This window comes from Oryza brachyantha, chromosome 3, assembly GCF_000231095.2.
Source record: "Oryza brachyantha chromosome 3, ObraRS2, whole genome shotgun sequence".
Classification (NCBI taxonomy): Eukaryota; Viridiplantae; Streptophyta; class Magnoliopsida; order Poales; family Poaceae; genus Oryza; species Oryza brachyantha.
This window is the reverse complement of record NC_023165.2, coordinates 11074959-11212066: the sequence shown is the minus strand read 5'-3', so window position 1 is coordinate 11212066 and position 137108 is coordinate 11074959. Positions and strand designations below refer to the sequence as shown.

The 137108-nt window shown below is 40.6% G+C and overlaps 20 protein-coding genes, 1 non-coding gene and 1 pseudogene across 31 annotated transcripts; 15 read left to right on the top strand and 7 right to left on the bottom strand.

The window, feature by feature from the left end:
• The first annotated feature begins 3928 nt into the window (after nt 1–3928).
• Nucleotides 3929–5630, top strand: LOC102708975 (heavy metal-associated isoprenylated plant protein 35-like). Its single transcript, XM_006650009.3, has 3 exons — nt 3929–4044; nt 4157–4238; nt 4380–5630. The coding sequence occupies exons 1-3, from the start codon at nt 3991–3993 to the stop codon at nt 5384–5386; spliced, it is 1143 nt and encodes a 380-aa protein (XP_006650072.2). The 5' UTR covers nt 3929–3990; the 3' UTR covers nt 5387–5630.
• A 21732-nt stretch (nt 5631–27362) lies between these two features.
• Nucleotides 27363–29576, top strand: LOC102720131 (desiccation-related protein PCC13-62-like). Its single transcript, XM_040521578.1, has 3 exons — nt 27363–27413; nt 27555–27787; nt 28746–29576. Exons 1-3 carry the CDS (start codon nt 27363–27365, stop codon nt 29365–29367), a joined length of 906 nt encoding a protein of 301 aa, XP_040377512.1. The 3' UTR covers nt 29368–29576.
• Nucleotides 29577–30124: 548 nt separating this feature from the next.
• Nucleotides 30125–31661, bottom strand: LOC102708698 (40S ribosomal protein S21). Of its 3 annotated transcripts, none has more exons than XM_006650008.3 (4): nt 31572–31661; nt 31170–31258; nt 30958–31090; nt 30125–30354 (listed from the first exon to the last, which is right to left on the bottom strand). In XM_006650008.3, exons 2-4 carry the CDS (start codon nt 31217–31219, stop codon nt 30289–30291), a joined length of 249 nt encoding a protein of 82 aa, XP_006650071.1. In that variant the 5' UTR covers nt 31220–31258; nt 31572–31661; the 3' UTR covers nt 30125–30288. The 3 variants fall into 3 exon arrangements, with proteins under 3 accessions (XP_006650071.1, XP_015690210.1, XP_040377939.1); XM_015834724.2 differs by lacking the exon at nt 31572–31661 and adding an exon at nt 31437–31508; XM_040522005.1 differs by lacking the exon at nt 31572–31661 and adding an exon at nt 31437–31455 and having other exon boundaries at nt 31170–31255.
• Nucleotides 31662–31828: 167 nt separating this feature from the next.
• LOC102708419 (cell cycle checkpoint control protein RAD9A) lies at nt 31829–36572 on the top strand. Of its 5 annotated transcripts, none has more exons than XM_015834869.2 (10): nt 31829–31974; nt 32114–32369; nt 32548–32805; nt 32907–33022; nt 33424–33488; nt 33572–33798; nt 34073–34220; nt 35069–35109; nt 35209–35367; nt 36472–36572. In XM_015834869.2, exons 1-9 carry the CDS (start codon nt 31870–31872, stop codon nt 35331–35333), a joined length of 1341 nt encoding a protein of 446 aa, XP_015690355.1. In that variant the 5' UTR covers nt 31829–31869; the 3' UTR covers nt 35334–35367; nt 36472–36572. The 5 variants fall into 5 exon arrangements, with proteins under 5 accessions (XP_015690355.1, XP_015690354.1, XP_015690353.1 ...); XM_015834868.2 differs by lacking the exon at nt 36472–36572 and adding an exon at nt 35756–35976; XM_015834867.2 differs by lacking the exon at nt 36472–36572 and adding an exon at nt 35751–35976.
• A 19-nt stretch (nt 36573–36591) lies between these two features.
• On the top strand, nt 36592–37234 carry LOC121053798 (protein RALF-like 22). The gene has a single exon (XM_040521601.1). The coding sequence runs from the start codon at nt 36592–36594 to the stop codon at nt 37018–37020; it is 429 nt and encodes a 142-aa protein (XP_040377535.1). The 3' UTR covers nt 37021–37234.
• A 2138-nt stretch (nt 37235–39372) lies between these two features.
• On the top strand, nt 39373–43217 carry LOC102708134 (ATP-dependent Clp protease proteolytic subunit-related protein 3, chloroplastic). The gene is made up of 10 exons (XM_006650006.3): nt 39373–39778; nt 40226–40330; nt 40777–40899; nt 41382–41441; nt 41804–41900; nt 41975–42048; nt 42181–42234; nt 42312–42395; nt 42637–42758; nt 42844–43217. Exons 1-9 carry the CDS (start codon nt 39446–39448, stop codon nt 42730–42732), a joined length of 1026 nt encoding a protein of 341 aa, XP_006650069.3. The 5' UTR covers nt 39373–39445; the 3' UTR covers nt 42733–42758; nt 42844–43217.
• A 2416-nt stretch (nt 43218–45633) lies between these two features.
• On the top strand, nt 45634–47493 carry LOC102707849 (60S ribosomal protein L23A-like). The gene is made up of 4 exons (XM_006650005.3): nt 45634–45703; nt 46408–46447; nt 46796–47156; nt 47236–47493. The coding sequence occupies exons 2-4, from the start codon at nt 46435–46437 to the stop codon at nt 47318–47320; spliced, it is 459 nt and encodes a 152-aa protein (XP_006650068.1). The 5' UTR covers nt 45634–45703; nt 46408–46434; the 3' UTR covers nt 47321–47493.
• Nucleotides 47494–51403: 3910 nt separating this feature from the next.
• Nucleotides 51404–62870, top strand: LOC102707566. 2 transcript variants are annotated; one of them, XM_040521898.1, is made up of 28 exons: nt 51404–51861; nt 51984–52182; nt 52261–52409; nt 53526–53642; nt 53727–53858; nt 54036–54213; nt 54284–54461; nt 55440–55561; nt 55678–55769; nt 56016–56052; nt 56156–56216; nt 56479–56627; nt 56772–56842; nt 56923–57093; nt 57191–57259; nt 57991–58089; nt 58186–58275; nt 59032–59107; nt 59187–59286; nt 59382–59457; nt 59665–59844; nt 60021–60143; nt 60229–60312; nt 60404–60588; nt 60694–60832; nt 60941–61000; nt 61428–61532; nt 62166–62870. In XM_040521898.1, the coding sequence occupies exons 1-28, from the start codon at nt 51676–51678 to the stop codon at nt 62277–62279; spliced, it is 3342 nt and encodes a 1113-aa protein (XP_040377832.1). In that variant the 5' UTR covers nt 51404–51675; the 3' UTR covers nt 62280–62870. The 2 variants fall into 2 exon arrangements, with proteins under 2 accessions (XP_040377832.1, XP_040377833.1); XM_040521899.1 differs by lacking the exon at nt 51404–51861 and having other exon boundaries at nt 52011–52182; nt 53724–53858.
• A 1892-nt stretch (nt 62871–64762) lies between these two features.
• LOC102719851 (protein LURP-one-related 11-like) lies at nt 64763–65539 on the bottom strand. The gene has a single exon (XM_040521598.1). It carries the CDS (start codon nt 65537–65539, stop codon nt 64775–64777), a length of 765 nt encoding a protein of 254 aa, XP_040377532.1. The 3' UTR covers nt 64763–64774.
• Nucleotides 65540–69687: 4148 nt separating this feature from the next.
• On the top strand, nt 69688–71449 carry LOC102707291 (40S ribosomal protein S21). 2 transcript variants are annotated; one of them, XM_006650003.3, is made up of 4 exons: nt 69688–69792; nt 70312–70397; nt 70481–70613; nt 71230–71449. In XM_006650003.3, the coding sequence occupies exons 2-4, from the start codon at nt 70348–70350 to the stop codon at nt 71293–71295; spliced, it is 249 nt and encodes an 82-aa protein (XP_006650066.1). In that variant the 5' UTR covers nt 69688–69792; nt 70312–70347; the 3' UTR covers nt 71296–71449. The 2 variants fall into 2 exon arrangements, with proteins under 2 accessions (XP_006650066.1, XP_015690277.1); XM_015834791.2 differs by having other exon boundaries at nt 69695–69792; nt 70315–70397.
• A 2089-nt stretch (nt 71450–73538) lies between these two features.
• LOC102707012 (putative ubiquitin-like-specific protease 1B) lies at nt 73539–79263 on the top strand. The gene is made up of 9 exons (XM_006650002.3): nt 73539–74204; nt 74673–74752; nt 74849–74942; nt 75102–75200; nt 77052–77144; nt 77242–77361; nt 78023–78126; nt 78388–78460; nt 78707–79263. Exons 1-9 carry the CDS (start codon nt 73695–73697, stop codon nt 78767–78769), a joined length of 1236 nt encoding a protein of 411 aa, XP_006650065.1. The 5' UTR covers nt 73539–73694; the 3' UTR covers nt 78770–79263.
• Nucleotides 79264–80199: 936 nt separating this feature from the next.
• TRNAA-AGC lies at nt 80200–80272 on the bottom strand. The gene has a single exon. It is a non-coding gene; the product is annotated as a tRNA-Ala (tRNA).
• A 558-nt stretch (nt 80273–80830) lies between these two features.
• Nucleotides 80831–81889, top strand: LOC102719573 (universal stress protein MT2085-like). Its single transcript, XM_040522783.1, has 4 exons — nt 80831–80886; nt 80997–81240; nt 81315–81412; nt 81490–81889. The coding sequence occupies exons 1-4, from the start codon at nt 80884–80886 to the stop codon at nt 81694–81696; spliced, it is 552 nt and encodes a 183-aa protein (XP_040378717.1). The 5' UTR covers nt 80831–80883; the 3' UTR covers nt 81697–81889.
• A 722-nt stretch (nt 81890–82611) lies between these two features.
• Nucleotides 82612–87018, bottom strand: LOC102706735 (serine/arginine-rich-splicing factor SR34-like). Of its 3 annotated transcripts, XR_001549767.1 has the most exons (15): nt 86910–87018; nt 86631–86733; nt 86119–86184; nt 85929–86003; nt 85746–85848; nt 85615–85661; nt 85454–85511; nt 84761–84810; nt 84476–84532; nt 84307–84392; nt 84133–84234; nt 83498–83542; nt 83261–83413; nt 83049–83082; nt 82901–82958 (listed from the first exon to the last, which is right to left on the bottom strand). XR_001549767.1 is itself a non-coding variant. In XM_015834710.1 (14 exons), exons 2-14 carry the CDS (start codon nt 86715–86717, stop codon nt 82783–82785), a joined length of 852 nt encoding a protein of 283 aa, XP_015690196.1. In that variant the 5' UTR covers nt 86718–86733; nt 86910–87016; the 3' UTR covers nt 82612–82782. The 3 variants fall into 3 exon arrangements, 2 of the variants coding, with proteins under 2 accessions (XP_015690196.1, XP_015690197.1); XM_015834710.1 differs by lacking the exons at nt 83261–83413; nt 83498–83542 and adding an exon at nt 82612–82797 and having other exon boundaries at nt 82887–82958; nt 86910–87016; XM_015834711.2 differs by lacking the exons at nt 82901–82958; nt 83049–83082; nt 83261–83413 and having other exon boundaries at nt 83504–83601.
• Nucleotides 87019–90787: 3769 nt separating this feature from the next.
• Nucleotides 90788–91776, bottom strand: LOC121053932. Its single transcript, XM_040522517.1, has one exon. The coding sequence runs from the start codon at nt 91487–91489 to the stop codon at nt 91097–91099; it is 393 nt and encodes a 130-aa protein (XP_040378451.1). The 5' UTR covers nt 91490–91776; the 3' UTR covers nt 90788–91096.
• Nucleotides 91777–100879: 9103 nt separating this feature from the next.
• On the top strand, nt 100880–102323 carry LOC102706458 (60S ribosomal protein L22-2). Its single transcript, XM_006650001.2, has 2 exons — nt 100880–101213; nt 101982–102323. Exons 1-2 carry the CDS (start codon nt 100969–100971, stop codon nt 102124–102126), a joined length of 390 nt encoding a protein of 129 aa, XP_006650064.1. The 5' UTR covers nt 100880–100968; the 3' UTR covers nt 102127–102323.
• A 728-nt stretch (nt 102324–103051) lies between these two features.
• LOC102719285 (blue-light photoreceptor PHR2) lies at nt 103052–106503 on the bottom strand. The gene is made up of 4 exons (XM_040522624.1): nt 105463–106503; nt 103902–104131; nt 103674–103772; nt 103052–103374 (listed from the first exon to the last, which is right to left on the bottom strand). The coding sequence occupies exons 1-4, from the start codon at nt 106417–106419 to the stop codon at nt 103287–103289; spliced, it is 1374 nt and encodes a 457-aa protein (XP_040378558.1). The 5' UTR covers nt 106420–106503; the 3' UTR covers nt 103052–103286.
• Nucleotides 106504–107326: 823 nt separating this feature from the next.
• On the bottom strand, nt 107327–112391 carry LOC102706176 (U3 small nucleolar RNA-associated protein 14-like). Its single transcript, XM_006650000.3, has 11 exons — nt 111946–112391; nt 111680–111806; nt 110943–111391; nt 110540–110761; nt 110142–110450; nt 109696–110031; nt 109537–109617; nt 109357–109452; nt 108896–109270; nt 108586–108717; nt 107327–108143 (listed from the first exon to the last, which is right to left on the bottom strand). Exons 1-11 carry the CDS (start codon nt 112294–112296, stop codon nt 107973–107975), a joined length of 2649 nt encoding a protein of 882 aa, XP_006650063.1. The 5' UTR covers nt 112297–112391; the 3' UTR covers nt 107327–107972.
• A 4076-nt stretch (nt 112392–116467) lies between these two features.
• LOC102705891 (dormancy-associated protein homolog 3) lies at nt 116468–118891 on the top strand. Its single transcript, XM_040521907.1, has 3 exons — nt 116468–116684; nt 116797–116994; nt 118247–118891. The coding sequence occupies exons 1-3, from the start codon at nt 116573–116575 to the stop codon at nt 118333–118335; spliced, it is 399 nt and encodes a 132-aa protein (XP_040377841.1). The 5' UTR covers nt 116468–116572; the 3' UTR covers nt 118336–118891.
• Nucleotides 118892–119718: 827 nt separating this feature from the next.
• Nucleotides 119719–120713, top strand: LOC102719004 (annotated as a pseudogene).
• A 5075-nt stretch (nt 120714–125788) lies between these two features.
• LOC121053943 (phylloplanin-like) lies at nt 125789–126667 on the top strand (the record flags this gene model as incomplete). The annotated part of the gene is made up of 2 exons (XM_040522601.1): nt 125789–125957; nt 126047–126667. Coding segments are annotated over 2 exons (513 nt in total), but the record flags the coding sequence as incomplete, so codon positions are not given.
• A 3523-nt stretch (nt 126668–130190) lies between these two features.
• On the top strand, nt 130191–131531 carry LOC102705607 (phylloplanin). Its single transcript, XM_006649998.3, has 2 exons — nt 130191–130477; nt 130970–131531. The coding sequence occupies exons 1-2, from the start codon at nt 130291–130293 to the stop codon at nt 131308–131310; spliced, it is 528 nt and encodes a 175-aa protein (XP_006650061.2). The 5' UTR covers nt 130191–130290; the 3' UTR covers nt 131311–131531.
• Nucleotides 131532–137108: the final 5577 nt, after the last annotated feature.

Sequence of the window (137108 nt, the reverse complement as noted above, 5' to 3'; positions counted from 1 at the left end):
TTGTTTGAAAAACTTCCAGAAGCTCCTTGTTTAGAGAGCTAGAGATTACAGAATGAGAATTTTTATGGTCGATGTGGAGATACCCAGCCTACCCATACCAAGAGGAACAAAATCGTGACTGTCTGTTAGGCATTATCAAACGACTCAGAATAATCGGTACTTGGTCGTATGACACTTATTCCACCAGTTCCCAACCATGTAAAGGGTACAATGGCCTTTTTGCATTCAACACCCACAGACCATCATCGACATCATGCTTCATGTGCCCGATCTCTCCTTCATCTTTTGTCACCCTCCCTATCCCGAGCGCCTTAACTTTAGCCACTCCAGCGAGATCCGTCAACGTTGATATCGGGCCACTAGATTTGGATGAGGGGATCGGAAGTGAGGTGTTCTTCATCTCATGGGTGAGCTGGCAATGAGAACAATGAGGTGGCTACGGTAATGACCTCATCTTAGCGGATGCGACAGCAACGTACATTAGGGTGGTGGGCTGGCGTGGCCGGAGGCGCCGGCTTCATGACCTCCCAAGTCACGATCTCCTCCTCCCTCTTCATCGTTGTGGCTTCCGAGAAGCACACAGGGACAGAGCCTGGAGGGGGCGGCTGAAGGTGAGACACGGGGAGGCACGACGTGCTGGTACATGGGTGAGGCTGGCTGGGAACCTACGAGGCATAGGGTGATTGCAAGCAAAATAGCAACCAGTGAGTAGATTAGAGGACTATAAAGAGGAGATTCCTAACACGATGTCAGAGAGGTCCGTCCATGGCGATGGAGCAGATTCCTACTTCCTAGCATGAGTTTTTCTCTCGTCCAAAGAAAAAAATATTTTTCAAATATGACAAGGCTCTCACATGTATCATTATTGTTGGCCACGACTTGAGCAAGAAACCACGATTGGCAGCGTCCCCGTGGCCTATGAACAAATCGTGCTGACGTCAATGGCCGTGTACCCGCGAGCGCCATACCCTTGCTGTTGGTGGCCACGTCCCCTGGATAGCAACTAGGGCTACGGGTGAACCAATGCCAAACCAGCCTTCTCGTAGACAGGAGGGCGTGGACCCAAAGCCAACATGATTTTTTCATGTCGCTAGCTAATGAACGGTTACCTCCTTAACGATTCAAGGATGGCAAAAGAACTCTCGAAGAAGATGCCTAGCTAACATGCAACCGTGAGAAGGTCTCTTAAACGGGACACAGTAACCTGAAGGCCGTAGACACGCTGTGCTACATGTGAAGTGGGAGATGAGATGGCCGCTGGATGAGGTGCAGTCCGCCGTGTCATCACACACACAATCCATCCATGGTGCCGGGCTGGAGGGGTCGCCATTTTTCGTGTGATGCTTGTGTCATCAAGATCAGCTGAAGGTGGACCATGGGCCCCCGTGGTCCCTACTAGAAGAGCTGATGTAATCGCCCCTAGCTCTATTAGCTAGTGGAATGTGGGCCCCTTTTCTCTTTTTTTTTTCTGGTTTTCGTATGTGGGGTACGTAAAATGTGTCTACATATTGCAAACTTGCGGCTGTAAATTTTTTTTTTCGCAAATCTTGGGTGTTGCGTAATTAATTGAGTTGCAAATTGTTCCAATCATGCAGGTTCCAATCAAAAGGCATGCTATATGGAGACTAATCACGTACGCTAAGTTAGCCACTGAATGGTTGGGGGTTTGGGGCCGCAGTTTGTTTTTTTAGAAAATATATACAGGCGAAAAATAATTTGTGAATATGTCTTCTTAGTGATCTAAAAGTAAATGTTGACAAATAAATTATGACAATATAATCCAAAATCAACTCCAAATTTAAGATTAAAAATTTAAATTTAAGTTATAAGCACGAGCAAAGTGATGTGGCTGTTTATCAATTGTCATCCTACGACATTCTCTGGTACATGATTTTAGAGATGTAAGTTGATCAAACATGCGAAATGACATATAGTCTAGTGATTGTATTGACATGAGTAGCATCTCAAGGTCTCGAGTTTAAATCTCCATATAGGAAATTTTGGATTGTGAGGGGCTAAGTTTCCATAGATGGAGAATTTTATATTAGGTTGTCTGTGTGACTAAGTTGTCATTGTTTGTTTGGGAAAAGTTCTCATTAAAAATGTTGCATAAATCTATTAATTAAGTTGTTTTTTATATGAATTGACATTTCAACGGTACACTGTGACTAAGGCTCCGTTCGCCCACCTCATAAGTTAACTAAGCATTTCTCGTTTTTCACGCGCACGCTTCCCGAACTACTAAACGGTGTATTTCTTGTAAAAAAATTTTATAGAAAATTTGTTTTAAAAAATTATATTAATCTACTTTATATTTTTATAATAATTAATAATTAATTAATTATGTACTAATCTATTACTATGTTTTCTATGTCAGGGCATAAGTTAACTTATCTACACATGCTGAACGCGGCCTAAGATTGTGTTAGTTCTTATGGGTCGGGAGCACGTCCCTCCTGCATGTAAAATGGAGAAAGGTATTGGCACAAGATTAATTAATTATTAGCTATAAAATAGGAGAAACATGATATTTTTAATACAACTTTTTATTTGTAAAATCCCACACGACTAATCATTTAGGAAAATGTGCATGTGAAAAACGAGTGCACCTTAAGGCATAAGGAAAGGGCTACCATGTGGCACGCAAATGCAAAGGTAGTATGTATGAAGACAACTTTAGTGTAAAACCTGTGCAATAGGTAAAACCTAACTCCATACCTCTTGTTCAGTTATAAACATGATCCACCCTAACTTATTTAACAAATTTTTGAATAACTCAGACTATAACTTGACTCTGTATTGCCTGGGTTAAAAAGAATCAGGAGGCCGAGGCCTACCAAAACACTCACGTGGTTTTAACACAACAAATGATTAGAGAGGAGGGTATACCATCCATTTCAATTAATGATGAGGAAATTTAGGCGATGAGGAAGATAGATAAGTCTCCGAGCACAATCTTATCAGACGAATATATCTGAAAGGTAAATCCCACGTTCATGCCAAAGCCCCTATTTTCATCCGTGTTTCTCATTGAATTCACGTACATTTTCATACATGATAATATGAAATTTAGGAAGGATGCTATCTTTAACATCGTTGTCAAAGTTTCGCCATGTTTCTACACGAGTTCATCTTCATAGACAGTCAAGTAAACATATGCAGGACCAACTATGGGGTTGTTTAATTAAATAGCTCCATGTCACATCGGATGTTTGGACACTAATATGAAGTATTAAACATAGACTAATAAAAAACTAATTTTATAAATGAGAGCTAATCCGCAAGACGAATTTTTTGAGCCTAATTAATCCATAATTAGCATATATTTACTGTAGCATCACATAGACTAATCATGGATTAATTAGGTTCATTGTATTGAACCGTCTCGCGAATTAGTCCAAGATTATAGATGAGTTTTATTAATAGTCTATGTTTACTATTTATAATAAGTGTCCAAACATCCGATGTGACTAGGGGCTAAAATTTACCTCTAAAAACAAAACCCCTATGTCACGTATTTGTGATAACCATCGTTTTCTCCACCCACGTTTTACCTAGAGTTCATTTTCGTTGCGTTGAAACTAACCTCATGACCTCATCACATCTTCGTACATAATTTCCTAAAATCCAGGACCTAGCAGCCTCTCCTCGACATAGCCATTAAATTTCATGGGTTTTTTCATGCCACAATGCAACGTGTGTTTTTCCTTCAAAAAAAAAAAAGAGCATGGCCACACTGTTTACTGTCACAGTGCTCCCGGTAGACTATTTCCCCCCTCCGTCCTAACAACCACCGGTGCTCCAGTAGCGAAGAGGAGGCGGACCCCACGTGTCAGTGACCCGCGCGGCCGCAGCCCCCCACGTGTCCCCCGCTTCGCCGCACCGAGTATAAGTTGAGCGACGCGGCCTCCGCCTTCGCTCCCCCTCCCCGCCAAGAAAGCCCACCCGATCCGAGTTCCAGCGGTGACCGATCGAGCGCGCGCTCCCCCCATGGCGTCAGAGGATGCGGTCTCGCCGGCGCCGGCGGTGTCCGCCGCGCAGCAGGTTGAGCAGCTGACCTCTTTTTTTTTGTTTTTCTGGGAGCGGGCGGTTCGGGTGGGTTATTATGGCGGGTGTTCGATTCGTCCGTTGCTGATGTGTGTCGTGGTTGTTGCAGCTGCAGACCGTGGTGCTGAAGGTGTCCATCCACTGCCTGGGATGCAAGAAGAAGGTCAGGAAGGTGCTCAGGGGCATCGAAGGTGCGTGCGTGCGTGCGGCTCTTTCGCCGGCGCCGGCGCCGGCGACGGCGGTGTCGTTCGATCGAGGGGTGTGGTCGTGCCCTGGTTGGTGGTTGGTTGAGGATGAGCTGATTTTGTTTTGGTTCGTCTTTGTGTGCTCAGGCGTGAAGGATGTCAAGGTCGACGCCGCGATGCACAAGGTCACGGTGACCGGCACCGTCGACGGCGACACGCTCGTCAGGAGGCTGTACAAGTCCGGGAAGCAGGCCGTGCCGTGGCAGCACCCGCACGTCGCGCCCGTGCCGGCGCCGGCGCCGGCGGCCAAGGAGCTAGAGGCCGCCCCGCAGCCCGAGGCTGCGCCGACCGGGGACGGCGGCAAGGGCGATGCTGCGGCGGAGAAGGCGACGGAGGAGAAGGCGGTGAAGGAGACCGAGGCGCAGGCCGAGAGCTCCGAGAAGAAGGTGGAGGAGGGCGCGGAGTCGGAGAAGAAGCCGGAGGCGGAGAAGGAAGCGGGGAAGAAAGAAGAGGAGGCGAAGCCAAGCGACGAGGCAAAGAAGGACGGCGGCGAGAGCGAGGCTGCGCCCGAGACGAAGGCGAAGGGCGGCGACGACGTCGCCGAGCCCGCCAAAGAAGCTGCCAAGAAGGCTAGCAATGACGACGACGGAGCAAAGGAAGAGCAGAGCAAGCCCAAGGACGCCGGCGACGCACCGCCCGCCGCCGCGACGACGACGGAGCGGTCCCTGAAGTTCACGCCGCCGCCGCAGCAAAGGCACGCGTACGAGGAGCAGCAGCAGCACTACCCCTATCCGTACTACGGCACGCCACAGCCGGTGGTGAGCTACCACATGGCGCAGCCGACCACGAGCGTCTCCTACTACGCGCCCCGGCCGGAGCCGGCTTACTCCATGCAGCAGCAGCCTCCGCCGCGGACGGAGCCGGCGTACCCCGTCGAGCAGCACTACCCGCCGCCGTCGTCGCCGCAGCCGCAGCCAATGCAGCAGCAGTGGTCGCCGTCGTACCTGTACATGCCGTACCCCCACTCGTCGCCGGACTCCTACTACCGCGACTACTACAGCCCGCCGGGGACGATGCACGCGCCGCCGCCGCCGCTGCAGGACGAGTACCGCATGTTCGACGACGAGAACCCCAACGCGTGCAGCGTCATGTGACCACCAGCCAGTCAGCCACGCACCGCCGCCGCCGGCCGCTGTGGTAGAGGCTTGGGCCCCGGGAGAAGTAGTAGTTGAGGTAGAGTAGCTTGTTTACTCTCCTCCATGGGAGAGGTCAAAGCTCTCCTTCACCGAGCCTTTTTTTTTTCTTTCTTTTATTACTTTCTCTTTATTTTCTTTTACTGTTCTAATTAATTAGAGCATGTAATTGTAATGAGACACGCCCAATTATATTTTTCTCTTATCATTATGTATAAGGTGAAAACTTACATATATAGCAGATTATATAACTACTACCAGTACTAATTTTCTATGGATAAAGAAGGTTCTATCCTTTGTAGGGAGAATATTCTTGCTAGTTCTCTTCGTTTAATGAGGATGGCTCTCATGCTGCATCTTCCTATAGGACGGCAAACTTGGGTGTTTTTAATTTTTATAAGCTACTAGTATGTAGATTCTACATATAAGAAATAATGGAAATTAATTTGAACTTTTATAATATAGGAACAATTGTAAAATGATTTTTTATAAAAAAAATGGAGAAAAGTTATCATCATGTTTTGGAGCTATATCCTCTCCATGTGTGATCAGCGTATAAGGTGTACCGAAGATTAACAATAAAAGTTGTATTATCTTCTTAGTGCTCAAAGACGGTCTCGTGGTCGATTAATAGCGTTTATTTCCTGTTTTTATCTTATTGGTAAGTGTTTTTTAATAAGGTTGTTTATTTTGTGGCAATATTATACTAATAAATATATTTTTTTATACTGCTACAATTTCAAGAATCAACATAAATTTTAATAAATATATGCATCCCAAAGATGCTGAAAACTGTTGCTTTCATGCTTTTTACAGGGGACAATGCCCATAGATTTACTCTATCCATACATAATCTTATGAATTAGTTTAATCGTTATGGGTTAGTCATCTTTTTTTTCTTTTCTATGATGATGTTTGCTCGATAATGATCATTAATTTTAATGTGATAGCTCAGCTGGTGAACTTTTAGCTGGAGTTTAGGGTCATGCCAAGCTGGCCGGTTTGTTTGAAGGCTTTTGAATATAAAGAGTTGGCCTTGTCCACATGTCAATGATTTATCCCTGCATGCTTTGCTCAGCTCAGCCTGGGTTATGGCAAGATTAAATACATGTAAATTTTCCCCACTAATCTAATCGTGATTTAATTATTGTATGTTGAGAGGGACATTAATGGGAGAGTGGTGGACAAATCAGTAGGGGCAACTTAGCTAATGGATCTTCAACCGTAGGAGATCCTTTTTTTATATATATAGTAATTAGTATCTTATTAAACTAATGCTTTGGCTAGTTGTTAATTGACCATTGGTGATTAGGACAATAGATGGAAGTAGGGGCATCCTCCACTGCAAGGAATGTGCTTAGGTAGATCAGATCAGAGATGGCAATTTGTTTGTTGGTTCATCCGTGTCAATGACTCAAAAAGCATTGCCGGCTTGTGTGCATGCTTGGCATGTACTAACTACTATTCCTCTCTCACTTTGATAACCCTCTTGAGTAGACAGTAGAGTACTACACTACTACTACTATTCAATTCAACACAAGGAGCTGGTGGTTGTTAGCTCTAAACCGGTAGGTGTTTAAATACCTTTTCCTTAAGAGCATCACTTTGAGCATATATGTGTGCATGGATCCAGGATTCAGGCTCCATTGGCTGACAGCATTATGCTGTGTTAATAGTAGTGATTAAGAACAGGTCACATCACTACTGTGTACCTGACAAGTGAAATCTTCCTAGCTCTCCCCTTTCTGCACAACCAACCAATGCACATGGCATGCCAGTCTTACAAACAAGAGGGCTTCCCTCAGATTCTCTTGTTAATTGTGCATGAATTGTCTTTCTGGATAGAAACAGAAATGCATAAGTATATGCCAAATGGTCACTGGGACAAAATGTCAAGAACAGCAGGGGCTCTGCTAGCATGATGGGAGCCATCTAATTGTGCCAGTGCTTGGAACCAGTTGTTGTTACCTGCAAACATAGTGCAAGTCTAATGATTCGTAGTGCAAATCTAATGATTTATGTGCCAGCTAGTTAGTCCAGATTCTAGAGGTCTCTGAATATTGGTGTGGTATCATGTTTGGGATCCTTTGGAATGCATGAATCGGGGACAAGGCAAATACATGATTTTAATAAGAGTGCATATGTAGAAAAGAGTTGTAAAAACATAGAAAAGACGCATCACTAACTGTTTGGATATATTACAGGGAGAAAAGGAAAAGTGTAGAAAGCTATAGACCCAAACCAAAATTCCCATGAGGCTGAATCATACGTTAATTTTCCTCCTAAATCATCGTGCATTGAACCATTCCGAAGAAATTCCTTACACTAATTCTTCTTTCCAAAGTGCCAAATACTAGATAATAAGGGGGCGATTGTTTGACTTATTGATTAAACAGCACATTTATAAACTAAAAATATTTTACGAATAAAACTTTTATATATGTATTCTTGGTGATTTAAAAGTCAAGGCTAGAAAATAAACAATAGTGAACTCCCAAATTAACTCTAAATTTTAGATTAAAAAATTTAAAATTTGACTTATAAGCATAAGCTGAAGCGAAAAGATGGGATGCAAAAATCTCGTAGGATTCAAATTCTGCTGAATTCGTCTATAAATATATTTTTTTTTAATTCAGAGGGGAGGCCTAAGGGGTTGTGCAAAATTTTTTGCTAAAGGGATCATATCGAACTTTTGACCGGATGTCGGAAGGGGTTTTCGGACACAAATGAAAAAACGAATTTTACGGCTAGCCTAGAAACCGCGAGACGAATTTTTTGAGCCTAATTAATCCGTCATTAGCACAGGTTGGTTACTGTAGCACTTATGGCTAATCATGGACTAATTAGGCTCAAATGATTCGTCTCAAAATTTCTTCTGTAACTATGCAATTAGTTTTTTTTCATCTATGTTTAATGCTTTATTTAAATGTCCAAAGATTCGATGTGATGTTTTTAGAAAAAAAAAATTTGGAACTAAACAAGGCCTAAGTTTAAAGCTTTCCTTTCATAGCTTTAGTTTGGTCATGGCATTGTACAATCTGTGGCTCTTTTTTTCTTTAAAACAAGACGTTTGATTCCACTGGATTTAGCACACATCGCGCTCGCATCACCGCTTCACTACCAACAGCGACAGCGTTTCTGGTGTCACTCGCTAGTGCTGATGAATTGAAACCTAATTTCGGACGCAGAGGAGAGAGAGAGAGAGAAAAAAAAAGATAAGATATGGTTGGTCCAATAGCTCTCTGCACGATGGATGTTGGATGCAATTATTTATCATGCATGTTCCTGATATTTCTCTCTCTTTTTTCTGATTACCTTGTTTCACAAAATTGTTTCTCTCTACATATTCTTCATTTCATTTTCTTCTCTCTCTCTTTTTGGCACAGTTTCTTTCACAAGATCGAGTAGGCATGGACCACCGACATGGATGCATCGGCTAGGGATTCTCTCTAGCAAGCATCGCTGCATCAGCAACGGCACACACACTCACACACTTGGTCGCTTTCACTGGTGGAACACAGGATTACATGTCAGATTCCTTGCGAAGAACAGAGCTGCCCATGAAGCTCCAAACCATGCAAACCCAAAAATGAAAAGAAGAAAAAGAAATCTTTGCGTTTATATGGCTTTTTGGAGGCCCTAATTATATCAGCCACGGACAAATGCCGGTTCAGGCGACCTGGTCTGAATTTCAGCCTGGTTCTGGAGCATTTGGTGAACTAATCACTATCATATGATCAGCCTGATTAAGCCGGTGGAGTTAATGGCAGGGATTATTCCTGGGGTTTCTTTGGATGAATGGGCTTCCCTTTTTCCATGTCTTAATTAGGTTGGTTTCATGCATGATTTGGAGATGCTTAGCTGGTGACCATCACATGCTGCATCTGCAAAGTGAACTTTTGAGTCATTTCTTGCTCCTCTCACATATGTTTGCTGCATCTTTTGGGTTTAGTTAGCGTGATGGAGAGAGGAATATGAAGAATATGCAAACGCCGGCCTGACTGTCTAGCTAGCTAACAGTCATCAAGGTTTTAGCAGTTTGGCATGGTCTAACTGCTTTGGTTCCCTATATAACTGTTAATTTTAGACGGCTCATGCCTTTTTCGCACACCCGTGGCCGTCCAGTCAGAAAAAGAAAAGATTAAACTTTTCTTAAAAATGTATGTTAGGTAGTGTCAATCAAGAAACTTGTAATTTGTAGCGAGGCAAAAGGTTGCATACCTCATTTTGTTGGTCACTTCCTCTTTTTTTTAAAAAAAAAAGTTCTTTGAGAATCTAGCTAGGTATATGTTGAATCATATGATAGCACCTATATCAAAAGGTAGATGCAAGAGTAAGTCTTAAAAAAATGTCGCCTTTTGTTGTTTTATAGGTACCGTCAATCTAGAAACTTACAATTTGCAGCGAGAGAAACTTACAATTTGCAGCGAGGTGCCCTAAAAATTAATATAAGCACCTCATTTTGGTTTCTGAAAAAGTTTTGTGTGAATCTTTCTACGAACAATGAATCATTTAGTAATACCTGGATCAAAAGGTAGCAGCAAGAGTAACAGTCTTACAAAAATAATTTGCAACTGCTGAACTGAAAAAAGAAAACAGTCAAAATTAAATATGACTACAACAAAATCGAGTACATCGGATGAAAAGCTACATCTGACCAAACTTGAAAATAACTTGGATTTTGGGACATGTTGGCCTGCTACTAGCTGTCAAGGGAAGAACAGGAGCAACAAGGACGGCATTAGTGCGTAGGGACGACATTTGCCAGAATGATTTGCCAAATACTTAACCTCTTGGCCCCTACCAATGTGTGTGTATATGTACCTGTCTGCAGGAGCTTTAGTACTAACTAAAGCGATTTTTGCAAAAACTCTGCGAGGTCGAGATATCGCAATCGGCCGGCTCTGACCTAATTAAAATAAAACGTGGCATCCCTTTCTCAAGAAACTCAATTTGCTCTCTCTCTCTCTGTCTTCTGCTGCATGTGGAGAATAATTTTGGGGGCAATCAGCCAAGAGTGTGGCTCTTCGTAGCTTTGCTTTCTGAAATCGTTCATGATGTTGAGAACTCCTACCGATAGGTAATATAATGCACTTAAATTTTGCCGGTTGGGGAAGAAGTTTATGTCGTTCAGGAAAGAAACTTGTGCTGCAGAGTAAGTCAGGAGATTTCTTCTTCTTTTAAAATTCTGCAGAAAATGGTTGCTGTGCTGAATTTTCTCTGATCATCTCATGGCATGGAGTTCTTGCTGCTAGCAGATATTTTACTGCACCAAGTGGTTTTTCACCTTGTTAGCACAAAACGGCATGTCGTTTTCGAAGAAATTAAACCGGTGGATGACTAAAATTGTGAATATTACAAATGCTGACGCATCGATGTAGCGAAGTTCATAATCCCATTAATGTTTGGGTAATGCTTCGGTGTATATTACTCGTAGTATAATCCTGTCAGTAGAACTAATCTCGTCCATTGATTTAAAAGGGTATTCGTACTTTGATTAATATTATATTTGTATTTATTATTTTTTATCACATTATGCATGGATAAAAAAAACCCAACAAGACCCACTTACTATCATAGTAAAAAAATGATATTACCCTCTCAGAATTCTACTACACCTAAAATTGTTGGTAATATAATTTAATCACAACCGTCCAATAAAATTAGATCAACGACTTAGATTAAATTATACTATAAGTAATATATGCACCGGAGTTAGCCTCTTTGTTTACATCTACGACGTCTCAAAGCTGTGAAAATTCGTGAAAGGAAGCTGCAAGCAGGCCAGTAAATAGCTCTGACATTTTCTATTCCAAGATGCGTTCTGAATCTTCTGGTTGACTAGCCTCTGTCGATGTCCTGATTATCTTCAGGCCTGGCGGTTTTCATTGAACTGTTCTTACTGGATACTGTCCCTATTGGAAATAAATGCTTTGCTAGATTCAGCTGATGAATATTTTTTTCCAAAGAAAACTACTGAGTATTGAAACTTCCATGCCATCTGTTCAGAAACAAGTACCCAATTAATCAATCTATCTGACCAACCAAAGTGAGAGCAGACCGGTCGGCAGCAGGTAGCAGCAGAACATTACCGAGGCCTTGTTTAGTTAAAAAATACCGCATCATAACTTTAACTTTAAAGTATATTTAAAGTATTAAATGTAGTCTAATTACAAAACAAATTATAGATTTCGCCTGAAAACCGTGAGATGAATCTTTTGAGGCTAATTAATCCGTCATTAGCATATACTGGTTACTATAGCGCCTATGACTAATCACGTCCTAATTAAGCTCAAAAGATTCGTCTAACTATTTTCTCCATAACTGTGTAACTAGTTTTAATATTTACATATATTTAATGTTTTATTTAGATGTCTAAAAGTTCGATATGATATTTTTAGAAAAATTTTTGAAAACTAAACAGGACTTGAATTTAAAAGAAAGGAAGAAAATTTGAGCTAGCTCAAACACAGGCTGTATCTGTACCTGTACCCCCTTTGGTAGGAGAAGAGACCGATCAGGAGATCCTTTCGGAGCTGAATCGGATCTGATGGATGCGCATGGCCACATTCCAGAAACAAGAAGTGGTAGGTGATGACTTTACACTAGAAAGAGCCATGGGGCTGACATGGAGCTGCGTCGGCACCGATGGCAATCAGCTGCAGCTGCTGCAGCAGCAGCAGCAGCAGCAGGACGAACTGGTGACAGTCTGACACGCAGTCACGCAAGCCCATGGCCATCTTCCTTCTTTTTTCTCCTCCCCTGCCTTTACGATCATCTTTTCTTGCAAACCTTAACAATATCCGTAAAAAGGAGCTTTTGGAGGGAGAGATCTTTTGCCTGGCCATTCATTCAGTATTCAGAGATTCAGTTCAGAGCCCACGGTTTTTTTTTTTTTTACCTTACCTTTTCTGAGAGCTCCGTCGATCTTGGCTGTCCCTGGAGTCTTAAACCAGAAGCAAGATCAGGGATGGAAAAGGATAAGAACACGCCGTGATCAGTGCAGTCTAATGATCGTTTCATGCAGCCGCAATGCGATATCTGAATACCATATATCCTGGCCCTAGCTAATCTCTACTGCAAGACGCAGATTTGATCAGCTGATCGTGCGTGTTTTTGAGATAATGGAAGCTCTATTTGAATCTCAGACAACTAGCACCAGTTATTATTTGACCTTTTTAGAGAAAAAGTCAAATGACATATTTACAAATAAAAAATAATTTATGAATAATACTTTTATATGAAATTTCTTAGTGATATAAAAATAAATTCTGAAAAATAAACTATAATTAAAAACCCTAAAATTAACTCTAAATTTAAGTTTGAAAATTCAAATTTTTACTTATAAGCATATGCATGGGCCTCGCTTTTTGAAGGAAAAAACCAAACGATATATTTGTAACTGAAAAATAATTTATGAATAACTTTTATATGGTTGTTCTTAACGATTTAAAAATCAATATTGAAAAATAAAATACAATAAAAAACTTTAGAATTAAGGTGGAAAATTTAAATTTTAGTTTATAAGCATAAGGAAAAAAAGATAAATGGGGATAAAAGCCTACATTAGAATGATACTCCCTCCGTTTAACAATGTAAAATTTTTTAGCTTGCCTAAATTTATATGGATGCTAATGAACAGACATATGTATAAATTATATACATTCAATGAAAACCTTTAATACGAAAGGTAGTACATACGTAGCAAGAACACTATTAACTCTCTGTGTGTGTGGTTAAGATTACCAAATAAAATAAAAAGGTACAAAAATTATTATCAATTCGTAGATTAGACAGTTATTAAGTAAAATACTCCTAACCATCCGCTCAAGTTTCTAACACGTTACAATAATAAAACCCCGTAAACATGTTATTATTATTTTTCAGGTAGGGAGCCAATAATAAATAAGTATGATCGTGTGTTTGTGTGAGAGAGCAAGAGACACGTAGTTGCGTACACGTCTCCTTTCATCGCGACGCTTACCCATGCAGCTGTCGTCTTGCTCATTTGCTGATGCCGGAATGCGTCAGGGTCAGCGGAGTGACGGCATAAAACCGGCGAAGTTTTCAGCAGTAAAAACCGTACGTCGCCGCCGCCGGCGGCACGGTCGGCGTTGGCGTCGAAGTCTATGACCCAGATCAGCGACGACGATGGCAGCAACAGTTTCATTATCTTAATGGCTCTGTGTCAGCAAGAGAAGAGATAACGTAGTTAACACAGGAGTCCGACCTCCATTAGCCAATGGCGATGAGGTTTTCTTTCGGGGGGCAAGGATTAACAGGCGGCCATTAGGCTAAACTCCATGTGCTGCTTCCCTGCAGCCTAATCAAGATCAGACAGCAACATCTCGTACTGCAGCTAGTAGTATACTTTGCACAACCAAGCAGCTGCATTTTATTAGTTAGCTAATTAGCTTGGAGCTGACTCGGGTACATTTTATTGGTAGTATAATTTAATTCATACCATTGATCTATTTTTATCGGCCGACTGATTAAATTATACTACTAACAATATTAGGTGTAATAGAAATTTGACGGGTAGTATCGTCCTTTTTAGTATGATCTTTATTGCAAAAAAATAAAATTAAAAAATACTGCTAAACAAGTAATTAACAAAGTATGATACTACCAGTAAAATGTACCGGAGAGTTGTCCAGTTAACCTACTTTGCTAGCAGACTAGTGGATTAAGACGTGGTAATAAAAGGGGGGTTAGCTGTGGGATTAGGATTTGATCATGGAAAAAATTAAGTGGAGAAAGTGATGCTCGCACTTGTTGACACCGAGAGTACAGCAGGATCATTTTTATAAACAAAAATCATGGGGAGAAAAAAACAAACCCAAATTGCATGTGTTGTATCCCTCATCATACAGCAGCAGGTTATGGGCAGTGCAGACTGCAGAGAGGTATGTATGTTTATGTGTGACCGTGGACACTAGTGTTTTGGGCCTGATATTGTACAAAGGACGACATGCATGTTTTTGGCCTTTTGCTTTACGAGCACTACTGGTACTGCTTAACTTTGCAGTACATGCTTTGATTCCATCGTGTCATATCATGTCTGTACTGAAATGAGCTTTTTTTTTTTTGCCTGTGAAGTGAATTATTATGTGTGTTCTCATGTGGAGCAGTATATCAAGTGACAAGATTGCCGATTTGCGGTTCTGCATGAGCTCTGCTTAATAGGATTATTTGATGCAGCTGACTGTTCGATCGATTGCAACAAGAGAGACGGGGGTGCATTGCATTACAGTTCTACTTCCTTGATTCCTTCTAACTTTAGATTACTGATATATTTGCTGATTCATTTCAGCGATTCACGTCAAAGGGAAATAAGTCAGAGGATACTAATCTGTCAGTACACTGCCACGTGCCACCAAACTACCGGCCTCATCTTTGCGTTTATAATTATGGTTAGAAGTCAAATTTTAAATTTTTAATCAATTTTAGAGTAAATTTTAGGGTTTTTTATCATAGTACTAAACATTTTATTTATAAATTATTTTTTATTTATAAATATGTCGTTGGTTCTTTTTTATTTAATAATCCAATCAATCACCCCGTACATCTTCTTTGTCGAATTCAAGACCAAAGTTTTCAACTGTGAAGAACATGTCGGTAACTGAAAAAAAAAAAAAGGAACTGATCTCGACTGGATACATGCTACGACATGAGAGAGACACGGTGGTGGTGTGATTCGTCAGATCCCTGAAAAATTTGTCAAGGTTTCGAGCCGTCGTTCTCGCCGCATTTGCTCCTCCTCGCCAATAATTCAACGCAACAGCTTCGTTTGCAGGACCATGGCGGCGCAATCCATCCATCCATTCATCGGCCTCGTCGAATTGATGCGCGAGGCGCGCTGCTTTGTTTGTACTGCAGGTTATAATCCGAACCTGATATTTTTTTCAGTTTCAGAATTTGATTTGTGGGAGTAGTTTCAGGGATTTTCTTCGTCGATTCTTTGTAATAATGCAGAGAAATTTTCATAGCTCTCTTCTTTTCTATGGTTGCTAACTGGACAAGTAGAAATGTTTAGGTGTTTTTTTTTCTGTAAAAGTCAAAGTTTAAAATTCAAAATTATTTTGGATTCTTAATTTGATGCAGAACAGTACCTGCACACATCGGTGTGCTGCATGTGTGAGATGTCTCCGTTTGTAGAGGACTTGGTTGCCTGTTGTAAATAAATGCGTTTCGTTGTAGTACAATTAAGTAGGGGCAATTGCGTCCACCCATGTTTTCATCTCTTTATATCCAGGCCTTTTTCAACTGTGATTTTTGCCCTCATTTATTCAAATGAAAGCTTGTATATGTCCCATTCCATTAAGTACATACCCTTAACAGTGTTAGAGTATATCAAAAATGATGAAAATAAATATCATGCTTTTGCTTGAACTTATTTTCTATAACTGAATATGAGCAAAACATGGGCAAAATTAATGTCAAAACTGGGGCAAAATCACCAAATCATCCAAAAAAAAGTATGAACAAATCTGCAAATGGCACACTTATCTTTAACACCATTAAAAGGACTTAACGGCATGGGGGCAAACACAATCTTCACTAAAAGTTGAAGAAAGAGAAAAACAAAATTTAATATTGGAATTGAAAACAGGGACACAAATACAAATGTACAATTACCCCTATTAAGTATTAGTGTTATTGTCGATGGTTTTTTTAGATAAAGAAAACTTTATTGTTCTTTATCATTGATGGATCTTTGTTACTGATAGATGTGATGTTGTATCATACTTTCAATGATTTCGATGTTGCATTTGTGCTGCTTAAATTAATGCTACTCTCTCCGTTATAAATATAAACATGTATAGACTGTTTACTGAGATCAAGAATATGTTGTCTATTATTAAATAAGAAATAAATAAGTGTGGGGGGTTAATTAAGAGTAAAATAGAATGAAATTTAAACAAGAACTGATGATTGGTTAAACTCTTGAAATGCTTGTACTTGTGAACACAGAGTACAAGGAAAGCTTGTCATTCTAACGTTAAAATAGTATCTAAAATGCATTTTTGGCCACCTATTTACCCTCTTTATATATGTTTATCACGGTATTGTTTTTGGACTGATCTATTTTATCAGACAACAAAGTGTTCATGGAGAAGGCCCAAGCAAACCGTTAATCCTATTCCGGGCTTATAGGCCGAGATTTCAGCTCATCCAACCAAGGGCCCACGTGAACAGTAATCTATCACACTAGACTTAAGCCTAAACAATTTTGGGCCAAATTGACTACCGGCCTTTTTGTGCCACGGCATTTTTGTCCGGTATTTTAGACATGTCAGGAACATAGAGCCAAAGAGACCCAATTTAAACTCCAAATGCCAGGCAGTGATTTTTCTTTCGACTTATTGACGAGAGATATTTTCTGGTTTATGATGGGTATGCTTTTCAAACGGTTGAATAAGTATTTTTCTAAAAAAAAACTCACTCCCTCATTTCTTTAAAATTTGATGCATTTGATTTTTATATATGTTTGACCGTTTATTGTATTAAATTTTTTATCTAAATACGTAAAATTATAAGTCATGTTTAAATTTCTAACATTAATAAATCAAATCATAATAACTTATTAATAACTTTTTTGAATAAGACAAATGGATTGGTTAAACGTACGCGAAAAAGTCAACGACATCAAATAAAAAGTATGTGAGTGCTATATAAAATTTTATTTTGGAAAAATATTTTAAATTTATAATAGATAATATTTAATTAATCATAAGCCAGTTATATACCGTATTTTCATGTCGCGGTGTAGCTTCATCCAACCGCTAATACGAATGTTGACAAACACCCTAACCCAATTCTGAACCTGCAAAACGCCCGAGCAAGTTTAATAGCGGAGCCAACTAAGTTCATCACAAAATTAACTTGTATAATAAATTGGATTCAGTATTTTTCTCATCTATCTTTCTTTCATTTATATATGTAATGCATATATATTGAAACATATGTGAAGTAGCTCGTGCATGAGAGTTAATACTTGTTATTTTTCATTCTCTCCTCTACGTGTTTATACTCAGCTCATAGCCTACTCACCCGATCCCCAAACTATAGTTTTCACTCATCCTACACATAATAACAATACAGAAGAAAAAAAACTTGAATATCCTTTATGTTATCAAATTTTAATTGTTTCTTACTTTATCTAAGCTCCAATGTATTTATTTCCATACTATCATAAACTCCAACACAATGACTGCTTTAAGATAAACTTATTTTGAGACAAATAAGAGGGGTCAAAAAGATATTATTTTAGAATAGAGGTAATATATCTCTTAGAGCATTCTCAGCAGATATTCTATCTCATTATTCATCCGAAAAATAGAGTATGTGAGGAAAAAATATTGCACTAACAGATACTCTATCTCATCATCGAAAAATAGAGCATCATCCATATTAAAGAGAAAAGCTTTAAATATGAATATTCTATCTTCTCATTCCATATCTCAACATCCAGTCACAAAAGAATAAAGCATTAACACCATGAGAGGAGGAGAGTGTAAAATATTAACAAAATATATATGGATGATGTAAAATGGATGTTCTGTTGGTGTGATAAGCATCCTCGGCAGCTCATCTAAATTTAGTCATCCATATCTTTATTTGGAGATCATAAAAACAGTTTCATCGTTCATATCTCTTTGCACCCCAGCAGATCATCCATATATGACATCCTTTGTATCTTTTTGGATGTTGGAGAGAGAACATTTAAGTATGATTTTTTTCTCTCTTAATATGAATAACATCCAAAAATAAAAGATGAAATGGATGCTCTGTTAGAGCTCAATTTATACTCTCCATCTTTTATTTTCAGAATAAAAAATGGGACGACGGATTTGTTGGGATGTTCTAACTGATATGAATAGAATATCTATTTTAGATGGTTATCTAAATGAAAATATAGATAATAAAATTTGGATTAGCTGTTGGGAATGCTCTTAGCTAAAATCATCAGTCATCCATCCAGTGCCCAAAGTTATTTTGACTTTTTTGAGTGTGCTATCTTGGGTTTGCAGCTAGCTTTCAGTTTATAAACCGGAGTTAACTACTCTTTGCGACTCTGGTGGTTATTATGAAGTACTACGAATTGTTATGGGCATACTTCTTGCATCAATGTTTCCCTATACCCAGCAGATAAGCAGCAGGTATATCATGTGAATTTCGTCGTGCCGTCCTTTCTGTCAGCCAAATTAGTTACAGTATTATTGGTACCCCTTTTGATTTATACTACCCCTCAAGACATTCATCGTGATAGATTCATACTTAGTACATGCTATCCACCTAAAGTTTCATGTTTTTTCTGCTCTACTCCTACCTGCACCATTCGCAACACTATTTGTATTTCAATATTTGTTGTGTGCATCCATCTGCATGCTTCGGATGCAGAGGCCAGGGCTAATGCATTATCTATAAAAATATATTTCAGTGCACCCTTAATTTGCACAATCGCATTGCGTATATACATGTCAAGTAGGATGCTACACCATTTTTGTACACACCTCAACTTATGTTTTGATAGTAAGATTTTGGAGAAAACTGAAACAAGATGGATGTATATACTGCATGTTGTCATTTTTGTTATTTTAGCTCCCCACATCTCCAATTATGCACTGGCTGTAACAATTATTTGTTGGCCTCTTTTATGATACCTCTTACTAGTTTTGGTAGCAGTGTAGTAGGATTAAATCTAGCCATTGATTTAGATGGTTATTTTAGTCATTTACTTAATTCATGTGGAAGGGCAATTTATTAATCATGCTCTCAAAGATGAAATGGACAGTCTATGTCCAATCTTTATCAAACGGTGGAATCCAATTGATCCTCCAGCTCTTAAGTGGTAAGTCGGATGATTTGTTCAAAACTTTATTTGTAAAAATTATTCATCCTTTTTATCAATTCATAATAGCTGATTTTTTTCACGTGTGTTCATGTTTTTAGAAATAAGGTAATCTGATGCTAACCACATAAGAGAGAGGTGCAATGACTGAATTCCTGTAATTTTTTTTTCTTACTGCTCCATATTTAATGTTTCTTTCATTGTGATTTCTTTGCTCTAGTTTGGTATAGTACAAATTTAAAAAATAATATTCATCACATTGACATCAGGATCACTATGAAGTGGCTTCAAATTAAGTTCTAATGGGTACATCACATGTTTGTCAATCTTTTCAACAAAACTATCAAGTGCGGTGAAACACTTTATATGAAACAAAACGACATCGGATGATCTGTCAAGCATAAGTTGATGGTTACAAACTTTTGTGTTACAATGTTCACCGGTTACCTTGTCTTCAGAAATCACAAATTTGCTTCAACTTGATAAAAGATTCCAAGGCATCAACAAGTTGATCAACCTGATTAATCTCCAGGCTAAGATCAAGAAAGAGTTCATATGTCTCTAAGCAGTGTCACATTGGCAACAAATCAACGAGATATACAGAATTAGTTCGGTTGTAATTTTATAGCATGAGACAACAAAGTAGCATGGTGATGAATCAAAATAACTGGTTTTTTAGTCAGCCTTCAAAAAACTACTTAACAATATTTTCTTCATCAAAACATAAGGGTTTATACTTAGACTTGGGATTATAGGTGCACTTATGCATGGCCATCAAACAACGTAGGAACTCATGTGTGTCCTCCTAACAACGTAGGAACTCATGTGTGTCCTCCTATTGTTCTAGTCTAAAATCTGAAGATAATGTGAGTGACATAGATTAAGTAAGTTAGTGGCAGTAAGAAAGAGAGAAATTGAGGCCAGAAAAGTTATGATGCATAGTTAAGTCAAGAACTTTGAGCATCAGGACCGGGAGGTGGCCTCAAGCATGACAGTCATCTTCTTGCTGGCCTCGGTGGTGTGCACAAAAAGCTCTTAGATCTCCTTGAGCGTCGCGAGCAGCTTGTTTCCTAGTTATGACACGGCCACCTCTAGTCCTCCACTGCCATTGTTGCTCGCTGGCGCCACCACCTCACTGGCATCTTTACCCTCTTCTTGCTTGGCCACTCCGGGAGAAGCCTATGCAGCTTTCAAGGTCTTAGCGGTGACCGTCTTTGCCCCCTCATCGTCTTTCTCCTTTGCCTTCTCCAGCTTCAGGCTCCCCTTATGTACCCTCACTGCACGTATCTCCTCATTGATGATGACCGTTGTCGACACCACCTCCTCCGCTGCTTTAAAGGTGGTGATGCCCATAGCTCAAACCATCGGACGAAGCCTAGGACCGGTCAGCGGCGCTCGGGTAGCCCGAGCCGCCCTAGCCATGCCTTCTCACCCCTCATTTCCCTTCGAATTCGTTCGATCTAGTCAGTTGGATTCAATCTTATTCAACTAGCAATAACCTTCATCAACTAATTATTTACAATAATGTCATCAAAAACTTTTTCCACTAATACCCTTCCACTACACTACTACGTGATCTAACCACCGTAGTATAAGACCATCTGGTCTATTGGATCTATCGTGTTAGATGGCTCACGTATACCTAAGGTACATAAAAAAATCCTATTTGTATTATTCATATCAAAGTTTATATCAAATTTTAAGTAACCTATAAGTTGATTTAATTTTCAGTGCCTTAAATCCTTTTTTGTGTTCGGGATGCATCAGTTTGAATAAACCTTTTTTTATCATAAATTGCAAATAAAATACTAACCAAAAGAAGTTAGAGATTAACATGGACCCATTAGCAGCAAATAAAATATTAACTAAGGGAGTTAGAGATTAGCGTGGAGCCATTAACATTTGTTTCATATACGAATTTACCAATGCAAGCCGAAAATAACGATGAGATGGGGCTTGGCGATGTTTCTTTTATCCTTGCTGGTGGCTAGCTTATTACCAGCGAGCCGTCCGAGGAGCGGCGGCAGGGCCAAGCACGATTCGACGCCTGATTGCTTGAAAATGTATCTTCGGCACCGTCTCTTTGGAGTAAAAATCGACAGAAGAATCAGCATACATCTTAATTAATTTAGTAAACGTAGACTATTAATAAGACTCATCTATAATCTTGGACTAATTCGCGAGACGAATCTATTAAGCCAAATTAATCTATAATTAGTCTATATGATGCTACAGTAAACATGCTCTAGTTATGGATTACTTAGGCTTAAAAAAATTGTCTCGTGGATTAGCACTCATTTATGAAATTAGTTTTTTTATTAGTCTATATTTAATACATCAAATTAGTGTCCAAATATCCGATGTGACATAGGGCTAGAAAGTTTAGCCTCATCTAATCAACCCCTTAGAGCAAGCTTAAAACATGTTCTCTAAAGGAAGATTTTGGGAATTTAGTCAGAAATCAGGTCTCTAACATATTCCCCAAGTCCATCCCAATTTTTACACATGGCCACTACTAAACATTCTCATACTCACTTCAGTTCCACAATTTTTCCATATTTTTTAAAGTCCATCGATCCCAATTTTTGTGCATGCCCAACCTGTTCCCAAACATCTCATACTCTAATTCCATAATTCTTATCCTTTTGAACAACGATACGATCGAACTTTTAAAACTTTTACTATTACTACTTACGTTTCACGATGTAAGACTTTTCGGTAGTATCTAAATTCATATGAATGCTAATAAATCTATATAATATATATATATGAGTCGTAAAGAGTATTTTTTTTATAAAAGTGAGGATTTATTTATTTCAATAGAGAAACACATTCAAAAATAAATTTAGTATATTGTATCATTACAAAAATGGGAAAATGTTGTGCATATGAATTTTAACATACGATTATCGTATGATCGAACACGAACGATAAGCGGTGTGAATGGAGCCGAACAGCGGTGCTGACAGTAACGTAGCTGGACAGCGGTGTCACCGTGGCTACCGCGTTTGTTCGTAAAGCAACATCGTGCATATAGTACCACTCACTAAAACGACAAGAATTATTAAATTGCTATAACTTAGGCATGCCCAATTCGGCTAGCCCAACTGTACCAACCTCGACACACATGCTACTTCAAGAAATCGCAACCATCAAAATAGTTCCCACTATACTACGTGGACAACGGTTGGAGATGAGAGAGATTTATGGAAATAATAAATTGTAGGAAATAGCCCTAGTCTAAGATTATAGAAAACTTATTCGTTAAAGCATCTTTAATAGAAAGCTAAAAATTAAATATCAAAAATCATGTAATGAAGTCCTTAAAAAACAATTGGCCTAAGAAGTGACACTTACTCTAACAGAGACCCAAAATTGGATCCTAATGGCTGGTTAGTTAGCCACGTAAACAAAATGGGATCGTTATCTTCCTTCTCCCCTCACGCACGAACGATGTCTGACGTCGCTTCAACGGCGTATCGTCGTTTCTTCTATTTCGTGGGAAAATGGAGCACTAAGGTTTCTTTTAGTTTCTAAACTTTTAAAAAAACATCACATCGAATTTTTGGACATCTAAATAAAGCATTAAACATAGATGAACCAAAAAACTAATTGCACAGTTATGGAAGAAATCTTGAGACGAATCTTTTGAGCCTAATTAGCCTATGATTAGCCATAAGTGCTACAGTAACCAACATGTGCTAATAACGGATTAATTAGGCTCAAAAGATTCGTCTCGCGGTTTCTAGGCTAGCACGTGAAATTCGTTTTTTTATTCGTGTCCAAAAACCCCTTCCGATATCCGGTCAAACATTTGACGTGATATTTCTTCTAAAAATTTTCTCCATCTTCTCCATCTAAACACCACCTAAGTTGATGTTCTAATCATACGTGTCATCAATAAGGTAATATCCTACCAAATTTTTCTGCATCTCCAAAATCAATGGAGAGGGAGGAAAATACGGATCACCCAAAAAAAAAAAAGGGCGCCACGACCACTTCCACACATTGTAGGTGCGATATTTCCCGTGTAACAAGAGATTGGAAACACGGATTACTTCCCTAGATTTGATTTACTTTTGGGCTAGAATTGGGAGTAGGGATATGTTAGGAATAAGATTGGTTATCTGTTCGAGTTCTATTTTTATGGTAAAACCAAAAAAAAAAAATCTTTTGCGAACTTTTTTGGTGCATCGTTGAGATGCTCTTAGTGTTGGATTTAGAAGTTGGCAGTGGGGCACTAGCCCACAGCCCATATGTAGGAGTCAAGTCCAAATCGAGGCAAATGGGCCAACAAAACTAACCAGCATAAATTAGGTCCATGTTGTTTTGATAATAATGGTATAACTTCTAGCCTAAGCTAAAGAGCTTTCGGCCCTAAATTATTACTACGAAAATTCAGCATTAAGTGATAAGTCCACATGCCCATAAAAAACAACAAAATTTAAGTTGAAAAAATATTAAAAGCAACGTATATCCTTACATCTCTAACCGTAGTTGATGAAAATTAGTCTCAATAGTGCGTCATACCGTGCTTCTAACTCGGCACACTTTTGCAGTTGTGCCAAAGAAAAATGGAGCCAATATGGCCATCTAAAATACACTCTTCGTATTATAAGATTTTCTGATCTTATATAGATCCATTTACGTATTAATACATTTGTATATATGTCTAAATTTATTGGTATTTATATAGATATGAACAAGATCAGAGAGACTAGGAGTATATTTTTTAAGTAATTTTAGTGTTAATCTATAAAAACAATATCATTTCTAATAATCCAAGAAGCAAAGGCAATGAGCCGAAGCTCTCACTAATATTGTCTCTTAACCGAAGTCCTAGGTCAATCTATAAAAAGAATAAAACATTATACATACTTGATGGTGAACTAATGCTAAAGGTGAACTGAACAGTTATGAAAAATAATACTTTGCAACATGACAGCCAAAAGAGTAAACATTGAATAGATAATGTGGTTCTAAATTCATGTGCTCCAGTCTCATGCAATTTGGTAGCACGGGTGAGTACAAGACATAAAACAACGGTAGCGATTATGGTGGTGGCCTTTTTTAATAGAGGAGGAAAAATTTTCTGATTGTTATGATAGCCGGATTGACGATAGAATTATAAAAAAAATATTTTAAAAATGTCAAATGATAAACTTCTATACATAATTCTTTTTTCCTAAAAACGTGTACCATTTAAAAGTTCACTAGGTGTGGGTGCAAAGGTTAAAAGGAAAAAGAACTAAGAATTAATAAGCTAGCTTGAAACACAGCTTTGTGTGTAAACTGTATGCGTGGGGCTTTATAGCTTTAATTGTTTTGTTAGCACACAGACAAATCCCATCAAAATCAGCCTACAGTTCCTTAGGTTATTTTCATGGATTCGTCCGACGTTGATCCCTTGATATTGGCAGATACTAGGAAATGATAGCGTAAACTTCAAGAGAATGATCGTTTAAAATCTTAAAAATAATTTAAACTTTTCTATATTGTTTTGTATGGTTTTTTACGATTTGCCATGCTTACCACGTGATAACAGAGCTTACCACCAAGACACGATAACCTGAACCCTTCACGAGATTACTACCACACAGTCTTGTTTTCACTTCAGCACAGCGAAAAAAAAAAAGACTTCACCTCCGCACTAAAATGGAAAAGTGATACGAACATAGTTAAGATAAGCTTTAGCCTTTAATTATGAAGTCTGTACAGATGTTTTTATTTGCACTAGTAACAAAACCCAGCATGTTAATTTCGTTACTATTATCTTTTCACTTAATAGTGTTTCGATAACTCTGCGCCGTCACCAAAATCATGCGTCCACTACTGTTCCTAAGAGTAATGTTAAATTACGTGTAAGGACATCTTCAAAAGAATGACCAAATAACTCCTCATATCAAATTTTAGCCATTATGTTAAACAATTGATCTCCAAGAGACTATCTATTTAACTTGTTATGTCATTCAAATATCTAAACTTACCTCCTCAATGTCCAAACTTATCAAATCATTCTCCCATCCAACATAATTGCTATATGTGGCCCCAACATTGTTGGGCCCACAAGTCATCCTCCTACCTAGCGTGTGCACATGAATCATCCCCTCTAGAGCTAAATCGTTGCACGCAGCCACGAACACAGCAGAGAAACCGTCGCACACAGTGGAGGAGCCTATCCAGTGGGTGCTCTGATTTTCGGCGCCACCCCGGTCTCCAATCGCGCCTTGTCTCTTACGTCGGTCCGGTCTCTGTCGCCCCTGTTGTCTATGGTGTTACCTAGGGGCGGAGCCAGAAGTTTCATAAACCTAGAGCTCAAATGATAGAGTATAAATTATTTGGATAAATCTTAACTAAAATTTAACATACTCTTCATGTATTTTTTAGCCAAGCATGGGACTTAAGCCCAAGCCGCCCCATGCCTGTTCCGCCCCTGGTGTCACCCCAGTCTTTGCCGCCCCCACCGTCTTCGGCGCTGCCCCAGTCTCCAGTGCCCCTGCCTCTGATCTCACCCTGTTTGTAGCGCCACCCTGCGAGGAAGATGGCCGAGCCTGGTATGGATGTTGCTACAGGTATGGGTAACACCCGTTAGGATTTAGACAGTGGCGGTAAAGAGTCTATTGGAGTGTATATAATTTAGAGATGAAGTTTTTTCATATGGATGGCTAAATTAACATTTGATGAGTCAAATTTTAACACAATTCTCTTAGAGATGCTCTAATCACATCCCAGTTAGAAGGATGGGTGATAATGCATGGCTGATATGCATGTGATCTCAAGTGCAGATTGAAAGGGTGCCAAATACCAAAAGAAATTCCACAAAAGGAAAAAAATACAATCCCATTGGAGAACTTCAAATAAGTAAAGATTGCATTTTTCTGGGCTATTTGCTAACTACTACTACTACTATAAAATGGAAACAACCTCGTTTTAAGACGCAACAATGAAATGACAACATGCATTGCCTCCACCTGACCTGATAAGGTTGGTGAACGCTTGCCCTTGAAAAAAAGCCGGACAACATATTTGTAACTGAAAAATAATTTATAAATAAAAGTTATATATATATATATTCTTAGCAATCTAAAAGCCAAGGCTCAGAAATAAAATATGATAAAAACCTAAAATTAATTTTAAATTTAATGTTAAAATTTAAATATTGGTTCATAGTATATAAGTAAAAGCGAAAAGATGATACCGAGCAGTTGCACGTTTTGCTGCCCGCACCAGGATGATCCAAAAATAAGCTGAATGAACTAGGAAGTTTTCGTGGTGCAATCCTTTTCTAACAGTTTCAGGTCAAGTGTCCAAAATCTGCCGCAGAAAACGATTTATCCATGAATGAACTACCTTCTAGACTGAATAGATTACGTTTCAGCTCCGACAAGTAATCCACATATCTTCAGCTAAAACCCAATAACTCATCCTGTAACTCCTGTTATGTCACAATCCTATCTGCCCCCAAAGAACGAGGGCCTCTTCTATTCTTTTTTCAGAGATGTAATTAAGCAGCTAGCTGGCTAGCTAACGTTCCTCGGCTCTGTTGGTTGATCCGTTGCTGCCAAGCTTGATTAATTGACCTGGTTGCAGATGCTAAGATAGGATTGTGACATAACAGGAGCGCTACAGGATGAGTTATTGGTTTTAGCTGAAGATATGGGGATTTAACTTTTTGCCACTGCTACAATAGCGAATTTATATATTTGTCATTCTATGTGTATGATCTGGACCCACGTATCATGAACATATTGATTAAATGTCACATATGAGAGCGGCGAATAGGTAATCATTCCCGTTCTTTGACGTCATATTTACAAATTAATTATTAATAAAAATTATATATATAATAATATAAAAGCGAAGCTAAAAATAAATTACGCTAAAAAAACTAAAATTAACTCTAAATTTAAAGCTAAGAATTTAAATTTTGATACAAGGTAGCAGAAGAATAAGGCAAAACGAGATTAGAGAAGGGTAGCTACACTACACTACCGTGCAAGCTGTTCAATATAAATTGGGAAGGCCGAGCGCTGATCAACACCATGAAACTGAAGCTACTACTATCAGTGTTAGCCGAAAGAGATGGCGTCAGCACGTAACTGCTCCCTGCTCCTCGCGCTCCTGCCGCTCCTTGTCTGCTCCTGCAATGCGGCCGGCCGGCCAGGCGAGGGGGACCCGGCGACCTGTCCGGCGCCAGGGTCGTCGGCGGTGGCGGCAGGAAACGCCGCCGGCGGTGACGGCGGCGGGGCGCAGTGCAAACCGCCGCCGCCGCGCACGCCGGTGGCCGTGTTCCCGCACGACGTGGACACGGTGCGGTTCGCGCTGAACCTGGAGTACACGGAGGCGGAGTTCTTCCTGATCGCCGCCTACGGCAAGGGGCTGGACCACTTCGCGCCCAACCTGACGCTGGGCGGCCCGCCGCCGGTGGGCGCCAGGAAGGCCGACCTCGACGAGCTGACGTGGGACGTCGCCGCCGAGTTCGGCCTCCAGGAGATCGCCCACCTGAGGTTCCATAATATCACACTTCAACTTATAAAAGTTGTTTTTTTTTCTCAATTACATGGAACATGCCATGTAACATACATTACCGGCAGGTAGATAATGAATCTACACCTTTAAAATACGTACAAACCTTTTAACAACCTAATAAAAAAACATATAGGATTAAATGTTGAGGTGATGAGAGAAGAGAACGGGGAATGGATGAACCACTCGTAATGCAAGAAGTAATCTCTACACAATCTCTAAAAAAAATTTAAAAAAAGGACATAGTAGATTGGTTAATTAATGGTTAAATTAGTATAATAAGGATAGTGTAGAGGTGATATATTGTATATATATGTCACCTCTAAACTTACAGTGCCATTCACCTCTGTTATAAAAAGTTGGTCTTGAGGGTGGTAAACATATCTTCACCTAACATCAATATCTACAAGCACATGGAACTATCAAAATAATAAGGTTTTTTAACCATAGCAGCAGGAAACAATTATGTTATATATTAGAACAATAATAAAAATATTTATGTAGAAAGCATTTATAGAGAAGATACCATATTCCATCATAATATGGTTTGTGGGTTAATATTTGAAATAGTAATTATGTGGTACCTTTTGTTTTACTTTTGCTGTAACATATAGATATCTGGCTAGTAGATATAAATATACAAATCTCATAGAATCTATAGTAAAAGCATGTTGCTTATGGCTCCAAACAACAATGTTAAGAAGGAAATAGTTCCTCTTCGAGATAGAAAAACCATGATTAACACGTATAATTTGTGGGCTGTATTATTACAGTACCTCATAGTTTACAACTGAAAATGATTTTAAAGTGCTACTATGTTCACAGCCACGTATGACAACCGGACTAAATGAGAAAAGTCGTTAACATATAATTAATTAAATATTAACTAGTACAAACTTATAAAATAAATTAATCTGATTTTTATTTCTATCTTTTCAGGGCAATCCAGAAGACCGTGGGTGGGTTCCCAAGGCCGCGGATAGACCTGAGCCCGCACAACTTCGCGAGGGTGATGGACGAGGCGCTCGGCTACCGCCTGGACCCACCCTTCGACCCCTACGTCAGCAGCCTCAACTTCCTCCTCGCCGCCTACGTCATCCCCTACCTCGGCATCAACGGCTACACGGGCACCAACCCGCTCATCGACGGCTACGCCACCAAGCGCCTCGTCGCCGGCCTGCTCGCCGTCGAGTCCGGCCAGGACGCCGTCCTGCGCGCCCTCCTCTTCGAGCGCCGCCGCGAGCCCGCGGCGGGCGACGCCGTGGCCACGGTGGCGGAGATCACCGACCGCGTGTCGGCGCTGCGCAACCGGCTGGGGCGGTGCGGGGTGAAGGACGAGGGGCTCGCCGTGCCGGCGTGGCTCGGCGCCGAGGGGAGGATCTGCACCAACATCCTCTCCGCCGACGCCGACTCGCTCTCCTACAGCCGCACGCCGGCGGAGCTGCTCAGGATACTCTACCTCACAGGCGACGAGCGCAAGCCCGGCGGGTTCTTCCCGGACGGCGCCAACGGCAAGATCGCCCGGTCGTTCCTCGCCAAGCCACCTGGCGTTAACCACTGAGGTTATCGACGACGACCAAGTATATAATTACGAAGAAAATTGGAAATAATGCCATCAACTGAATATGATTGCAGGAATATGTTTGATTACAGAAATATGTCGTTTCTCCCTAAAGTCATTTATATTTGACGTTGTTGATGTTTGAGAGATAAACATTGTTGGCAAAGGGAGTACTCAATATGCTACTACGGTCATGTTCACGCTTCCTAATCTATTGAACTTTTTATAAAAATTTTATATAGAAAAGTTGTTTTAAAAAACTAAATTAATATATATTACATTTTATTAATAATAATTAATTAATTATATAGTACGTTTTTCGTTAACTTATCGGTCAGCATACATCCATTTTATAATGTAAAATATTTAACTTTTTTTTGTTACAGTGTTTTGACCATTCGTTTTATTTAAAAATTTAATACCAACATAAAAAAAAGTACTTAAAATTCTTTATTAAAATTCTTTCGATAATAAAGTAAATTACACGCAAAATAAATAATATTTTCATAATCTTTTAAATAAGACAAATGGTCAAACATTTATTAAAAAAAATCAAACATCTTGCAATCTTACTTGCAGAGGAAGTATATGTACTGAAGATTTTATACATGCAGAGGAAGTATATGTACTGAAGATTTTATAGTTTTTGATTACTCGCGTGTTTAGTACTTGCGTGTTGAAAGGCTCATGTTCAGAACTTCTGATGAGCATGGTAACATGGATTCTCTTTTCAAACAAGCGCAATGATCACACAATGCATCAATAAATAAAATTGTGATAAAGCTTCAACGCGGGTAAAACATGATCACGATAAACCGACGAAGTCACACAAGTCTTATGCTTTTAGAGTAACAGCCGAAATCAAGCTAAAGAGGCATGAAATGGAAGCTGAGCTCTTCCAGGTAAAACTACTAGCAGGATCTACTGCTGCTTGATCTCAGCCTTCCTCTTCTGCCACAGCCTGTCCAGCGCACTGTCAGCATCTCCCTGTCAAGACAAAATGATATGAGAACCTATCGAAGGAGGAAAATAGTAACAAAGTCATATGTTCATAACATATGAGCAAGGAAAAAAAGGCTAGATCATTTAGCAATCATTTATCTGGTTACAAGGGCGGCATCAAGCAGAATCTCATTAGACGTGCAGTTTAAAAACAGAGGATGCCAAGGAATAAACATTACGATAAACAATGCCAGTGTATAACAAAGCTAAAGTGAATAGTGTTTCCTACATTGCCATCATTCAGGACAGGTAAATTTGTCACAATATCAGACAACTCAAAATTCAAAGAAAAGTGAACTAACTTGGTTTCAAATGAAATAAACAAGATTGAGCAAATGATTATGTAAAACGCAGGTCAGGAAAAAGAAGCAAAACATGGCACCAACCCAAAACAAAACAAAGAGCACTTAGCCCCATCAGACTTTCTGCTAGTGTAGTTATAACATTCAAGTTCAGTTACATGATAAGGTGCTGGCAATAAGAAATGCACATTCAGTTCACGATAATGTGGGAAATAATACGAATAACACGTTGTAACAGTTCAACACAATAAATAAACAAAAGATAACATTTACAAAGGTAAATAACCTGAGCACGGATGAACCCAGAGAGAGCAAACGTGGTGAAGCGGCCATCGTACAGCCCATTCTCATCCACATGCCCAATGTTGATCTGGACCGAGGCATGGTCCTTGGCGGTGATGATCCTGTTTGTGGCCGAGCTGCAAGAACCAACACCGTAAGAGTTTAGTAAACCTAAACACCGGCAGAACAACAAACCAACCTACCCAAAATGCGTACCACTTCCTGGGGACGTAGAGGTCCACCATCTGACCCTCCTCGTTCTGCATGGTGGCGGCGGATGGAGGAACACACCACAACAGCGACTACTACAAGGCGCGAGATGAAACAGTCAGACGCATAATCAGATGCATGGAACAGCAATGGAGATAGACTCGCTGGCTCCTCCTCTCCAAATGGGACTTAGTACAGATTTATTAGTTTATCACATAGATTCATAGCTCCTCTCCCGAAAAAACAACATGCTACTCGATTTGATGTGCTAACCCAAGACCGGCTCCTCGCAAATCTCAATCAGGAGAGACCCCCGGAAGAATCTTGCTGCTAAGCTCGCGCGCGGATAGGAGCACTACGAAGCAGATCAGCGGAGGCTTGAGGGGATGAAGAGGATGGGGTACTCACCTGATCTCCCGGAGAGAAAGGGAAGCGAGACCGAAGAGAGGAGCGGCGGCTGCGGCTGCGGCGGCGGCGTTTGAAGGGTGAGGTCGCGAGGGGCGAGGAGGTGGCTCGTATAAACCCTAGCCTTGGTGGCCGTGGGCCCACCGTCAGCGGCTCGACGTTTTCGGGGGGGGGCGCTCCGTTGTTGAGCCGAGGCCCAGTAGGCCCATTAAGAGTGTCCAGAAGGCCCACCCAGTTTCCCTCCCCACGAGGCGAGCCGACCTGAGAACGAAACGCGGCGGCGGAGGCGGCGGGGCCGGCGATGGAGCTGTCTATGAGCGGCGGCGCGCTGAGGACGTTCACGCGGTGCGTGACCTGCCTCGCGCGCGTCGGCTCCGACCTCGTCCTCCAGGGCCACCCCGCCAAGGTCGGCTGGCTCTCCGCCTGTTCGGCCGTTGCCCAGGCCGGCGGCGAGCGGTTCTCTCTCTTTCTCTCCTCCTTTCGCCGTCTCCGGCAGTCGCAGCAGGGTGTTTTTGATAAATTTTTTTGTGCGGTTTTGTTTTCAGCTGGAGCTGCACACGCTCAATAGCTCGCGGTCGGCGTTCGCTTCCATTTCCCTGGCGCGGGACTTCTTCGACGAGTTCCGCCTCTCCTCCGCCGCCGCCGCCTCGGCGCCATCTTCGACGCCAGTACAGTGCAGCGTCCTCCTCAAGTCCGTCCTCTCCGTGCTCCGCACGCCGACCCCGGCGCTCGACCGCATCGCCGCCTCCCTCCCCCACCCCGACGCGCCCAAGCTGCAGCTGACCCTCCACTGCCTCAACGGTACGGCGCATGCTCCCCGATCCCCTCCGCCGTCTAGGGTTTTGCAATTTTAGGGGATCTTTGCGCGCAACATTTCGTCCCATATGGCATTTCCTGCTGTTGGCGCGCTTTTTCTTTAGTTTGCCGCCATCTTTTGCTGTTTTGGCGAGTGCGCCATCAAAATTTCGAGCTTGTTCAGGTGTGAAGAAGACGTACTGGATCTCGTGCAGCGCGGAGACCGAGGTGCAGACGCTGGCGCTCGACCGCAGCAACTTCTCGAGCCGCCTCGCCATCCGGCCGCGGGACCTCGCTCGCCTGCTCTCCAATTTCCAGTCCTCGCTGCAGGAGCTCACGGTTATTGCCACCGATCCTGCTGCTGGGCTTTCTAATGTCGGCGTGGATGGTGAGGTTGAGGGAAAGGCTGTCGAGCTCAGAAGCTACATCGACCCGACGAAAGGTGGCTTCTTTTGGTGTTGTAAACTATGATCCTTTTTTTGGGTATTTTGAGGCAATTGGGTTGTGGATTGTGAACTTTGTTTGCATTTTGCGGTCATGCAGATGACTGCGATACAAGGTTGCACACACAACTTTGGATTGACCCAGCAGAAGAGTTTGTGGAGTACGTGCATTCTGGTGACCCAGTGGATGTCACATTCGGGGTGAAAGAACTCAAGGTAATCTATGATTAGCCCCTATCAGTCTTTTGTAATTTGACAACTTACATTCATTAAGTGTAGGACCAAATAATCAAAATAATTATAGAATGGCTCCTTGAAATGAGAAATAATTGGTACTTAGCATTCAGTTAATTGAATCAAGAATATTTCATTAAAACCATGATACATGCTGGTTGTTTTGCTGGATGTAGTTTTGTTAGTTTGTTAATTCTTCTATCACATTGTTGGAATAGATGTGTTTTTATGGCAAGTGCTATTCTGATATGTTGGTATAAATATCTGATGTTTCTGAAACCTGATTATCGATTAAGGCAACAACTTAGTTCCTTGCTTTAGTATTTTTATGGCATGAGAGTACTTATTTCTTGCTTGTTACTTTTCTTTCTCTTCCAAACTAGGCTTTCTTAACATTTTGTGAAGGATGTGAAGTTGAGATCCTCCTATTCTTTCAGAAGGCTGGCGAGTAAGTTGCCATACTGGTTTAGTTTTATTATCTATATTAATTCATTTGGGATTGGACCTTACAAGGCTTCATTTGAATTGTAGGCCTGTTCTTTTGGTACCGAAATTTGGGGTTGACGATGGATCAAGTTCTGATTTTGATGCAACACTAGTTCTTGCCACTATGCTTGTATCCCAGCTTACTGATAGCGATGTTGCCCAACAACCAGCTACTTCTGCACAGCAAGCAGAAGAACCAAGGGATGCGTCTACACCACGACCAGTCCCTGAAAATGTCTCAAACCATACTAAAATATGGTCGGAGCTATCAGGTGTGTATTTCTAATAAATGGATCCTGTCACCGTTGGTATGGTCACACACCAGACAGGCCTTCCTGTGTTGTACTCAACACAGGGCCAAAGGTGTGCAGTGCATATTGGCTGCTTTGTGAGGGCCAGAATTGGAGTGTACTGCACGGAATGCCATTTGACTGGGTGTGATCAAACTAACTGGTGACTGGAGAACCTCTTTTCTCCCTGATCATAGAATTGCCCTGTTGGTATATCATCCTTCTAGTTAAATATAAGAAAGCTTTTGTTAAACAGGTAGTGCTCCCAAAAGTTTTGAAGTTAACAGAGAAAAACACACCCAGATGGAGAGAAATGCCAATGCTAATGCATTGAATGACACTTCAATGCTGCATAGTGTAAATGCTCGCTGCAAGCCACCTGTCGCAGATAATGCAAATGATACGTATCCTATAAATTCAATTTATTCTTCCAAATTTATCCACTGTTATTATTTGCTACTGCATCATATTCTGCAGCTGCACTTTTGGATCTTGTTTCTTCCAACTGTGACCTTCCATTGTGTTCATCAGACATCACACATACTAACATCAGTCCTTAACTTTATTCTTCAGTCGAAGTAAATTAAATTGGATCCAAACAGAGTTTTCTTTAATCAGTATTATGATATCATTGTGCTTGTACATCCTTATCTGTTTCTCTCAATCAGTCAATCTTAAGGAAATTAAGGCAGCATACAAGAATGTTTCTTAAATTGGGATTATAATATCAGCATCCCTCAGCATGAAATGCTTCCTCACAATATTGTAGCAATGAACCGAATAGAGCCTGTGTTTGCATGCATATATTCCTCATTGGTAAATGCATATTTACTGCATTTCAGCTATTTAAAACCATACAATACCTTTTGGTGATTATGTTGAGGCTAAGCATTAGGATTGAACTTATTATCCACTGTATTTGACCTGGCTAATTTGTTTGCACATATATAGTGTCTGAAAGATCGATTGCAGTTTTCTGAGGCATGATGCTGAGCCCATAAAAATCTTGCATACAATTCATAGGCGTAGTTACTATGAAAAGCAATTACATACATTTGTACTTGTATGGTAATTAATTCCTGGTACTGAACATTTGTCACTGCACAAAACTGGTGAATCATGTCAAGATATTTGATGTCCGTGCAGATTTTCCATTTGTTGTTAATAATGAAAAGGGATGTATGAGATCTGTGTCAAATAACTTCTGCTTTCCTACTTCCAAAATGTGTTCCTTGACTAGTTTGTACTACAGAGTGCAGCCTATGCAAATGGATCACCTGGAAGAGCCTCCTGGTTAATTATCACAACATAAAACACATCTTATAAGGCATTCCTTAGTGAGTCATTTGTATTGCCACTGAATATTTAAACAACCTTTTGTTTTTGTTGCAGATGTTGTCAGTGATAACCCGCGCTCACAGCATCACCCAAGCAATTGGGTAGGTGCTGATGAAGATGACGACGACGATGATGAGGAGGAGCTTTTTGTCCAAACAACACCATACTACATGGACTAGGCCCTACGGACCGATACGGATTCTTATAATTTAGGTACATATCAACCAGATGCATACAGAATGGCTAAAAATTAGTTTACTCCTTACTCTTAGTTCTTTTGGGTCTGAAGTTAACAGCATATGGTAATTTTCTTAACCCAGTAAGGCAGTGACATGTTTGTATTCATGGCTATTGCGTTTTCACCTAATGTAGAGAATTTTTTTTACGGCATGATGTGAGTTGTTCTATGATGCACAAGTGGCCTGTTGCACAATCATTATTTTGTTTGTGAGGAAAGCAAGTGTGTTTAAATCTAGATGAGCTTCATAGTCACCTGTTTCTAAATAACTTTTCTACACTCCCCAATGTTTTTGGGGGGTTCAACCGGGTATCAGCTTCTTCATGTGATCTCTTCATAAACCCCTTTGTGCATGCAGTGCAGGCACATGTGCAGGGTCCATCATTTCATTGCTGCAAAGTTTAGGAGGAATCATGAATTCTGTAGTGATCTGTTCCCTTATTCCAATATATTTCAATCTCTGTGAACGACTCATGCTACTACAATGTACACTCTCTCTGATGATCAATGTATGGGCTTTTGGTTTGTTCATCACTACTGTGCATCTAGCAATGCGATTAAACAACGTGATGCTTTTACTTTACCTGGCCATAGAAGATGGCACAGTAAAAAAAAGTTTGAGATCTGGCATGGAAATTGCTTCCTTTTACTAATGGGAGTTTTGCTTCTTCCGAGCAACCTGCATCCTCCCTTTGCTATAATGATGGAGCCTGCTGTCCTAATCCCATTACCTTCTTTTAAATGCTTTGGTTGGTTAGCAAGAACTCAAAGGAACATTTGTAGAAAATTTACCTTCTTTTCGATGCTTTATATTGGTTAGCAAGAATGTTGGTAGAAAAAAATGGATTGGAACATCCATGGCAAGTTAAAAATACACTTGTTCAAGGATGGATTAGCACTAACAGTGTGCTTAACATCACCAGTAAATCAGTAATGCATTCCAGCCAAATTGAAACAAAGCAGTCGTCCAATCGTCCATTGACAAATTTACAAGCAAGGTCAACGTAGGTGGCATAATGACGTAATTTGCACATAAGTCGAAGCCTAATCTCCGGAATCTTTCTCTGCTCCATATAAAGGCCTCTCCGGTCAGCTGCCGCGGCCACTCCACCACCTGCCGGCCGGCGACCACCGCACCGCACGCTTCACGAGGCGCAGCGGTGGTCAGTCCCCCCATTGCCACGCCACCGCCGTCCTCCATGGCGCGGCGGGCTCTGCCGTTCGTCGTCCTCGTCGTAGCCGCGGCGGCGGCGCTCGCCGTCGTCCCTGCCACGGCGTCGACGGCCGAGCAGCTCGTCGTCCACGGGCAGCGCGCTACGTCGGGGTGGACGCGGGCTGGGGACCCGTGCCTGCAGGGCACGGTGGAGCAATGCCTGGCCGCCGACGGGGAGGGAGGCGGCGCGGCGGTGCTGCGGCGGCGGCGGCGGCTGTTCCAGGTGGTGATGGGCGAGGACGACGTCACCGGCGACTACGGCGGCGGCGCGCCGCAGTACATCAGCTACGCGGCGCTGATGAGGAACTCGGTGCCGTGCTCCCTGCCGGGCGCGTCCTACTACAACTGCCGGCCTGGCGCCGACGCCAACCCCTACACCCGCGGCTGCTCCGCCATCACCCAGTGCCGCGACTAAGCCAGAAGCTCGCCGCCGGAGCACGCCGGCGCGCTTTTCTTTAGCTTCCTCGTCGTTGCCGCGGAGATTGTGTCTTGTTGCTATGTACTGTACTTAGCTTCCTCGTCGTCTTAGCTTGATCTGGTCACCTTCTCTGATGATGTCCATCAGTCCATGAGATTGAGAGGGATTATTGATTTATTATACTCCATATTGAATTCTACGATGTGTTATCCCTCCGTTGCATATTATGAAATGTTTGGTCATATATAGATTCATTTTATATGTATTTAAATTAAATTAATTAATTATCTGTATGAATTCATATAATGACATATTCCCTCCATTTCATAACGTAAAATGTTTGATTTTTTTGCGTGTAATGTTTGATCATTTGTCTTAGTTAAAAAATTATAGAAATATTATTTATTTTGCTTGTGATTTACTTTATTATCAAAAGAATTTTAAGCACGACTTGTTATTTTTATATTTATACTAAATTTTTAAATAAGATGAATGGTTAAATGTTGCAAGTAAAAAAATCAAACATTTTACATTATGAAACAGAGGTATAAAACAGAGGTAGCAGCATAATATGATACGAAGATAATACTTGGTTGTTATTAGCAATGTCCATCCATATAACTGCATTGGTGTCATGTGGATGAGAATGATTTGCCAAAGCGTTGCTTCGATTAATCAGACGTCAGCATTTTGCTGATGTTTTGATGTTTTAATATATACCTCAATTCCGTGATTATGATACGAAGATGGGGATATATAAGTCGAGGAACACTTAGGGCATGTTCCATGCTCAAGTCTATTATAGGCTCTATGTCAAGTCACGTTACCAGAAAAAACTACTCACGTAAAAAAACAGTCTTTCAAACTGACTCTTCTTACTTACAAAGTAATTAATCCTTCGTTCGTATTCCATTTAATCAGCCTCTCTGATTAGAGTCAGCACATGTACAAAGTAGATTTCTTGGTTGTCTTCTCGTTTTATGCACCAAGAGTCGATATTTTGCTGGCTTCATTCAAAACAATCACTTTTCTCTCTTCTATCATCTCACTCTTCTACGTCAGCGAGCATGCAGCGAAAGAGATGGCAATTAGAACCCTTTATACGTGCCCTAAACACTACTCTAGTTATAGCAACTCCAAAAGTCTCCCATTCCAACTTATCATCTCTGTCTTTTTGGCAAATTGAAAAAAAAATTGCCTTCAACAGTGTGCCATTTGACTTCTCAAATTTTAGTGATTTTTCATATCCTCTTGTTGCACGCTTATATAGGAATCGGCGTTTCACTTGGCATCCAGAAAAATACGACGCTGGGTTTCTTTCGTGTCTCGTCCTAAAACTTTTACAGTGCGATCTTTTCCTCCTGCCGACGCCGCCCCCTCGCGGCTGTTGATGATCTGCGTCTCGTGGAGCGACCGCGACAGCGCGGCGAGCCGGCAGGAGAAGGTGGTGCGCAAGCTGTTCGAGCTCGACCTCGGCACGCGCCCAGTGGGGCGAGGTGTCGTCGCACCCGGACGCGGCCAGTGGGGCGGGGACACCATCTACTCCGTGGAGATGTTCAGGATCTTCGGCAAGGTGCTCGACTTCGTGACGGCGTGCCGGGTCTCCGACACCGACGACCGTAGGTGGTGCCGGCTTGCCCGGAAGAACGCCGCCGCCGACGCCGACGCCATGTCCAGCCGGCTGAAATCCATGGCGGCGCTGCACCTGTAATTACGGCTTACAATCTTACATTTTTACATCAAAACCAATGTTTGACGATTTGTTAGTGTAATTGACATTTGGCATCATCTCTCTCTCCACCGATTCGTTGTTCGTTTTCCCTGATTGGACAAGCCATTGTTGTGATTATCCATACTGTTGTATTGTTCTTTCGGTTTGCTTTCGTTTATACAAATGTGATCTTTTTATGATCCTGATGTAATTTACTGTCAATTTTTTTTAGCCGATGATGACGTATTTGTTCTTTGCTTGTTGCTTTTGGCAAGTAGAATATCCCAAACTCTCGGAGATAAAACAAAATTTTATTTGTCATATTGTTTTCAAACTTGTCAAAATACAGAATTTGGAAAACAGAAATTGGGGAACTCTTGGGGTTGCTCCTAGGAGCACCACTAGAATTTTCTTTTCGTCCAAACGTAGTAATAAGAAAGGAATTGAAACGTAAATCCCCTCCGGAACTAGAGGGGACGCCGGCTACGAGTGGAAGTTCGTGGGCCATTTCGTTCGGATGGGCCCAAATGTCCAAGTGAGGCCGAAACAGGCCCATCTCGGCCCAATAAATGAGCCCACGACGAACAAAGTGCACCCCCACCCATCTTCCCAACGCGCAGTCTCTCCCGACCAAATTATCCACACGCACCTCCGTCTTCCTTCCCACTCCCCCCGAGCTCGCGAGCTCGCACGCACGCACGGCCCCCGCCCATGGCGTCCGCCTCCCTGTCCCTCCGCGTGCCCACGCCGTCTCACGCGCCCCCCGCCGCGGCGGCCACCTCCGCGTTCCTCTCCCTGCCCCCGGCTCTGCTGCGGCCCGCGCGGGGCAGCGCGGCGTCCTCCGCGCTGGTGGCGCGGGCGGCGCCGCCGTCCGGGCCTCCGAACCCGCTGTTCAACCCCAGGGCCGACCCGTTCCTGTCCACCCTCGCCGCCGCTTCGCCGGAGGAGATCGAGGCGGCGGCAGGCGGCGGGCGCCGCGGCGACGACCACCTGCCGTTCCTCGAGATCTTCCAGAACGCCAAGCTCATGGCCTCGCCCGCGCAGGTAGTTGGGGGTTTCCGTGATAATTTTTTTTCCAGCAAAGAGTTTGCCTAAACATGAGAAGCTGATGACATAGCCCGTACTCCATTGCAATATAGCGTTCATTGAGTTAGCTGAAACATGAGAGCCTCATCCATAGTATAGCACAAATCAAACTAGTGAGCACTCAGCGTCATCTAGCATAGGTTCTCAACTAGTAGTATACACCCTCGAGCACTCTTCAATCAATACATCAAAACTATCCGCCGGTCTTCGGGAATTGGGGTGTTAAAAGCTTATAAACGGTGATTTCTATTGTGTTGATTTCAATCAGTGACTGATACTTTTTATTTGCTGCTGATTAGAAGCGTACTATACCCAGCTCAATCTTCTGTATACGCAAAGGGCACTTTTTATTTTTTATATTGAAAATTGATTCAATTAATAACTCGCTACTTATAATTATGACAGGTGGAACGATCTAGCAGTTCTTACAGTCAGCACAGGCCTAGAAGGCCTCCCCCTGATTTGCCATCACTGCTTCTTCATGGCCGAATTGTTTATATTGGCATGCCGGTATGAATTTGCACCGATGTTCTCAGTGTGGATTCCTTTCTTCATATATTTTACTATTTCAGATGTGTGGATGTCAAACATGAATACATGATGGCAAGAACACAAGAACATTATTAAGCTGAGCTCAATTAACGTGGATGAACAATGTGATGAGATGTTAGATCCTGAGCTATCAAAAGTTTAAACTAAGCATTTCACTGAGGTTAAATATTGCTTAATATTTAGCAAAAAGCATTTCTAACGAGTGTTGACTTAAATACTCGATGAACCTGATGATTGGTTGCTTTCTATTCCTAGTATACATCTGTCACAACAAACTCTTTACATACTCTGCATATTTAAGATGTCTTAGATTATGAATATATATTTTTGGTAAAGCAACTATAAGATCAGTTATTCATGCAGCTGCTTTAGCCTCATGAGATTGCCTTTTCTTGATATGCTAGTTGGTGCCAGCAGTTACGGAGCTTGTCGTTGCCCAGTTAATGTACCTTGAGTGGATGAATAGTAAAGAACCTGTTTACATATACATCAACTCGACAGGAACAGCTCGTGATGACGGTGAACCAGTAAGCATTGCTTATCTTGTTCCATTGATGGCTTGCGGTCAACTGTTCTCTACTGTTTTGATTTAAGTGTCTATTGAGTATGCCTTTTTCATGCCCAACTTCTTTGTCTGACATAGCATGCAGTCTCTAGTGGGTTTTTTTTTTCTGTCATCAATTATCATCATATTTGTCAGATATTTCTTAGACTGAATCACCCAAGAAGTCAGCTTAACCCACATATTATGTTTGGCAACTAAGATAGTTAGCCTGAAACACTGTTTTGGCTAGATTAGTTGAGTTAGCAGTACAACAGAGAAAACTCTTGAGGGATAGCTGTGCTCAGTTAGCTTATTCCACCTTTCTTAAAGATTAAAATAATCTTTGGTTTGGTTGGTATGAAGGCTTTGACTACGTGAATTATTTATTTAACCCTGTAAAACTTTCATTGTTTGAGAATTGAGATGTTAAGTTCCTAACCATCATTTAATTTTGAAAACTGACAGGTTGGGATGGAGAGTGAAGGTTTTGCTATCTATGATGCAATGATGCGGATGAAAACTGAGGTGCATATGTTACATTTGTTTTGTTCTTCGGTATCAGTACCACGTTATCTTTATTTTGTCCTGACAGTTGTTCATTAAAAATATTTTAGAAAATACCATTTTCTACAAAAGATTAAGAATTTGTTTTCTAAACTCTCGATTCCCCATATTTCTATTTTTGTTGGAAATTGTTAATGGATGCTATTTGCTTGTTTGCTTATGGAGCTCTTAAAGATAAATAATTTGCCCTTGTTTCTTTATTCATTTATCAACAAGAAAATGGTGGTAATGTCAAACTTGCCATGTCTTTCAGCACTGGTGCTTTGAACTGACAAAACACTGCAGTTTGTCTTCTTCATAGTGAAGTTACCTTGTGTGTGCAGATCCATACACTTTGTATAGGAGCTGCAGCAGGTCATGCTTGTCTTGTCCTTGCAGCAGGAAAGAAAGGAAAACGGTATATGTTTCCTCATGCCAAAGGTATTAATATGCCAGGAGTACTATTTTTTTTCTTGATTGATTCCTTTTGTGATGAAAATATTCTTCCATGCCAGCTATGATTCAGCAACCTCGTATCCCTTCTTATGGAACGATGCAAGCATCTGATGTTGTTATTCGTGCAAAAGAGGTATAAACTGTGATGTTAGTTTCTAGTAGTTTCTATTGGAATGCACACAGGAGCTGTTAGCCTGTTAGTTTTGTCCGTCTCCCCAGTTTATGTTGCATAGTAGTCACAGTTACTTTCTTTTGCTTCTGGTAGGTTGTGCACAACAGGAACACCTTGGTGAGACTTTTAGCGAGGCACACGGGAAATGTATGTGCATATTGTATATACTTCTTGAACTACTTGATATGCTGTTGTCAGTTAGAACATAACTTATCTTTTTTCAGCCACCAGAGAAAATAGACAAGGTGATGAGAGGGCCATTTTATATGGATTCTTTGAAGGCAAAGGAGTTTGGTGTCATTGACAAGGTATTATCATTGTCCATAGTATTCCAGCCTTGAATATTTTGCTGTTTTTGGCATATATGAAGTTCAAGTGAATACTAGTATTGTACTATTGTCTAGTCAACCTTGTAACTATGTTTGATTTCACAATGTAGTCATGAAACTTTTTTGTTATCCTTAATGGTGGCTTGCTAAAATGTATTGGCTGTATACTTGATTATTTCACACTGCAAAAAGGTAAATCTTCCAGTTGTGTGATTTGCAGATCCTTTGGCGCGGTCAGGAGAAGTACATGGCTAACATGCTCTCCCCGGAGGAGTGGGACAAAGTTGCTGGGGTCAGACGCCCTGATATAATGTGATGTTGTACATTGAAATTTTAAATTATGTAAGATCCTATCAACCGCTATCCTGTAGATGGATGTTTGGGACTATGAACATTTACATTAATCTTTGGCTTGATGTTATTTCAGGTTAGGCATTTAAGTCCGTCCTGGCAGTGCAAGCTGTTGTCATCCAACAACAATGCCCATCTGTTGTTCACTGTTGGTGGTTAAAAGCTTGGCGATGTTGTTAATTTACTGATAGGATTACTCAACATGATGTCTGAATCAGGGCTAGCAAGGTTTGCACTTTCTGGAGCAATTGCTGTACCCTGCATCATTTCCACGTGGGATTTTGATAGACATTGCTGGTACATAGTTCAGTAGTTAATCAGCCTGAAGGGGGGATCAGCTGAGGTCCAAGCTGTATCAGCACGAACAGTAGGTCCGAGATGAATGAAACACCGTCTTTAGAATACCTTTTGGCCGTTATATATCCTTATTATGTTATGCAGTTCTGGGAATACGATAATGGCTGCTGTGATACTCGAATACTCAATCATCCACATGCTCAATTTATTCTATGCTTGATATGTTGGGAGGCCCATCATCCAAGGCACCTACGGCTTCTATTAATAACAGTTGCATTCAGACAAGCTCTATCCATGTATCATGTGCCTTTCCATGCTCTGCGTATGTATCAGGATTGGGAGAGTGCACAACTGTGCCTGTTCTCTTGGCAAAAAGGAGACATGTCACTGCAGGTGCACCATCACTTTATAACTTTATAAGATGAGCTAACCGTTCAGAGCTTTCCCACTGTTGTCAGCAAAAGCGTTTTACTTTAAAATTAACTTTAAATTTAAAGTTGAGAAAGCAAATTTTGGCTTATAAACGTAAGCAGAACCAAGATGTATGTTTTTAGTTCATGGTTTTCAGTTCATTTTAGATTCCACGGTGGTGAGAATCTAAACTAATTACAAGAGCCGGAGCATTCTCTCCCATGTGAAGCATCTATCCTATACATTTCTCTTTTCTCTATGCAACTTCTTATAATAGAAATATTGGAGCTGCTCTTAGAAGAAGGTACACAGCAGTCAGACGTGACCACAGCCGCGTACCTGGCTTGAGAGTGCGGCCACCCGGCCACGCACCGGCACATCTCGCGGTGACATATTCTCCATTGTTTAGTGGCGGTGGCGGCGGCGGCGGCGGCATCGCGGCATGTTGGGGCTCGTCGTAGCTGAGCTGAGCAGAGCTGCGGCTGGCTGCGTCCGATGCAACCGTGATTGATGGCTTGCGATTCAGGCAAGGCGATGATAATGGTGGCGGTTTGGGGTGGTGGGTGCTGATGCTAATAACTGTGAGTGCGCGCCTTCGAACTGACGAACGGTTGGCCATGTCTCTTGCTCCCAGCGTCTCTATGGTTAGTGGCTGCAATAGTACATATGTTAAATATGTAAGTGTACACATAGTTTTCCTGATCAACATTTACAAGTGCGCTTTAGGTCCAAGAAACATGCCAACTTGACAAAACTAGGAACAGTTTAGTGTCATTGACTAGTAGTCTCACGACTCTTAATTACCATAGTTTTGTATAATCATGGTTTCTCCTTGCTCCAGCCTAGAGATTTTTATTCAGGATAAAGCTGATGCATCTTCAGTTAATTAGGTTGTTTCCCGTCCGTTCTATAGCTTTCTCACTAATTAAGCGATTAGCTTTTCGCTATAGCGCCGCTATAGCTATCTGTCTGCATGCTTCTTGCTCACTGCACACAAACTCGTTGCATCATACGTATTGATTGATTAGCTGGCTGAATTATTTTGCTGAAAGAACGATGCAGCCGTGGTGATCTCAGCGCCAATACCCTTCGCGCTGAGCTTGAACAGTTCAGCGCCACTCAATTTGGCGCTGAGATCCCTGCCACGTCGACAGAGGGATTGGTTCATCCACGCCGGCAACGGTCTAGCGCCAAAGCGGATGGCATTTTCATGTAGGACCTCAGTGTCAAAGACTATGGCACTGAGCCGATGACCTATTTTTTGGTTGAAGTTTTTGTCGGTGTCTAGGTATAATACGGAAAATGCTATTGGACGGTATACCGGCCAAACAGCTACAACGGGATACGGTATAACGACTCAGTCCGAACACGTGAAGAAACAAACAACACCAATGATAGCATAGGCGATAGCATTACAGAGGAGTCAACAACGACAACGTCGACAGTGGCGGCGGCGACGATAGCGACGTCAACGGTGGCAACGATGACGTACTCCATCCGTGCTCTGTAGCAACACCGAGCTCGGTCTTGGTGACAGGATGGCTCACTCCGAACAAGTGACGAAATAAACAGAACAAACAATAGCGGTGACGACGACGACAACATAGACGACACACTCTATGCCCTCTGGCAATCCAAGATTCCTTGTCTACAGTGGTAGCAACTCACGACTAGCAATTGACATGCATAGGTATAAATTATGTAGCTCCTTACTAGAGTGCGTGAGGAAATCAGTTATATGAATCAGAAAAAAAGATCTAAACCGTTAGATCTTGATGAGACCAAATTATAACGGTGTAGATTGATAGCATTATAATTTTATCCATAAAAATGCCAATATTTCTATATAAAAAAGAAAGAACAACAGCCATAGATAACACTGGCCTATTAGGACTACGATCTAATTGGAAAAAAAAGGGGAAAGAAGGCTCGGACGTAGGTCACATGGTGACCAAATTTTGAGGCCTACCTATTGGACCTCCAAATTATAGAAAAGAAAAAGGCCAACACAAAATTAAAGAAAAATCCAGACTCAATGTAAAATCACGAGATGGGCCCACACAGAAACGCTTCCTGGTGGCGCCGGCCCAGCCCAGCCCAGTCCAGCCCACCTGAACCCTACCTATGGGAGCAGCATATAAGCCGCCGCCCCGCGAGGACGCTGCTAGGGTTTCTCCTCCGCCGTCGTCTCCTCCCCGCTTCACGTCCGCCGCCCCGGAGAAGGTAAGGTAAGCATCCCCGGCCGACGCCGCCGCGCCCTCCTACTCCCGTCTCTCCTCCCTCCTTCAATTCTCCGCTATCCTCGTGCCACCCTCGCGTTTAGGTCGAGCGCATTTCTCTGCTCGGTAGCCGCGACGTGGGGAGCTCACGCGGCTTCCCTTCGTCTGTTGGTGAGGGTAGATCCGCTCTGTTTCGCTGTTCGTCGATGTAGGTGGTGCCTTTCTTCCAGAGATTCCTGGTAGACGTCGTGCTGCGCAGTCTAGTGCTATTGGCTATGAATCTACAGTACTGCTGATATTCAGTGAGATGCTGGCTTTGTATGAGCATGCTCGTTATGATTGATTTGGAGATGTAGTGCTTTGTTAACTACTGTATTAAGGTGGCTACTAGATTTGATAATTAATATCTGGTTTTTACATTAGAAGTTACCCTGTTTCGCCTGTGATTCAGGGCATATTATGATTAGAGTACATGATGTCAATTACTATTCCTCTTGCACTTGCTGAAATGCTAAAACTGAACTTTTGCCTAATGCCTTGAGAATGAGAATTATCAGCACCTTCTGATATGTACTCTAAAATAGAATCCGAGTGTTATATGCTTAGTTTTGTGGCTGTCTATTAACAATGTCCTAAAATATTTCAATTCTTAACGGTTTTATGTCAGCTTTGCTGTTCCAAACTTCTAAGTTACTGTTCTTTCTTGTCTGCAGTTCAAGAAGCAGCCCTGTGAAGCTCCGATGGCTCCTAAAGGTACACAAATACTATTTCTGGTACTTTTTATGTGTTCTTTTGATTGGAAATCACATGGAGATTGGTTCATATCGATTGTATTTCTTGATTTCTAGAACTGCACATCATAATATTGTAGTGCTACTTTACTTGATAGGGTCTTAGGACAATTGATTGCAATTATTTGTACTGAATAAAGTCTTTTATGTTGTTACGTTTGTTCTAAAATGAGTATTGAATTGTGAAGTTTTGATGCATGCTCATTCCTGTAATGGATTACATTAGAGCCCATGATAGTTTTGCCATGTTTGTTGACCATTTCTCAGTGCTTACGATGCGTGAACTGACATTTGATCTCCTTGTGTGTAGCTGCTCCTGCCAAGAAGGGTGATGCCAAGGCCCAAGCCTTGAAGGCTGCCAAGGCTGTTAAGTCTGGGACAGCCAAGAAGACGACCAAGAAGATCCGCACGTCCGTGACATTTCACCGCCCCAAGACCCTGAAGAAGGCTAGGGACCCCAAGTACCCCAGAGTTAGTACCCCTGGAAGGAACAAGCTTGATCAGTACCAAATCCTGAAGTATCCTCTTACAACTGAGTCCGCAATGAAGAAGATTGAAGACAACAACACTCTGGTCTTCATTGTTGACCTCAAGGCTGACAAGAAGAAGATCAAGGCTGCTGTGAAGAAGATGTATGACATTCAGGCAAAGAAAGTGAACACTCTGATCAGGTTAGCACTTACCTCCGGACCTCATTTTACTGTTCGATTTGCCAGCTAGTGTAGTTAAGTGATTCTACTTGTCTTCCAGGCCTGACGGGAAGAAGAAGGCTTACGTGAAGCTGACACCAGACTATGACGCTCTTGACGTGGCCAACAAGATTGGCATCATCTAAGTTAGGGTGCTGCAATAGTCATCTGTGTCGCGGTCTTTATGTGATTGGAGTTTTGTAGCTATTACTTAGCGAAATGCCTCAGTGGCTAAGTTATCACTATTTTGCTGCACACTTCCATGAATTTGATATAATGCAAGTGACTTGTCATCAGCTAATATGTGCTTTGCAGTTAAGTCATATTTGCATATTTTATTGGGTGTTATTCCTTTGTGATATGGTACCTTGTTTGGTTTACATGCTGCGATTTGTATTCAGATAAGTTGAACTCACCATGTACTGGCATAATTTTTTACGGTTGCTGGTTTTGCCAATGAGCCGCATTTGTTGCTCAAACTTGAGCTTCAATGTCTTGTAATACATCAACCTGAAATTCCTGGCACATTTGCGTTGTCGTGGCAGCCGTGACGCGGTGAATTGAATTTTCTGAGCTTTCCTCCTCGTCCACAACGTTGTGAATTGAAATCAGAAATGATCTCTTGGTAGAGGCGACTGTTTAGTTCGAAGTTATCACTGCTTTCTTCAGAACAAAGGTGAACGGGAAACTGCAATTCACTACAGATGTGACCGCTGCTGGTCAGATGTACTCCATACTCAGGCAAAGGATGAAGAAGGCGAACGATCCACAAGAAGGTTCAACTTTTGATCAACTGTTATCTAGGCCACGAATCGATTATATGTGGATATAAGAATTGGTGCAAGAGGATTGGCAGATGGCTGTACTTCAAGACCACGTCCACGGCGATGTAGCTTCCGCAGCAAAAATGGCACATTGGCGTTGGTGCTGTTATAGGACCTGTTTTGGGGAGCTTTAGATTCTAGCCAACTTGAGAATCTATAGTTTGTTTAGCAGCTCTTAGTAGCTAACTTGAGAATCTGAAAAAGCTCCCAAACAAACTATAGACTCTCAGTCAGAAGCTATGTACCGTTTGGGACAGCTTCTGGGAAAAGCTACAGCAGCGGGGAAAAGCTCTCCCAAACAGGCCCACCCATACCAAAAACAACTGATCTTGCGCGTCCCGAATTGCACGAGATTAGCAGGAAGAGCATTCTGGTAAGTCATATTTGCCTATTTCACCATCTCTTCTCGTTTTCCTACAGGATTGGCATGTATGCTATTGATGGACGTATCTGCACCGTGTATCTATATATCTACTAGAGAAAAATATCCGTGCGTTGCATTGGGTAAAGTTAATTTTAATTATGCAAATTAAAATAATTTTTGAGAACAAATTACGTGTTTTGAATAATAAAGTGTGATTAAATATACAATTGTGCTATCACTTTACGGATCGTAGATTTGTATTGGATATAAAAGGCAAGAAAGAGAGATTTGAACCTAGCTCATGTAGATCACCTTAACCATTGGGCTATAAAGCTCCTCGAACAAAACACAGAGCCTATGCAACATGCGTGACATGGGCGATGTGGTCCGACTGGCCCAGTCGGGTGAGGCGGGCGGATAAAGATCGACAGAATCTGTCAATTTATATAATAGTAGAGATTTTGATTACAATAGTAGAGATTGATTATAAAACATATACGAATAGATTAAATATTAAGTGTCATGTTTTGCATCGGATTTAGTTAATTTTAGTTACAAATTAAAATAAAATCTAAAAATAAATTATCCGTGGAGTCGGGAATAATTAAATATGATCAACGCACAATTGATGTGAGAGGCGTACATTGTATGAAGAAGTTTATATTTGAGAATAGTGAAATGTGTTCAATATCGTAAACAAAAAGGTAGGTATTATACAAATAAAATATTTATGCATAGTTATTCATAAAATTTAAACATAAATAAATATTTTCGTTCAAAAACTTTATACATGAATGAAATATTTATATGTAGAAAATTCTTTTGCTCGTCAACTTTGTACAACAATCAAAATAAAATAGTATACCCTAAAATCACAGTAGTAATGATTTAATTTGAGAATTTATTTAGGTGACCAAAATTTGATGGTAAATTTAAAATATATTGTGTCTGTATATTTGATAATAGAAAATCATAACAAATTGCACTATATAAATTTAGGACTAAAAAAATCTATATTTTAATTGACAAAAGAATACAGTCGTGACGCGATTCATTGAATTAGAAAAAAAAATCTATGGTAGCACTCGCCATCTTGATTGTGCGGCAGCAGTCAGGGGTATCGAACCCACTACTTCACGTCAATGGCATCAGCATCAACTATTCTCCATCCGGCTATCCAATTTTCTTCAATAGGTGTGCGCGAAATTTTTTTAAAACATTGTTCACAGTGCGGGTGACGGAAATATTGTTAGTCGGCTGTGGCTGACATACGGGACCCACGACGGACGAAAATTTGACAGAATTGTTATTCTCTTTTATAATAGTATAGATATAGATGCGTATCCCGTATTCAACAGGCCGAGCATGCCATTTACGTATCATGTTTGTTTCGATTACTTTATAATTGTATTGAATACTTTATTAATATGATACAAGACAAATAAATAGACGTGCACGAAAGGAAAAGTAAAAAAAATCTCAAACCGAAAAGGCATACTTTAATTTTCTCCCTATAAATAACTTACCAAAGCTTGTCATTAACAGTATCTGTCCAAAATCCTGATACCATGCAACTGTCTAGTCTTAACGCCAAACGATAACAAAAGTTTGACGTCACCACAAATCTTCCATCTACCATCGAAACACGGTAGGAAGCTACTACAAACTCGGTTCCAAAATAAATTATTTTTTACTTTTTGATAAAATATTTGACTCTTTGTCTTATTTAAAATTTTTATAATTAATATTTTATAGTTATAAAATGATAAAACATAAATAATATTTTACGTATGACTAATTTTTTTTAAAAAAAATAAATAAGACGGATGACTAAATGTTTAACACAGAAACCAACTGACGGTATTTTGGGAACAGACTAGATATTTTCCTTATTACATATTGTATCATATAACTTTTCGCGAAGAGTCGATCGTATACATTAGAGCAAGTTCAATAGAGCAAGTTCTAGCCAACTACTGGCTCTAATTCATCTATAGTCAATCTAATAGCCAATTCATACAATAGTTACCTACAAAACATCAATATATGGTCCCACATGTCATATACATATTTTGTCTTGGAGTCCGTGTGCGGCTGGCTATAAATTAGTAGTCCATCTCCCTTCTCTCCCCTCTTATCATTTTAAAATATACTTATAGTTAGATTATATACCTGCTCTTAGGTCATGTTTAGTTCCAAAAACTTTTCCAAAAACATCACATCAAATCTTTGGACACCTAAATAAAACATTAAATATATATGAATATTAAAACTAATTACACAGTTATACGAAAAATCATGAGACGAATTTTTTAAGCCTAATTAGGACGTGATTAGCCATAAGTGCTACAGTAACCAATATGTACTAATGACGGATTAATTAGACTCAAAAGATTCGTCTCGCGGTTTCCAGGCGGAATCTAAAATTTGTTTTGTAATTAGAGTACATTTAATACTTCAAATGAGTGATTAAAAACTTGATTTGATATTTTTGCAAAAATATTTTGCAAACTAAGGGGGTGTTTGGATCCCCAGGGACTTTTTTTAAGTCCATGTCACATCGAATGTTTAGACACTAATTAAAAATTTTAAATATAGACTATTAATAAAACTCATCTCATACTCTGGACAATTTCGCGAGACGAATCTATTGAACCTAATTAATCCATGATTAGCGAATGTGATGCTACAGTAAACATTTGCTAATCGTGGATTAATTAGGCTTAAAAATTGTCTAATAAAATAGTATTTATTTATGCAATTAGTTTTATTATCAGTTTATATTTAATACTCCTAATTAACATCCAAATATCTGATACGACAAGGGAAAAATATCCCTCAATCTAAACATCCAATAAACAAGGCCTTTGAAGAAAACGATCCATAAAAAAACGGCTGGCCCCCCACCACCCCACTCGAAAGAACACCCGAATCGTCATCCGGATCCTCCCCTCCCGGCGCCGTAAAAGCGAGGCAGAAACGCAGGCGGCACCCCTGAAAAAGCTTCCGAAATCGCCCCCTCCTCGACGGGGGCCAGCGCAGCCTAACCTGTCTCTCGCGCGCCGCTCGCTCGGTGGTGTGGTGCGGTGCGGTGCATTTCGCCGTATCATTGGTGCCGCCTTATTATATTCCGCCGCATTTCGCCGTCTCCCCTCTCCTCTTCCCCCACTAATCCATCCTTCCTTTCGGTTTCGTTCTCTCCTCTCCTCTCTCTCCGTCTCGTCGCCGCGAGTTCCTTGCGCGCGCGTCGTCTCCCTCGCGCCGCCCTTATCCCGATCCGAGGGCAGGGGGAGGGGGGAGGTAGGGCGCGGAGATGGTGGACACGAGGAGGAGCGCGGCGGCGAAGCGCCCGGCGGCCGCGGACGCGGAGGAGGAGAAGGCGGCGGCGGGGGTGGGGGAGAGGGAGGGGGAAGGGGAGGCGGGTTCGGCTGAGGCGGCGGGGACGGGGGCGGCGGCCGCGGGGTCGACGTCGGGGCGCAGGCCCGCGAAGCGCGGCAAGGTGCGGATCTTCCTTCCTTCTCCCTATGCGTCGTGGTCGCGCTCCCTCCCTGGTTTGGTTTTGTAGTATGTGTTAGGTTCTGATCTGCGCTGGGGTTTTGTTTGATGCGGGGGTGGTTGTAGGTCGTGGCGACGGCGGAGGCGCATAGCGGGAAGGAGGAGGAGGAGGCGGCGGCGGCGGCGGCCACGGCGGCTGATGCTACTACTGTCGGCGGCCCGGTAGTGCCGCCGCTTGACACTTCCGGGATGGAGGCTCTGACCGGCGCCGTGAATAGGCTGGAGGCCATATTGAGGCCTGGGGAGGCGGTGTCGAATTCGGCCGGTAAGGTGTCCTCCTTTGGTGGGTAGGGCGACGGGTTTGGGCCTCGGGGGGTTCTGATGATTCTTCTCGTCATTGCAGGTCATAAGCGCAGCGCTCTTGCTAAGGATTTGCAAGCAAAGTTGAAGGAAGTGAAGGATTTGGCGGATGGCATCGCCAAAAAACGGCTGCCCCCAGTGGCCAACAGACGCCAGGAGCCCTGGTGCAGGTTAATATCCCAGCATGCTAAGGTGTGACTTGTTCTTGATGTTTTTAATCGTAAAATCATGAACATGATTTGCTTTCGATGAAAATGGTTGTCATTTTTAAATTTTTATGCTTGGACATAAAAGAACCTCATAAACACTTATGCTACTCATGAACAACATCATTCTACTTATTCAGCCGCGTAGTGCATATGTTTTGTGAAACCTCCTGTCCCCTCTCAGGAATAGTTCTGAAGAACAGAGTTTGTTTTAGTGTGTTTTATTAACCTATGCCCTTCAGCTCCTCCAATCTTAAATAAGATGTGTGGCTATACTTTTGGAGCTTATCGGCGAACAGTTTATTTCATGTATAGAATTAATTCTATAACATCATGTTCGTAAACAACTGAAAGAAAGCATTTTCAAAATGTGTGTATGGAGGTTTTGTATATGATGTCATTAAGAAACACAGTATTGTTCTCGAGCGATACCTAAATTAAAGCCACATATTGTTAAATACAGTTTGTATCCACTCACTGTTAAAAATACATGATTATCCACCATCTGTTAAGTTGTGTTATGTATCTACCAGTCATAAGTATTCTACAAATTAGGTGTATCTATAGCATATTGTGTTAAATATGCTGGAATTGGTTTTATTTTCTTATAATCTTGTAGAGTGTATGCTGTAGCCTGCAGGCATAGTTATGTGGTTAGCAGCATATCATAAATACCCCTAGAATTTAACTTCTGACTTGAGAAAAGTATGTACATATTGTATTGTGTTTTCAGTTGAGTGTATTAGCCGTGAAGATTAGATTTGATAACTTCTCAATCTCCATTCCTAAATCCTTTTCCTCTAACTAAACCTGCATACTACTTCAGTCGGGTCATCATTGTGGATATATTGGCATTGCAATGTTTAGCATATGTATTGCTACTGACTAAATTACATGGCATACATATTGAAAGAATGTATAATTTTGAAGCAGTGCTATTGTTGTTTATGCTATTGCATATAGGTAGGAGTTAGGACCAAGTTTAGTTGACTCTTTAAGATATTTTACCTACACTTGCAGTAGCTACAAAACACTTCTAGCATATTCATGATACACTATTTGCACTTCATTTGATTCACTGTGTTTCTTTCGTAATGTGCAGAATCCTTCCATTCCTATTAATGCCTCCCATTTTACTGTTGGTTATGCAACACACCATAACCTGAGACTGGAAGGGTCATATACCAACTCACTTGTTTGTAGATTAAAGCATGCTAAGGTATTGTGGTATTTTGGAAGTTTTCCTGTTATATACTCTGTTCACGTCTTACGTATCCTGGATATGTTTGATTTTATATAGCAGCGAGGTGCTCTTCTTGAAACCTACGAGTCCAAAGTTGTTCGTGTAAATGGCAAGGCTCTGGACAAGAATGCTAAAATTACATTATCTGGAGGGGATGAAGTTGTCTTTAGTTCACCTGTGAGGCATGCTTATGTATCCTTTTTCTATTGTCTACATCTTATCCAATGGGCACCTTACTGGCTGTGTTTGAGGCTAGACCGACAGGATTTGTTTTTATGGGACACTTGCGCACATAAGATTTTTCAATTAAGTGTAAGCAATGGTTAGACAATTAAGTATTTCCTTTGAAATTCCTTAATGTGATGGTAGATATTTGAGCAACTTCCAGAGGAGAAATCAAGCACATCAGCAATCTCCTCTACTTGGTGTAGTATTCAGCAGGGGCAGCATTCGCTTATCAAAGATTTTAAGGATATTTTTTCATCTAAGGAGCCCAAAGTAACATCATTTTACTTTGGAAAGGGTCGACCTCCTTTGATGCCTGTTGGTAATGTATTTCATTTTGAAAATTGCACTTTGCCTGATAGAAAAGGATGCTAATGTAAGCACTGTTGCAGGATCATCATCTGATCCAGATCTGGTCAGTAGTTTATGTAAAACAATGGAGGACCAGTTTAACTCTGAAGAAAACACACCATTTTCTTGGTGTCCATTATTGAAGGAGGATTTGAAAAATGCAACAATTCACCCTAGTGATATCTCTGAGACATTTGATAGCTGTCCATATTATCTAAGGTAAACTTTACATGCATATATTTAGCTGCCTGTCTCATGGCTTGAAATTATGTTATTGTTTTGAGGATATCTATGTAAACTGCTGTAATAAATTTTGTTAATATCGAAGAGATTGAGTACTGGTTCTTTGGCCTCGTAATACAATGGTTGGTAGTCCTGTTGATTTCCGTTATGGAGTCGCTAGGGGTAGGGATCCAGAGACCATGGGATAGGGTACTTGCCCTCTACTAGTGCAAGCCGGGCTTCTCCCAGATCTGACATGATAGGGGCTCGAGGTTTATTGGAATACTTTTTCTAGATTCATTCATTGCTCAATCATAAAAGGATGCATGCCCCTTGATAGGGTAGATTTGCTTGACCCTTAAGAATATAATCTACATGTTCATAACTTCCAGTGCAACTAATCACTAGTGATTGACTACACACCTCGATCTAGTCGCTGCCTAGTCTCTAGTGATTGGGTACCCGTCCTAGCGTCTAGTGTCTAGGTGAACACTGGTAACTCCCTAACTGATGAGCGATGATCTTCCTACTGATGGGATACCCATTTAATATCTACTTTATCTAGTACTACTTCCGTCTCACAATGTAAGACTTTCTAGCATTTGCTAGATTCATATAGATGTTAATGAATCTAGACATATATACAAATAATATGCATGAATCAATAGATTAATCTAGGGATAGCCAAAACGTAAATGGGTGGAGTATTATGGAAATAGTAAATACATCCTTGCGATGCAACAGAAAGTGGAATGGCTATACTGTTGAGTCAACCAACCTTGCCGCCCTTACAGCACTACAAGCTATAGTAGACACATCTAGACCTTTGGAAAGTTGCGCAATAATATTAACTATTTTATGTTCTTTTTAAAAAAAGAAAAAATGATTGTCTTATAGTTCCTTAAGCCATTTCTTCTAAACAGTGATTACATAGTTGTCAAGAACTATATTGTAACAACTCTTTTGTTTATGTAGTGAGAATACACAATCTGCTCTCCAGTCATCAGCATTTGTAAATTTGCATTGCAAGGACTATATCAAGTTCACAAAAGATATCTCTTCTCTTGGTCAGCGAGTACTGCTGTCTGGTCCAACAGGTATGCATACTATATGCATTGTGTAAGCTTGCTGTTATTGTATTGTATATACTGCTACTAATTTTTCAATGATTAATTTTACTATGTATAAAGTGTGGTAACATATGTTTTTACAGGAACTGATATCTACCAACAATATCTGGTTAAGGCACTTGCGAAACACTTTGATGCTAGGTTGCTCACTGTAGACTCTTCCATGCTGTTTGGTGTAAGAAGCTTAGCAATTATCCCCCCTTTTCCATCTAAGTTGGTCAAGGATTTAATGCAATTTTTATCTGTATTCTTATTGAAATATTGTTATTATTTCCGTTGCTTGTATATATATCATTCAGCCAATACTGGTCATCTTACTCATCGTCTTTTTTTTTTTTACTTTTTGAGAGCAAATCCGCATACACTTGTTTTGGTATGATTTGAATTAATAAAGAAACTGAGCATTATTTTCTTATTTCAGGGGAAGACTACAAAGGAATCAGAATCATACAAAAAGGGTGAGGGCATTTTTTATAAGTTGCTGCCTCGTACTTGGTTATTCTTGTTAAACTGGTCAAGCAAGCGTGGGTAATTTGTTGATCTTATATATTCTTTTTTCAGGTGATAGAGTGAGGTACATTGGTTCGTTACAGTCAACAGGCATTATCCTTGATGGAGAAAGGTGTGATAATTTTTAAATTTTATTTATTCGCTATGCTATTTGTAGTCATAAGCTTGTCTTACCTGCCTGTTTCTTTCGCAAAACAAAACAAAATAAATGGGTTGCCAATTTTGCATGATCCTTGTGATGCCTCCTGAGGTTTACAAAGATGTGTGGTGCAGTTCGTCTGCTCTAAGGAAATAAAGTTCCAGTGGTGGTTATATATGTGCTGTTATGTATAACACGTCTGCTGCTGGCTGATATTTAATTGCTCAATCTGTAGTCCTCCAGATTTTGGTTCACAAGGTGAAATATGTCTTCCTTTCGAAGAGAATAGATCATCAAAGGTTGGAGTAAGATTTGATGAACAAATTCCGGGAGGTATTGATCTAGGAGGCAATTGTGAAGTTGATCATGGTTTATTTTGTTCAGGTGATTCCTTGCTGTATTAATAAGTTTTGGGGAACTACCAATAAATTGCATTGTTTTCCTTGCTTTTTAACTTATATGTTTGTTGCTACCTTTTATGTAATTGATTCATGCTTAATACTTAATTCTTACCTACTGTTCTTTCAGTTGATTCTTTATGCCTCGATGCTCCAGGATGGGAAATTAGATCTAAACATCCATTTGATGTGATTATTCAGGTTTGTTCATCTGTGTATTTTGGTCATCATTTATGTAAATAATATTTTGCTTCCTTTTACTAACTGTGCTTGCTTTACAGTTTATCTCTGAAGAAATTGAGCATGGTCCTCTAATCCTATTTTTGAAGGACACTGAAAGAATCTGTGGGAATAATGATTCATATCGTGCTCTCAAGAGAAAGCTTAAATATTTCCCAGCAGGTGCTTTTATTATTGGTTCTCACGTACAGCCTGATGATCACAAAGAGAAGGTACTGTTTATAATTCTGTGGTATTCTACAATTGCTCCTAAGTGTACTTAATGGTTTATTTATTATTCACAGCTAATTGACATACTTCTACATGCAGGCAAATGGCAGTTCTCTACTTCTTTCGAAGTTCCCATACAGTCAAGCGATACTTGACTTTGCATTTCAGGTATACTATTGCATTTGCTGCTCAGTTACATCGTGCCTGATAGCTATTACATTGTTTGAAATAATAATGGTTTGTTTTTTAATTTTAATTAATTCCTCAGGTCCAACATGTCTTCGTTGGGTATTTGAGTATTGGACATGCTGTCTATTATCTTTTTGTCCATAAAATCTTCTGGTAGTTGTCATAGAATAGACGTTTTTATACAGATCTGAGATTTGTTATAAGCTTATTTTGAGGCAAACTTTTGGGCCTGACTGTTGATTTGTTCCAATTACTGCAAAGTGTTGTAGGAGATTTCATGATGAGTGACCACTATGATGTACATCTTGGTATATAGTTGCGGATGGTATTATTTTGGTGAAATTTATTAAAGATGCTATACTAGTCTAGATTTGGTCCATTAGTGTTTGCATCTGAGCCAGTATTCATCCAAATCAGGTTATGCATGGCCTTAGCTGACCCCTGTATATTGCTACCAGCAGTGGTTATTTGTTAAGGATTCAATGATGATTCATGAGAAAGTATTTTATTTGGTATCATCTGTGATGCTGACCATTCATTAGTACAGGATGGTTACTCGTTCAATATCTCACAAGAAAGTTGATTTGACAAAGTTGACCTAGTGGTGTGCTATTTTGATGAATGTGAAGCTAAACTAGTGGTGTGCTATTTTGATTTTGACTAGGGCCATGATTTTTTTCTCTGCCATGAATTAACACAAGGGAATGCAGGACTTTGATCGTGGAACTGACAAGAACAAAGAAACATCAAAGGCGATGAAGCATCTTACCAAGCTTTTCCCAAATAAAGTGACAATCCAGCCACCCAGAGTATGTTATTCTAGTAAAAAAAAAAGGACAGTTAACTTGAAGCAGTTTCTCTGACGTTTTCTTTTCTATTTACTCAACCTGGGAAAACTGTTGCAGGATGAACTTGAGCGTTCAAAGTGGAACCAGATGCTAGATCGAGATGTTCAAGTTCTTAAAGGAAATGCAAACATTTCAAAAATTCGCTCAGTAAGTTCTAGCATAAACAGTTCTGATGCAATTATTCGCGTTCTTTTGTAACCTGTGGCTGGCATATTTTTACTGTTTGCTGCATTTTTTTCCTTTTAGTATGGTATTTGTGCTCTGTGATAAATGTAAACATACAATGCATTCAGTTGGCTATAATTTATGTTGCATATTCAGAAGCTTATGCATGTTCTTGAGAGAACTGCACTTAAAGGCACAAAAGCAGCAGTTGGTTTAAAATTTTAAATTTTGATTCTAGGATTAAATTTAAGGGGTTCCTTCACCACTTTGGTTGCCTTGACTGTCTTTTCATAGCTGCTAAGAAGACAAGTAAAAATCTACCCGAAATAGTACTTAAAATTCAAATTGCAAAATTGGATTTGGCTTTTAAGAAAAAGCCAACCATTTTTTTAGCTACATGCTTTGTTATATTATTTCACCTCTAGATTTGTGCCCAGCATGAACACGTGGAATCGCCATGAGAATTGAAAATTTGAGCATTTATTTAGATTATACTATCGTGAGTTAAGCACATTGGTATTATGAAGTGGATCATCATGCTATGTTTGTGTAGCATGCAATATAGTTTTACTATCGTTCCTTCATTGGCATATCATTCCCTTGAGCATGTTTGTGTAGCATGCAATATAGTTTTACTATGGTTCCTTCATTGGCATATCATTCCCTTGAGCTTATTTTCTTCTTTTTCAATCAGAACTGCATCTGATATATGAATGTAAATTCTGCAACTTATTTCAGTTTCTAGTAAAGATGGGCTTGGAATGCAATGATCTTGAAACAGTATGTATTAAAGACCGTATCCTAACAAATGAGTGTGAGTAGCATTCATATTCATGCTCCTTCCGTATTGCAATATCGTTCAATAGCATGATGGGTGTGCTGTTATTTTTCAGGTATTGATAAAATAGTTGGTTTTGCTTTAAGTCATGAACTTAAGCACTCTACAATTCCAGACCCTTCAAGTGGCGTATGCTTCACTCTATCTAGTGAAAGGTTTTCACTCTTAACCTTTATGGCTTCTGCACAAAGCCAACAATTTTTCTTTAGCCGGAGAATCAATGACCCAATGTGTATATTGATTATTGCAGCCTTAAGCATGGTGTCGACATGTTGGAAAGTGTGGAATCTAATCCGAAGAGCAGCAACTTAAGGAAGTCGCTCAAGGTGATATACTGTCTTAGTTGTATTTGTTTTGACACTATGTTTTTAGCTTGAGCAATGTTGTTCTAGCTTATGCTCCATAATGGCTATCACAACTGTAGCAGCTGAGACCAGTCTTCTTCACCTTCACTGGTCAATGTGCTAGTGTCATGCCGCATTACATCTTTTAAGATGCATAGAGCTTAAGATTTTTTGCTATAACAATTTCAGGATATTGCTACTGAGAACGAATTTGAAAAGCGGCTTCTTGCTGATGTTATCCCCCCAGAAGAAATAGGTGTCACCTTTGAGGACATTGGGGCACTGGAAAGTGTCAAGGAAACTCTTAAGGAATTAGTGATGCTACCTTTGCAAAGACCTGAATTGTTTTCCAGAGGTCAACTTATGAAGGTAAGATAGTATCCTCCATATTGCATAATTTTCACCATAATGTTCTTTAGGAAATCTTGTTATTCCTTTATGAGTTGGGTATGAATGATGGGTATCTACTTTTGGATTCTGGAATATTTTATTTCCATTTTTGTTTGATAGTTAACCGATTTTCATTATTTTTTATGTTGTGCCAGCCATGCAAAGGAATACTACTTTTTGGCCCGCCTGGTACAGGAAAGACGATGCTGGCTAAAGCTGTGGCTACAGAGGCTGGTGCGAATTTCATAAATATATCAATGTCGAGCATCTCTTCAAAGGTATTTCACCAAATAGATTGCTTAATGTCAATGGTTTGTTTTGCATTATGGGTATCTGAAGCACACTGTTAATCCATTGCTACAGTGGTTTGGTGAAGGTGAGAAGTTTGTGAAAGCTGTATTTTCACTGGCAAGCAAAATTTCTCCAAGTGTTATTTTCGTTGATGAGGTAAGTAAACTGTTTTGATCAATATAACAAAACAACTAATTTCATGTGCTGTTTGCTTTGTAGCTCATCTTCTCCACTTTGGGCCTTTTAGGTCGACGGCATGTTGGGTAGGCGTGAAAACCCTGGAGAACATGAAGCCATGCGTAAGATGAAAAATGAGTTTATGGTGAACTGGGATGGTCTAAGAACAAAAGATAAAGAACGTGTATTAGTACTTGCTGCAACTAATAGACCATTTGACCTTGATGAGGCTGTTGTTAGGAGGCTTCCTAGGCGGTGAGTATAATATTTTCCATTCATTTTAAGATTTAAACTGTGGTGCTAATTTTATGGTTTGTAGTTAATTGTTTATGCATCTGTTTTGGTAAATGTATTGCTTAGGTTGATGGTGAATCTGCCAGATGCTTCAAATAGAAGAAAAATTCTTAGTGTGATACTAGCTAAAGAAGATTTGGCTGCGGATGTGGATCTTGAAGCTGTAGCTAGCTTGACGGAAGGGTATTCAGGCAGTGATCTCAAGGTATTATGCTACTGCTGCATTCTTAGTAGTAGTTCCAGTGCCGCGATATTGATTCCTCAAAATTGAATGTTGCTTGCTGAGTTGACTCTTGACTGTAATCATTTCCAGAATCTGTGTATTACTGCTGCTCATCTTCCTATTAAAGATATCCTTGAAAAGGAGAAGAAGGTTAGTTTATAAACTCCATCTTTTATATATTTTTCCTAGTCTGTAATATTAGGGTTTAGATTAATGGATTTATTGGATCAGTAATGGAATCTGTGGATTAGATCACCTCTGATCTGAAGTAGATGATGTTCTAGAAAGCGTGCAACCAGACCTTGAATTCAATTGTAAATGATCAATTGATGAAAAGGTATTAGAGTCTGACATGCAAGTGATATTAGTAGATTTGTCATGAAAAAGTCATATTGTTATATTTTTAATAGTTTTCATGAACATATAGTTGGAAAAGGTAGTATAAAAACATGTGCATTGGAGATTTTGTTGATGTCAGGTAAGAAAGAACGGAAGTCACTCTATACAGTGAGTGGTGATCACATGATTTAGCTATTTAATATGAACTGCAATTCAACTTTGTGCTGTCCACATGCAGGAGAAAGCTTTAGCAGAGGCAGAAAATAGACCACTACCCCAATCATATTCGAGTAATGATGTTCGTGCCTTGAGACTAAGTGATTTCAAACAGGCACATGAACAGGTATGGTCGGTGAATACTTACTGTCAGTAGTCATGCTACACACTTAATACTACCATGGTTTTTATTGTTAAATACAGTTACCTTAGTTTTTTTTAAAAAATAATAGTTAGCAAAAAGTAAGATGAACCAACACAATATGTATTTCTTGACTTTTTAGAGCAGGGATATCATGAAATCATGCATACATTATATAATTTGTGCTCAGCATCCTGGCTGTTAATCTAAGTATTGCATTAATTGCATATTCTAAACAAGGTGCAAAAGTAGTCTTAATAAATATGACCTGAATAAGTATTCATGTGTGTAGTTGGTTAGTGACCTTATGAAATTTATTATTCAGTTACCCCTACCTAATTCACACCTATATTTGTAGACAAAAATATACCCTCTTCCAACAAATTTAATAAGCTTCGGGACTGTATGAGACTAGATGGTTTTTTCCAAAAGGAACCAGAAAAGATGTAGACCGGCAGTCATAGGTTAATTTTTGTTTGTCTTTTTAGAGAAAAATATTGATCAGCAGTCATCCTGAATTCTGAAAAAAAAAGGTGTGCGAAAACTAGTTGTAAATTATGCAATTTATAACCAACAACCGTTCTCTGTGATCATCATTACTTCGGATGTTTGTTATAGGTTTGTGCAAGCGTGTCTTCGGATTCAACTAACATGAATGAACTTGTTCAATGGAATGATCTTTATGGAGAAGGTGGATCGAGAAAAAAGACAACTCTAAGCTACTTTATGTAGCTGAAGTTTGTTCCATGTACATATATATCGGAAGCATTAGGACAAAGCAATGGAGATTTGAGGCAAAGGCTTTGCAGATTCACTACAGTAGAAATAACAGTTCATGCGATGGGAGAAGACGGCATTCAATTGTTGCCATGGTATGGCTGTCGATTTTGGCGATAGAAGATTGGGGGGTTGTGGCTACAAGTTGCCTGCTGGTGGACCTGTGGTAGTGACCGCAACAGATCACCATCCGAAAAAATAGATTACATTTCTAGTCCCCATAGTCAGGTCAGGCAGTCAGTTCTGAGAATGACATCGGTTAGCGGACCGATTCAGTTCACCATCATTTTTTACCATTTTGTGACAGCAACTCATTTTTTTTAGGGTGCAAGTTGTGCCTGCGCAAGTGTACAGTGTGAGCCCCAGGCCAATTAACTTGTTATTGCGGTCACTGCAAAAAAATCATTTTTCTTACCTAGTCATTTTAACTTGTCTATGCTTGCTTCGTCTGTCAATCTTCTGCTGTTTACCTGATTCTGATACTTGTCCTTCACGAATATATCATATGGATATGTGGGTTATCATTATTAATGCATTTCCTGTAGCCTGCTGACCTGCTTGCCCTCCCATCTACGAATGGGAAAATAGTATGAATTCTTGTGTTGGTTCGTGCAGCATCGTCTGTATTAGCTTCTGTTCCGTGTTCCGTGTTGCCATGGAGGTACAGGAAAACGGATGCGTGGCTACGTTTAGAGAAATTACCAGTCGTGCTTTCAGAGAAAGTGTTCAACCGTGTCGCTTGTGCCCTGCTACTGCTCTTCGATTGCTTGCCAACTACTAGTGCGCTGTGATATCCTGTAATTATTTTCTTCTCTTCCTTTACGTGGGTAGGTGTTACCAACGTTCTAAAATAACTCTGTCTTTAATTATGAAATCACAGGATATCACGGTAATTATGAAAACACAGGATATCACGGTAATGGCCAAAAATAATAGGTGTGATTGTTTGGTTTTTTTATGGGGAAAGTTAAATGATATATTTGCAAACGAAAAATAATTTGTGAATAAAAATTTTATATATGTATTCTTAGCGATCTAAAAGTTATTTCTAGGAAATAAAATTTGGTGAAAAACCTAAAACTAACTCTTAAATGGCTTATAATAATAAGTGAAAGCGGAAAGATGATGGTCTATTGCTAGAAAGTAGTATATGTGAATAGATATGTTATGGGTATTAAATGTGTTTCGCCCTATCTTTTTTTTTTCTTATACTTATAAACTAAAACTTAAATCTCAATCTTAATTTTAAGATTTTTTAGCTTTGTTTTTTAGATCGCTAAACATACATATATAAAAGTTTTATTTATAAATTATTTTCTATTTGCAAATATACCAACAATCAACTCCTTTGCACGGTGCCATACCTTCTCACATGTATATGTTATGTTTCACGATATAAGAATTTTTAACATTATATGCATATATGTATGTGTGTATGTATCTTATATATAAGATAAGACTAAAAAGACTTGCGTTAAAAAATTGGATACAAGTGCTAACTTCGTTCCAAGTATTTTTGATTTGTTCAGCGCAGATTAAATAGATACTAAAAATTTTGGGACATACGAAGTAACAAGCAGCACGTGGCATATATTTTTCACCTATATATATTCGTGATCGAATGCAAGAGGAAGACATAGATAGCCCATGAAGGCACGAGGAAGATACTAGCCCATGAAGCACGAAAATATTTTGAGTGGCCTCCAACTATAACAAATATCTTGTGCCTTGAGCCACTTTGAGGAATATTTTTCATAATTAATAAGAGAAGACCAGTAATCAAGTACACAATTAAGTGAGGTGATCCCCAAAGGTGTTCTTTTTACCACTCTTTATATTGTGATCCTCTAAGAGGGTAATCATGTAACCTTTTTTACTTTTAGACTAAAATAACTGTTGACTCCCACTATAATGACAAGGTGATTCAATTGCAACGATAATAATCTATTTGCATATACTTTAATTCACCTGCTCAGAATAACAGGAAACCGCATTGTCGCCATTTATGTTTTTTTTCGTGAGCACTAGTCACAATAAAAGGAAAAGACAACAGAGATAAACTTATATGTGAACTTATTTTAGGAATAAGTAAAGAGAAAGAAATATACATATTGTCAAACATACAACAAATATTATAGATAAACTTATTTTGGAGCAGACCAGGGACGAATCCAGCGGGGGACTAGGACGCTTCGGTCCCATTACACGCTGGATACTCCGTAGAAAATAGGTGAGAGGAGAGAGAAAAGAAGAAGGGGCTAGAAGAAGAAGGTAACCGGCTCAAATCCTGAACATAATAGTTAAAAATTCTCCCCAATTCATCACCAAGAAGTAAAATTCCACCTCAGAAATTACCTATACATATATGCATATCTACATCAGGATTCAGGAGCAAAAAAGGGAACAAATCCCTCACTGGTATATATATATATTCTTATATAGGCCGTATGTCATGCATGCACGAGCAGGAGCGCCAGGATGAGGGAGTGCTCCACGTTGGGCTCCACCACCAGCGTCAGCACGTCGTCGCCCAGCGCCACCCCCGCCGTCGTCGTCTTCCTCCTCACCTCCGCCACCGCCGCGCCCGTCGCGCCGTCCACGATCCTGCACCCGGCGTGCGGCGGCGCCGCCGCCTCCCGCAGCCGCCTCCGGCGGGCGCCGTCGACCATCCTGTACCGCACGGCGCGCCCGTCGGCGTCGCTCCTGAACTCGCAGCACGGGCCGCCGCCGCCGCGCCACGCCTTGCTCACCACCTTGAACCACGGTCGCGCCGTCGGCGGCGGCGTCTCCTCCTGCTGCTCGCCGCCGCTGCCCCGACACCGGTACCCGTCCCACCTCCCGACCAAGTGACCGAGGCTCCTCCTCTTGAGGATCTGCACGACGACGTTGCCGGCGAGGTCCATGACGCAGACGTCGGCGGCGCTGCGGGAGCTGTAGTTGTCGACGCGGTAGACGATGCGGCCGCCGGAGTCGTACACGGTGCACCCGCTGCCGTTGAGCACCAGCGACTTCATCCAGATGGTGAACACCTCCCGCTGCTCGCTCCAGTGCCGCTTTGTTGTACTCGCCGCCGTTGGCTGCCAGCGAGGAGGAGCACCAGCCTCTTCCAGCTTCTCCGACACCGACGGCGTCGGCGACGGCGACGACGAACAGGAAGAGTGCACCCTCACCATTGCTCTCCAGAGCTTAACGCTAGGCAGCCGCAGTAGCGCCATCGTTGTATAGCTAGATGCTAGCACACAGGAGCTAATTAAGGGAAAGGAAGAAGTGATTAGCTGCTAATTGCATGGTTACTACTAATTAAACTGACTTAAAGCTTATGTATGTGGAAGTGGCCATAAGTTTCTTTTGTTCTCTTTTTCTTCTCTCTCTTTTTTAAAGAATGAGGGGCCAACCATGTTGACAAATTTATGAATATTGATGCCCATTTTGAGAGCTACTTTAACTGTATATATATATTAATTGATTGAATTCATCAGCTATATAAGTTAAATTTATTTTATTAACATCCTATATTTTTCTTATTATATAAGCGTAAGCGAGACAACTTATTAATGATTAAATAATAATTCGTGGATAAAACTTTTATATACGTGTTATTAATGAAAAAAAGCAAACACTCAAACATAAAACATGATGAAGGAACTTCAAAATTGATCCTAAATTTATGTTTTAAAATTTAAAATCAGTTTCTAAATATAAGTATAAGCGAAAAGATGATCATAACATAAGTCACTCATGCATGTTTATCAGGTAGGAATTAGTCAATGTTTTTATTTGGGGTTGTCTGCATGCACTTCCAAATGCAATTTTTATATTTAATTTATTATTTGGTGATGTAAGCGATGAAGGAAGAAGCTACCGAAGAGGGAAGATGCTGCTCTGATTAAGCATTTGTTTTACGTACAACTAGTACAACTTCCGAGTCATCTACAGATAATAGATACTGCTGTCTTGCTCTCAGCGAACAAATATACTAATTAGTTTCCATGATTATATTAATTAATCAGTCGCTAGCAATCTAGCATGGCACGCCAGTGGGCAGCATCACAGGATTCACAGCAACGCCACTCTGATTAATTTTGTTTTGCATTTATCATGTCACCGTCAGGCACTGCAGGATAGTCCGACCGACAGGCACCAATCTGTGCTTGTCCCACTGAGAATACATTGCATGTATGCACACGTATAGGATGATTTGCTCCCGTAAGAAAGATGTGCTTCTTTTTTCAAACTATTTCTGAAAATTTATAGAGATAAGGGATCAATCGATACACATATTGTGATTATTGAATTTTAAAAGTTCGAATGAATTGTGTACACAATGTTAAATATTTATGACAGAAAGTATATGATAGATGAATAAATTATTTTTTATTTACAAGTATACTGTCAAACCCCCTTCAATTTCAGCTCATCATGCACCTTAATTAACTTTCCTTACGTCCAAGCAGAATGCGACAAAGAGTTAAAACCAATGGGCAAAAAATACTTCAACTTAAGAGAGACATTCAGTTTAAGTAGCTAGGATGCATGGTGTGCTTGCTTAAACTGGCCATATCCACTATGTTAAATTCGTCCAACCAGTTTATTCTGACGAGATCCACCATATATGTGCGGATGCAGAACTAAAATTAATGACATTGAAAGAACTAAAAATTGTATTGATTAATTAGACGTGCGCATGTGGATACAAAGGGAGCAAGCCATGCATCAACCAATAACAAAAAAAAAAATTGAGTTTTAATTGTGATTAGGTTCTTCTGCACATCAGATTGCACGTATAACCAATTGGCGTGAGTATGTACGTGATGACGACGGCATGGATCACAACAGGACCTAAATTATAATCTTAATTAGGTCACGGTACGGTTCAATTGCATGCTTAATTATTGTGATTATCATGTGTTCCAGATCGAAAGCAGGCCTCGCTTTCCAGATTTTTAATGGCGCAAAAGTGCAAAGATCCCCTCCAAAAGGGTCACCAGGATGTACTTTTCCATGCATGGTCTTATCTGACCGAAGTACTGAGCAAGTACTATAATGCCGACTCAGTCACCTCTAAGCAAATCCACGTCAGCATAATCCTAAGTGGAAGGGAGAGAAAAGAGGAAATAGAGCCGTGCCAAGCCGCCCCTCATGCAAGGGGTGACCTGTAGCACTCCACGGGAGGAGTTATAACCAGCTTGGAGGCGATACGACCGCTTGTTCGCATGTATTGTGGCCCTCCCTAATTTATCTAGATCTCGTGTGAGTTCCATTGACCTTGACTCCTCGGGTCCATCTTCTCTCTAATCTGAGAAAATTCCTTACCTGCCGCGTACGAAATCCATCCCCCATCGTGTCAAAACTATCCTTTGCATGGTAGATTTGTCCCCCATGTGCCAATCACTTGTCCTTGCTCATGTCCCTCCCCAAGTAGTATTCTTGAACCCTGCCCCTAGATGTTATCCATATCTCCCCAAGCCATCGCATCCAAACAACAGCTATGTTATCTCACCGGTTGAAGAGGGAGGTCGCGCCATCGCCGGAAGCTGCCCCATGCCCTTTTGTCCAGGTGATTGGCCACCAGTGAGTGCCAGGCTCATATCCATTGAGAGTTTGGTTCTTTCCACCAGTTGGCTCCTCCACGCTTGGGTTGACAGCATCACATCAACAAGCCGTATTCAACTCATCTACTTTAGACGTTTCGATGGCTATGTTGAATGGATATGTTGTCGGTTCATGTTCTCCCTCAACGGATTTGAGCTCTAACACTTGGTAAATATATGCTAGCAAACTAGAACATTCTTTGGTTAAATATTGAAAAATACGGTCAGATGGAGGGATCATGTAAGTGCTTATCAGAGTTTTGTAGCAGACTACTTTGCTGAAAATCCTCTCTACCCAAAAAGGATGTTTTGTTCTAGATTTAGAATGAGAAGGCCTCTCTTTTTTTTATTGTGATATCCTTGAGTCAGTGATCTTCCTTCTTCTTCACTCAAAGAGTAGATTTGCTGGTCATGTAGAGCTCTCACCATTGCAGACATGCACAGCAGCAATCAGCATATGACTTTGGAAAAGAAAGGGTGTTGGAAGAATCATTCTAGCTCGTGTCATTCTCTAACAATATGATAGTTGAAGATGAGAGGGAAGAAGTTGTAATTCCTGTTGACTTGAATGATAAAACTAGGACAATATTGCCTCCTGAAGTAAGGGTTGGGAGCAATATCCCTCTTGCTGATGTGTTCCGCAAAAAAGCAGAAATCCAAGATTGTCCAATGCATTTTCAGCTTAAAAACGATTAATTGAGCACATTTGGCATCGCTTTAGAAGTAAACATTATAGTTAAACATGGTAGTTTTATGCGAATATGCATCCTTTTACTTGTCTGTATAAGCATGTCTATTTATCTTTTGCCTCTTTAATTTCAGATGGATGCGATGCTATAATTGGTGGCTCCTGTTATATACTATCAGGTATGAACTTCTAAGTGTTGATTTTGTGAGTGTAGTCAGTTTCTTGTAGATATAATAAAGAACTTGAATGACACAATTACATTGTATGGTGTATATATTATCATGCACTTGGTACTAAATCATCATGTATTATTTTTTAGAATGAAATTATAGATATTATGCAGTTTTTATATGGTTTCTAGATAAAGTTTTTGTATGATGGAATCCCATGGTCATCAATAGATATTTGATATATGATACTCCCTCCGTTTTAAGATGTAAAACTTTCTAGCATTACCTAGATTTATATGAATGCTAATAAATCTAGACACAAATATAAATTATATATATTTATCAATGAATGAATTTAGATAATGCTAGAAAATCTTACAATATGAAACGAAGGTAGTAGAATATAATAGTTGTAATTTGAATGACAGTTCACTATTACTGCTTGATCCTAATGCTTCTTTTTTTTCTAGTAACAGTCCTCGTTGTGTTCATATATTTATTACTTAATTAAAAGACGTGATTTAGTAAAATAGTATGTCATATCTCCCTCCCTCCTGCAGAGTTGATGACAACAAAAGAGAGAGCCTCCCTTCCTTGTGCAAAGTATTCAGAGATTGGTTGAAACAAAGAGAGAAGATGGCAGTTTATGCAGTGGATTTTTGCGTAGCTGAAATGAAATGGCAGTGGATTATCGTGCTTTTTAGTCTTAATGTTGCTCTATTTTCATCTAGATTAAGAACTTTATCACTTGTCGCAGAACTTATTTAGCCGTACTTTTGTTTGATGTCATTTTGCTATCGCTATTATGGATAGCATCGGCCTTGTGGACACTCTTAGTGGGCCTACTGGGCCTCGGCCCAAGAACGGAGACGCTGACGGTGGTCCCACGGCCACCAAGGCTAGGGTTTATACGAGCCACCTCCTCGCCTCTCGCGGCCTCACCCTTCAAACGCCGCCGCCGCAGCCGCAGCCGCCGCTCCTCTCTTCGTTCTCGCTTCCCTTTCTCTCCGGGAGATCAGGTGAGTTCCCATCCTCTTCATCGCCTCAAGCCTCCTCTGATCTGCATCGTAGTTCTCCCATCAGCGCGCGCGCTTAGCAGCAAGATTCTTCCGGGGTCTCTCCTGATTGAGATTTGCGAGGAGCCGGTCTTGGGTTAGCACATCAATCGAGTAGCATGTTTTTTTTGCCGTCAAGTTCCAAGTGCAGAAGATGAAATTAATGCACGCGTTGCAACCGGATGGTTAGGTTCTTTCTAGTTCGTGGGATTGGAAAAGGAAGTGTTTTTTTTTTCCAGATCCGGTTATTTCTTCTTCGCGAGGTGGCATGTATGATGCTGTGTCGTCTACTGTAGCATGTATACCCTAATTTTCGCCTGCATATCGCGCCGTTCAGTTTCTTGAACATGGGGCTATGAATCTTGTGATAAACTAATAAATCTGTACGTTAAGTCCCATTTGGAGAGGAGCCAGCGAGTGTATTTTCTTTGTTGTTCCATGCATCTGATTATGCTTCTGACTGTTTCATCTCGCACCTTGTAGTAGTCGTTGTTGTGGTGTTCTCCATCCGCCGCCACCATGCAGAACGAGGAGGGTCAGATGGTGGACCTCTACGTCCCCAGGAAGTGGTATGCATTTTTGGATAGGTTGGTTTCTTGTTGTTCTGTGGGTTTTTAGGTTTACTGAACTCTTGCTGTGTTGGTTCTTGCAGCTCGGCCACAAACAGGATCATCACCGCCAAGGACCATGCCTCGGTCCAGATCAACATTGGGCATGTGGATGAGAATGGGCTGTACGACGGCCGCTTCACCACGTTTGCTCTCTCTGGGTTCATCCGTGCTCAGGTTATTACCTTTGTAAATTGTAATCTTTTGTTTATTGGCATGCGCTTGTATTTATTTTTGTTGAACTGTTCACATGTGGCTGTACCACTTTCAGCCTCCCACACCTCGTTATTCGCATTATTTCCCACATTATCGTGAACTGCATGTGCCTTTGTTATTGCCAGCACCTTATCATGTAACTGAGCTTGAATGTTGTAACTACACTAGCAGAAATTCTGATGGGTTAAACGTTCTTTGTTTTGTTTTGTTGCCATGTTTTGCTTCTTTTTCCTGACCTGTGATTTAAATAATCATTTGCTCAATCTTAATCTTGTTTGTTTCATTTGAAACCTAGTTGGTTCACTTTTTTCTTTGAATTTTGAGCTGTCTGATACTGTGACAAATTTACCTGAGTGATGGCACTGTAGGAAACACTAGTCACTTTAGTTTTGTTATACGCAGGCATTGTTTATCATAATGTTTATTCCTTGGCATTGCTTGTCATATGCAGCCCTTGTAACTAGATAAATGATTGCTAAATGAGATAGCTTTCTTTTCTTGCTCATATGTTATGTACATATGACTTTGTTACTATTTGCCTCCTTCAATAGGTTCTCATATCATTTTGTCTTGACAGGGAGATGCTGACAGTGCACTGGACAGGCTGTGGCAGAAGAGGAAGGCCGAGATCAAGCAGCAGTAGTTTTACCTGGAAGAACTCGTTTCCATTTCATGCCTCTTAGCTACTTGATACAATGCATGCGATTTCGGCTGTTACTTTAAAAGCATAGGACTTGTGTGACTTTGTCGGTTTATCGTGATCATGTTTTACTCGCGTTGAAGCATTTGTTTCTTGATGCATTGAGTGATCATTGCACTTGTTTTGAAAGAGAATCCATGTTACCATGCTCATCAGAAGGTCTGAACATGAGCCTTAAGTAGAACACACGCGAGTAATTTTACAACCTGTTACCTCCAGGTAACCCATCAAAAACAGTAAAATCAATCTTTATTACATATAGTATATACTCGTTACATATACACTCCTTTGGTCGGATATAGGTATGAAAATGGATCGGAAATGGTTGAAAACTATTTATATCGTTTTCGTTTTCATATTTTTTTCGAAATCGAAATCGGAAACCTTGATACAAAAATAAAATTGAATATTATCGAATACGAAAACGGCTCGAATTTGAATCGGAGCGGATAAGATAACAGATATTTATTGTATTAAAAAACTCTTAAACCGAGGTTTCATTTTTTTTCTAAAACAGTAGATCAAATTTTAAACATTAGCAACTAACCATAATATTTTTACCATTACAACCAAGTTTCTAAGTTACCCAAATACAAATCACGTAGATTATTATAAAAGTTCACATATATATTATAAAAGTTCACATATGATATTATAAAATAGAATGTGTCATACAAGTTGATACAAAGTAAAATGAAGTGATTTTATGTCTTTTGATTAAGAACTTAAGGCAAACTTGCTGAAGTGGGCTGAGCCATTTTGGTTCATATTGTGAATTTACGTCATATAGGTCTGCAGAAAAATTCCGAAAAATATACCCGACGGATAGTGCCCTTACCGTTTCTGAGAAAAAATTCCGAATCCGTTTCCGTTTTCGATAAATTCTGAAAAAATTCCGATCAACGATTCCCGTTTCTGAAAACTGCTCCGGAATCCAAAAAGATTCCGAACCGTTTTCAACCCTAGTCAAATATACGTATTTGATGGAAAAAGAATATTTATCTCAAACATTAACAACGCCAAATATAAATTACTATAGGGAGAAACGACATATTTCTGTAATCAAATAATATTCCTGCAATCGCAATCGTATTCGTTTGATGGCATTATTTCCAATGTTCTTCGTAATTCTTTACTTTTTTTCGTCTAAGATGGTCATTGATAACCTTCAGTGGTCAACGCCAGGTGGCATTATTTCTCCAACTCTCTTTCTTTTCCAAAGTCATATGCGGATTGCTGCCATGGCTTCCACATCCTAAATGATTTGGGGTGTGTTAGTTAAATTAAATCATTTAAAAATTTATATTTTATAAAATATATGGATAAATAATTCATTGAAAAATTATCAATGTAAACCACCGATCCAGATTCATGTATTTTTAGATCTAGTACATCGAATCTAAAACTATCCCAAAGGGGACCATATATTTTTCACCATCCAATCGAATGACATAAGGGACCTTTGAAACATAAGATTCATGAAGAAATTATGTGTTTGTAATTACCTGTTTTATACTTGTATTCTCTGCAATTTTTTTATACTCATTTCGGAGGATTCTTGATCTCGTATTAACTTTCAGAGGAGACGTAAATCTTCTTAGGCCTCATGATTTCACACTTTTGCTTAAGGTTATGCTTATAGTGTGGAAATTTAAATTTTAAAACTTGATTTTGATGTAAAGTTTGTAGTTTTTTCGTCACAATCTATTCTACAACATTTACTTTTAAAATCATTTTGAGCGCATATAAAAGTTTCGCTTTTACTATCGTACGAATAAACATAGATATAAGTTAGGAGTTGTCTAGATATGACTAAACTTTTTAGCCTCATGTCACATCGGATGTTTAGATACTAATTTATATTAAACATAGACTAATAAAAAAACTAATTTCATAAATAAGTGATAATCGGCGAGACGAATTTTTTAAGCCTAATTAATCCATAATTAGAACATACTGTAGCATCATATAGGTAATCCATTAGGCTCGATAGATTCGTTTCGTGAATTAGTCCAAGATTATGGATGAATTTTATTAATAGTTTACGTTTACTATTTATAATAACCGTCCAAACATTCGATGGGATAAGAGACTAAAAATAAGTTATTTGGCTCAAACACGACCTTAAACAGGCTGCTAATTCTGAATATTTGGAGGGGTTACAATTGAAAAGGGATTCGTTTAACCGTCTCCTCGTCTTCTCCCGTGAGCCGTCCAGTGGAGCTCCCCAACTGCTCAAACCCCTAGCCACCGCCGCCGCCGCCGCCGCCGACCAACCTAGGGCATGCTCCTCCTCCCCTTCCCCGAATAGCAACCCCCATGGCCCTAGCCCCCTCCTCGCCATGACCTACCTCGCCTCCCTCCTCACCCTCCACCGCCGCAAGCGCCACCGCGACGCCTCCCACTTCCACGGCCCGCTGCGCCACCGCCGCCGCCGCCTCGGCCTCTGCCCTGGGACGTTCCCTGCCCCCTCCTTCCCACCGCCGCCGATCCCGCGGGAGGCGGCGTCCTTCGCGTTCGACATGGGGAACTTCATCTCGGGCTTGCTGTGTAAACCCGGCAGGGACGACGATGGCCTGGGGGTGTACAGGGGCTGGGTGGCGGATCTCACGGCGGCCACGAGGGACGACGATGCGGAGCTTGGCCTGTCCGTGGTGACGCGGAGGGTCGGGGACCCGAGGAAGGCCGCCTTGGAGGGGGCGGCGCATCCGCGGGAGCGGGAGAAGAGGGAACCGTACTACAGGAGGGAGCTTGAAAGGGCGAGGAGTCGTGACAAGAGGTTGGGTGACCTCGCTTCGCAGGTGAATCTACACGAGGAGAGGCTTGCTGATCTGCGGAAGGCACCCAAGGAGGTACCTTTCGTTGGCGTTTCTCTGTTTTTTTTTTTTGTATGTTATCATATCGTGGTTTGTCAATATGAAGATCATGATTCACATGGTAAAGTTGGCGTATTGCATTTAATTAGTAGAGGCTAGGTTCAATGTAATTAGAGCTTTGCAACATAACTGCATAATTGAATGTTTGAACTTATTTCAAGTTCCAAATGTGGAAATTTTGAAGCTTTATAGTAATTTTGAAGCTTTATAGTATCGCTCGGCCTAAATAGATGTTTGAAACAATGTATATAGTATATAGTATATACTAGGGTCAATTCTCCTTTTAATTTCTTCTGAATGCAGAGGTATGCCTTTGAGTGTAGAGTTTAATTGGGGGAAGTATATTCCTTTGTTTATTGACCTTCCTTGGTTGGAGGTGTACATTAACTTTGTATGCTTTTTTCTCACTGTTGGTTTCTGCATGGTGATCTTTCACTACTCCAGGATCTGTCTGAACTCTTTGCATGTTTAACTGAAGAAGAGGAAAATGAAGTTCACAAGTGTTTGTATGGTAGGGGTTCAAGGTACTTTTGATGACCCTGCTGCATGTTGTTTGTAGCTTTCTATGCACCTTGCTGGCTTGCTAATACCAATTGAGTGTCACTGTTTTGGCCTTGTAGTACTCAAGTCCTTGCGCTGCATGAGCCATCGAATATTGAGGTCAGCAGAGAGAAGTTCCGGTGTTTGAGACCGAAGGCCTGGTTAAATGATGAGGTAAAATATACATCTTGAATATGCTTATACATGAAACAAACTTCGCTAATATCTATGGTCTACTTCCATAAGAAAAAGATCTATTGTTTACATGGACCAATGATGACCCTGGCCTATATTATTTTGTGTAATGAAGACATGTATTTCTCTTACTTGCAGGTCATTAATTTGTACCTTGAATTATTGAAGGAGAGAGAAACAAGAGAACCAAAAAGGTTTTTGAAATGCCATTTCTTTAATACATTCTTTTATAAAAAGGTTAGATCATAAGCTTCTTTTAATTTCACCAATTGCAGCTTCACATTGTCATATTAAACGTGCTTATCATTTATGTATTTTATGTTTTACTAGCAAAGTACCCATGCTTTGCAACGGTACATCAAATGTTTAATAAATTCTTTGAAAGAGGTAAACTTGTATTCTAGAGATGAAATAAGATACTAATAACATGTAGAAAGACTATTTTTTAATACTAAAGAACATAGAGTAGTTGGTAAGAAAAGATAGGTGGTGGGGCGGCAGATTCACTGCCACCACCATTACCTTCTTTTAAAGTAGTATAGATATGTTTAGCTGTATTTTTTTAGGAAGTGGTGCAATGAACCTTGAGACCATTCAAATATGACCATCTCTCTAGGAATATTATATTATTCAGTTGTGTTATTAATTTATGTACATTTATCACTTTGATATGTGTAAATTATTGCACAATTCCCAAGGTGTAACTTTTGACTGTTAATTCTTATAATTATTTAGAGTTTTCTTAATCCTATGGAGATCTGTTATCAAAGCTAACATAAATTGTGATACTTAGTATATTTTTAAGCCAAATAGCCTGCCATCATTTTCATGTGACCAATCTAGATATCTCTTCAGTTTTCAGAATCCAGAAAGTTTAAGTTCTAATGACTGTATACCAGCAACATACATTTGAAAATATATTGCATAATTGCCTAATTATCTTCATGGCTTCATGGGTTTCTTGGGTTACATCATTGCTTGGTTTGAAGCCTTTGTTTGACATACATACTCAATTAGCTTGTGTTTATGGCATATCTGCTAATATGATATTCATTTGGCCCATTTATTTATTTATATGGTAATCTATCTGTAGAAAATTATAGGGCACAATATACTTTGAAGTAGTCAAAATTCTATAGATTTTGATCAATAATTTGATGTATAAAATATTAAACCGATATATTCATATTTCCAATTGCTTTCAAGAATATTGGTTTTGTAGATATTAAGAATATAATTTATGAGCAATCAATGATCAAAGTCTTGCCCTAAAAACTTTTTAAAATATAATATACCCTATATTTATGGAGGGACTAGTCAATACATCACTCCTTAACTTAAATGGAGGGCTAAGTTCTCCATTTACTTGTTTGGTTTTCTTAAGTTGTGTTATCACTTAATTAGTGACATTCGTTGGGGGAAAATGTATAAATATTTTCTAAGTTTTCAAGCTATCCTCAGTTCATTGTTTCCATAATAACACCCCAACAAATTGTGTTGGACAAATGCCACCCCAAGTGGTAGCTTCACAAATAATCTTTACTTTCTTTTGCTTTTACCTTGCTCATTCTTTCCCAAAACCATGTATTGGTATTACTAATTCCTCCTTTTTCCCTTCTGCGAGCTTCTGATTTCTGGTACTTGATCTCCCACTTGCCTGCAGTGTGTCATATATTTCTCTTTCCTAGAAGCTTTACCTTTTGTAACAACCTAAGTGCGAGCCACATATGCTGCTTGCCCTTGCTTATAGCTATACCAAAAAAAATCATAGTTTATTCATAGTTTCTACAGAATTTTGGATTAAGTCAGTGCATTATGACAGATTTCTGGACCGAGTTGGCTTAGTCAGACCCTGGTCTGATCTGTATTGAAGCCTAAACTGATCTCTTTAGGGACAGTATTGTGCTGGCTTGTTGGGTTAGGATGGAAAATTCTAGGAAGTCCTTCATTTGCCTTCATCCTTTCATTTGATATCTTTTTGTCATGCATGTTACCATTCTATTTTCATTTATGACTGCTGAATTAATGATCACCAACTAAATACTAATGCTTATTGACTCCTTGGGTTGTTGGTCTTTTTCTCTTCAGCTTACTTCTGGAAAAACTGGATATGACTACAAATCTGTCAAAAGATGGACTACCCGCAGGAGGTTGGGTTATGAGCTCATTGAGTGTGATAAAGTAAAGTGACTGTTGCTTTCTTTAGTTCTTCTGGTGTCATGAACGTTGGAACATGCTTATTTATCATTGTAAACTTATCTCAGAATTTACTTTGCAGATCTTTGTCCCTGTACATAAAGATGTCCATTGGTGCTTAGCAATTATAAACATGAAGGAAAAGACATTCCAATATCTTGATTCTCTTGGTGGTTGCGATTGCCATGTATCAAGAGTACTGGTAAGCCTAAATTATAGTTACAGAGAAAAAGGCCGAGTGTTGATATTTCCCGCAGCCTTTTTTATAAAAAAAAAAAGGGTTCTAGGTGTGTTATTCTCGAGGGGAATAAGCATATTCCTAGTCATTTCAATGTTATTTAATCTATACTACTTTAAATGTCTCTAGCGGTGGTGGCAGTGAATATGTCCCACTGCTTTTTATAGTTCTTTTACAAATTAGCTCATGGTATTTCCTGGTATTATGGAATACTACATCCATCCCATAATAATCTTATTTTTCGCTTTTCCGTGTCTAACGTTTGACCATTCGTCTTATTTAAAAAACTTGTGCAAAAACCTAAAAAATTAGTATCTAGTAATAATAAAAATATTAATCGTAAAAAATTTTTAAGTAAGACGAATGGTCAAACGTTGGACACGGAAAAACGAAAAATGAGGTTATTATGGGACGGAGGTAGTAGTTCATATCTGGTTCAAACAAGTGATATTAGTATAATTGAGAAAAAATACTATAACATTTTGTGATCTATTTCCATAGCAAAGCATGGGTATTTTGCTAGTTACAGTAAAAAATAGATGGTATGTTGTTAAGCTTGTTTAATTTATCAATTATTTATGGGTTTGAGTGGTCTCACCAGTGCTTTGTTGTGCATACCACACAGGCTAGATATATTGCAGAGGAAGTGAAGGACAAGAGTAATAAAGAGATTGACATAAGTTCTTGGCACGAAGACTCAGTTGGCTATATTCCTTTACAGCAAAATGGGTATGTATTGCTTACATGAATGATTGTTTCCTGCCTAGATTCAGTATTATGGAACACATTTTCTATGGGTTGAACCGTAATTTTTTAGGTAATATCATATATTAAACTACCAGAATTTTTCTGTATGTTCAATCTATATTTAATTGGATGGAAAAGAATACATTTTGTATATAAGTATTGATACATTCATGAACATGAGTTAGTAGTTACAATGGAGAATAATATATTTTTTGTTGACACAAGCGTCTTACATTGGAACAGGTGGGACTGTGGTATGTTTATGCTCAAGTACATTGATTTCCACAGCAGAGGACTGAGTCTGTCTTTTAGTCAGGTGCGTTTGATTTAAGAAATTTGAGCAGAATCAATGCCCTCTGCCCCTGGCTTAGTACCTAACAATTTGAAGTTAGAGTGTTATGGACTTAAAGAGTTAATTCCTGGTGTGCCTATGTCCTATGCTTGTTCTAGACATCGACAACCACACTTGTGTTTCACTGTTTTAGCACAAAAGGGCATGCACTTTATTCTCGAGGTGATTATACGTGATAATGCTAATCAGTGGTTTGTTTTGGAACTGCAGGAAGATATGGAATACTTCAGAAAGAGGACAGTGAAGGAAATCTTAAGATTAAGAGCTGACTAATGATTACCAATCTTTTCATTTTAGTAAACTACTGTTTAACTTAGGTTGATAAGCATACAATGGAATTGTCCGAAATCATGCGAAGCTGGCTAAGATAGGATATAGTATATGTTTTCAGTGAGAAGCTGGAGTTTTGTCAGTATGTAAACCTGAAGCTTCTGGCATTGGATGCTGTTGATAGTACGGGAGTTCTGTAAAGTTTTCTTCTTGGCAGAAAGAACAAGAGACCGAAGAGAATGTAGGGTGAACTTTAGAAGACTAGGTCTAGTGCTACTAATATTTGTACCATTTGTTGCATATTCGAGGGCTCTACCGTAGACATTAGCTACTCGAGCTGGTGGGGATTGGCTGATATGATCTCAATTTTACTTCAGTTTGCCGGAAAAGAAAAGAAGTGGAACCCGGCATCCAATCGAAAACTAAGGCGTCTATATTTGTGGTGTACTTAACAAACTGACTTCTTTGCAAACCATGGGCTTACATGTTCTAGTTTATTTTTTTTCCCAAAGGTATTCACCTTAGTTCTTCTGATTCTCTAGTATCTCTACAGTGGTTTTTTCATCCCCACCAGAATTGACATGTTAACACTTGACAGAAAATATTTCGAAAAGCTTTATGTAGTAACAGTTCCTGGTGTTAGTGAAAGATGTTTAAAGAAATAAAATATTTGGAAAAACCTTCTGAAGTAACCAGAATTGCCATTTTGGAAGGATGGTTTTCTTCAAGACATTTTAAAAAAGAAAATAAGAGTAAAGTTAAAAAGGGAAAAGATGGTGTTTTTCAAGACTTAAAAAAAGAGAATCTTTCTGAAGTAACAGCTCCTGGTAATATTTTGGAAAAACCTTCTGAAGTAACCAGAAAAATTTTCAAGGCTTCAAAAAAAATAAAATAAAATTGGAGATGCGGGGTATAAAATATTTGGAAAAACCTTCTAAAGTAACCAGTAAATTTTTCAAGACTTCAAAAAAGAAAATAAAATGTGTTAGTGAAAAATGTAAAAATAAAAAAAATAATTTGAAAAAACCTTCTGAAGTAACCAGAAAATTTTTCAAGACTTCAAAAAAATAAAATAAAATTGGATATGCGGGGTATAAAATATTTTTGGAAAACCTTCCGAAGTAACCAGAAAATTTTTCAAGACTTCAAAAAAACAAAATAAAATTGGAGATGCGGGGTATAAAATATTTGGAAAAACCTTCTAAAGTAACTAGTAAATTTTTCAAGACTTCAAAAAAGAAAATAAAATGTGTTAGTGAAAAATGTAAAAATAAAATAAAACAATTTGAAAAAACCTTCTGAATTAACCAGAAAATTTTTCATGACTTCAAAAAAATAAAATAAAATTGGAGATGCGGGGTATAAAATATTTTTGAAAAGCCTTCCGAAGTAACCAGAAAATTTTTCAAGACTTCAAAAAAATAAAATAGAATTGGAGATGCGGGGTATCGATCCCCGTACCTCTCGCATGCTAAGCGAGCGCTCTACCATCTGAGCTACATCCCCAATTTAATTGTATTAATTCAAATGAAAATATAAATATTATTATAAGTATTACGTAATTTTTACAACTCCATGTTTAAAGTATCTCATGTTCAAACTGCTAAGTTCCCAACTCGTTGAGTACATCCCATATTGAAATTACTGGCTCAAAACCTGCACTTGCTTGGTTTCCACTTTGAAATTGTGATTGTACATCCTCCTTATAATTATTTTAATCCCAACTTTATATTACTGTCTCAAAACCTGCACTTGTTTGGTTTCCACTTTGAAATTCTGATTATACATCCTCCTTACAATAATTGTAATCCCATCTTTAAATTACTGACTCAAAACCAGCGCGTTGTGACCAATTCTCTCTACCAAATGGTGTTGTGTTTGTTGCGTCAAAGCCACCATCTTAATCACCGAATAATCGGTTCCTTCCAATTATTGCAGAATGGTATCTCTTACGAAGAATTAGTATATATCCTTTTGGAAATTAATGGGCAACGAAGAACTGCAGATAGACAAGAGGACAAAACAGCGTCCTGAAAATCAAACAGGAAATACCCACAGTTTAATCTCAAGGCTCCCTCACATCGAAATCTTAAGAACCAAGCTAATCAAATCATGAAATGGTATTTACGCAACAATCAAACATTTTTTTTGTATCAGAAAATGATAACTTGGTCAATTAATTGCCCCTACGTGTGTGTATATATATTGAGGCCACATCTCATTTACGTAGAACACAACGACGCGTCGGCCGGCAATCCGCGTCGTGGCGATGGCAATGGCGGCGGCGGCGGCTGCTGCGACAACCGCGGACACGGCGACTACGACGGTGCTCGTCGGCGTGGACTACAGCGAGCACAGCTACCACGCGCTGGAGGAGGCGGCGCGCTTCGTGGCGGCGAGGCTTCCCCGCGGCGCCGCCGAGCTCGTCGCCGTCCACGCCCGCCGGCCGCTCGCCCCGGCGTTCGTCCCCATCGGTACGTACGCCTCGCCGCCGCCGCCGCAGCGCCCCCTTCGTCTAATCAACCGACACGCCTCTCCATTTTACCAGGGGCGGTGGCGCCGGTGATGAGCATGGAGGAGGCGGAGCAGCGCGCGATGGAGAAGCTGATGCGGGATAAGGCGCGCGGGCTCACGGCGCAGTACGGGGTACGTAGTACAGCACGCCGCCATGGATACGTGTGGAGAGCTAACGAATTCACTTCACTACTACTCAATATTTGCAGGTTGAGGTGAAGCTGGAGGTGAAGGACGGCGAGGCGAGGCGCGTCCTGTGCGACGCCGTCATCGAGCACGGCGCCGGCGTGCTGGTGGTGGGCAGCCATGGCTACGGCCCGGTCCGGAGGGCGCTGCTGGGGAGCGTCAGCGACCACTGCTGCCGCCACGCGAGCTGCCCCGTCATGGTTGTCAAGATGCCCCTGGCCAAGCGTTGAGAGGGATCGCCGGGGTGTGCGTTTTAATGGTTTTTTTACGTGAGTCTTTTCTTTTATAATTTTCAAAATGGGTAATTTGAGATGTCATATCTTCTAGTGTAAAAAAATAGTATCTTGATGTATTTGTGCCTCGAGTTTTATCGAGAATTGTAAAATTTCTCTTTCTATATGGGCTGGTCTGCTTTAAGATTTCCCCAACTAATGGTAACTCCAATATTAACTTCCCCACCCAAAGAAAAAGGTAATGCCAAAACTAGTGTAATCTTTGTCCTAGCCAAAATTTCGGTAGGGTGCAAATCCAAAATGGCATGAGATGATTGAACATACTAAAATGCAATGTCATATGTGATGTATTTGCTAATCATGACTTTTCACGAATGGTTGTGGAGAATTGGTAACAACGATGTGATAGGTCCACTTTTATGCCTGCATTTTTTTTCTAATTACATGAAAGACATTCGCACATATATCATTATGCATAAGCATCAAACTTGCTACTCCGTACAACAAACCGTTAAATTAAGCATGTCAATGATGAACCGGTTCAACGGTTGAGTTGTTGCCTCTCCCATAAAAAAAGACGAAGAAATTCTCTGCAGGTTATGCAACCGTGTACATTATCCCAAACTTCCCAAACATATCCCCACATAAAACCACAGGCCGCCGTCATCAAACCATTCGCCTCAGCATACCAGCTGGCGTAAACCATTGCCCCATTTCTGGGCTGGTCTGACGCAAGGAAAACAAAGTATTGATTTAGCGTATTGCAAGCTTGGGTAAAACAAGCACATAGTGCACCTCAGCAAGCAGCAGCTTCGAAATGATGAGAAACACACACAACTCCAAGTGTGCCAAGAAATAAATGACAAGGAAAACAACAAACATCCGACATGTGTCTTGAGTCAACATAATCCAGATGATCAGCCATAAGGCCACTTAATAATAGTGCTTGTGTTGATGTTATCACTAATACAAGTTCATAGTACCAATTCATTGGAGCCTCATTGCTGCTAACATTTGGATGCACTCGAACGTCGAAGCCATACATGAGAAGCTCACATCGCTGCCCACATCAGCATACTACTTCTATTCAGATTTTGCCTGGAAATATGATTAAATTAGTGTGAGCACAACCATAAAACATGTGACGATCGAAGTCAAGTAAACATGGATGAGGAATGTAATTATACATCAGGAGACCGTGAATGAGATGGGCTCCTGCTTGGGCTCCGTTTCTTGGGGCTTGATGCTTCATTTGCAGGCTGAGAAATCATTTGGGGAACAACACATATAGTAAAACAAACAGAAGTGGAGGAAGAAAGAGATGTTTTAATATTATTCAGGAAGCTTACAGAAGCATTAGGAGATTTGGATGCTGCTGGCGATCTGCAAAAAAAATTCCAGAAGCAACCATATTCAATATCCAAAATGCAGGTCTAACAGCTTGTTCCAAAAACCTCGCCACTTTGTCCGGCATTGGACCAACCAAACAGAAGAGGCAATAGCCCAATTAAGTTCAAAATGTATGTATTGAATGTAATAAGCACATGCAGGCCATAACAACCATATGAATCATGCCCGAGGTAGGGAGAGAACTTATTCCTCAAGCATTGAACGCCAAGCACATTCCTAGTCATTGTACCATCATTATCCAAATATCGTCAATCCTTAATGCTCTTATGTCCAGAATTCCAAACAACGCGCTATGCCCAAATCTCTGATGGTAATCAGTTACAGTGCATTAGGTCAAATAATCGGATCATTTTAGCTTTCCATAGAAGCTCTCAATAAATGAGCATACCTCACGCAACCAACAGCAAATTGAGGAAATACCATCCTCAATATCCTAATGTGCAATCCCCAGATCGCCGCACAATCCCAGATAAAATGAAGAGATAATCAAGTCTTCAAAAAACAAATGAGACTAAGCAGTTCATATCGTTTATAACAGAATCTGAGTACTTAAATAAACTCCCCAGAAATCAAATAGTATAGCATGCTAACAATTGTAACAGGCGAGTTTTGGAACATAAATAGGTTCCATTAAACTTAATGAAGTCAAGTAGTCAACATGCTATGGAAACCATACACCAGTTAGATGCCAAAAGCAGATCTGAGAGACATTGTTAGAAGAACTAATGGTGGTCACTGCTTCCAAATTAGCAAATTATTGCAGAAGACTTCTTTGGAAATATTAATACAATAGGAAATGATTATTGTACATAGGCAGATTAGTTTATATCATGCTCTGTTTTTCTTGCCCTTCTTTACAAATTGCAAGGCACGACGTGTAAAAGAGGATAACACAGTTTTTTTTCTCGAAAACACAAGAGAATTGTGTTTCACTATATTAAGGGGAATAAAAGAGGATAACATAGTACTGTTTGACTTAAGAATTGAAAATCTAACTAGATAGACAATAGAGATGAATGTTACCTTGATGGAGAACGCCCTTTTGATGCTGACCGTGAACGGGAAGAAACAGACCTTGATCGAGATCGAGATCGGGATGCTGAACGGCGAGCTCTAGGAGATTTGCTGCACAGCATATTCAGTATGAGTTAAGTCATAGACAGGGTTCTCCACAGACATCAGAATATGATAACAGACCTTAGACTCCTGCTTTTGCTTCGACTACGACTTGGGCTCCGGCTACGTGAATAAGAGCGGGCACGCTTGCCATCATATTCTTTCACCTATAGAGAGGAAGTGCATGGTTAGCCACAGAAACAGATTCCCAGGGCTGAACCATTATAAAATGATAGAAAACAGCGTTTACCCTTATGTGACCATGGGAAAAGGCGTTCCTGAATTCACTGTCATCAAGCTTCTTTATCTACAAATGGTGATCCAACAGCCAAGGAAACATTTAAACCATTGGAATCACAATGCTAAGACAAATAAAATGATATATAATAAACTAAACCAGCTGCCATAAAATGATAGAAAAATTCAGGTGTCATAAGTCATATGGATTACAGGGTATCAGAAAAGTCTGAGACTAAATATTTCTACCACAAATGAGTCCGAGGATACAATAAAATGTATTAATATATAAACTTACAGCATATTTCATGTCATCATAGTTTGTGTAGTCCACAATCCCTACAGTACCTGCAACAAAATGAAGACAAGTCAAGAACCTCAAGAACCATATAGAAGAATTATTACTTCAGATAGTTCTGCAATGTGCAGCATATATTTAAATGAGTAAAATGGCATACTAACCAACACCTAACACTCTAAAACTACGACAGTATGAAACATGTGACCAATAGAGCAACAAGGGCCAAGCACAGCAGAGATTGCTGGTCCCAACCACTCAACAGAAGCAGAAAGAGGGTAAATCGCCACTATTAAGAAACAGATCCTTATTACAAAGAGATAGCCAGGGTGGCAGGGTAGCTTTTTTTGTAGAATATTTGAGGCACATAAGAAAATATGCAAAGAGAGTAGTTTGAAAGACTTGATAAAAAGTCTTCATGAAGAAAAAGGAATTTCAAATGCGTTGCCTGTTTATAGAAATTCTTCAGATACTTTAGAAAATCAAAGGTATTCTTCAGATTATTGGTCAATGACCAGACGTACAATACAGGTTAGGAGAGTTGGAGCTGTTAATTTTGTCATAGCAGAACTGACAAACGCTTTTAACTTAACATACCACATGAATAGTATCTTTAATGCATTTTTTCATGTATGATGGGTACTGCAGAAGCTAAACAAAATTTGGAGCTATGGTACAAAATAAGCATATTACCACTGCCTTCGCGATACACTTCTGAGAAACAAACATCACCAGCCTTACGCATATGGTCCTGAGGATCAAACGTTAATGAGAAGCATTATTGGTTATCCAGAGGAAAGAAATCGTTTTTTCTTCACTTAAAAAGGAAAAAAGGAAACGTGCTTGCAGCAAACCTTTAGATCTTGCCATGATGCAGAAGAAGGCAACCCAGTAACCATAACTGTGTGAAGTATACAAATTATTGAGCATGCATGAATAGAGTTAAGCATTAAACATCAGTTTTGAATGTATATGAAAGCCATACCACGGTATTCTGAGTGCCTGGAAACGCCACGGCGTCCACCACCAAAGTTGCTGGGACGGTCGTAGGAGGAACCATGACCTCTCCCACCATGAGCAGGTTCAACCTACACATATGTGGTCATTGTACAGACAAATAAGAAAAATAAAGAACAATAAGAAGTTACTAGAACTCTAATGTCCTAACCCTTAGACGGTGTCCATCAAAGTTATAGCCATCCCTGCCAGCACATGCATCTTCAGCATCACGGGGATCTTCAAACTAAAAGGTTAGGTCACTAGCTTATATCAGCATGTCTCACCTTAAGTTCAAATGACAGGAAGGTCTCTTTCTAGGACCAAATAAATATCATGTGAAACATATGGGAGTATATTACCTCAACAAAAGCAAAACCTGGCGGCCTCGGAGGGATCTTCAAGTCAATGTCAACAATTCGTCCATACTACATGAAACGAGGTTTTAAAAAATTAGACCTTGCACACAAATCATGCCCAAAAAATGAATAGTAACAAGTGAATACATGCCCTCAAGCACACATGTTGACTTGACATTCCAGATAATAACAGTAAACTAACTTTTCCAAACAAGTGATCTTAGCCATCAAAGTCTTCGCATATAAATAAGTTTGTCCTTTTTATTTTTCCCTTCCCTTTTGTTTTGGCATAGGAATGCTTTATTGGCACCTAAATACTGAATGCAGGTCGAGCACATCATACAAGAAGTTATCCTCCCTTACAGGAATGCGATTCTTATTAGGAATACAGATACTCACATCATGGAACTGAATCTAGCAAAAGCATGCAAGAAGTAGCATAAAAATAGCTTGATTTTCTTTTCTTTTCTTTTTTGCTAACAATACTTATACAAAATTCAAAAAAAATTGCCGACCTTGTAGAAGAGATCCTCCACCTCCCTCTCCCGGATGTCGCCGGGGAGGTTTCCCACGTAGATCGTCCGGCTCCACCGCCTGCTCATCCTCCCCACCGGCAACCTAACAAGCGACACAAGTCAGAGCCCCGCCCTGCCAAAAACCGCATCGCGAGGGGGAGAAAAAACAAATCGCCCTTCAAAAAAAGACACTAAAATAACACTCCCCAACCCAAGCTTTGAAGGGGCGATGGCAGGACGCGAGACGTGAGACGACGAGGGGGAGAGAGAGATTCGTACCGGTGAGACTCGCCGCTGTGGAGTCCGGAGGGGGAGCTAGGGTTTGGCTGGGGGCAGGTCGCCGGGTGGAGGGGAAGAGAGGCGGAGAGGAGGGAGGCTAGGGTTTATGACCGCTCGAGCTCGCGGAGCGAAGACCCGTGAGGAGGACAAGACCGCGGCTCCGGCTGAGCCCGCGCCGGCGGCTCCGGCTCTGGCTCTGGCAGTCTGGCTCCGGCTCGGATCGGGATCTGTTTCAGTTGGACCTGGGAGCGGGCACGGCCCATGTTTGTAATCAGGCTCACGGCCCATTGAGCCCAATAAGTCCCCCGTAATTTTTTTTTTCATTTGGTCCAACTGCTTTTATTTGGTTCTGATAAATTGCCTTTCAATTTGGTTTTTTGGTGGAAATGTTGTTGCCCTTCCAAAAAACAGAACGTTTGTCTCGATTTGATCTGTAAAAAAGGTTGTGACAATTATGGTTTTTTTTTTTGCTTTTACACCAGCTTAAAACATTAAACACAGCACACCATCAACAGCGGGTTGAGCTTAAGAAGCCAGGATAATCAGCTCCAAAGATGGTTGCACTGCAGATTTGCAGGTGCTTTCAACATAGGCCTTTGCTGTACAATTCTGGCAAAAGATGGCAACTCAGATAGCACTCGTTTAAGCTCCGTTCACAGCCGATCGAAAATAAGCTCAGTTCCTTGCAACTTGAGACTGCCTGAAGCCCTGAACCCTTTTTCCAGCAATTGCTATTTGCTGTTTGTAGTGTACGTAGCACGGTCGTACGCTTGCGCCTAAATTAAAAGTGGTATTTTATGATTCTGTAATCCAAATAAAGAACCTAATGTCATGCCGTTGAGCTTACCAGATCATCACGCTCTTGGGCGTGTTTAGTTCATCTTAGTTAAGCAGTCAATTAACTGCTAAATACTGTTAGAAAAACCATGAACAATGAACAATGCATGAAAGTACATAAGCATCATAAAATCGAATTAAGCCAACACGTACGTACATGTGCAGCAAAAGTTTCATGCAGTAAGCTGCACTGTTCTCGATCTTGTAAAATTAACACATGAGTCGCCATGGATCTCATCTCACAGCAATATTACTACTACATACACGCTAATAGATGCACTGCCAGACGCTTGACGAATGCATGTGCGCGCGCGCTCTTGCGAGAAGCTAGATGATTGATCGACGATGGATCAGGTCCGCTTGACGGGGTCGAAGTTGGAGACGGCGACGACGGCGCCGACGATCGCGACGAGCACGACGCCGCCGGACGCGATGCTGAGCAGGAAGTTCTTGAGCGACGGCGACAGCGCCGGCGCGGCCTCGGCCACCTCCGGCACCGCCAGCGCCGCCGCCACGGCCGCCACCGCGGCCAGCCCCACCGCCGCCGCCGACCTCTCCCTCGCCGGCTCCGCCGCCGCCCGCACGGCGACGACCCGCCGCGGCGAGGACGACGCCCTCATCGCCAGCGACGGCGACGCCCCGCCGACGCGGACCAGCGGCCTCCCGAGCCCCCCGGCCACGGACAGAGACGCCGCAACGGCGGTGGCGGAGGCGGCCATGGCGTCTCGCTCGCTCGCTTGGGCTGGTGGGTGTGGGATGGAGGACGTGTGATGGGCAAGAGCTAGCGGTTGGGGACGTAGGAGAAAAATACTAGATGGATATGTAGATTGGGTAGGGGAGGAGGTCAGGTCACCGGTGCCAGGTCAGCTCCCCGTGCTGATGTGGTGGCATCTCGTCGTGCCAGGTGGCGGAGTCGGATAAGGTTTTAATCCCCGCGAGGCCTCGCTGGTGGCTGAGGTGGTGCGTGCTACAGCCGTGCCAGATTAGGCCAGAATGGGCTTAGCGATGAGAAGATTGGGCTTGTTGGTGTGTTGGGCCGGATTCAGCTAGAATGGGCTTAAGGATAAAAATGTGGGCCTGTAGGAGTATTGGGCCAAAATTTTCCAGAATGGGCTTAACGATAAGAGGACATCATCTGTGCCCCCTTTCGTTCCGTTCGCACGCCGACACTCGGCCGAGCTCCATTGGCATCGCGGCGAGTTCTCCATCTAACTTGAAAACCTAAACTTTATTACCATATGATCCAATCTATAATTAATTATATAAAGTTACAATAGTCTATTAACATGTGATTTTCTGATATTTTTACAGAGGTTGTTGAAATAATCAGATTAATAAATGCTTACTAGAGAAACATATCCGAATGTTTGGTTTATATATTATTGCATTTAAAGAAATTTATAATATCTTATTTATAGTATTAAATTGAGTCATAGCATTAGCACCGGCATAGAACTAATTAAGTCTTAAAAAAATGCATCAGCGGCCCCCTTTGAGAATTGACGAATTTCACACGAACTAGTATAACCTTACGCATCATCCCTCGTCATGATGTCTTATCTTTTCGTTTTTTATATTATAACCTGAATTTGAATTTTTAATTAATTTTGAATTTTTTAATCATATTTTATTTTCCAGAATTTAGTTTTAATCAATAAGAATATGCATATAAAAGTTTTATTCCTAATTTTTTATTTGTTAATATACCTATAGAGTTTTTCAAAAAAAACCAAAAAAAAAATAGACCTCTTAGTGCGGTAGATGCATGTACTGTACGGTCGGCGCGAGACACAAAAATTTAAGGCTATGCTTTTTTTTCTTATTTTTTCTTGGCTTTTATGGACATATTTCCTAAACGGCTAAATATATGTTTTTTAAAAAATCTATATAAAAGCTTATCATCTAGCTTATAAAGTATATTTTAAAACTTTATAGTGATTATGCTATTATTTATATAATTAAATAGTTATTATAAAAATCAGAAAATATTCCGTGTTACATGTTTAAGCACAAAATAACACAGAGAGATGAACATTGGGGAGCAAACGGTAGAACGGCAGTAGTTAATAGCAGGTACAATAACAGGCTATCAGCCCGTTATAAGTATATTTTAAAGAGATAAGAGGGAAGAGAAAAGTAAGGTGAGCTACTAGCCAGCTACACACGGGCTCAAAGACAAAATGTGTGTATGACATATGAGACCATGTATTAATGTTTTGTAGGTAACTATTATATGAATTATTATATGAATTGGTTATTAGATTGACTATAGAGAATTGAAGCGAGTGGTTAGCTATATTATTGAACTTCTCTATTGCTCTAATACAAAAAGGCAAAGTCCGCCACCACACCATTTACACGTGTCGACTACCACTTTTACATAACCAGTAGTTTTATCTTTTCGGTCCTTGTTTATGCTTATAAATTAAAATTTAAAAGTTTACCCTTCAATTTTAAATTAATTTAAGGTTTTTATTAAACTTTATTTTTCAGTTAATCACTAAAAATACATATATAATTTTTTTATTTACAAATTTGACGTAGATCAAATCCTTATGGTACAGTACTGTACTGTGTGTGCTACTATCGGTACAAAAAGGCATACGTTGCCCCCAAAGAGCCAAAGATCACACCGACCAGAACGACTTTAGCACCGTGTCCCTTTTCTAAATTTTTTGACCTTTGCATGATGCGGTAATGCAAAGCACGGATTCATCTTGTACTTCCAATTGTTTTTCAGTTACACCTTTTGGCCACACTTGTTGGATTACCAGTACTATCATGATGGACTTCGTGCTGTAAATTGAGCAGTAAAAATGCACTGTGCCAGTTAATTTCTAACTCCGTCCCCCGTGATTTGATCATTTTTCGTTTTTCCTTGTCAAACGTTTGATCATCCGTTTTATTTGAAAAAAAATTATGATTAATATTTTTATTCTCACTGGATGATAAAACATTAACATGAATAGCACTCTATGTATGACTAATTTTTTTAAATTTTTATATAATTTTTTAAATAAAACGAATGGTTTAACGTTGAACATGGAAAATAGAAGTTAGGAGAACGAAAAATAAAGGTAGTAATAGCAAGGAGAAAAGAGAGAGAGGCGTAGGAGAAGGGTACAAAGCACATGGACCGGATACGGCACAAGAAGCTTCAGCCTTGTACAGAGCAACCCGACGAGACGGGGCACTCCTGTAATTTTAATAATTTACACCTCGCAGTTTTACACTCGAGCTCCTCAAGATCCTCATATTGCGGAAGCAAACCCTAGCAAACAAACCGACCACCAACCTAACCGAGATCGACGCTAGCTGCTCCGGCGAGGCGGGGTGACGGCGCTCTAGCTCTACTCGTCGTCGCCGCCGTCGCCGCCGAAGAGGGCGGTGCGGTAGTAGAGCAGGGCGAGGATGAGGAGCAGCATGAGCGCGACGCCGATGGGGGAGCCGCCGACGCGGTGGACGGCGTCGGGGGAGCCCCCGAAGGCGAAGACGTCGGCGAGCGCGGCGGCGCCGCGGTCGGAGGAGAGGAGGCGGATGAGGAGGAGGAGGCCCACGGGGAGGAGGAGGAGCCCCACGGGGCTGAGCAGCTCGGCGACGGCCTCCGTGAGGGCCTCCCCGCCGTCCCCGACGAAGAGCGGGCCGGCCACCACCAGCCCCACCACCACCGCCAGCAGCAGCCCGTGCGGCGCCCCCCTCGGCCCCCCGCCCCCGTACCCGTACTGGTGGTACTCGTCCGCCATTACCGCCTCCACCCCCACCCCACGCCTTGCTCGCGAGATCTTCCTCGAGCACCCCGTGTGAGAGGAGAGGGAGAGGAGATGGAGGTGGTGGGAATGATGAAGCGGAGCGGTGCGTGGGGTTTTGTGTTCGGGTGGGGGCCCACGCGCAGTGGCACAGACTGGGTGCTCCTGCAGAGGGTGTGTTGGTGGTGGGGCCGTGGGGGTGCGGGTCCGTCGTCCTTCGTCGATCTTGAATGAAGAGGTGAGATATCGCCGCTTGACGAAACTTGTGCCCAAGCGAAAATGGACTGGTGGGGATATGCGTGTAGGACGAGGTGGCTGGGTTTTACGGCTCAACCTCGTGCCAAACATGAGCCTTTTTTTTTTTCTTCAGCGCGGCTATACATACGATAAATATTTTATTATTTTTGTAGGATAAAATATTTTTCTTAGTTAGGCTTTAGGGCTCATGAACATCATTAAGTTTCTTCCTTGCTATCTGCTTTATTATTTTTGATCATATCGCTTACGATTAGCGAGTTAAACGAAATTTATCTCTTTTTCCAACTTGCCGAGCAATTTGGAATAGAAGTGGGTTTGTTACGATGTTTTTTACTATTAAGTAAAATTACATGCTATTTGCACTTGTCTATATATTTATTTATCTATTTGTGTTTTGTTTTTATTTTATCCGTTCTATATTACAAGACTTTATAGTCGTGTGTAGTCGTGTGTAGATTTAAATATAAATATAGACACATATACAAAAACCAAAAAGTTTTATAATATAGAACAAATGGAGTACTCGATATTGTCAACTTCATTATAACACTATAAGTGCTGAGGCTCTCAATAGACATAAATATATGGTTGCAGTGTTAAAATCACGGAAGTAGAGCGACAAAAGGAATGATCATCGCATGCACCAAAATCACTCATGTCTGCCTAGGGTGATGTCAAGATGATAATGCAAGCAACATATACGAAGATGTTTAATCGAGTGCTACAATCTTGGTAGGTAGTATCCTATACTGGAAACAACGAAAGGCAGCTAACTATGACCTATGTCTATCTCCCACCATGTTTCAAGAACAACTATCTCGTCTAAAAAGAGAAGGAAAAAAAGAAGGGAAAGATGCATAACAATAACCCAAGAAGCATGCATCTAATATATGCTACTCCGTATCTTTTAGTTTTTCTCATTTGATCGCCAGGTTGGACGAAGTATTATTAATCATCAAAGCCAACCAACGGCGAAGACCTATTGCGAGCAGTATGTGTACGGTGTTTTTGACTAGCCATGGAGTTGCCGCTCAACCAGCCTGGGAGCTGGTTACAACAGATCAACATGTAGGCATTTTCCTTTCTGAACAAAGTGATAATGGTATCTGATGAACCATGTATGCAAGGACTAAAGAGGAAGTTGGGAGCTCGATGCCTTAAAATATTTCTATTCTATGTTATAAGATTTTATCGTATTGACTGGATTTATATGAATAGCAATAAATTTGAACGTGTGTATAAAACAAATATATTGATTTGTAGATAAATTTAGAAAAACTAAAAAAATCTTATAATATGGAAGGAGAATACTCACCAAACACTACTCATATTTAAACTCTGATCATTTGTCTTTTTTTTGCAAAACTTTTCTAAAACCTAAATATATGTCATGTTATCAAAGCGTATTGCATACCGAACATAAATATTAAATAATTATTATAATAACCTAATCATTTGAAAATTATCGCTGGTTAAACTTATAACAGTACCTATCAACTATGACAGTATTCATAAACGGAGTGCTGAGCCATTTGACTAGTAACCATAGCAAGGTCGCTATAGTACTGACATGGAAACAACGGTAAGTAAGTCCAGTTCGTTTCCTCCTAAGCATCTCGAACGACTAAACATTATATTTTTTAAAAAACTTTTTATAGAAAAGTTGCTTTAAAAATAAAATTAATCTATTTTTTATATTAATAATTAATTAATTAAGTACTAATTTATTATCGTGTTTCCGTGTCGATTAACAACCCACCTCTCAAACACAGGCGACAGCCGTAGTAGTTTTTTTTAAGATGGAAAAATATGTTGGGTTTTATTGCAGAAAAAATTATCTATTTTTTGATAGTATAAACGATAGAATTAATTATTATAAAATTGATTTATTTTAGAAATATAAGATAAGATGATGAACATATATATATATATATAGACAATTAGATCATACTATCAGGTGTAGCTACTCCCTACACGTTCATGACGAAAAACATTTTCATAACTGTTTCTGCTCCCACCCAACAGAAAGTATATACACTATTAAATCTCATATGAATGATACAACTACATGTATAGAGTTTGTACTTATAGTTGGATGAGAGAAGAAATATGTATAGATATGTTTTTGCACCTTAGACGTAAAGGGAGTAGCTACACTTGGTAGTAGGATAGAGACTTTATATATATATATATATCATTTAGTGGTGTAAATGATTTATTTAACTATAGAGAAAGTGAGATGATAAACATGTACATAGATTTTTTTAAAAAAAATACTTAGGAACGTATAAAGCCGAAAAAATGAGAATAATAACTACTCAGTCGATTGGCCCTTCAAATCGTAGGAACAACACGCATTCAGACAGATCTGGCCATGATTACGCGACGGGCTACGTGATTCGGTTCTGCTCGGCTAGTATTACCATCAGTTCGTCAGTTTCTTGGATCTTATGATTTTGACTGGGGTTGATCAGCGATCCCGAGGGGCGGCTGGCTCGGGCCGCCGGGAATCAGATCACCGGCAGACGCAGCGGCAACGCAGACGAAAGTTCCAGTGGCTTCGTTATTTTTTTTGGACCCTGGCAGGCAGTCAAGTGTCCAGAATCTTCAGATACCCCACTCATTGCCTGCACAAGGTAGTTAACCTCGTCTCCAGTTTTTAAGAACTGGAGTAGGGCTTTCTCAGCTGTCAGAGCCGACACCTTAACATGGAGGAGAAACGTAGGCGTGCATCCATACAGCTCCAGATCTAACACGCGAAAGTTCATTTAATTGTATAGGACTGTACTCTCTCATCCAGCTTATCTTTAGAGCATCTTATTACTCTTCAAGCTAAAATTTGATAACTTAGACTAAAATTCGTTCTCCAACAGACTGGTCAAGTCATTCGGCTGGTCAAATCACTCTTGCCATTGGCCAAATTTGGTCAGCCAACATACACTTGCCAAATACAGGCCCCACGTATTGGCCCACAAAAACAGTCGGGGAGCCACCGCCGCATCTGGGGACGACCGCCGTCGCCGGCTCAAGCCTAGATCTAGCCGCCATCCGAGGCCGCCGGCTCGTTGTCGAGGTCGTCGCGCCACCTCCGTGCCGGTGCCATGCCACCGGCTCTACCGCTACTTGCCTCTGCCGCCGCCTGAGGAAGAAAAGGAAAGAGAAAGAAAGAAAATAGATTGAGGGAGAGAAAGAGACTGAGGGAGAGGGAGAGAAAAAGAAAGAGAAGAGGATGTTACATGGGGTCAGCTGTCATACACTCGTAATAGAGAGGGTAGAGGGTGGATGGAGAGATTGTTAGAGTAAAAAACGAATTTGAGTGTCCAAATGAAATTGAGAGTGACCAAATAGGCATTTGGAAAATCCAATTTGTGCTATCTGTTAGAGATACTCTTATACTACTACTACGTCCATCCTAAAATAAGGATATTGTTACTTATTTTGTTTGTCTCATAATAAGTTACTTTTATAATTATTGTATTAGAGTTCATGAAAGCAATGAATAAATTCGTTGGAGTAGATAAAGTAGAGGATAATTACACTAAGATTTGATAAAGTAGAGGGTATTTTAGTTTTTTAATTTTACATTGATGGTTTTACGATCGATAAAAAATGAAGCTATTTTGGTACGGAGGGAGGAGAACCAAGTACTTCTATGTTGTTTAACAGAAATTAATATTGATAAGAAAGAACTATGGTGACTTCTTAATAAATGAGGAATAGATGGGACGAGAGATTAGATGGTGGTAAAATGGGAACAATACGAGAATTGATTAATGCGCTAAGTAATATCATGAATATTGATAAAAAAATGATTATATTTTGGTATAAGATTCAAATCCCTAAACTACTTCATTTTGAAGGATAGAGAGTAACTTTACCTTTGATCCATCATTGCATTAGAGTTTGTACAAGTAGATGACACATGGGTTGAAACAGTGGTGACAAGTACGTTAATATCTGATAAAGTAGGGAGTAATATAGTTTTTTCGTATATATTGGTATATTCATTATATTTAAAATATAAGTAGTTTTGGGATTTAAATCTTATACCACAGTGTCATGGATCAATCATTGAGTAGTGCAGTAGGTGGATTCCTTTTTGTGTTTGTCCCAAGGAGCATGAGAAAAGTTGTGGAACGTGGACATGTGCTAGCATAGAGATGGGGGAGGAGGATAATGACTAGAAAAGATCCCATGAACAACACGATTTATACTAGTTCGTGTCATGCAGAGACGAAATACCCTAAATCTATTATGTGGATATATGATTTTTGTTGGAATATAAATATCAGGAGTCCTCTCCCGCGTATATCATTTTTCAGTTCCAATGCTTTTTCAAGGGTATTTTTTTTCTATCCCCTTTCTTCCTGCGCATACCCTTATAGAGATCATGCCTAGTTTCTTACGTGCTGCGAGCCACTCGTGTGAGAACTCCGGTTTTCATAACACCGATACATAATATAATCTATATCGATTTATTACTTACTCAGAGATGCCGTAGTCTTTTTCTTATTAATCTTGATCCATCCTACGTAACCATACGCAGGATTAGTAATGGTTATCTTGATATGGGTGTACTTCTCGATCTGTTTGTCTGCGCGCTTCACTGCCTCTGCTGCCCCACGGTGCACGTTAACGCGTTCACCTGTTTCGACTTCGATCACCCGGCCGTGTTAATTACCTGCGTTGATGCGTGCTGCTTAACCGCACAGCTCCAGCTAGCCAGCCTCCAGAATGCTGCTGCAGGTTGGGGTGTTTCACAGTGCTGCTACAAAGCCATGCAGTTTAATTTGTAGGGCACGACAACGCAAGTACTGCAGAACACACACTAGAATTCTTCTCATATTTTTCCGTTTGGCATAGCTTCTTTGCTGTATCCGTTTCTCCGCTACTGTCTATCTTACGTAGTAAAAACTTTCTATATAAAAAATTATGTATAATATTGGCCGAGTTTGATTGGCATGCTACAGTGCGTCATATATGATTTTCGAATTACTAAACAATATCTTTTAAAACGAAGTTTTTATGTCAAAGTTTATCATTATTTCAAAGTAGATTTTAAACTTTACGGTAGCTAAATTTTGTTGTTTACACCATTAAATATGAGTTTAAAATGTAAACGTAAGCATGTTACATCACTAAAGGCCTATTGCTTTAGCCGAAAAAGACACACAGGGCAGGGCTCTCATTGCATCTACTTCAGCTTCGTTGTCTGAATGATGAACCAAACGCTTATTAATACCATTATACCAGTGCAAGAAAGCAAAGGCTTCGCATTGTTGGAGATGCCCGTAGGCAGGTCGATCGGCTAGGGCTACCTCCATCAACATCCAAATCACTCCTCCCCTGACTCATCCTCAGTGCCATCGTCGGACTCCAGTTCATGTTGGGTTTTTCTTTGTCAGTTTATTAATTAGCTTTTACGCGCACACAGCTACTAAACAATTTTTTTTATAAAAAATTTCTATGTAAAAGTTGATCATTTCATATATCTAAAATAGATTTTTAATTTTATAGTAGTAAATTCCATCGTTTATATCATAAAAATAATTATAAAAAATAGATAATGTTTCATCTTTATCCAACGAAATAATGCACAATCCTTATATTTTGCTCCTTCTGTCTCTTCCTCCACTTCTTTTCCATTCCCCACCATATGTTCTTTGGCTACCTCTGTATTACGAGGTAAGAAATAAAAAAAAACAAAGTATGAAAACAAGACACGCATTTCACATGAATTTCTGAGCACCAAAAACTCACCAGGTATAACACAGCTCCCGAACATAGTCAACATTCAACTTTAACCAAGTGCAGTGCAACGCTTGGTCCAATCTCCTGCAGACACGTGCTTTTGTTTCTTCTTATGCTTATAATCCAAAATCTAAATTTTTAACCTTAAATTTAAAGTAGATTTTGGAGTTTTTCTTATCGTATTTTATTTTCAACCTTAGCTTTTGGATCGCTAAGAACACATATATAAAATTCTTTTTATAAATTATTTTTGATTTGCAAATAAACCGTTTGACATTTTCAAGAAAAAGTATAGAACTAACCAAAAAATTAAACTATTCACAACATTATAACTAAGATGTAATTTAATAAAATATAAAAGTAATTTATAATATAAATATTTAAATTACTTTTACAATATATGTAGGTGATTGTTTAACTTTTTATGGAAAAAGCTAGACGGTATATTTATAAATTAAAAATAATTTATAAATAAAACTTTTATGTATGTATTCTTAACTATCTAAAAGTCAATGCTGAAAAATAAACTTTAATAAAGAAACACTAAAATAATTAAAATTTAATGTTAAAAATTTAAATTTTGGCTTATAAGCATAAGCAAACGGGGGGGGGGGGGGGAATTACTTATAGATTTTCATTAAATTACTTCTTAGACATTTGTAAAAGTCACTTTCACAAATCATAATGGTAATTTACACAAATGGTAAAAGTAACTTAGAACAAAATAAAATTAAATAATCATGATATTAAAAATAAATCCATTCTGGAGGTAAAAAATGTGAGTCTAACACTCTATTTAGAAATCAAATTTAATCAACACACGTTATAGAATTAAGGAAACTATTCACAACATTATGAACATCTAAGAAGTAATTTATTCAAAAGTAAATATAATTTACATATATAATAAAAGTAATTTACAATATATATATATATCCTTGTTATCAAAATATAATCATGTAAAATCTTGTTATAAAGATTTATTTGCAATGGTTATAATGGGCTAATTGGATTGCATATTGGATAAGTAATTTAAGAGAAAAATATATTTGATTCTTAGGTGTTAGAAATTTTAGGTGGTAGCTAGTTAAGACTAATCAATGCATATAATCGGTGTAGCCTCGTCCAAATAAAATACGAGAGATTATAGGAAATTGAAATGTTGATTTATAGTGAAAGACATACCACACCATACCACATATTCAAAAAGTCACCTTGATATACCAAATAAACTAAGGAAAACGATTATGGAGTATATGATGTAAAAAAATAGATGGAAGTATAACTAGTTCAATTTTGTGGATTTCCATTATTCAAACTAAAAGTACTCAGATAGCAAACACTCAGAACAACGAATTGTACTAATAGAACAAAGAATAGTTGTAATTTACAACCTGTTATTTTTCACCTTCTGGGGAATCTCTTAACTGCATTCCATAGAGCAATGCTGCCACGGATTTCAACATTTTAAACCATTGAAAGTTTCTTCTATTTGAGTTTGTCCTTGGAGGAATTGTACGATTCTTGAGAAAATATGGTAACTCTCCCGATACCTAAAAATTTTCGTACCTCCACTAGGTACCTAGCAGTATCAAGTTTTATATTAGAAAATATGGTAACTCTCCCGATACCTTCAGGAATCAGGGACAGTGAAAAGCCTCTTCTCCTTAACAATATTTTATTCGCAACTTATCACATCAAAGCATAGTGTTAACATATTTGCCACATTCTTCACAATATCTCAATATATTTAATTTAATATAAAAGTTATTTCTTACTTTGTCACATAATTGCTAACATCGTTCGGTAACCTTGGGTCTGGTGCTTGGTGAGTTTAGATTCCCTGGAGTTGGATCAAACTCCACCTGGTGGATTTGGTCTAATCTATGCCATCAACTCCTCTACAGCTGAGATGAAGTCACCTTAAATTTCACCTGATATTTTGTTAGAAATAATTTCACCTAAATAAGTAACCACTGATCCTTTAACAGGTTGACAGTTTAACCTGCCATGTAAAGCATGAGAAGCATTCTACAACGTTAAACAGAAGACAATTAAGTTCTATCTGAAGATAGCATCCGCTAGTTTACAGTTGGTGGGTCAAGAACACGAACGGCTATGACTGCGTTCTTTTACTGGATGAAGATAAAAGATGAAAAAATATTTTTTATAATCATTTAATGGTATAAATAATAAAATTAATCGCTGCAAAGTCGAATACTTTAGGATGGTGAGATAATAAACTCCTATATAAAAAGTTTTTGCAACAAGCATAACGGTTCGGGAAAAACAAGTGCGGAAATTGAGTAAAAAGAAAAGCATGGACAAAAGTAAGAATTCAACCAAACTCCTGAAAGACTCGCCAAGACCCCCAAAGCATACAGTCAGACAGTCTACCAAACCATGATTTCACACAAAGGTAAGTCACCAGGTCGTAGTATCCAAATCAAAGCCATCAAAATAACCTTAAAAAGAAAATGACCATAACCAAAAAAAAAAGCGTAATACCTCCCAGCAATGGGGAGAAAAACAAAACGAAAGCATATACTAGCAGAGGTGAATTCTTGAATTCTCTTGTGGGCAACTCGGTTGCTTCCATTTTTTTCCCCATGGCGATGGGTGAGCTCTTGGGGTTCCTTGTGATCAAGAAATGGATTTTTTTAATTAAAAAATAACAAAAATATTAGTTTTGTTTGAATAAAAGTTACAAAGGTAGACCCCGCCGCCCAACAAATAGGCGATATATATAAAATGCCCACTAGTTGAACGATGTATTCAAAACGATAAATATCTACCGGCACCGATTGAATGTGCAGTTAACGGTGCTCACCACATTTACATGCAACCCATTAACACCCAGCGATTTAATCAAAGTAGGGGTTGTATGTAAAATATCATCTCATAAGCATGTGAGAGAGAAGGGACGATTTTACATGCACCCTATGGATAAAATGCCCACTAGAGGATGCTAAAGGGACCACCTTGCAAAATCGGCGACCCTTACTCTCGTATGTGCTCACTATATGTCACGACCGTTAAGACATTAACTGGTATGGGATATATTGCCCAGCTAGAGAACGTTTTATATATATCACTCACAAGCCAGACGTTTTGGGTCTAGGTTAATAGATTTTTCAAACAAAAATCTATTTTAGTTAATTTTTATCTAAAACATATACAAATAATAAAATTTCAAGAAATGCGTCATACCCAATGGACCAAATCCGGCCCATATGGTTCTACTGTTTATGTTGACGTTAGGCCCACAAGAGAGGGAACAATCACAAGCCCACGGCCCACCGGGAGCAGACGGCAAATCTGGACCGTCGGATCAAACGCAACCCTAGTATTTATAGCCACCTCTCGTCCCTCAAAACCCTATCGTCGCCTCCATCCGCCACCGCAACCCCCCGAAGGCAGCCGCGGCGGAAGAGGAACTAGGGAGAGAGAGAGACAGAGAGAGAGAGATGGCGCGCGGCGTGGCGGCGAAGGGCGGGGCCGCCGGCGGGAAGAAGAAGGGGTCCGTCACCTTCGTCATCGACTGCGCCAAGCCCGTCGACGACAAGATCATGGAGATCGCGTCGCTCGAGAAGTTCCTGCAGGAGCGCATCAAGGTCGCCGGCGGCAAGGCCGGGAACCTCGGCGAGTCCGTCACCGTCTCCCGCGACAAGACCAAGGTCACCGTCACCTCCGACGGGCCCTTCTCCAAGAGGTACCCTCCTGATTGCATTTCCCCCAGATGCCCAGATCTATACATGTTGCTTTATATTCTGTCGAGATTTAGCTTTTGTTTGTAGCTGGTATTTTTATGGTGGTGCCATGGGGCATTTGCTCCATTTGTGCTTAAGTATGAATTTTGTGCAATCGTTCGTGGCTTCGTGTGTACATGTTACATTGATTACACGAAGCTAGGACATCTAAAAAGCTCCATCTTTAAGCCTCGTTTATACTAATCTGTAGTTTATGCCGCACAGCCGCAGTAAGTAAGTCAGCATGTAATGGAATATAGAATTAGGCTGCTTTGTTACTCTATAACCAATGCTGCCTTTATTTTGTTGCATCATCTGCACTAGATAATACTATAATGCAAATTTGGTGGCACTGAAATGTTTTGTGATGCTTATTGCACACTTCATGTGATAACATTTTGACTGATTTTTTGTGCATCTAACTGTCATGTTCAATTGATTTGAACCTTGCACAGTATCATTTTTTGTTCATTTTGCTATATCGTGTTCAATTCTTCATATCTAGTTTGCATTGTATCATTTTCTTTGTTCATTTTGCTATACCGTGTTCAATTCTTCATTTCAAGTTTGCAGTATACCATTCTTTTTTGTTCGTTTTGCTATAACGTGTTTAATTCTTCATTTCAAGTTTGCATTGACTAGACCATTGCTTTTGCTGATTCAAGGGATAGACTATGGTGTGCTACTTAGGATCAGATGTTTAACCCAAATGCCATTTGCTATTTTCTCAGGTACTTGAAGTACTTGACCAAGAAGTACCTGAAGAAGTACAATGTGCGTGACTGGCTCCGGGTGATTGCATCCAACAAGGACCGTAATGTCTATGAGCTCCGGTACTTCAACATTGCAGAGAACGAGGGTGAAGAGGAGGATTAGATGCACTACCTTTTTTTTATGCCTTGTGAACCTTTGAACTTGTTGGAACACTTGTAGTCACTGAAGAGAGGAGTTTTGATGTTTAATTATCAAATGTTTCCATGTATGGTTAAAACCTATGCTTAGATAAGCAAGTTGAAGAATTATTGGTTCTCACCCTTGCACTTGAGCACTGATATGTGCATCTTGAGTGTTTTTTGTGGAACATGATGGTGTTGTTGTTGTTTGACTGTTGGTTCGATTGTCAGTTGAATCGAACCATTTTGCTGAAAGGCTGGGTTGTTTCCTACATCACGGCTATGTTGCACTTGCACCTTCTTCTTTGTAGGACATGAATACTGCTTCCCGATGAACTATTGGGTTATATATTACAACTTTCCAACCGAATGATACAACCCCAATGATCCAATGATGCAAAACTTCTGTTAATATAGTGATTTTCATTGGGTATCAGCATCATTGCATCGTTACCTCACAGGCTCATACTGTTCCTCACGAACAAAATTAAATCAACAACTTGCTTTCACACTCTTTTCTGTTCAACCGTTGTTAGAGCATCTCAAAGAGAATGAATAAATTTTAACTCTTCAAATCAAAATTTAGCCATTCATTTTAGTTTTGTTACTTTGAATTCTAAGGGTCTCTAAAAGACTCCATCCTCTAGAGGATCATGGGACCCATAAATAGCAAAGAGTGATAGTGGGGTCATAAATAACAATTTTGCTAGTGAGAGAATGCATTGCCATATTTAGCCACTGAGGACTCAAGTTTAGCCATTTAAATAACATGGTATGTTAAATAACCACTCTTTTAAAGGATTTTTTGTGTGTAAAATTGTTAAATTTAAGTATGACAAATAAGATAGTCATTCTCTTGGAGACGCTCTCAGACCAAAAAATCATGATGGCAGAAAAAAAAATATTTATGAACGAAACTGAATCAAGCACTTGGATGGGTCACAGTGCCATTGAATAGTCTTCGGATGAATGTCGACAGATACAAGGATCTTCTGAGATCAAATCGGTCCAAAATGCAGGAGCAGCTTACTCAGGGCTAGTTACATTTATTGCAGAAAAAACGCACACCATTGGATATCTGCATAATCTGGCAAAAACAGAAGGGGGGGAAACAGCAGAGGCCTCTCATATTCACTATCTAGTTTATGCAAGCGCTGGGGTAGGGGTGCAACCAGTGGCAGGAGCAACATCAGAGGTCTTCTGTGCAGAACTGTACTTCTTTGTGATGAACCTAAGATATTTACACTCAGTTAGTTATAATTCAGCTGTTGTTATTTTATTCATATGGTAGTGGTTATTGTTTCACATTGAAGTTAAAGTAATTGCAGAGCTGCCTAGAATATTGGTACTCTATTCAGTAAAAGTTTAGACACAACAAACAAATACTATGAATTGTGGACTGTATTTCAGATTTACTTGGTAAACAAACAGAACGTCATATTATACAAGAAATAAATCATTGGATTACATGAACTATGGTAGTCTCACAAGCATCACAATTTCCAAATGTAAGGTCCGTGTAATACATACCTGAAGAAATCTCTCCATAACAATTCGAACATTAACCAATTTGTCCCTGCATCACCTGTGCCATCACCATTCTTGGGTGTTGATCCTGATGGAATTGCTCTGGAATAGAGGAGATATTACCATATTACGTATAAAGCAGATGAAAAGAGTAAAACAGTCATGAGACTATTGTAGTAGACTTGTAGTATATCGTCTTCCCGCCCTATGTTGCTCAGGAATATCACACACCTTGAAGCATGCTTCTTCAACTCCTCATACATGAAGCGCGGTGAGAGGCAACCTGTAGCAAGCCATGGTGAAATTTTGCAGGAGAAATTAGCACCATATATGCTATCTCGAGTGTTGTCCTTGTCTGCTTTGTTTGGCTGCATACAACATTCTGCAGCAAATTTCTTTAACCTCTCCAGAGCTTCAACCTCACCACCAATGAGAGTGGAACCAACAGCAGGCTTTGAGTCCTAAATGAACAGATTGCTCTACTAAGTTAGCATGCATAATACTTTAGTAGTTTAGTTAGTGGAGCACAAATTCTGTATCAAAAGGGCATAGAGTTACATAAGCAATCCACATGGCATTAATAAAAATAAAAATAGGAGTATTCGGTAGATACAAATATTAACTAGCCTGAGAAAAAAACCAAACGAAATATTCTGTCCAATATAATTTTCAAGTATATGATTATCTATTTTCAGACTGATCTATTTTTAGTACTACACATTTCCTGCATTGCAACCCCCACTCTGCTTTAATATTTTTGTAGACTTCTGTAAAAGCAATATGCTAAAACAAGCCCCGAAAAATATAATCCTGCAGATTAAGGATACACCATACAAAGGTTTGAGCTGTAGAAAATCAAGTTAAAGTGTCTGATCTTTTACCAGCATATTCTCAGATTATTCCTTGGTTTTTGTGTGCACGTTTTCCGAACTGCTAAACAATGTGTTCTTTGTAAAAAAAAATATAAATAAAATTTATCATCTCATCTTTCTAAATTAGATTTTCGACTTTATAGTAGTTAATTACATCATTTATACCATTAAATAGCTATCAAAAAATCAGATAATCTTCTTTCATCTGAAAAAGAAGACAACCTAAATGCTCCAATCGTTAATATAACATCCACATATACAAAACATTTTTTAAAAAATCTGTCATATGCCCCGTCAGCATTGCATACAAACAACTCACAAGGGGCATAAGTTACAGGTTTAAGATGTCCATAACTCAGTGTGACATGGACAAGGCATAAATAGTTAGATTGCCTGTCTAATTTCAACTGTTCCAAAATGTTTTGGCATGCTAAGAAGGTGAGACAAAATCAACAAATGCATACGAAAGCATTATTTGCTTTTATTTATTACACTACTAAGAATTAAAAAGGTTTTCATATCTGCTTTGTCCCCTACTGCTCATACAATATTATTTCACGCCTGAGCAAACAAGCAACGTGAGTAGGTGAGCCAAATAGCCAATGGCCTAGTATTGTGCCTTCGTTGCAGACTTCGGTATGATCTAATAGATGTATAACACCTACCTAGCATGAAATGAAACCAAACTAATAGCCATATTCATGACAGTTCAAAACATAGTATAAACCAAACAGGGTTAAGAATGGGATCCATTAAAACAATGCACTAGCTATAATTGGTTCATTTGCTTCTACTTGTAAAATTTTCTGAAAAGTGTTTAGTTGATTGTCATAAGAGTACTAACAGGTCGCTAAATCAAGCTAATAATCTAAACGTGCACTAATATGAGGAGAAAAAACTGTATCGCCGGGATGATTCACCTGTGCCATAGCCGGTGGCGCGGTGAGACCGAGCTCGGCAAGTGTGGGGATGTCACCAGGCTCAAGCGCGTTCTTCATAGGAACACACTTGACCTCCTCTGGCGCGTCGAGAACCTTCCTGACATCCAAACCCTTCACCGCTTCCTTGAAGCCACCGTAGTTGGACGGCATGTCCTCGAGCCGGAAAGGCAGGTCGTCCAAGTGGTACAGCGTGCTGCCCCAGAAGTACTTGACCTCGACGCCCTCCTTCTCAACGGCCTTGCTCACCCTCTCCTCGGCGCGGCACTCGTCTCGCGACACCTCCCCATGCGCAAACACGGCCTCAACTCCCGCTGCCCGCGCGAGCTCAGGAATCACCACCTCGGGCCTTCCCACCCGCACCACCAGGTCGCCGCCGCGCGCGCGGAGGCTCCGGCGAAGGTCGGCGACGGAGTCCAGCAGGAAGTTGGCGCGGTAGGGGCCTGTGCGGTCGAAGCCGGAGGGGGACTTGCCGAAGTCGCGCGGGTCGAAGACGAAGACCGGGAGCAGCGAGGACGACGCCCCGACCGCGGCGTGGAGGGGCTCGTGGTCGTGGAGGCGGAGGTCGGCGCGGAACCACACGAGCGTGCGGCGGCGCCCGGCGGCGGCGGGCGCCCCGGAGGGGAAGGAGCGGGAGAGGCCCGGCGTGGAGGACGGGAACGGGGAGAGGAGCGACGACGCCGCGGCGTTGAGGCGGCCGGAGCGGCGGGACGAAGGGGAGCCCGAGGCGGAGGCGGAGGGGTGGAGGCAGACGGCGAGGGTGGAGATTTGGGTGGGGAGGTGGAGGGTGGAGGGGACGGAGGCGAGCGCGGCCGGGGAGGGGGAGGCCGGCGTGCGGAGGGAGAGGGAGAGCGAGAAGGAGGCGAATGGGGGGAGGGTAGGGTCGTCGTGGCGGTGAGCGGCGGCGGCGGGGGCGTCGGAGACGGGAGCGGCGGCCATGGGTGGCGCGGTTGGTGGGGAGGGAGCGATGAGATGTGGTTGGGATGAGGAGTGAGAGGGGTGGTGGGTAGGTTGGTTAGTAGGGGGAGGAGGAGGAGGAGGGAGGAAGGTGATGGAAAATGGGAAAAATTTAGACCCCACCAGCCATTCGTCGGGTGGGTCTAGCATTTTTTTCTTCTTTTATCAATTGTCACCGCCACTTTTTGTCATGCGTGGTTTCTAAATTTCTTTTCCCCAACTATTTCAAAAAAAAACACACCTGGGTTTAGGGCTGATTTGGAACAAATGAATATAAGAGGAATTTCGAGGGATTAGATTTCTATTGAGAAAAAGAACTATATGTTCTTGTGGGATGAACGAATGATTCTTCTAAATTCCCTTGATATTTCTTACATATGCGTCAAAACATAGAAATTTTAGAGGAATTTCAATATGAGATCCAAACTGTTATAAAATTTCTTTCTATCTATCTCTCTTCTAATTGTTCTGTTTTCTATGCACGATCCAAATAGTTATTTATATAGTTTTCATATGTTTCTCTTATGCATGTAATTCATTTAATGTGCATTCGAATTATGTATTTTTCTATTCCTATGTTTGAAGACCATGTATTTTTCGAAGCGGCCCTAATAGTATTTCCTTAAGTATTTTGAGGAGGGAGATGGGGTTAGCCTTTGCTACCACGGGAGATCTCATCGGTGACATGTGAGCCTGACTGTAGAAGATCTCGTCGCTAACATGTGGGCTGCAGAGGATCTCGTCGCTAACATGCAGGCCCACATATCAGCGTCAATTGCATGAGACAGTCGACTGCAGAGAAATCCCAATCCCGCTACCACACAGGATGGCAGATAACATGAATACAAGGGTAACTAAACTGCATTTTATGACATATATAGGATGGCAGATAACATGAATACAAGGATAACTAAACTGCATTCTATGACATATATAGTGGCAGCACATAAGAAATGTTGTTTCTGACTTCTGAGGCCTGAGGGTCATCTTCCACTGTACACTTCACACCTGACAAAATTTTCCAATACAATTTGGAAACATTTTTATCCCATAAAGTTCAACTATTTTTCACAGGAGCACTGATTAACTCGTTGGTCAGATCATGCCATCATATTAGATGCAAGTCACTTCGACAGTTATATTAGCAGAAAATGTAGCCTCGACAACACTTGCCGAGGAGAGTACATCGTATTTGTGCGTTGTGCCAAAACAGAACAAATTGCGGTTACAACTTCTCGTGTAGCAAAATTTCTCTGCTGCAGTGCAGCAGCATCACAAAACCTTAACAGAACACTGATTGTATGAACAACGCGCCATAATTTGCATCCTTTTGATGAGCCATACATACTGAAGCAGCCTCGCAGTTTGATGAGAATTCCTATACACTTCTAGAGTGTTTTGTTTCGAGCTCGCCATGTCGAAAATCAGCTCAGTTATCCTTGGTATCTTCTCACACCCTTTTAAGGTGATATGTCCTTGCCTTTATCTCATCAAATTACTGAAGGATTATACATTGAAAAATTTGCCAGGTCAGATCACTTCCTCTTATTGGAGGCCACCGCCTTTGCTTTTTTTGCAGATGTTTTCTTTGCTTTGGGATTTGGAACAGCTCTCTGAATGATCCTTTTCGGTTCATCAGGCTTCTCATGGGGATCAACCTCTTCATATTGTATTGGCTTGATGACAACTCCAGGCTTCTTGACAATCTGAAAAATGGCATACAACAAGTATGCAGAAGTGGAGATATCAATCAAGGAGTAGTGTATAGTGTATACACGAACATCAACTAAAGCTGGGGTCCACCGTTTGACTAAACAATTAGCCTGGAGGAAAGAGATGTCCAGCTGATTTTTTGTAGGATATAACGTTTATGATCTGAATAAAAAAATTACCAATACCATTTCTATCCAATTAAGTGTCTGGCAAGTAAGAAAAACTCTCCTAAACAGAGCACAAAATGACACACAAAATTGGAATTTCACTGTACTTCAGAAATTTATATGATGGTCCCATTGGCCAACACAAGGCAGGAATAATAACTTCAAAATTAGATTTTGATAAATCACCAATTTTTCTGAGCTCCGCATTTCATATACTGATATACTAAACAACAACAAACAGTTCCAGGCATCAGCTAGTTATACTCACCGCAGGCCGATTCAGAGCAGCAACTGATATAGCTGGGTTGAAATCAGGTCCAATAGGCATTCGGATACTCTGCTCATATACGTCTTTCGAAGTGTAAGGAAAAGGCAGATTTCTTGCTAAAAGCTTGTCAGCCTGCAAAGGGAAAAAATGGTCAAAATTATTGCTCACAACAATAGTGAGAGTGACGTATCACATATCAGTAAAACAGGTGTACAGCACAATGCAACATCACACCACATATGTTTGCTACAGAACTATACAGGAAAAGACTGTTGTAAACTGTAGCTCTATAACAATTCAAACACTTTACCTTCTTGTCAACATGTTCAGAAATAATAACGTGCTTGAGCTTTGCATCCTTCCTCCTCTTCAAGGCTTCTTCCCTCTTCCTTTTCGCGTTTTCATGTTCTTTCACCATCCATGAAGGAAGTCCCTTTTTCTGTTGAATGTCAGTCCACTGTCCCCAACCAGGAACAAGAGCAGGTTTTTCAGGTTCAGGATTCTCTTCATTTAAAACATCAAGTTTGTCCTTCTCAAACTCAGCCTCAACATCATCACCAGCAAAAGCCTGTCGTATAAGATCAGCTTGCGACGGAATTTTATAGCTTTCCTTCGTATCGGAGATGGTCATTAAACCCTCAACCATCTCTTCCTCAGAATCTGAATCAGAATTGTGATCCAGTTGCTACCAGGAAGAAAACAAAACAAAAGAAATTAGTAGTTTTTTTATATTGAATATACTACAAGAATACAACAAGTGTTATAGCATACCTTAGGATTCTGGCCTGCCATATAAGGAACCTTCAGCATGGACTTATCAGTATCACTATTGGCATTGCTTCTGTCATTTCCTTTGCTACTGTTAAACTGATAGGGAACAAGAGATTAAAGAGATGGATAAGTAGAAAAGTAACAATAGCAACAAATCAATGAGCTACAAGCACTAAATACCTTCTTCCATGAATTATCAGCTAACATTCCAACTTCAAAGGTTGTCTTTGGGCCTGGATTCTTTATAATATCATCAAAGCTCTACAGAAAGTAAAGGTTGTATTCAGGATCTACAATAAAATTACATCATACAATAACATGTTGTTTAGAACTACTTACTTTGAACAGATCGTCCTGCGTTTCATCATCCAGAAGTGCAGTCCCAAGCTGCACATCATCCACCTTATTTACATCATTGTTGTCCAGATGTTGAGAAGAGTCAGATTCATATTCGCTATCACTGCTCTTGTCAGGATCATCTAACTTTTGCTTCTTATTGGTCTCTTTGGTTGTATTTTTGACAGGTCCAAAAGTTCTTTTACCAGTCACCTTCACTGAATCTCCATTCTCTTCAGTGTTACCATCCTCCAATTTCCTCAATGATTCATCATACTCTTCAAGAGCTAGCCGTGCTTCCTGATAAGTTGCTTCCTCATGCTTCTTCATAGCACGCTCCTGTGTATAAGCAGCGATTGTCAGTATAAACAAATGTGTGATGATTTCAGAAATGTTACCAGATACTTTTACTAAATCAATGCACAAAGAGAAAGGCAACAAAAATGCACCATGAAAGGCAATGAAAAAACCCCTGACGTTGGTATCTCATTATCGTTCCCGAGAACTTTAAGAATTTTTTCTTTCCCTTTGTTCAGAATGTTTTCTTCTGATTCATTGTCATCTTCCTCACCATCAGAACTTTCCTCACTGCTACTAGAATCATCTTTTGTGGAATTCATTTTTCTAGTAAGGAGAGCATTTTGTTGGAGTTGTGCTGCAATAGCAGCCCGAGTGCCTTCATCTTGAACATCCAATCCTCGCTTCAATATTCGCTTTGCCCATTTCGAAGTATTCTTGTGTTTTAGTCTCATCCGTTCCTGGCAACAATTGTGAAACATTGGTCAACTTAATGGGAACACATGAAGAACAAATCGCATAAAAGTGAAATAAACTAGGTAAAACTAACCTCTGCACGTTTAAATTCCTGTTTCATAGCATGTTCTTTGGCAGCTTCTGGATCAGCCTCCAAATCAGCTGATGCTGCCTTCAGTTTATCCTTTTTCAACATCCTGTGATATGTCCTGGACTTGATCTTCTTTATTCGCTTTGCTTTCATCTCATGGCGAAACAGAAGGCTGCGCATTTTAGCAAGACGATCTTGACGATCTCTCACATCTTCCATATCAATCTACAAGAGATTATGAACTTATTAAGCAAATCTATCACTGAAGTCTGAAAATTATAATATGATCACTTGCTTAGGAAGAGCACTAACTCAAGCTAGAATTAAATTAGTAGTGAATTAAACATTATAATCACTGTGTGAATATTAGTTGAATTAATGGATAGAAAGAAACTAATAAAGTCACCTTGTTTAGTTCCAAGATTTTAGCACCATCGTTCTTATGTGCTTCCATCATTTCTGTGCTATGGATTATCTCAGCCATCTTCTTCTCAAACTCATTTCTTGGTTTAAATTCACTAGCTATCGCCCCAACTGTGTTGACTCCTAAGTTCAGATCATTTTCAAAGTAGAGTGTGGGAGCCTCCCGGTTCCTCTTCACTAATGGCTCCCACTTGGTGACCTCCTTCTTGGATTCCTGGTATACCACACCACGCTCGATCTTCTCTCTCTCCACTTTTGGAAGTGGGGCCTGCACGACCATTGGCTTTTTCTCCTGCTGTTGCAGCCTCTTCCGGAGTTTGCTATATCCAGGCTTACCCTGAATATTATTCAAGAGATCATGGATTGTCACAGGACCATCTCCAACTTCAGGCTGCAAAGGCAGCTCCAGTGGCTGTTTCTTCTTCTTACCCCCTACAAAAAGGTATTTGAACTAAGAATGACACTAATAAATTGGATCTAGTGTGGGCTTTAAAATTTCTGACATTTAGAAACAATCAGCATTTCTTGTAGTTCATTTTCTAAATACTAATCAGGACTAGGCATTCCTTTTGCTCAGGTGAGTTCAATCAACGTTCAGGATCTACAACTATTAATGGCACAAAAGCAAACTTATTAGGCAATTTAGCATTCCATGACCAAATATTGAACTTTAAAGAGTAAATCTCACAACCAACTGGATGGCCCCAACAAAGAAATTACCATCAAACGCTTCCCTAGGCATGCCAGTCGTCTCCTGAAGTATTCTTATCTGCTTTTCCTCATCTTCATCCTCGCCGGCATCATCTTCTTCCATATCCTCACCTTCATCTGAAGGCACGTCTTCATCCTAAAATGCAAACAAAACAAGTTACTGGAAAAGCTATAGATTGCAGCAGCATCCTTGCGAATACCAAATTACTGCCAAAGCTCATCGCTTTTGCCGCATCCTACACCGAAACCATCGAGAGGAGAGTAGCGCCACGCACCGCATTGGAGGCGTCGCTGTCGAACTCGTACTCGTACTTCTCGACGGCGTCGTAGCGGCTGTTCTTCCCGGCCTCCTCCTCGGGCACCCCCTCCTCGTACTCGTACACGTCGTCTCCCCCGGAGTCGGACCCCGCCTCCCCGTCCTCGTCGTCGGACCCCCTCGAGGGGCTGGGCCCCAGAGCGTCGAGCTGCCGGCGCAGCGCCGTGGGGAGGCGAGGGCCATGGCGGGAGCACCTCTCCCCGCGCTTCCCCGCCCCGCCCGTCACGCCGCTCTTCTTCTTCTTCCCGTGCGCTGCCCCGGCGACCAGGGCCTTGGATTTCGGATTCCCTCTCGGCCTGGTCCCAGCCATGGTGAAGTCTCGCAAGTAACAGCTCCTGCCCTTCTCCCTCCCTCGGCGGTGGATCGACCGAGCTGGTCGGCGGCGGCGCGAGGAGGGTTTTGGGGTGGGAGTCGCGCAGCCGCTGCGTCCTGCGTGGACGGCTGGACGAGCTACTTGAGGACGGTTAGTTGGGCTGGGCTGGGCTTCAGGCTAAGGTCCGGAACCATTGGTTTCAGCACGTTTGTGCATCAGCTGCATAAAATGGGCTGGGCTTTGGTCGGCTTTGGATATTACAGGCCCTTGCAGGCCCATCTGTCTCCTGATTTTCTTTTGGAGATAAGGTGCACCAGCCCAGGTACTCCAGTTTATAATTTTTTGAATTTTGAATTTTATTATTAAATAATTTACAAAATTAATTTTGCATTTCAAAAAATCACAAAACTAACCTCCTGCCGCCCTCCTTGAGGACGGAAAGGTGACGTGGCTGCCCGAGAATTTTTTGTTTTAACTGTGGTTTGATACATATATGTATAATGTCAAGTGCTAGAAAATATGCATCTACAAGGATTCGACGTATGGTCTCCTAGATAAAAGAGGGAGACGGTAATCAAGATGGTAGATGTGATTAAACAATGACATATGTTATACATATATGTATTAAACTACGGTTCAATTGAAAAATTTTGGTTCAATCGCAAAATCTTCGGGCGGCATAGCAAATTTTACATTTAGTCCAAGGGCTAAATATAAAATTCGTCGTGTCGTCGTTTTCTGCCATCCCTCGCGTCCGAGTGGCTGTTTGCCATGTCACCTTTCCATCTCCTAGAGGACGGCATGAGGTTAGTTTTGTGATTTTTTGAAATACAGAATTAAATTTGTAAACTATTTAATAAATAAAATTCAAAATTCAAAAAATTCCTCCAGTTTACAGGTACTAATAGCCGAAAGAGACATCAAACTACAAACTCATCAAAAGGGGGGATATTTCTCCGGTTATGGCTTAATAAGAAATCGTTTTATCTTGCATACACTGCCGTGCTACTAGTAGCACGACAAGTAACACAGAGATGCTTGTGAAATTCGGAAGTCCCACGCATGTTTTCATGAAAGGAAATTCTGGAGGTTAGTTTTGTCTCAAAGGCACAAAAATGGAACACAGCCAGCCACGTGATCGTTTGGTTTTTTAAGGAAAATAAAATATAATATTTGCAAACAAAGAATAATTTGTGGATAAAGTTTTTAAAAAAATTTTAGCGACCTTAATGCAAAGTCCGGAAAATAAACTACCATGATAAAACTCTAAAATTAACTCTAACTTTAAGTTAGGTTAAAATTTTAAATTTTAGCTTATAAGCACAATTATAAGCGAAAGATATGATCGTTAGGTCCTTATTAGCTACTACCTCCATCCCACGACTTCATTCGTAGCTTCATCTTAGAAAAAACTTTATTTACTGAACAATTATTATGTTAAAGTTTAATAAAATCGATGACACATATATCAGAATTTGAAAAGGTAGGAAACAATGACATTGAGGTTTAAAAATCAGAAGGGTATTTTTTTTTTGTTTTGTGTCAACATGTATGAAGTATGCTAAAAGTGAAGTTTTTATTGGAGCAGAAAGAGTAGCTGCACCAATCATTTGAGTTTTCTTTTTAGCTTGCCATTCCTCGTTCATCTATAGGCTGGGGAAAAATAGAGATTGCACGGCCCACGACACAGTTAGGCACTATCTGCTAGGCACGAAAATTGTAGTGGGTCAAGCCGTGCCAGCCCACAGCCCAATAAGGCCATGGGTTGTGCATTTGTGCCAGCATGGGCTCAAATATAGCATGTGAGTCGGTGTATGCGGTATGCACATTAACATGTTTGGTCCATAAATTTTGAGAACTAAGGTAGAAAAACAATGAAATTTTGGATGGGAAATATGGAAATAAAAATAAAGAAAGGAACATATAAAAGCATACGAAAAGTTTTGGGAAAATAGGGGGGGAAAGAGAAATACAAGTGGACTGGCCGGCGTGTGCTTGTATCTGTGTCGACACATGACTACATCAATTATGGTACCAGTCCAAGAAAATGGATTGTGCTAAATTGGGAGGCAGAATCGGATCCGCTGCCTTTCCATACTAATGGCAGAAGGGGAACAGTGTGGTGACATTGGATGAATGTTAACTGTCTGTTTTGAGATGGACGGCTATGAGTTTATCTACTATAATACCATGCTACAATACAAAACATTACATATATAATTGTTTTTGGCTATAGTGTTTACATCTGTTGTAGTGTTCTGCCATTTTCTCTCAGCTTTTTGCTATGCTAGTCTACCATTGCTTAACCATGGTAGGTGATCTGAAACCATTGTGAAGCCTGACACGCTAGGGCTGATCTGTTTGGCCATGTCTAGAAACTAAGGGTGATTATTTGACTTTTTCAATGAAAAACCAAATTGTATATTTGCAAACAAAAATAATTTATAATTAAAATTTTATATACATGTTTTTAGCAAGTTAAAAACACTACTCAAAAAAATAAAATATAATGAAAAAACTAAATTCAACTTTAAATTTAAGATTCGAATTTTAAATTTGGCTTATAAGTATAGCATAAGCAAAAGCACGGGTGAGACCAGTCAATACTCAATAATACGATTTATAGTTAATTCTAGGTAAATATATAAGATTGTTTAAGTGCGTCCACAGTGCAATGACTAGAATAATATCAATAGAATTAAATAAGTTTTTATATATAATAGAAGATGATGTGGCAAGTGAGTAAGAACAAACATAATGCTAGACACTAATCATGATTTCTATACCCTCCACGTCATAAAGAAAATAGTACTAGACATCACTACTATGATACAAACACTACTAATTTATTTATAGATTTAATGTTACTCATCTATCATAATGTATTGGTTGTTGTGTAGAATTATTAATTTATTTATAGATTTAATGTTACTCATCTATCATAATGTATTGAGTGTTGTGTAGAATCATGTCACACGTAAAATGTAGTTTTCTTCTCTTTCTTCATGTAATCAAATCAATTAGTTCTGTGTACACCATCCTTGTTGTTACACTATGAAATGCACTAAATGAAGAAATTTAACAAAAACATGTCTTACATAAGGATTATTTTTTAACAACACTTAAGACATAATAAGAGTAAAGTAGCATTAAATTATACGTGAACTAGTAGTGTTTGTATTGTACAAGTATCATCTAGTATTCTCCCATTCTATACTTTAAGACTTTCCGGGTTTGTTTATATTCATTCATGTATCAATGTATATATTATTTATATTTATTTATTAGCACACATATAAATATAGAATCAGAAAGTCTTATAATATGAAACGATGGAATACTAGTTTCTTGCCAACACTAATAATCCATGTTGAATATAATGTTATTATCTTGTGTGCATGATACAAACCATGTCTCATACTAGATATATATTTTTCTCTATTTGTTTCATTTACTCATTCATCACATCAAATTTTTTTATGCGACAACTTATTTAATTATATGAAAATGAACTTATTTAATTATATAAAAACAATCATCGTCGTCGTACGATGACCCACTGCGGCCATAAATTCATCAAGATTTTCAATGACCGGTCATTTGTCATTACTCGTTTCAACCCTCCACGTCGTCGTCGCCATCCGCAACGAAGCAGCCAAAAAAAACCCACCCTCACGCCTCCTCCAGGGCCCCATAATCTCAGAGAGCCCACACGGCAGCCTCGCGCCGTCGTTGCCGCTCGCGTAGTACGCTACGGAAAAAGAAAAAAGAAAACTCCTCGAGTCTTCGCGACCCAACCCAAACCCCCGCGCCCATCGATGCGATGCGATTGGTTTCCCCGGCCGTGTCACGTGAAAGTCCGGCACACCCCCTCGGGCCAGCTGGCGCGCCGGTGTGGGCCACCCCACGTGCGCAGCCAGCCCAGCCTCCCTCGATCTTATCCGCGCCCGGGCCCACCTCCCCGCTTCCTTCCTTCCCTTCCGCCCCACAAGCAACACGACACCGCGATGGTGAGCCTTCCTCCTTCCCATCCGGTGGGCCCCGCCCGCATCGGCACGGCGGTCCATGGACCGGGTGCACGTGGACTCGGTCGCCTGTGGGTGGCCTGGCCTGACCCCCCTGCTCTATAAATAGGCTCCCGCGGCGCTTCACTGCGCCCTCTTCTTCTTCCCTCTACGGATCCGAAGCGAGAAGGCTCTTTTGGATCTTGTCATCGCAGCGTCAGTGGCGGTTTGGTAATTTTTCTTTTGGTGGAGGGTACGACGACGAGGGAATGGGCCTCCTCGACAAGCTGTGGGACGACACCGTCGCGGGCCCCCGCCCCGACACCGGCCTCGGCCGCCTCCGCAAGCACGCCGCCCGCCCCGCCGCCGTTAAGATCAACGGTGAATCCCCGCACCGACGCACGGATCCATAGGGTTTTACCCGCCTGCATGGCTGCATCCGTAATCTGTGACCTTCGATCTGACTTCGTTGGTTTTTTTTTTTTTGGTGCAGATCCGGCTGGGGACGCGACGATGACGGCCGCCCCGCCGACGCCGCCGGGCGTAGCCGACGAGGCGCCGGTGAAGGTGACCCGCAGCATCATGATCAAGCGCCCGGCCGGGTACCCCTCGTCGCCGAGGAGCGCCGCCAGCACGCCGCCGGCCTCCCCGGCCGGATCCACGCCACCCATCTCGCCGTTCGCCGGCGCCGGTGAGTTGCCCCCGGGATTCCACCACCCTCCCTCCCTCCTCCCAACTTTTCGGTACGGTCGACACAGAGGGGTAATTCGGTAATTTACTCCGCGTGAGTGACGGGGTACGCCGTGATGGGTAGGCAGCTGTCACGTACGCGGGTTTTTTGTCAGGGAGTTAGGAAGCGTCTAGATGAGCTCATGGGCATTTTGGACAATTCCGCCTCAGTGAGTGGGGCGCTCTAGCTCTCTGGTCTCTATCATGGATTCATGGCTGGATGTTGCCTTATTGATTATTTAGATAAGTTATCATACGAGACTTGAAATGCAGCAACAATTAGATAAACGTAACTATCATGCTTCACCTCTAGATGTGGCTCTGCGGTAAGCGGTAGCCTTCAAGTGGAAGATGATGACGCCTCTATTTTTCTTATTTTAAGAATTAGAGTGGAAGATAAGTTGGGACCTGTATTATGTATTGACCTGCCTTTTCTAGTATCTGGTATTATATATGCAGTGCAGGGTTGTTAATTCGTTGTATGTCTGAGAACAAGTCTCTGGGTTCTTGGCCACTTGGCCTAATTTTATCCTATTGGTAGATAATCTGGATGGGGATGCTTAACAAGTCAAGACTTGATACCCATTGGCCAACCAAATTGTCCACCAGACCACCCAATTACACATAAGAGTTTGTACTTAAAAAGAAAGGTACTATAGCTACAACTCTGATAGCCAAATGAATCCTTTGCATTCCGGCAAAAAATGAATCCTTTGCATGCTGACTTGCAAGTGTGCTTTATCGTATGTGTGTCCAAACAGGTAGGGTTAATTGTATGGATTTAGAATCTAGGGTCATCTTCTGTAGATTATTATACTTGCAGCATAATTTAAAGATGTATTTTTAAAAGTTAAAGGCAGGGGCTGAGACCATGGTTGGCAGTGATTATTCCAGGAACAAAACTGCTTCTAAATCCAAATGTATAAATGTTTCAGTTTTCAAGTCTATAACTGCACTGTGATTCAGTACTTTCTTGTTTCGAAATTCAAAGTTTTCAACATGATGAATTTTCATCCACTCTGTGCGACCAGGGAGAGTGATGACATCATGTGTCTCACTTGCTATTAGATAACAAAGGGGGAGCATTGGCAATATATTTTTGAATTCCCTAAGTGCATGCAGCAAACAACGTTCATTAGTTCCAAGTGTTGTATCTTACTTTTTGTGGAATATTACTTGCACCTTTCCTAATCTTGAGAAACTGAATTCTCCAGGTGGTCGCTTCAGAAGGAAATCATCTTCAGATGCATATGAGAGGGCAACAGCTGGGACAACCAGTCACCCACCTCCCTTTGAAGTGTGAGCCCCCAGAGTGCTCACGCTCGTGTTTGCTCCTAGGCCAGCGTCTACTGAACATAAGGCAGAGGAGGAGGAGAGACATATCTAGAGCGAAACGGGTGGAAGTCGAGGGCTGTCTACCTATCTTACCTCTACTGTGATATAATGTAGATGCTAGTGAGTACGTGTACTGCTGCTCGCTGTCTACTATATACTATGTGGAGTCATGTATGGTTTTGTGTAGAAGGTGTTGTCTGCTTTGTCATATGTGTACATATGTTTGCTCCGGGCCGCGATGGAAGCTTGCTGCAGTCTGCAGCCAGCACCGCGGTTCATCGCTTTGTCGTGTTTGCTCGCCCTTTAGGTCCTCTGCAACTATGTCAAATGGATGGTATGTGGAGGATTGGTGGAATGAGCTTGCAGGCTGTAATGCTAAGATGGGAGCACTGATGGGTGGTGTGTGATTTTGCTTGATGTATTATTAGCTCAACTCTCAAGTAGTAGATGATGTTTTGCTTGAGCCCTGTATATTTGGAATTGTCTAAGCTACTTGGGCCTATGCCTATTGTGCTGTTGTGCAAGTTCGCTCTCTGGTCTGGATGCCTTGATAATTGGATTCGTAAGGAGTCCGGAAAGTGTTCCACAACACCAGATCATGTTACTAACCAAGTCGCCATAGCGTATATAACTGTGTTGCATGATCATTCGACGTGCAAAATTTTCTTCAAAACAGAGCAAACCACCCTTGAGGCTTTCATTAGCTCAATGGAGCTTCAATTTGAAGTCAACAGTTATGCAAAATTTCATCAAAATTCGATCGGAGATTTAGCAATGGGATTGGCTACTGAATAAGTGGTTATAGCTTTAGAAGCACATGCCGGACTATCCATAATCTTCAAAATAAAGTATCCCTCTGTTTCATATCCTAAGATATTTTGGTTATACTTATGGTTATACTTAGATTGTCACCAGATTTATTTATTGATCAATTTATATTATTTGTATGTGCCTAAGTTCATTAGCATTCTTCTAAATCTAGACAATACTTGAAGTCTCATGTTATGCATGAAAAGGAGGAAATAAGCTGATGTACATGACCTGGCCCTCCCTGATCTGCTCGGTTGCTCCAGTTGAGTAGGATGGTAGCAGTAGGTGTGAGTTACAAAGGCCAGGCCGGCGAATGCAATCACCAATCGTTGTCGCTGAAGCACTACCGTTCTAGTGCAGCCAGCACAGTGGCGATGGAACGTGCACCTGCCGACATCAATTCCATCCTCGCGATTTCACCGAACAAAAAAGCAGCACCTCCCTTGGTTGGTGCTCCTGTGTGGCGCAGAGCTAGCTTGACCCGTTCCGAAAGGCACGCGAAACTCACAACAGAGTCACACCTGGCAATTCATCTGCCAAAATCAGCAGCACACATCGCCATTCGCCGGTGGAACCTTGCCACCGAGCTTGTATAAAATGGCCAGCCATGGCGCGTTTCCGTCTCAGAATATTACCACCACACCACGATCGATGGCGTTCAAGGCCGCCGCCGTTCTCTCCGCGGCGTGCACCGTGGCTTCGGCGCAGGGGAGGCTCGTCGTCACCGGCCGTCGTGCCGTGCAACACCGGCACCCTGATCGACGTCGCCACCTCGCCGGCGCTCCCAGGTACAGACAGTAGTAGTAAATCGGCATGGCATCCGACCTTGATCACCCCTGCAATCTTGGCGCGCTGATCTGTTGTCTCTGTATTCACTGTCGCTGTACTGCTGCGGGCCGGCCCAGACGCGAAGGTGGAGCTGCGGTGCGGAGGCAGCGCGGTGGCCGGAGCGACGACGAGCCAGAACGGGTCGTTCGCGATGGAGGGGGACATGACGTCGGCGGCGGCGCTGGTGGGCGCGTGCGAGCTGGTGATGGAGACGCCGCTGGCCAAGTGCGACGTACGCGAGGCTGCCGTCGGCGGGGAAGCTGGTGTCCTACGTGCAGCAGGGTCCGCTCGCCCGACGCCCGGCTGCTGCTGCTCGACGGCATCCTCCGCCTCGCGCCCGCCGGCTTCTCCTTCCACATGGCCTGATCCGATCGATCGGATTATTACGCCCACAAGCATACGCGCGTGTGCAAGAAATTACACGCTTAGTGTTAGAGATATGATCCGAATTATTATCTATAATGTATTTGGATTATATTACTACTTTTCTACTGGGTTTTTTCTAGCCCTTTCTTACTAGGAGTAGGAGTAGGATTAGTTTTCTAATAGGATTGAGCAATCATTTTCCTATTAGGACTGTTTGATTTCCCCTTATATATATCCCTTGTAAGCTGCACGGAAAGCGTGTGATGGCCTGGTGTATTCCCCTGCTATTGTAATCATCATCTCATAGTGGTTATTGTCAGTTGGCGCCCGTGGTTTTTTTTCCGTAAGGGTTTTCACATTAAATCTGTTTTCTCGGTTATCTGGCCAATTTTCCTAACACTTAGAACTTGCCCACAAGTAATAAGATTCCGAATCAATCGAGCTTGGATCATCTTTTTGGCATTTTATTGAAAAAAACCAAATGGCGTATTTATAAATAGAAAATAATTTATGAATAAATTTTTTATATAGTGTCGTAGTGACAAGAAATTGCATACTTAGAACTTGCCCACAAGTAATAAGATCCCGAATCCATCGAGCTTGGGTCATCTTTTTGGTATTTTAAAGGGAAAAAACCAAACGATATATTTGTAAATAGAAAATAATTTATGAATAAAAATTTTATATAGTGTTGTAACGATATAAAATAAGGCTAAAAATAAACTAACATAGAAAAACTCATAATCTTTAAATTCTGGCTTATAAGTATAATTAAAAGTTGAAATATAGGGGTGTACATGTTTAATATAGTAACTTTGAACCAAACGAGGCTCGTTGTTTTGCTTGAATTAATCGACTTACTGACGATTAAAATATAATTTATAAATAAAGCTATATATATATATATATATTTCTACGATTTAAAAATAAGGATCAGAAAAATTTTAAAATCAACTTATAATATAAGCATCGGTGAGAAGATAAGATGGGAGAGGAAGTTTTAGAGTTGTATCGTCGCTTGGTTTTTCACTTTTTACCACGTTTCTTGCCCCGCGCCCATACGAATTGAAGCCATTTTGGAAGAGATCTTTGCCGTTGATTCACAAGATCCAATCCAACTGTGGTAGAGCCCTGCAGCTTCATAATGAACAGGCCGGACGTTCGACGAAATCATGCCAACAGGCCGCTCGTTCGCGGGAGTCCCGTTCCGGGCCGCATGTATTTGAGGAAGTCTAATCAGGCTTATTCCTTTAGAATAATAAGTTTATTTTGGATCACTCAAGTTGTCACGAAGTATCAAAATCGTCTTTGATCGGGACGATAATAGAAATGTTGGCACTCAAAGTTACGAAAACAGTCACTTGACAGTATTGAAGGGTGGTTTTTCTAATGTGACATCCCAATCAAAAAAAAATATTAAAAAAAATTCGGAACATACCTATTAGTTGCCAAGTCAAAAAAAAGTCTTCAATAAAATATGGGCCCACCTGTCAACCCAATAAGAAAATAAAAAAAATTTCCCTCTCTTCCCTCCCCATCGAGGCCGGTAGCTGGAGAGCAGGTGGCGACAGCACGCGAGGGCGCGGGCGGCGACGGCAAGGGCGGGCGTGGGCGGCTCGGGCACGGGACGAGCGCAGGTTCGAACAACGAGCGAAGCAGTATGCCGAGCACCCAGCACTTCTTTCACGCCCAAAAAGTCGCCGAGGACGTCAAGCACGAGGCGGGGCGGGTTGACCGACGCGGTGACGACTGGGCCGACCTCCTTCCGGACGGTGGCGAGCTCCCGCCTGCGCGCCGCCATGAAGCGCCAGAGCGCGGCAACGTCCATGTGGCCGCACATCCACTGGAGCACGCCCCGGACGTTCGCTGGCGGTGGCTCCGCGGACTCGGCCTCGGCCGCAGCCAACGCCCCCGCCCTCTCGCGCCGGCCGTCGCCCGCCACCGCCTCTCGTCCGACGCTCGCCATCGCCACGCGGCCGACGCGCGTGTCGGCTGCCGCCTTCCCGCGCCGCCAGCCCGGCCGCCACCACCCCCGTCCTCCCGCGTCGGCCTAGCCTGGCCGCTCCCACCTCCGCTGATGCGCTCTTGAGTAGGAAGTTAGGAAGAAGAGAAGAGAGGAGAGGAAGAGAGAAGGAGAGGGAGAGTAAAGATTAAAAAATCTGATGCGTGGGACCCACCGGTCACCATGATAGCTAAATTGGTAAAAAAAAAAGTTCAATACTATAAAAGGATTTTTTTTAACGGATTATGTAAGTTTAGGGGTACATATTTTTATATTACGGTTAAGGGATGAAAAATAAACTCGTCTTTAAGTTTAGAGACCACTGATGTACTTATCCGTATTACTTTTAGACACACAGCCCACTTGTTTTTTGCCCATACATAGGAAACACACGAAAATTCTCCTTGGCCTAGAAAAAATATACACAATTTTTTTATACATGAAAAGTCATACATAAAATTTTATCAAATTTCACAAGCATTTTTTTCTCATTTATCACAAAACTAATATAAGAACTTATATCACAACACTACATATTTAGTGCATCTTTTATCATAAAAATACAGGTATCCTATTTATTCTATCCCAAAACAACATATTTAAGGTCTTGTCTTACAAATCTATAAATTTAGTAAATTTACTATGATAAAACGACAAATTTAGCGCATCTATTATCACTGAACTATGGGTTTTAGCATTCGCTGTTAGTTACTTGACATGCGGGATTCTAGGTGGGTGGGTTTTTTTTATTGTAATTTATTTTTACATTTGTGTTTAAATTACCATGGATGCATGCGTATATAAAATATTTTCTGATAAATTCTTGACCAAGATGGCCTCAGTGGCACCTTGAGCGTGATTGTTTGGTTTTTTCAAAAAAATCAAACGGCATATTTACAGATAAAAAATAATTTATAAATAAAAATTTCATATAAATGCTCTTAGCTATATAAAAGACAAGACTGAAAAATAAAATATGATAAAACCCTAAAATCAACTTTAAATTTAAGATTAAAAGTTTAAATTTTAACTTATATAAACATAAGTAGAAGTGAAATATTGAGAGCGGCTTGAACCGGATCCTCTGGTACAGTTGCGTCACTTGTATGTGGAACCGGTTTTTCAAAGGCATTGTCAGTAGCACGAGCAACAAGGAGCACTGAGCAAGATCAACGGACCATGCGTATATCACTGACTTTTTAGGGGTTTGTTTAGATAGGGCTAAACTTTTTAGCCCTATGTCACATCGGAGGTTTGGACACTAATTTGAAGTATTAAACATGGACTAATAAAAAAATTAATTTCATAAATAAGAGCTAATCCGCGAGACAAATTTTTTAAGCCTAATTAATCTATAATTAGCAAATATTTACTGTAGCATCACATAGGCTAATCATCGATTAATTAGGCTCATTAGATTCGTCTCGTAAATTAGTCCAAGACTATAGATGTGTTTTATTAATATATCACGTTTACTATTTATAATAAGCGTCCAAACATTCGATGTGACTAGGGGCTAAAGTTTAATCCCTAGAAACAAACACCCCCTCAAGTTAGCACATCTCATCTGTACTTTTTTAAAATAAAATATTAGCGGTGACAATAAATCTACCACCCATGTCCCTACAGTACTACTCATATTAGTAAAGATTTTAAATTACTTCTATAATCTTTTAATATTAAGAAATGAATAAACCTAAACGGATAGCCATGTACAAAATCAAATTGATACTAATACTTTCCATAGAATTAAGATGGGGTAACCCATCTCATACAAAATATATCTTTACTTGCTTAATTCCATAATATTTTGTAACTGGTAGTAAATAAAGCATGGGTATATATTTAGGTAGCTATTGTTAATCAAAGCTTTTGGAGAGAGTTCGACCGGTCCCCTTTCAGCAGCATATGCAGAGCGAGAAGGCGCCGATGAGCACGGCGTTGGTGAAGTAAAGAACAAATGAGCCGACAAGGACGCACGTCTCTGTAGCTTTCTCCCATTCTTCCATTCCCATCCTCTTGCATTTCGCTGGCCGCTACCCGCGCTGGGCGTCGGAGTCGACGATCGCTCGAGCGGAGAGCACGCCGGCCGCGAGTTGCCAGCGCCTCATCGATCAGCATGCGCGCGCGCAAGTTTCCACACTACAGTAGCTGTAGCTACCCAGCCAAGTAGCTAGCTTCTCTACACCACCCTAGCTACGGATCCGCGTTCTCTAACAGTAATATTATAGAGGCAGACGTTTACATCATATTGGTAAATGAAAAATAATTATAAATAAAAATTTTATATGTGTATTCTTAGTGATGTAAAAGTCAATGTTAAAAAATAAACTAAGGTAAAAAAACTAAAATTAATTCTAGATTTAAAGTTGAAAATTTAAATTTTAGTTTATAAACATCAGAACGTGAGAAAAGATAAACGTGATAAGATGAGCCCGTACTCTGGTAGAAATTAAAATGGTTAATTATAGTCATTGCTAAATGTGATAGTCATTGATAATGGCAAGGATCGATTTCGGTCCCCCTAACTACACAACTAAAATGGTTATGGCCTTTTCATCATTAAGAATGGAACTGCATGCTGTGTATTACTAATAAACACCGGCCCAAACACACTTGGTCTCCATAACCGACCTTCTATTCATCATCATTTAGCAATGATGATACCATACCATAATCTCTCGGCTCTTCTTGCTCATCGCTAGTCGCTAGATCGAAGAAAAAAACTCATCTTTGGCATCTACTGCATGATAATAGCGAGACTAATAATATAGCCAATAAACTGGCTATAAGATTTTTTTAGTTTTTTATAGCCTACTCATATAATGGTTAGTTTTTTGTCTTTAATGTAGGATTCATATATCTGTCTCACGTGCTGTCTTGGTTCTTATACCTAAGCTGGCTATAAGCTTATAGCCAGCTTCTCCCCTCTCTTTCCTTCTCACTTCCACATCGATATTTAGCTGGCTTGTAGCCTGCTATTGTACTCTAATGCAGGACAGGCGGATAGCTACCGCCACCAGCAGGATAGGATGGCGATTCTTGCTAGCTGCGTGCCTCATGCACGGGGGGACCATTCGTTCTCCGGCTCCGCGAGCCAGCCGGCCACGGCCAGATTGTCCGACGCGGACGGCGGCGTGTCCCGCTCGATCACCGCCGAGCACGCGCGAAGCCTAGCTGCGCGCGCGGCGTGCAGCTTGCCTCGATCGCCACCGTCGTTGTGCTTGCTTGCACGCGCGCGGCTATAAATAGGGCGGTCTCATGCAGCAGCACGACCACACACGCACGGCCTCACTAAGCTCAGAGTAAGTACGACGAGTCAGAGTGAGATCGACGGAGTAAGAGAGGAGAGGAGAGGACGGTCGATCTTGTGATCAGCTAGCTAGCAATGGCAGAAGCGGCGGCGGCGGCCAAGAGCCTTCTCCTCGTCCTCGCCGTGGCGGCCACTGCCGCCGCCGTCGGCATCGCGCCGCACGGCGCGGAGGCGGCAGCGGGCAGGCCTGCTGTGACGGGCCTCGTCACCGGCGTAGTGCCGTGCAGCGCCGGGAGCTCCATCAACGTCGCGTCGGTCCCGGCGTTCCCCAGTAAGGACGACGATCGAGTAGACTATGAATTGCTATATATGTTGAACTGTGATCCGGCTGACCCGATATATCGTACGTTCTCCGGCCAGACGCCGGCGTGCAGATGATGTGCGGGAGCAGGGTGGTGGGCGGCGCGACGGCGGACGGCACCGGGGCGTTCACCATCAACATGGGCACGCTCAACACGACGATGCTCATGGCCATGGCCGGGAACCAGTGCAAGGTGGTGGTGACCACCCCGCTGGCCGCGTGCGACGCGTCCCTGGCCGGCGTCGCCGGGACGCTGACGGCGCCGGTGCAGCTCCTCGGTGGCAGCAGTGGCGCCGGCGGGCTCGGAGGCCTCGGCAGCATCATCGCCCTCGTCGCCCAGATCCTCAGCGGCCTCCTCGGCGAGATCCTCAACATCGTCCCCCTGCCGTTCTCGCTCGTCTAGACCTGGCGGCGCGCGTGTGCCATTAGACGTACGATTATATCACATGATTGTGATGATCAATACATAAACTATTGTTAAGCATAATCAATACGTATAGCGATGGGCCTAATGGGCCCATTACCATGCATGATGCTAATTTTAATTAGTTTGTATCGTGCCATGCATCATGCATCTATCTGCTACTACTATGTATACACATCTCATGGCTGCTTCTAAGAAGCACACAAATGATATATGTATTGTTGTGATGCTAAAGTTGTTTGTTTGTCAAAACTAAGTTGTGTTCATGATTTGTCCTGTTTGTCTCATTGCCTGAGTTAGTTTTGAATGATGGTTAAGAGAGAAACTAAGGCTATACACGGCTTTGATATTTGGGAACACCCCTCCCCGCCCACACCCACACCGGGGCACGCAGTTATTTCACCCCAAAACCTAAAAAATGTGTGAATTTGGTAAAAAATATTTATTTTTTAAAAAAGATTTGAACTTTTTAACACCCGGATTTTCTGACATTTCAATCTCCTATTAGAAATGTGCAAAACAAGATTGCAAACCCTACGACAATATCAATGTGACACAACGAGATATATGAAGTCATATATAAAGGGTCTCATCATTTTGGCAAACAACTTACAACCACAAGAAAAAAAAATTGAATTTCAGAATTTATTTGAGAGTTGATATTCGGGGGTTTCCCTCATAGTTTATTTTAGAGTATTCGGTTCTAAAATGACAAAAATGTGTAGCAACAGTTTTAATCCATAAATTAGTTTTTAATTGCTAATATTATGTTTCGCTTATATTTATTATAAGCGAAATGATGAGGTTGAAAGTAAATAACAAATCAAAGCTTAATGATTGTGCTCGCTTCAATTCGAGATCAAAAGAAGTTGGGTTAGCGCCTGTGTTCAGTGGATAAGCTAGGAATATAAAATTTTAAATTTCTATTACCTCCGTTCCACGCTATAAGACTTTCTGGTCGTACTATATTTATATACGTATGCTAATGAATCTATACATGATGAATCTAAGCAAACCCAGAAAGTCTTATAATATAAAACGGAGGGAGTACTTGTTCTAGTTCTCTAGAGGTGTCTATGTCGATTTTCCAAAGTAAGGCACTCTTGCATTACACAATTTTTCACACCTAAGGTATGCTTCAATTTGAGATCAAAATAAGTTGGGTGAGTGCTTGTGTTCAGTGGTTGAGCTAGGAATTCCAAAATTTTAAATTTCTACTTGTTCTAGTTCTCTAGAGGTGTTTATGGCAGCCTTTGGCACTTCCTCATATTTGTCCAAATTTTCTCGTTTTTCGCGCGTACATTTCTCTAACCCATAAACGGTGTGTTTTTTTGCTAAAATTTTATATAGGAAAGTTGTTTTACAAAAAATCATATTAATCTATTTTAATTTTTTATAATTAATAATTAAAATCATATACCAATCTATTAATATGTTTTCCGCATCGGATAACTAACAACTGAACTAACGCGGCCATGTCAGCTTTCCAAAGTAAGGCACTCTTGCATAACTCAGTTTTTCATTTTTTCATATCTAAGGTATTATGATTGCACTTGCCTCAATTCGAGATAAAAACAAGTTGGGTGAGTGCTTGGGTTCAGTGGTTGAGCTAGGAATTCTAAAATTTAAGTCTTCTTGTTTTGACTCTATGCAGGGATCTATGTTGGTTTTCCAAACTAAGGTTGAAACATATTGGGATTATCATTTGAATGTGGTCTAAGATCCTCTAGATAAACCTACTTTTCTTAAACAAAATGCACGAGAACGAGTGTTAAACCAAGTTAAGACATCTAAATAAAAACTCAACGATATACTCTCTCTGTTTCTTTAATTTTTCACTGTTGACTTTTAGTTACACATTTCATCGTTCATCTTATTCAAAGAAATTATATAATCACTAATTATTTTACTGTGATTTGATTTATTACTATAGCAACTATAAATATGACTTATAATTTTGCATATTTGGATAAAAATATTGAATAAAACGAACAGTCAAACTTAAATATAATCCAAAACTAAATGACATATAATAAAAATATTGGAGGGAGTAGGATTGATCAGATAAATATTAAGGGCGTAGTATCGATTGTGTGAAATTTCAAGGGCACATAATTGACTCTTTCATTTCGCATGAGCCATGAACATATTTCACACCAAATATTTATATTATTTTCTTTTAAATACTTCTTATAATTTTTTATTGTACATATAAAAACAGAGAATATTGTCTCATGGAGAATTGTGAGGTGTGGTCACACTGCTCACGGGAAATGAAAAGGTACAAACCAGACAAAGACAGGCTTCGCCCATCTCTTTGGCGCTGCTAGGCGTGCACATTACCCGAGATAACGGCCTCGGTATGATCCATCCGCCGAGAGAAATGCCGCGAAGAGGTTGCCATCACCATGAACGCACGCGTGCCCTAGCTAACTAAGCTTAGCTATCGCAGCTCCGATTGATCATGGCTTTCATATAGTCGATTGCTCTTAAACTCCAGAGACGAATCGAGGCTCGTTTTTTTTCTTCTATAATTTAAAATTTAAAATTTTAATCTTAAATTTACGGTTGAGTTTAGAATTTTTTCTATCGTAGTTTATTATCCAGTTTTATCACTTAGATTACTAACCACACGTATATAAACATTTTATTTCATAAATATGTGGGAAGAGCCAAACAATGATCTGATAATCAAACTAATCAAACGGCATCGATTCGTCATCGTCTCGCAAATGCAATGATAAGCACTGGAACGAAAATCTCTAGCTTGGCATCTACCTACCGGCACCCGTCACGCCGGTGCGCGGCCCGTCGACTCTACCGGGATGCATGGGCCGAATTGTCCGCACGCACACGTCCGACGCGGACAGCAGCGTGTGCCGCTACAACACCCTCGAGCACGCGCGCCCCACGGTGAAGCTGCAGCTAGCCTATCGTTTGAAATTAATCCCAGCCAAGATTTGCAATCAGAGCAATTAACCATAGGAATGTATTATATTTTACGGCGTAAAATTTAATGAATAATTTAATGTTCTTTATAAAGTTGTAAAAATCTAGTATCTCCATTTAATTAGTTTGTAATTCAAGGTATCAGAATTTTAAGTGTAAATTTTAGTACCTATAGTCGCTTTCTCAAAAAAGATAAGGACAATTTTACTACTCTTGGAAAATTATCTCCAGTTACCAAAGTTTAAAGAACTTTTACCACCTCAAGGTGATGTAGTAGGTTTTATACTAGGAATATATGATATCTCATAGTACTTTCTTAATAATGATATATCTCAAGGCGATGTAAATTTTAATAACAAAAAAGTATTTTCCTAGCAAAGGTAAAACTGTCATTCTAAGATGGTGTTTGGATCCATTGACTTTTTTTTGTCCCTTGTCATATTGAATGTTTGGACATTAATTAGGAGTATTAAATATAGACTGATAACAAAACTAATTATATAAATTAAGGCTATTTCATTAGACAAATTTTTTAAGCCTAATTAAGCCATGATTAGCAAATATTTACGGTAGCATCACATTCGCTAATCATGGACTAATTAGGCTCAATAGATTCGTCTCGCGAAATAGTACAGAGTATGAGATATGTTTTATTATTAGTCTATATTTAATACTTCTAATTAGTTCCAAACATTCGATGTGACAGAGACTTAAAAAAGTTACGTGGAAGCAAGCACCCTCTGATTAACCTCAGCAACTCGCTCGCCCGGCCATTGCACGCCTATAAATAGAGCCATCGATGAGGCAGCACAACACACTGAGCAGCTAGTGAGCACTTGATCGAGCAGAGCAGCAAGCTAGCTAGCTCGCTACCGGCAGAATAACACAGCCTCACTGGTAGCTCGTAGCGGTAAGTGGTGGTAGCGCGCGATGGCAACGCCGTCGTCGTCGTCGATCACGAGCCTTCTCCTCGCGGCCTTCCTCGTCGCCGCCGTCGGCATCGCGCCGCACGGCGCTGAGGGAGGCGCGAGCAGCGCCGTCGTGGGCCTCGTCACCGGCGTCGTGCCGTGCAGCGCCGGGAGCTCCATCAACGTGGCGTCTGTCCCGGCGTTCCCCAGTAAGAGCAGCCACCGTGCATCTCCAAAACGATTTCTTGCTTGTTTTTCGTCGGTTCATTTTCGGTGCTCTTTACCAGCAGTGACAGTAGAATTTAATTTATATTATTAATTTATTTTTATCGAATAAATATGATTAAATTATGATTAAAACATGGAGATGGATTATCATCTATCAAATTTATGAGTAGTTAACCCTCAAGGCCGCGGATCACCGGCTCAGCACTCCCTTTCCGGTGCTCGCATCTGAGTGACTGACTGCCGCTGAGGCATACGTACTCATTTCTTTTTGCTTGCTACAAAATTAACTTACAAAATACTCCTAACTAATTAATTAACAAAGTACCAAAATACCGTTTTGAATCAACGCCTCAGATTAATTCTACGGGTAATATAAAACTATTCGTAGAGATCATCGGTAAGAAACTCTTTTTCCTTAATACGCACAAACTGATCGATCAATTTGGTTCTATTGCCTTTGTGGTTCCGGCCAGACGCCACCGTGCAGCTGCAGTGCGGGGGCAGGGCGGTGGCCGGCGCGACGGCGGACAGCAGCGGGGCGTTCGCCATGAACCTGGGCGCGCTCACCCCGGCGACGCTCATGCCCCTGCTCAACAACAAGTGCAGCGTGGTCGTCACCACGCCGCTGGCCGCGTGCGACGCCTCCCTGGCCGGCGTCGCCGGGACGCTGATGGCGCCCGTGCAGCTCCTCGGCGACACCGGCGGCGGCCTGGGCGGCCTCATCGGCGGCATCGTCGGCGTCGTCGGCCAGATTCTCAGTGGCGTCCTCGGCAACATTATTAGTATTGTGCCCTCGGCCTTCTCCGTCGTCTAGATCGATCAACTCCGTTCTGTGGCAGCTTAATTACCAAAGGATTATATATATATGATCGAATTAAGCATAATTGATGGGCCTAATGGTCTAGTGTTACTCTGCTGCTTTCAGTTTGTATCTCGTCACGTTTTCTGTTGCTAATATTTCGGTACACATGCATGAGTGTGTACTGTACGTACGTGCTTCTAAGATGCATATATGTATGTGATGTATTGTTGTAAGTCTTGTTTCCATTGTGTGTTAATGAAGCTACGTATACTATTACCCATTACATTTTTGTTGTTGTGGGCATATTGGATACAAATCCGATATCTATATCAAAGATTACAAGAGTTCTTAAGACTCCCAGCATCAAAACTGAGGAAACGAAAGAAAGATAACTAAAAGAATAGTAAGAAAGAAAGCTAGAAGACGCAGCTTTAATCTTCTTCTATGTCCTTAGCTTCAAATTTGCTTTGTTCTTCTACAGACTACAGCAGTGATCATTCATATCATTTTTCTACTTAGGAATTTTTTATGTCAGAATCGTATTGCACAATACGGCCGTTTGTTGCTTGGCGATCCCTGTAACGTCGTGCCTTCCCTCACGAAGTTCCCCGCTGCAACACGAGGGAGGGGGGAGATGCGGGTACCGCAATTAGCACTGCACCTAGAGTGTTCCTGATTCACGTTAGTCACACACATGATTTCTCTTATCACGATAATCGTCACGATTTTCATAATAATCGAGCATATCGCCGAGAAATGATAGTGGTTTGGACGGTTTCTTTGGGAAAAACCGCACAAATTCAAAAAATATTAAAAGATTTGATGGAAAATTAAGAAAAAAACAAGGTGGTAGATATGTATTTATTGAGCATAGATGTGAAGAAAATTTTCAAAAATCTTAGTGTATCATTCATAACTTTGAGAAAAGACGATTTAACTTGAGTTAATTGGAAAAACATATGTTTTTTTTCACAGCGCATCCGGTTTAACTTGGCCCACTAGAGAGAATAACACCCTCCCTATACGCACGGCTGGTGAAATGGTCCAAAATCTCTCTCTTTCCCAATTTGTTTGTATGGCCAGTGTACTTGACTATGTTTGTACGACGGACTTTATGTTATGGTTGTGAACTTGAGCCTCTGGTCATTGTGAACTTTACTAGATTATTGTTGTGAACATTAATATATTGTGGTTGTCGACTTCCTTATAATATGCATGCTCATTTCATATCATAAATTGTGAATTTATGATTGTTATTTGTGTTCTTAATTGCTAAATTCTTTAACTATTAGCAAATGCCATGCTAAATTTTTTTACTTTTACTCTACGACTGTTCAGGTATACTTTCTTTTTTACCGTAAGCCTCACCATTTTTTTCCTGATTTTCCCCTTTAATTTCGATGCCTAACAACATCTATATATTTTAGCTAAAACCGCACAGTTATCGCTTATATCATCAAGGTTTTTAGCTGACACCACTTGATTATTGCTTGAAATCGCGCTTGTCATATCGTTGTGATAATCGTCTGAAACCACGCTAGACGTGAGACATATGTTGAATTGTGATCCAAATTTATAAAGGCTACTTCGTCAGAGCGAAGACGAGGCCCATCGTCAGAGGCTTGGGCCGCACATCGGTAGACTTGATGGGCATTAATTACCCTAAAAGAATGTGTTCCTTTCCTTACAAGACGGGCCCCGACACCTATGATAACCCCTTGAAGTATAAAAGGAGACCGTTGCCTAGGGCAAGGGGGAGGCCCTTCGAAGATAGCCGATATGCTCTCAGTAAGAATTGCTGCTAGCCAAGCAACATGTAATTTCTCCCGCTCCTAGCAACCACACATAAGAGTAGGGCATTATGCTGCTCAGTAGCCCGAACCTGTATAATTCGATCACTGTGTACGTGTTGTTCCTGAGGGAGACCCAACCGTCTCTCCCCCCTCTCTCTTTCAATTCTCAAGTTCTCACCCGCACCCCCGTCAGAACCCAAAGGGGCCCCCATGACTTTCATCTCGAGAAGTTTACCCTCTGAGAATATATAATCCTGAATATGATTAAGAAAAATGACCACTATATTCAATCTGTAGTTTAGATTTTAATACTGCAACTAAAATACCAATAACGTAAATGTCTCGTGCCACATCCCACATACTACTAATTGGGGCTAATATAGCTAATAACAACCACCACGGGGAAGCTCATGTGCTGTGCTGGTGGAGTCGTGGGTGCATGACTCCATTCACCTGGATTCAAATAATATTGTCCATGAATATTACGCATAGGCAAGTGATTAATTTATATCCTTTTTAGCATGTATTAGAGGGTATGTGATTACGTGTACAGTGTTGTGTGTGCGCGTGTGCGCGTCTATCATGTATATAAAAAATTTACAGCACCACCAAAATATTACAGGTGTAATTTTATCTACCAGAATAAACAATGGGGTTAATCCTAAAATTGGAGCTAGCTAGCTTTGTGCCAGCGAGACGATGGATACGTACGTTGTCGATATGAGTTTTCACATGGAAGTTTTCAGCAAGTTTTAGGCCACGGTGGCATTGCGATTAATGGCTGTGCACACTACTGTGAGTGTGTGTGGAGTGCGTCTGATTACATTTGTCCAAATCAAAACAATATACGTCTCCAAGAATATATTATAATATCAAGATCCGGAAGGCCGGCCGGCCTCCTCATGCTGTCATGCTGCATGCATCGTATCGATCTCTTGGTCAAACGGTTTTGGCTGTTATACGCAGCAGCATCGATCGGATCGGCCGATCGAGTGGCGGTCAATGAAATTATATCGTATGTACGTATATACACACGTATGCTGGTACGTATGTGTGCATGGGCTGTCCTGTCGGTCAAAAGTCACATTAGGGACATGTTCAAAAGCAAAGTCTATTATCGACTCTTATCTGATCCATGTCAGTAACAAAAGTCTATTTTATAACGATACGTAATAAAGATAAAGTCTGGTAAGGTTTCTTCATTAATGTAATAAAATATTATTTATTACGCTAGTTTCCTTTTTATACACCTTCATTAAAGAAAGTTTATTTTAATAAATGCTAAGACAACTTTTCTCTCGCGTTCCTTCTCTTTCCTCCACGTCACCAAATTTACTTACATAGCGATTAAGAGAGTTAACTAATAAATACATCCGACATGCCCTTATTATTGTACGATTCATGTTCTAGTGATGCATATGTACATGCATCTATATCATGTCGATCTCGCGTCATTTTGTAAAAGTTGAAGACGTCGATCGATCAATCTCGATCTCCCATAAGATTGGAGAGTTGTACGTACATACCATCGCCGACTGTCGATGGACGTCGTCATCCAGAAAGCTGCCATGCAAGTTTGAAGCACGCGCACGAAGGTAGTTAGTCAAGAAGGCGTCAAGAGACGTCTGCGTTGTACTATGTTCTGAAAAAAATTTTATAGAAGTACTTTGTAGAAGAATAATTTTATCATTCTTTAAAAAATCATCTATAAAAACTAGAATTTATATTTAAAATCTCGTATCTTGAGGCACCAAACGTTACGCTAGAAAACATAATACATTCTTCTGGCATTTTCTCAAATATGGTAAAATTGCTCATTGCACAAATGCTCGGGGCGAAAAAAATTGAGTCGTCAAGAATCCACCGTTAGCGTATCAATGGATCAAAACGATGCTCGGTAATCAATCATATTTACCAATTTAATTGTGAAAGGGCCTGTAGTCCAGTGGTTACAAAGGCCTCAGTAGCACCTGCGGTCCTAGGTTCGACGGTTCGACTACTCGTTGGAGCGAATTTTTCAGGATTTTCTAACAGTCTTGTGCTTTCAGTGAAAGTGTCTCAAAAAAATATATTTAGCAAAATCAAGCTCTATATATATATATATATTTCTAAACTGAAATGATATGTACATATGCTAATGAATGCAGCGACGGATCTTAAGATAGGAGCGGTGAGGGCTCCAAACCTCTAATACCCCAGGTAGCTCTATAAGAGCGCCCACTAAATCTAATCTAAAATGTTATGCCAAAGGTCAATAAAAAGATGCCAAAGCTATTTTGTTCAAACCCCTCTACTATCTTCTATCGTTTGCTATTTTCAGCACCGAAGATATATAAGAATATACTGCTCACGCATACTCTTTTCGTGACACCGTTGACTTTTAGAATTACGTTTGACCATTCTTCTTATTCAAAATTTATATCCAAATATACAAAATTATAATGCATAATTAAAGTTTCTATAATAATAAATCATATTATAACAAAATAATTAATAATTATATAACTTTTTAAATAAGACGAATTGTCAAACATGAACCTAAAAGTCAACAACGTCATATAAAAAAATATGGAGGGAGCACTTGACAAAGACCTACATGAGTGAGTATTGGAGAGAGCTAGCCAGTGAATTCTGAACGCTTAATTAGCTGTTGGCACGTATAGCAGCGTGCGTGCAGCGCAGCTCTCTCGCATGGATGGAGTAGTACTGGAGCTGCTAGCTACGAAAGCTACGTACGGCGCTGCCTGCACGTTTCCTGGTCTCTGCTTTACGCATGCCTTTCTGTCTGTCTCGTGCGGCCGGAGCGATAGAACACGATCGATCGCTTTGTTTGATCAATTCACTTCCGCGTTGCAAACTTAATTGGCCGGATACATATATATGTGCATTTTGTGCACTTGCAATTTGCAAAGATTCTGTATGGAATCATGTACGTGTGTGTGTGGACTGTGGACCATACATCCGGGCAGCATGCGGTGTGTGCAGGCGACGTATTATTAACTCAGCAGATTTAGACAGAGAAACGAAAGCGATCGAGGTCGGCAATTCGGCATGTGTACTAAGTGCAACTTTGAATGGGAGATACTGCAAGGAAAAAATGCCCACTTTACGTCCCTTAATTAATATAGTTTTATCTCTGTTCCTTAATCACAAGAGCCCAACTACGGTACTCTCTAGCTATTGGCAATCAAAAATAAATCTAAACCATTGATCTACTTTTAACGAACGGTTTAGATTTATTTCTACTACTATCTCACTTGATGATAGTAGAAACATGGAGAGTCATAATTGTCAAAAAAACATAGGCTTATAGGGGTAAAATTGTATATTTGTGTGCATGTGGAAAAAATGTGCTATTGAGTACGTGCTATGTATCGATACGATATGATAAATAGATAAAACCTCAAACGAAGAATTGATAAATGATAAATAAAACCCTCAAACGAAGAATTGATAAAAGCGTACCAATATTTCCCATAATCATTGAGTTAGTAAAATACTAATATACCCATATAAACCAATAGTCTGAATCGATTATACTGATAGTATAATACTACTCACCATAGTGTTTCTCTAGTCGCAAAACCAGCTATTGATGGTTTTAGTGTCCTCTGACTTCTAAAATCCGCGTATATCAAATCTCTCAGCAAAAGTGATGGTGGCTTTGGATGTGACGTTTGTGTTGCTAGTTGAACTTGGTCTTTGTCCCTTGTGCGTTGATGTGACGCTTTAGTGGTATTACATGCAAAAGTAACAAATATTATGCCTTACATTTACATGTCAGCAATAGAAAATAATGTGGATCCACTGTCAAAGACCCTACTTCTATCTTCCCCCTCACTTTCTCTACCCCAAATGACACTACAATGAGGGATCTTGGGTAGCGATGTCTGCACGCCAGAGGAGGAGGTATGGGAGGTGACTCCATCGCCAGCGACAGCTCAGTTGCCTCGCCACGTGCTCGTGTGATGGAGGAGGAAGTCTCAGACATGTTTGGGCATCGAATGCCTTGATCCG

Excerpts from the sequence above, each read along its gene's own strand:
- LOC102707012 (XM_006650002.3), top strand. The coding sequence starts at position 73,695 with ATGACCTACCTCGCCTCCCTCCTCACCCTCCACCGCCGCAAGCGCCAC. Across the intron at positions 77,362-78,022 it reads GCCATGTATCAAGAGTACTG|GCTAGATATATTGCAGAGGA; the intron begins GTAAGCCTAAAT and ends CATACCACACAG. Across the intron at positions 78,461-78,706 it reads TGAGTCTGTCTTTTAGTCAG|GAAGATATGGAATACTTCAG; the intron begins GTGCGTTTGATT and ends TTGGAACTGCAG.
- LOC102708698 (XM_006650008.3), bottom strand. The coding sequence starts at position 31,219 with ATGCAGAACGAGGAGGGTCAGATGGTGGACCTCTACGTCCCCAGGAAG. Across the intron at positions 31,091-31,169 it reads CTCTACGTCCCCAGGAAGTG|CTCGGCCACAAACAGGATCA; the intron begins GTACGCATTTTG and ends TGGTTCTTGCAG. Across the intron at positions 30,355-30,957 it reads CTGGGTTCATCCGTGCTCAG|GGAGATGCTGACAGTGCGCT; the intron begins GTTATTTACCTT and ends TTGTCTTGACAG.
- LOC102707291 (XM_006650003.3), top strand. The coding sequence starts at position 70,348 with ATGCAGAACGAGGAGGGTCAGATGGTGGACCTCTACGTCCCCAGGAAG. Across the intron at positions 70,398-70,480 it reads CTCTACGTCCCCAGGAAGTG|CTCGGCCACAAACAGGATCA; the intron begins GTATGCATTTTT and ends TGGTTCTTGCAG. Across the intron at positions 70,614-71,229 it reads CTGGGTTCATCCGTGCTCAG|GGAGATGCTGACAGTGCACT; the intron begins GTTATTACCTTT and ends TTGTCTTGACAG.
- LOC102705607 (XM_006649998.3), top strand. The coding sequence starts at position 130,291 with ATGGCAACGCCGTCGTCGTCGTCGATCACGAGCCTTCTCCTCGCGGCC. Across the intron at positions 130,478-130,969 it reads GTCTGTCCCGGCGTTCCCCA|ACGCCACCGTGCAGCTGCAG; the intron begins GTAAGAGCAGCC and ends GGTTCCGGCCAG.
- LOC121053798 (XM_040521601.1), top strand. The coding sequence starts at position 36,592 with ATGGCGCGGCGGGCTCTGCCGTTCGTCGTCCTCGTCGTAGCCGCGGCG.
- LOC102706458 (XM_006650001.2), top strand. The coding sequence starts at position 100,969 with ATGGCGCGCGGCGTGGCGGCGAAGGGCGGGGCCGCCGGCGGGAAGAAG. Across the intron at positions 101,214-101,981 it reads GACGGGCCCTTCTCCAAGAG|GTACTTGAAGTACTTGACCA; the intron begins GTACCCTCCTGA and ends CTATTTTCTCAG.
- LOC102705891 (XM_040521907.1), top strand. The coding sequence starts at position 116,573 with ATGGGCCTCCTCGACAAGCTGTGGGACGACACCGTCGCGGGCCCCCGC. Across the intron at positions 116,685-116,796 it reads CGCCGCCGTTAAGATCAACG|ATCCGGCTGGGGACGCGACG; the intron begins GTGAATCCCCGC and ends TTTTTGGTGCAG. Across the intron at positions 116,995-118,246 it reads CTCGCCGTTCGCCGGCGCCG|GTGGTCGCTTCAGAAGGAAA; the intron begins GTGAGTTGCCCC and ends TGAATTCTCCAG.
- LOC102707566 (XM_040521898.1), top strand. The coding sequence starts at position 51,676 with ATGGTGGACACGAGGAGGAGCGCGGCGGCGAAGCGCCCGGCGGCCGCG. Across the intron at positions 56,843-56,922 it reads CATTTGATGTGATTATTCAG|TTTATCTCTGAAGAAATTGA; the intron begins GTTTGTTCATCT and ends CTTGCTTTACAG. Across the intron at positions 59,845-60,020 it reads CCAGAGGTCAACTTATGAAG|CCATGCAAAGGAATACTACT; the intron begins GTAAGATAGTAT and ends ATGTTGTGCCAG.
- LOC102719573 (XM_040522783.1), top strand. Across the intron at positions 81,241-81,314 it reads CCCGGCGTTCGTCCCCATCG|GGGCGGTGGCGCCGGTGATG; the intron begins GTACGTACGCCT and ends CCATTTTACCAG. Across the intron at positions 81,413-81,489 it reads GGCTCACGGCGCAGTACGGG|GTTGAGGTGAAGCTGGAGGT; the intron begins GTACGTAGTACA and ends CAATATTTGCAG.
- LOC102708975 (XM_006650009.3), top strand. The coding sequence starts at position 3,991 with ATGGCGTCAGAGGATGCGGTCTCGCCGGCGCCGGCGGTGTCCGCCGCG. Across the intron at positions 4,045-4,156 it reads CGGTGTCCGCCGCGCAGCAG|CTGCAGACCGTGGTGCTGAA; the intron begins GTTGAGCAGCTG and ends TGGTTGTTGCAG. Across the intron at positions 4,239-4,379 it reads GGTGCTCAGGGGCATCGAAG|GCGTGAAGGATGTCAAGGTC; the intron begins GTGCGTGCGTGC and ends TTGTGTGCTCAG.
- LOC102706735 (XM_015834710.1), bottom strand. The coding sequence starts at position 86,717 with ATGAGCAGGCGGTGGAGCCGGACGATCTACGTGGGAAACCTCCCCGGC. Across the intron at positions 86,004-86,118 it reads CAGGTTTTGCTTTTGTTGAG|TTTGAAGATCCCCGTGATGC; the intron begins GTAATATACTCC and ends CTAACCTTTTAG. Across the intron at positions 85,849-85,928 it reads TTGATGGACACCGTCTAAGG|GTTGAACCTGCTCATGGTGG; the intron begins GTTAGGACATTA and ends ACATATGTGTAG.
- LOC102708419 (XM_015834869.2), top strand. The coding sequence starts at position 31,870 with ATGGAGCTGTCTATGAGCGGCGGCGCGCTGAGGACGTTCACGCGGTGC. Across the intron at positions 33,023-33,423 it reads TCGGGGTGAAAGAACTCAAG|GCTTTCTTAACATTTTGTGA; the intron begins GTAATCTATGAT and ends CTTCCAAACTAG. Across the intron at positions 33,489-33,571 it reads TTCTTTCAGAAGGCTGGCGA|GCCTGTTCTTTTGGTACCGA; the intron begins GTAAGTTGCCAT and ends TTTGAATTGTAG.
- LOC102708134 (XM_006650006.3), top strand. The coding sequence starts at position 39,446 with ATGGCGTCCGCCTCCCTGTCCCTCCGCGTGCCCACGCCGTCTCACGCG. Across the intron at positions 41,901-41,974 it reads TATGTTTCCTCATGCCAAAG|CTATGATTCAGCAACCTCGT; the intron begins GTATTAATATGC and ends CTTCCATGCCAG. Across the intron at positions 42,049-42,180 it reads TTGTTATTCGTGCAAAAGAG|GTTGTGCACAACAGGAACAC; the intron begins GTATAAACTGTG and ends TGCTTCTGGTAG.
- LOC102720131 (XM_040521578.1), top strand. The coding sequence starts at position 27,363 with ATGGCGTCAGCACGTAACTGCTCCCTGCTCCTCGCGCTCCTGCCGCTC. Across the intron at positions 27,414-27,554 it reads TCGCGCTCCTGCCGCTCCTT|ACGCCGGTGGCCGTGTTCCC; the intron begins GTCTGCTCCTGC and ends CCGCCGCCGCGC. Across the intron at positions 27,788-28,745 it reads CAGGAGATCGCCCACCTGAG|GGCAATCCAGAAGACCGTGG; the intron begins GTTCCATAATAT and ends CTATCTTTTCAG.
- LOC102719285 (XM_040522624.1), bottom strand. The coding sequence starts at position 106,419 with ATGGCCGCCGCTCCCGTCTCCGACGCCCCCGCCGCCGCCGCTCACCGC. Across the intron at positions 103,773-103,901 it reads TTGAAGAAGCATGCTTCAAG|AGCAATTCCATCAGGATCAA; the intron begins GTGTGTGATATT and ends CCTCTATTCCAG. Across the intron at positions 103,375-103,673 it reads TTATGGAGAGATTTCTTCAG|GTTCATCACAAAGAAGTACA; the intron begins GTATGTATTACA and ends TAAATATCTTAG.
- LOC102719851 (XM_040521598.1), bottom strand. The coding sequence starts at position 65,539 with ATGGCGCTACTGCGGCTGCCTAGCGTTAAGCTCTGGAGAGCAATGGTG.
- LOC121053932 (XM_040522517.1), bottom strand. The coding sequence starts at position 91,489 with ATGGCGGACGAGTACCACCAGTACGGGTACGGGGGCGGGGGGCCGAGG.
- LOC102707849 (XM_006650005.3), top strand. Across the intron at positions 47,157-47,235 it reads AAAGTGAACACTCTGATCAG|GCCTGACGGGAAGAAGAAGG; the intron begins GTTAGCACTTAC and ends CTTGTCTTCCAG.
- LOC102706176 (XM_006650000.3), bottom strand. The coding sequence starts at position 112,296 with ATGGCTGGGACCAGGCCGAGAGGGAATCCGAAATCCAAGGCCCTGGTC. Across the intron at positions 111,807-111,945 it reads ACAGCGACGCCTCCAATGCG|GATGAAGACGTGCCTTCAGA; the intron begins GTGCGTGGCGCT and ends TTTGCATTTTAG. Across the intron at positions 111,392-111,679 it reads GCCTAGGGAAGCGTTTGATG|GGGGTAAGAAGAAGAAACAG; the intron begins GTAATTTCTTTG and ends ACCTTTTTGTAG.